The sequence below is a fragment of the Numenius arquata genome, chromosome 4, assembly GCF_964106895.1.
Source record: "Numenius arquata chromosome 4, bNumArq3.hap1.1, whole genome shotgun sequence".
NCBI lineage: Eukaryota > Metazoa > Chordata > Aves > Charadriiformes > Scolopacidae > Numenius > Numenius arquata.
Window position 1 is genome coordinate 39,529,569 of NC_133579.1, and position 144,179 is coordinate 39,673,747.

The 144,179-nt window shown below is 39.5% G+C and overlaps 1 protein-coding gene across 1 annotated transcript; it reads left to right on the forward strand.

Moving 5' to 3' along the window:
- Positions 1–761: 761 nt before the first annotated feature.
- TMEM245 (transmembrane protein 245) lies at positions 762–83,204 on the forward strand. The gene is made up of 18 exons (XM_074146462.1): positions 762–1,376; positions 13,136–13,253; positions 14,466–14,567; positions 15,483–15,590; positions 19,119–19,340; positions 24,468–24,637; positions 30,958–30,981; positions 37,438–37,542; positions 38,957–39,039; positions 41,160–41,250; positions 42,035–42,133; positions 45,449–45,580; positions 54,698–54,820; positions 58,832–58,977; positions 74,488–74,588; positions 76,418–76,592; positions 79,102–79,296; positions 80,331–83,204. Exons 1-18 carry the CDS (start codon positions 762–764, stop codon positions 80,374–80,376), a joined length of 2,655 nt encoding a protein of 884 aa, XP_074002563.1. The 3' UTR covers positions 80,377–83,204.
- The last annotated feature ends 60,975 nt before the right edge of the window (positions 83,205–144,179 follow it).

Here is a 144,179-nt window from a genome sequence, read left to right on the forward strand (position 1 = left end):
ATAAGGTTTCTCTAGAGCCTTCTTTTTTCCAGGCTGATCAACCCCAACTCTCCCAGCCCATCTTCATAGAAGTGCATCATCCCTCTGATCATCTTCATAGTCCTCCTCTGGAAATGCTCCAGCAGGCTGAGGGGCAGAATCACCTCCCTCAACCTGCTGGCCACGCTTCTTTTGATGCAGCCCAGGATGCCATTGGCTTTCTAGGCTGCAAGTGCACATTGCCGGCTCATGTTGAGCTTCTTCTCATCCACCAACAGCCCCAAGTCCTTCTCCTCAGGGCTGCTCTCAATCCAGTTTCTAGGGACTCCAGTCGCAGTGGGGACGGGAGCGCGCATAACGGGGCTGCGCTGCTGGGATGGGGGTGAGGACCTTGAAGGGAGCTGCTGCGCTCTTTCAAGCCCCAGCCCTCGGCACCCTTCTTCAGCAGAAGGCGGCGCCGGGCAGCCTCGCCCCGCACTCGGCGGGAACCGAAGCGGGACGGGCGGGGCGAAGGACGCCAGGGCTCCCGGGCAGGCCCTGCCCGCGGGGACGAGCGCGGCCGCCCGGCTCTCCGGGAGCGGAACTACATTTCCCAGCACCCTTCCCCCGCCGGCAACTCCCCTTCCCCGCCGGGCTGGGCGCAGGCCCGTGCTCGGAGCCGCACGGCGGCACTACAGCCCCCGGCAGCCCCGGCCGCCTCTCCGCGCCCTCACCTCTGCCGGCGGCAGCGACGGCCGGACCCGCGGCCGTGCCCGGCGCCGCGCGGGAAGGGGGCGGGCGCCATGGCTGACAGCGGAGAACCCCCGGCGGCCCCGGCCGCGGCCCCTCCGGGTTCGCCGGCGCAGAGGCGGCGGCCGGGCGGCTCCCCTAGGGCGGAGGGCGCGGAGGCGGCGGCCATGCCGCGGCTGCCGCTGAGCGGCCCGGGCGGGGCGGCGGGGATGTCGCTGCCGCGGCTGGAGAAGCCGATCAAGCAGGCCTTCTACAACACCGGGGCGCTGCTGTTCGCGGGGCTGTGCTGCGGGGCCGCCGTCCTGGTCTACTTCATCCTGGAGGCCTTCCTGCGGCCGCTGCTCTGGGCCGTGCTCTGCGGCACCTTCCTCCACCCCTTCAAGAGCTCCCTGACGGCGCTGGGCCGCCGCTGGCTCGGCCGCCTGCAGCGCTCCCGCACCCCCGTCCTGCTGGCCGCCCTCCTCCTCCCCATCTGCTTCGCCAACTACGGGGTGGAGGCGCTGGGCGAGCAGGTGTTGCGGCGGCGGCGGCTCCTGCTGCTCCTGGGCGCCGGGGGGCCCATCCTCTACGGGCTCTACTGCCTGGGCAGCTCCCTGGGCGTGCAGGTGCTGCTGGCCCAGGCCGCCCGCCTCATCTGCCAGGGGCTGGACTACTTCAGCAGCCAGTGGGTGAGTGCCCGCCTGGGGCGGCAGGGGGCTCCGGGGGTGGCCGGGTTCCCTCGGGAGTCGGGGAGGGGGGGAAGGTGGGCGGTAGTTGCCTCCTCTGGACCTCAGAGAGCGGGGGTTGTGGCCCTCCCTTCCTGCCTGCTGCCGGGCTGCCCCCCCCGGGGGGCGGTTGCCGGGCGCGGCGCCGGCCGCCATCTCACTTGTTGCGCGGCGGCGGCGGGAGGGGGTTTGCGGGCTTTTAAAATCGTGAGGCGCCTGTTTGAAGTCGCCGTAGGTTTGAGGTTTTTTTCTCCTTTTTTTTTTCTTTTTTCTTTTTCTTTTTTACGCGGAAGGACGCAGTCTCCTCGCGGCAGGTGGGTCGTGAGGAGACCTGGGCCCCAGCGGCGGCGGCGGGTGCCGGGGCAAACCGCCCGGCGTGGCGGCGGGGCAGGGCAAACCTGGCCTTCGCTGCAAAAAAACCTACGTGAAATAGCTGTTTAAAAAGCTCCCGAGCTCCAAGCCACGGCGTGGAGGGGGTGCCGTGTACGATCAAGTGGGTGCGGCGGGAGCGAACCCCTTTTCTCTGTGGGTGTTTCGTGTCCGTGGTTCAGCCGTGCCCCAGTCGGGAGACGCTGTGAAGTCCCAGGCAATTTCTAGTGAGGTGTTGGGCAACCACGGGCTCTGCTGAGCCGTGAGGTGTCTGCTAAGCCTTGTGAAATAGCGGCTCCAGCTCCGCAAGTGGCTTGAGGGAGGGAAAGGCGCCGCCGTTAAGGCTGGCTTCTCAGTGCACTGATCTATTTATTTATTTTTCTCGAAGTGCCAAACGGTGCGAACTCAGTTTGAACGGTAAAAAGTCAAGGTGTTTATTTAACTTACAAATGTTACTTATGGTAACAAAAGATTCCGGGAGACTGCTTTTCCCTGTGTTGTCTTCAGTAGATAGACTAGCTAAAACCTCTGGCATTTTCACTTTGTTAATTACAACTGAAAATGCAAAAAATACCGCATATCTAAAGTAAACGGATATGTGAAAGCACAGAAGACCAGCAAGTTGTACTTCTGCTAAATACTGATGCGTGATTGGCGTGCTCAGATTGCTTGGTGTCAAAGCCTTTTTTTTATATGTCTCTAGTTTTTTAAACAAACAACCTACAACGTAGGATGTTTGTTTACAAATGTACAACTGCAAGTGTAGTTTGTTTAAACAAACATCCTACAAAACAACGTTCTACCTCGCCTTGGGTGGAAAATGACACATGCAGTTGGTTTAATGGGGATATACGTGGAGATAAAACCGAACAACTGTCTAAACCCAATCTTCTTATGTGGGCAAGAGAGAGAAACTATCAGGAAAAAAACCATACTCTAACAAGCTTGTCCAGGCTTCTCATTTTGAATTACACATGTTCTTTGAATACTAGTTTTATTCCTTTGGTTGAGACGGTGCATGCTGATATCTCAAACACAGCTTCAGAGGTGTACACGAGAAACAAACAAGTAATAGTTCTCCTGTGTGCACTGACAAAGGATATTTTGAGCTATTTCTAGTGTGAATAGGATGGACTGGAGAATGTATTGTGTCTCTTGAAGGTAAACATTGGGAAAAGAGATTTTCTTGGCTTTCTATTCTTAAGTGTTGTCATATGCTGGAAAATGTCAGGGGAGATGTGTTTCTGGTCTGTTTTGTCCTCAGAAGTATAATTAGTACTGAGTAGATAGAGACATTCTTTCCCTCTCTCTTTGTATAAAGAGGTGAGATACAACCATCTTTACCTTCAGCAGTGATGGAAGAATGTAAGCATGGCTTGGTACTGATGGAAAGTTTTGATCAGTTGCCACACAATGTGCTTGATCAGCTTGAAACTTTCCTTTGCATCGGCCTGCCTGCTTTATTTTTAACAAACCAACGATATTGCTGTACTAACCAACTTGACTAAGTCCAGTCTTTTATTCAACCATGGTTAATTAAGCTGTACTTACACTGGATAAGTACAAGGGTACTAAAGGAATTTGCACTGATTTAACCTCACAACTATGGTTGTAATGCACTGCTGGATGCCTGTGCGTGCTTAGTGCAGTTTTGTTTAGCAGTGTCTGATACTTCTGTTTTGCACTGCTGTTTCGATACTTGTGTTCATTGAAGTGCTGTAAGACTTTAACTGGGCAAAAGATAGAAAGCTCCCAGAATTGTTCTGACTTGAGTTCCTTGGGAAGATTTTGAGTTCAATGTCAAAATAACTGACCATGGACTTCCTTAAGCAAACCCGTTGCAGGAGCTTTCTAAGCAAGCTGCCTAAGTCTCTTTCTGGGGCCCTATATGAGAAAGAGAAGCCCACAGTTTCTTTGTGAATAACCTCAACTCAGCCTGGCATCATCTGTACACTTTACAGTGTTTTTCCTAGCCCAGTTTTTTTTAATTTTGCTGTTACCTGATTTGCATTGTCTCAGAGCTGTAGCAGGATAACTTGATTTTATCTATGCTGCTGAGGACCCTTGGGCTGGATCAGTTAATAGTATCTGCTTTAACTTCAGCTAAGCATTCTAAAGCTGTTTAGTTGCCATGTTATATTGCAGGACTCTGTTTGCATGTGTACAGTCTGCTGCCTAGCTGCACAGGAATTTTGGGTATTACGAGTCAGTTTGCTCCATTGTACTGTTCTTTTCTGGGATCTGAATCCTCCGCAGTTCCTTCTGTGTGTTTTCTTGCATGAAGATTACAACTGTTTTTGTTTGTAGATACTCTGTGTGATAAGCAAAAGTAATGGTAATTCCATTTCTTGTACAGTTTCTTTTAGCAGCCCACTAAGCCAATCTAGATTTCTGTGTTTTGGAATATTTTGATACGGAATAACTTAATTAACATAAAATAAGCACATTTTCCCCTTGGACAGCAAGGAACACTTTCATGCCAAGAATACAATATATAAATCATTTTTTTAGAAGCATAAAAGAGACAAGCAAGAATGGCTTGGTTTTAAGTGTGAGACCAGTATCTGACTTACTATGAACAAATGTACTATGCTATTTTCATCTTGTGAACTATGAAAGTCTGCTTCAGCCACCAATGAGGCTGCTTTGAGCTGTGAAGATGTACATTGTATTTATTCTTATTTGGAGCTTTCCCCCATCTGGAAGGTCTTGCTACTTACAGAGAAGAACATGCGTGGTTGTCTTCTCCCTTTCTGATTCCCTCTGTTGTGCTGCCAGAGAACTGAGAGGATGCCTGTCATTAGAATTTGACTGAGAACAGAATGGGTTTTGGGGATACCAATTTGATGCTCTCTAACTAGAGTTATTTTTATGATACCTATTAGGCTGTGATACAGAGACGGACGTTCTCTTCAGTTTCAGAAAAAAATGTTCTCCAAATGCAGCAATTGGATGTGATAATGACATAGTAAACCGTATCTTGGCACCAGTATGTTACAGAGCTTTCTTGTGCCGTTGTCACCATTGCCCTCAAATTTGGGAAAGCCATTCATGGTGTTGCTGAATGAAGATATGCAAACGGTGTATGCCTGTCTGCAGTACTTAAGTCACACATACAATTTAGGAATTAGGAATCCTAGATAACTCTGTGGTAGACCTGTTTGATAGGTAATTGCAAAACACTGCATTTGAAGAACAAGTCCAAGATTGTAGGCTGGTCTACAAGCATCTTGTTTGTACCATCTCCTTTTCTTTCCCTTCGTGCTTTACAGTTCCTGCACCATCTTAGAAGCAGCTTGCTCAAGAAATGTAGTAGGGTGCTGGACCTTAAAGCTAGGAGCTGGTTATAGATTCCAGATGAGTTCCTTGCTCTGACTCCAGTGTTCTCTATGGGTTGTTTGCAGAAGTCTTATGTAGAGGACATGCAGTCTACATGAACTTCAGGTACATAGGGAAGGGGAATATTTTCCTGTATCTTTTTTCATAAAAAGGAGGGGAGTTTGTCCCGTAGTGGACTGAATATAGTCTTATACATTTATATGCTATGGCAATTTCAGCATGGTTATCCTTGTAGTTAGTATACCTCCTGAAAACTAATCTTGGACTGCCCTGTTGCCCTAGTTTTGTAGGAAGTATGCTTGTATCCAGCACTGTATCTAAGGTGTGGGAAATTCTTCTGCTTTTTGGCAAGAGTTCTTTAGCCTACTTTAGCCTGTGTCATGGTTTGGGCTGGACTGGCCACTGAAACAAACGGCAGATACTCCAACTTCTCTCCCAAGTGATGGAAGAATTAGATAGACTTATGAGTTGAAAAGAAACTAAACTACTTTATTGAAATATTAGTAATTCCCAATTATTATTTGCCCCAATGGGGCAAATAACGAAATTAGTTGACCTTAGTTGTTGTAGCAATAAGCATGAGCAAGAGCCTCTCTGCATACTGTTCCTTGGTATTCACTATAAATATCAGGCCTTATCTCCGCCATGAGTGGACACTGTATTAAAAATACGCCATTAATTTCAGAGAGTTAGAAGAGGCTTAACTGAAAAGTAAAATTACTAAAAAGAAAATAGGTTCTGTTTTACCTCAAACAAGGACAGCCTGACATTTTACACTTGTGGTAATGTACAGGAAATGCCAACTATTGGTTGTGTATTCTTTTCTTTTTTTCAGTAGGGTTCACATGCTCGTATTTATTTCAAAAATAGTTGGTTTGTAGATTTCAGCAGATGAAATTAATTATACAGCTGCTCTACATTGACTCTGAAATTCATCTTGGTAAATTAAATCTGATATAATCATAATTGGCAGAATTCTCTGGAGTGAACTTGCTTACAGAGCTGTCAAAATCTTTCTCCCATGGCCAGTCATTCTTCCTGGATTTGTCACAAGTTATTGGTCAGGGTTAGAACTGTGTACTTGTGTGAGTATCAGTGTATTTTTATATCTCTGACTGTACTAGGTACAACTCATTTGGTTGTAGTGGCTAGAATGCATTTAGAGGAAGTAATCAACCCTTTCCTCACTACAGTGCTGGGCAAATGTGGAAACACCGTTTGCCATGACCACTCCATTGGAATATTGTCAAAGTAGGTGTTGTCTGTTTTGTCCGGTCAACTGTCAAAGCCGTCCACCAGGGAAGCCTCCATTTGTGTTGACACTAGGTTTCAGCAGTCCGTAAAGTAACCCTTGCAGACTGAAATTCTCAAACATGCTTCTTGAAAAACATTTTGAGTCACGGGTTCCAAGATGCTTGGCTTCCACAGTGCTATTGAATACCACCTGTGGAGGCAAAAAAACATCTATGTTTTGTCAAGTTCACTTTAGAGCAATTTCTCTTCTGGCAAAGGAAAGGGTTAAGTTTGACTACAGTGTTGGAGTAACTATAAATGAGAAAAACACAGTTCTGATTTTTGAGATGCCTATAATTCCTGTGTTTTGAATGTTTCAGATTGGGTTTAGGTTTTTTGAGGTTTGTTTTTGTTTTTCTTCCCTTTCTTCTAAAACTTGCCCAGCATAAAAAAACCCACACCTGAAAAAGCCCTTAAGTATTTTTTCTGCTGTTTATAATAATCCTTTCATTATTTGGTATCATGGCTTATAAATCATATAACCAGGTACAGACTGTAAACACATCTTACCAAAACCACACTGTTTGGTTTGTTTTCACAACTTGGTGGAGTTCAACTGTGTAGAGACTGCAATGTGGCCTATTTAAAAACAGGATGAGGAGAGGCAGGGAAAGATTGAGATGTTGATAGTGTTTTCCACTTTTGTTTTTCCTTCCACGCCCATCCTCAGTTTTGGGAGAACCTGCTGTGAGGTACCTTTCTTGAAAAGGCTTGTGAGCTTTTTTAGATTTAGATGTATGAACTGCAGCCCCAGGCGCTAAGCTGACACTAGCTTTGAGTCTACTGATATATGCCACATAAAATTAGGGGGGTTTTTTGCTATTTATATGTGTTGTTTGAACACAATGATATTTCATTTTCTACCGCCTCTGAAAGGGATGCTTGTTGTGGAACTGTCCAGCAATATTTTAACTGTGCTCTCTGTAATAAAGGAAGAAGGTGAAGAAGTTGTGTATGCTGAGGAGCCGTCTCTTGTGAAAGTGTCATCGTGAAGCGCGTCAGAGGAGTAGCGCTCTGTCTGCAGGGAGAGAATTTGATGTTCTCTGAAAAACATCTTTTCACAAGTGAATCTTGAAAAGTTTGATTTCTGAATAGTATTCTTATTAGTGGAGTTTCTCCTAAATAACTTTTGTATTAAGACAGGAAAAGTGAACTACATGAGGAACATTTTCAACATCCATAGCTGCAGTGTTCTGGATATCTTGGATGTAATGTATTTCCTTAAATTCATAGTGTAGGAAATGTTGCAGGACTCATTCAAAATATTTTTAACCCACGTGTGTCAGTGTTGATTTTGATGGTCAGTTCTCCCCTGCCCCAGGATTCTAGTTAGAAGTTCATACTTTGTCCTTTCAAAAAGGGTTAGTCTTGCTAAACAGCAGGCTTCTGTTTCACTTGGTTTAGTAGTCTGCATGTGTTAATGCCAAACATATCTACATGGATATATGTCAGAATTTGGGATTCTAGAAGAAACAGAACTGGTATGCTGTTCTAGTCCTTTGGGTTTAGGACAAGGAATAACCCAGATTGTCAGGTTTTTGCTTACTTGGATTCACTTAGGAAAAAAACCCAGGATGTCATTTACCTGCTTGGGTAAACAATGGCTTCCTTCCAATGGTTGAGTTTGTTTTGAGGTGGGCAATATTATTGTATGTGTGATTAGTTGATTTTGCATCTATTTGACAAAGACTGTCACTATGCTAAATGAAGGGCAAGTTATACTTTCTTCATTCTGCCAAATGCTGCATATTGTGGGATATTTCCTTTTGTGTACTGTGGAATATACGGTCAAGCCACATGGAATTAATTTTGGTTCTGAAAGATGGAATAAAATGACATTTTCATAATTCCTCACCTGCCTCCTTATTACCTTTTTTATTGTTTAGAAAACCATTTTCAAATGAACAGACAGATAAACACTGTGACGTTCATAGTGTCAAACAGTTTGGCTTTTAGCAGTGTATTTAATGCCTTGTATCACTTCATTTTTCAAGTCCAACACTATTCAGCTCAGCTTTTTGTGGTAGGTTCATTTTCCTTCACCCGTCTGCAGCACCACTGAGGAGGAAGAGGTAGAAATAATGAACTGCTGTTAAAAGACCACTTCTTCAACCAGCTTCACTCAGCGCAGCACTTTGTTTTAAAAGTTTTAAAAGTTTGCAAAAGTGCCGTATGAATGTTTGGTCAATGTTTTTGAGGATTTTATATTTTAAGAAAAACCAATGAAAATCTCAATTTCCAAATAAAATTTTATTTTTAATTGTTAAGGGGAAGTGGTGAGATAGTTCAGACTCTTTTTTTTTTTTTTTTTTTTCCAATCATAACCCTGAAACAAACTGGAAAATGGGAAACTGTTTGGATTGGATCCGTAGTTTCATCAAACAGTTTACGTGAAGTGGGTGGGAAATGTGTTCACTGCTGGATGTTGCATTGTTGGGGCAATGTTCCAAGGAAGGCTGGGTCTTTCTGACAGCTTTGCGACCAGTTCTTGCTTATTCCACTTCAGACATATGCTTCAGTCATCCTGTTGTTTGGTGCCTGTCTTGTCTCTGTTCAGCCTGTTTAGCTACAACTGAATTAGATTATAAACTCTTGGGTTTTCCTTCCGGGTAGTTTTTTATCATCTTAGGGGGCTTGAGCTGCCTGGCTGAACGTTGAAGCTGGTGTGTGGAAGAGGTGGGACTGCCTGACTGGCAGTGGGAGAGAATGAACTGCCGCTTTCAATAGCAGTGAGCTATTGCATGAGCTCATCTGTAAAACCTCTCCCTTGGAGATTAACTTGCTGATAGGAAAAAAGGGAGTGAACTGTGTAAATAAAGAATTTTACTCTTCAATACAAATCGATCTAAAAGTTGTCAAGAGTTGAGTGGTGAGAAAGAGTTTGTTCTCATTGAAAATGATGCCAAAGCTAAGAGTGTCTCAGATTTTCAAATTGTCTCAACTTTAAATGGACATGGAAACAAACTTTCAGTAATATTAGTGGTATGGTCACGCTGATCAATCATAGACTTTCCAACACTGAAATTTGAAAGAAAAGTCAAAACACTGAAGCAGATGCTTGAGTTTAACAAAGCTGCATCTTTCTGTGGTGTAATTTTGCCTGAAATTGGCAATTTAAAGAGAACTGAAGCCCTCCTGACTTACCTAGACATCTCTAAATCTGGCTTTTTAAATTTACCTCTGTAACCCAAAAGTGGATACTGAAGACCAAGAAACTGCACTGTAATCTTACAGCTATTTATTCAGGGAAGCAGGCAGTCTTACATCTTATGTCTAAAAGCAAAACAACATTTTGTTCAATTTGTGAGGGGTGATACAAAATGCAAAGGAGATGCGAGAAAAGAGGTCTTTGCTGTCTGCTCAGACAATGAAAATAAGTGAGGGAAGGAAGAAGGAGACCTTACAGGGTTAAACCATCCTAATATTCTGATAATATGGGAGTTATGCATGTCTGTAAAAATTAATTGTGATTGAATAGGCATTTAAAATCTCAGTGTATGGTGAAAGTTAGGCATCTGCGACTGACTTCAGCTTGATACATAAATAGTTTATGGTAGCTAATGCATTCTGCATTATCTGAAATGTGTGTATTAATTACCAGGTTTGCTGTATACTCTTGTAAATCAAATTTATAGGCGTTTTGGCTTAGCATGGAATTTATATCCATTCAAGTTTCAGTACAATAATTACGGTAGCTTAATTTTAATGAAAGTAGGCAGTATCTTTTATTCTTCATTTCCATGGTGTCAGTTGTTGAGATGGACATGTAACAATAGTAAAGAGGCTATTAATATTCTCATGCTCTAGTAGCCAAAACCTTTGGAGACCATTCAGAAGAGCAGTGGGAAAGGTTATATAACATGCATTTAAAGGGTTAAGGGGAAAAAGAAAAAAAAGGTGGGCTGTTGCCAAGTTAGTATGGGGTGAAATCCTAGTCCATGTCAATTTAAGTTAATTTGCTTTGTCAGTTGCTTTCAGCTATGAATTGTTGGAAGTAGGCTACCCTAGTTCCCATGCAGTGTATTCCTTGCAGCACAGGGAAGTGCTTGGCTACAACATTAACTGATAAGGAACTGATTACTCCATGGTGTCACTGAAATTAAATGTCTTGCACCGGTGAATTGACTGCATAGGTTTTTTTACAGGGCTTCAGAATTGTTGTTTGATCACAGAATCACAGAATCACAGAATCACAGAGGTTGGAAGGGACCTTTTAAGATCATCTAGTCCAACCAATGAAAAAAAAAAAAAAACACAACACAAAAAACCAAAAACAAAACGACCACACACGCAACCCACACACACACCACCACACCACCCAACACTAATCCATATTCCCAAGCACTATGTCAACTCCTCTCTTGAATACCTCCAGGGATGGTGCCTCAACCACCTCCCTGGGCAGCCCATTCCAATGCCTGACAACCCTTTCAGTAAAGAAATATTTCCTAATATCTAACCTGAACTTCCCCTGGCATAACTTGAGGCCATTGCCTCTTGTCCTATCATCTGTAACTTGGGAGAAGAGACCGACCCCCGCCTCTCTACAGCCTCCTTTCAGGTACTTGTAGAGAGCAATAAGGTCTCCCCTCAGTCTCCTCTTCCCCAGGCTGAACAGCCCCAGCTCCCTCAGCCTCTCTTCGTAAGACTTGTGCTCCAGACCCCTCACCAGCTTCGTTGCCCTTCTCTGGACCTGCTCCAGCACCTCAATGTCTTTCCTGTGGTAGGGGGCCCAAAACTGGACGCAGTACTCGAGGTGGGGTCTCACCAGTGCCGAGTACAGGGGGACGATCACCTCTCGGGTCCTACTCACTACACTGTTCTTGATACAGGCCAGGATGCTGTTGGCCTTTTTAGCCACCTGGGCACACTGCCGGCTCATGTTCAGCCTGCTGTCGACCAACACCCCCAGGTCCTTTTCTGCCAGGCAGCTCTCCAGCCATTCTTCCCCAAGCCTGTAGCGCTGCCTGGGGTTGTTGTGACCGAAGTGCAGGACCCGGCACTTGGCCTTATTGAACCTCATCCCGTTGGTCTCAGCCCATCGATCCAGCCTGTCTAGATCCCTCTGCAAAGCCTCTCTACCCTCCAGCAGATCAACACTCCCACCCAGCTTGGTGTCGTCTGCAAATTTGCTGAGGGTGCTTTCGATCCCCTCGTCCAGGGGATCACAAGAAGATGACTTGTTTATTTTAAAATAAGCTATTTCTCTCTGTTCAATAGAAATAAGAAATACTTTTACTTGGATCGTTTGCTAAGCTTTTAGAAATGAGAATTGATGAATTATTGTAACTTACAACACGAAGAAATTCTTGAATCCTAAACCCTGAAATGCTGGCTTTTAGTTCAGCTACATGCATGGCTAAAATCACCACAACATGTTTTGCTTTGTTGGCTGTTAAACATAGGCTTATGCCCTGTTAGCCTCCTAGTTCTGGCATATTCTTAATCAGAAAGTTTAATTTGTTGATATTCCTGAGTCTCCTATTTGTAATTTATCAGTAAACTTAAAAGCTAAAGAGAAAAATTGCCTTGATGCCGCAATAGTAGTACTTGCTTTCCACACAGGCTGTTGCCTCTTCAGCATGAGTCATATAGTGCTGTTTCAGTGTGTTCTAATTGCTTGTTCTGTGTCTCTGCCAGTGCATTCTTACTTATTACAGTGACATGTGATTCAGCAAATGCTGGTAATAGAAGTTCTGTCTAAACTTCATTGGCATTTATAGATTTGTAAGTGTAAATTTGAACGTGTCCTTAAGTGGTTATGAATAGGGAACGTTTGCTGACTTTGGGCCAGAAGTGTCAGAGGTTTTTTTGGGGTGTTTTTTTTTTTTAAAGGATGCAACATTGAATTTTTATTTTTACAGGTTCTCATACCTCTTTTATTTCACATCTTCTGCTGAGTAGGAGCTTTTTTGCCTCCAGTTGCCTGTTCTGCTTTCTTCTTTTCAGCATTTTCAAGCTCAAATTCTTTACCTCAGGATTCTTAATTAGAGTTCTCTCTTGTGATTTACCTGATGAGCAGAGTTGCAGAAGGCTGCTAGAAGCAGCAAAACCAAAATGACCACATCTTGATACATTGTCATGGACATTTTTCTGTCTCTTTAGTGTTTTTAGTTAAATATTTGATAAAATTACATGTCATAAGTCATTTAAAGGCATGACTGTTTTGTGGACTGATGCTGCTGAGGAACAGCAGGGATTTTTTGTGCTCTTTAATGGCTGTTTTTGACTTAAAACCCACTTTGTCTCTTGGGACCGGGACAGAGGAGCTGGCACGCTGCTCTGTGCTGGAATGAGTGGTGCTAGGCTGGCTCTGCCTCCCTGTGGCCCCACTGGTGCCGCTTGTGGCCCTGTTTCATTTAGATTCTCACCTTTCAATAGTAGTTCCAGAGTAATTGTTTGGTCTCACCTGCAAAAACATCTCCCATCAGGGTTTGTGTCCAGCGCAGTGTGTGTACCCCCTCATGTTAGAACCATACTGAAGGCATGTCTAGCCCATCCTTACACTTTGCACAAACTTTACATTTCTTTTACATGGAGCAAAACTCCTGTAATAAATTGACAATTCTGAAATACAGGCTTCTTAAAAATTAGAACCTGACTTCGGTTCTCTCAGTATGGCAGTTAGGGGTGCGTGCATGTGTGTGTATGCACACACATCAAAATATAGCTGTATTGTACTTGCATATGTATACATACCTGTGTGTATCTCTTTCTTAAAGATATGGACGTTGGTAGTTGGTTACCTGCTGATGGTTTCATTCAAGTGGAATATAAGCACTGAACGTTACTTAAAAGCAGTCTCTGTCCCTGTCTGGATTATGCTGCTGTTTCACTTAGGTGAGTAACGAGAAGTTGTTACTATTCTGTTTTCTTGCAAACAAAGCTACTTGCTTGCTCTTCCACTAAATCTTTATAATGGAGTCTTAGCTGAGATGCAGGCTGTTGTCTCTGCTCAGTAATTCTGGTTGCATGTGGTCAGCAGGGAGTGTTGGAGTTTGGAATGGGAAGGGAGCAAGATGCTGAGCAATATGTGTCTTCTGCTCCTCCTGCCCAGTTTGTACTTCCCATGGTTTTCCCTTACTTGGCTCTTACAGTTGCAGGCCTGGTACAGTCTCCCTGACAATGAGGAAGGGCTAGGGTCACATGTGGGGGGATTTAGATTTTCACTTGTGATGATTTTTAATATTACTGTTTTCTTGAGGGCGTGCCATTGGCCAAGGCTGAAGTTGTAAAATGCATTTAACAGTAATAATAGAAGCAAAAAAAAAAATTTCTATCAGTAATCAAAAAGCATGTCGATATGATATCAACAATATCAAATAAATTTGCCGGTAATCTATATAATCTGTTAATACAAATACAAGAGTATAGTAATTTATTAGTATTAGATTTATTTTACATATTTAATATAACAGATTATCAGATTGATTATATTATCAGAGTTTATGGTGGAAGTATTATGCAGATAATAGACTATCATGATGGAAGGTTTCAGAGTGTACTCCATGATTTGCTTTAGCAGCAGGTTTCAAGGGTCGTTCTGACTATGTAAGGACACTTTTCTGCGGTTTTAAACTATGCGTAATGACTTTGCTTACATTTTGATAGTGTTTTATTTGCTGGAAGTACTAGCTGAAAAGCCAAAACCCAAGAAGGCACTGCTTGATGCTACACTGTAGAGATCTAACATAAATAGGGGTTTTTGGAGGGGAACTTGATTTGCCTCTGATATCTAAAATGTTTTGATTTTGTGTGTATTTTAATGTAATTTTGCATGTAGTTTTTAAAATTGTTCTCAAAAGTATGTCAGCATAAAGTCACTGAAGTTAGAAATGGTAACAACTTGGTTTATTCATTGAGAAACTTGTTCACCTGTTCTTTCTATTCTTCCTTTCCGTGAATGTAGAAAACTTTTTGCTTTATGACACTTCTTAGTTTCTGCCCAGATGGTTCATTGTTGTTGCGGTGTCTTTCTTGGTTTTGCTAAATGTGGAGTTAATTAATGGCATAATTTTTCTTGTAAAAACCCCACAACCCTGTATCTTCCAGCTTCTGTGGCAGGTTCCTGGAGAATTCCTGTGTTTCTGGTTATAGTTGTACTGATGACTGTAGGCATGTTGCACGAACAGCAGAATGGAAAGGAGTCTTCTGGTAAGGAACAAGTTACTATTTTTGTAAATCAAGTGCAAGAATCTGGGCCGTGTTACTGTAAATTCAATATCATATGGATTACAAGAATTTACTGTAAGATTTTTAGTATGTTTGTTTCAAAGGGGTTTACACATGCTGAAGTGAGTCTTTGATTCTTTACAGAAAATCTTTGCAATAGACTAGTGTTTGTTTTCCATAGAAAATTAGTGACTCATTATCAAGCCCGATTGCTTAAGTTTACAGAAACCTGTATGTAGTTATGAGCACAAAGGAAGCCCAGGAAATTTGAAATCAGAGGCTAATTTTGAAAGAAATGAGCAATATGGGTTTAGTAGCTCCTATAATATTGAGTATGAGAGAAACTGAGACAACTCTATACAACGAGTTTCTTATATCCAGTCATTCGTTTTTAAAATACCAGTTTCTTAAAAGTATGGTTGGTGTTTAGACTTTGAGAAAAATAGGATTTACCTATTGTGAGTCAATTTTGCATAAAAGCAAATGTCAGGTGTTCTTTCTAGTACTATCTGTATGGTTATTTTGGGAAACCTTTTCCTTGTCTTGCTCTTTTAGTTTTCTTGAAAGTCATCATAATCATCATTAGTAAAATTGATTATCTTCTGTAGAGATTTTTTTAGATTAACCAGACTGCCAGCAGCTGCAAATGACTTGGGTCAGTAGCAGTTAATTAGTAAGGAAAGTGCTAGGCAAAAATAACTGGTGTTTTGTTATACTAAAATTAATAACACTCATTCCTGTTTGATCGTGTTGACTACATATAATACATATTAAAAACTAACAGTGTCTATCCATGTAATTTCTGATGCTTAATAGCTTTGGTGGATATCAGGCAACAAATAAAACATTTTAAGACTTAAGCTTTTTTTTGTTTACATACACATATATATTTTACAGGGGCAGAGCTTCCTGGTCAGATGATTTCCATTGCTGCTTCAACAATTGCTATGGCAATTTCAATGACAGAAGATGAGTCCAATAATGAACGTTCCTCACAACCCTCAGGTGACTGAATACTCTGTAAGAAAACATTTGCATTTGCTCTAAGGGTATGAAATTGGAGGGAATTAAGAACAAATTTCAAAGTATCTATCCCTATCCTCTTTATCCTGTACAAAATAGCACGTTTATACTTACATTGTGAAACAGGTTTATCTGTTTTAAAAAATATTAAGAAGACAATAATATAAAACCTGTCTTTCAAATGATTGTTCACATGTCTAACTGGAAGAATTTATCATTTTTTTTTTCAGAGTGAGGATGTTTTTTTAGCCTATTCCTTATTGTTAATTTTTTTTGTTTTCCCTGGCTACCTTTTGATTTGTTGGCAGTTATGAGATACGTTTAAACCGGATTTCTGGACCAGGTACAGACAGGCTGGAATAATTTTTGAGTAAATGAGTGCCTCAGCACCCTCAGAGTAAAAAATTTCTTCCTAATATCAAATCTAAGTCTCCCATCTTTCAGTTTAAAACCATTACCCCTCATTCGATTGCTACACTCCCTGATAGAGTCCCTCCCCATCTCTCCTGTAGGCCCTTCAGGTACTGGAAGGCCATTGTAAGGTCTCCCTGGAGCTTTCTCTTTACCAGGCTGAACAACGCCAGCTCTCTCAGCCTATCCTTATAGGAGAGGTGCTCCAGCCCTCTGATCATCCCTCTGCTGGACCCATTCCAACAGGTTCATGTCCTTCCTGTGCTGAGGGCTCCAGAGCTGGACAGAGTACTCCAGGTGGGATCTCATGAGAGCAGAGTAGAGGGGCAGAATCACCTCCCTCGACCTGCTGGTCCACCACACTTCCTGTGATGCAGCCCAGGGTGCCGTTAGCTTTCTGGGTCATACATTCACACATCTTCTCTGTGAGTGGTGATGAAACATTATTCTTGTACAGGAAAAGGTTTTACTGGCAGAGTTAAGAAACTTGACACCTTCTGCGGGGTTTTTTGGGTGGATCAACTTTGTGAACTGACTTAGGATACAGAACTGAATGGGAGTTCTGATACTAAGGAGTCTGTGCTTGTCATGGGGAGAATACTGGTTCATTGGCTGCGACAATTTAGTTTGATTTTAAAGTGCTGCAGAACTGTGTTCTGAAAAGCTTTCTTGTCTTGGGATCCCCTCAGAGTTTTTAGTCTTTTTTTTTTTTCCTTTTTGTTTAATTCTCTCTTTTTCCCTGTCAGTTCGTTCCCATCTGTGTTTTGTATTTTATGTACAGTCTGCTTAAGTTAATAGGGAAACTGTTAGAGAATGAGGCAGTTCAATTGGTACTACTCTTAACATTACTGTTGATCTTATTTAATTAAATGTTTTCTTCATTGCAAAAATAGATTGATCAAATTTTTCATTACCGAAAGAAGGAATATTCTTTTTTCTTTGATAAAAGTGACTTTACTAAGGGCTTTATGGGCAAAAAGTGTTGGATAACTTTAATTTTGGGGCGTAGCCTCCAGCATAGTAAATTTCTTTGTTTTTTCTATTTTGACTTTTAGCACTTACTTCCCTTTGATAAATATTGGACTTGCTTACTTCTTATGTTTATCATATTAATTTTGGAGCCAAAAAGTAAAAAGCAAAGTTTTGTGTAAGTTGAATTGATAGGGGAGAATTCTCCATTATGGATATACTTCTTTCAAATTTGTGTTTGTTTAGTGCATCATAAGCTGGATCCATTTGTTTCTATTAGTGCTCTTCTGCTTTGTTAAAAATAGACTGACAGGTACAGGGGAATGATAGACCCTCTATTCCTTACGACAGAAATGCTTTGTCTTTCTAGGAAGGTTTCTGTTTGCAGGTAACTTTTGCTGCCCTTACGAAAAATGAACTTGCGTCTTTTTCTCCAAAGTATAGTTTATGTATGATAGGGCTGGCTTTGATCCCTTTGAGATACGAACTGATTTTCCAAGAAGCACTCGACCTGAAGTTTCTGCTGTGTTTTGCTGCTTACAGAATTCCTTCTTTCAGGTTGCATGCTGTATATTCCTTTGGGAATATTCTAAAATTCCACCAAATACATTACCAGCAACCAGTTGATGTTTGTGTCATCGTCCCAGTGTCTATCAATTGGGAGAATCAATAGGTCAACCTTATTGTATTAGCGTGGTGGGGAAGTTTTTATAAGCTCTAAAAATAGTTCCCCTTACTTGTAGAATACCAGTGCAGATTTCTACAACAAAAGAAGAGTGTTCATCCAGTGTATGAGGCTGCAGAATTTGTCACTTACTACTACTGTACACGTATGACAAATCTGTCTTGTCTTTTTGTACATTCTAGCTATGATGCTTTAGGCTAGGAATGGCTTTAGTAACACATTGCAGCTAAAACCGCATGTGTGGAACATGAGTTGTTTGACTGATATGCATGTAGTGTGTTGTAATACATTTTTTTTATAGCCGTTTTTCTACGTGAGAGGAAAGTCGTTGGTGTTGATGTGACACAAGTCCAGTGAAAGAGTTGTGTTTATTGCTTTCCTGCTGCATTGTGGACCAACGTAACAAATTGCCTTTTGTTCTTCAGCATAGAGTAACTTTTCAGGTTTTCTTGTGTGTGCATTCTCCTACTATGGCTGCAAATTTTTCTCAAGTAATGGTGTGTGGAAAGTGTGTACATTTTGCCACCAGCATGTGGCCTCAGTGAAAGTTATTCCTGGTGTTCTCAGGGAGAGATTCTACATACGGCGACTGAAGATGGATTTGGTGTCACCCATGCTAGTCTCATACTAGGTAGATGTACCAGCAAAAAAGTTAAATAAATAAATTGCTATGTTCTCTATACAAGAATTTTAATTTGGACATAATATTTTTGCCTGAAATGACTGTTTACTCTTTGTTTATAGGTGTATTTAACACATCAGTTCACATCTTTTAATTCAATTTCATGTTTACTAACTTATGAATGAGAGAATGACATTTGTTACGTGCTAATTTATGCTTGCTGTTGTTACTAAAGTATGTTACACAAGCAAGTAATTTAGGATCACAGCGTGAGTGCTATGCTTGTAATGTGAGTGTGTAGAAAAGAAAAAGTGTAGTAAGAAATTAGTGAGATGCAAGTTTCCTCTTCAGTGTATGCTGTATTTTTTTTGTTTAAATGAGCTTTGAGGAAATCTAATACTTCTTTTTGAGTACTTGAAGTAAAGAAAAATCTAACATTTCTTTTAAGACTTCAATTTCTTTTAGAAGTGAATTACAACTTGTGTTTTACAGGGTATTATTTATTTTTTAAAATATATTTGGCTTGTAACTTACCTGCAGTGACAGGAGGCCTCTTAGAGGCTGTGGCATCTTTTTTTCTCTCCTTCTTACAGCACTGCTTGGCATGGTGTTGCATTACACAGCCCTCTTACAGCTTTTCAGAATTCAGAACAGTGCCAAGGCTGTCTCTGTCTTTTAGAGAAATTACCAAAAAAACCAAACCAACCCCAAAACCCGAAACCCAAAAGAAAAAAAAAGTTAATTTGGGACTAAGGAGCATATTTTGTTCTGTGGTGAACATTTAATGTGATAATTTCCACTTCTTTGTATTTGTTTGTTTTAGGAGCAACAGAAGGTGATCAGCCTCCACATGCTGCTTCATCTTTCTCCTCCTCTTCATCCTCATCTGGCTCTTCTGGGAGCAGACAGAGACCTGAGACTGGATCTTTTCTTAGGAAAAAGAAAACTAGTGATATCTACTTCATTACACTCGTGTGGGCCATTGTCATTGTGCAGATCTGGCTAAATTTCTGGATTGTACAGCTATTGCCAGTGCCTTTTGCAGGTAATAATCCAATTATTAGATATGTATGTTAAATGATGAATTTGGATAGCCTTAGGTTTAGTATTAAATGAAGTAGAAGGAAAGGATTGTAGGCTTGTATGAGTTCCAATTTAAAGCTTTTTCAAGATTTTTTTTGTTAAGACAAGAACATCAGAACATAATGATGTTATTGAACATTATTATGTTCTTGATGTATTGTAGTTTCAAATAGCAAGATTGATGTGCACTGTCTTTTATCATGTAGTGGACAACTCTGTAAAATTACTTTGTCTGAATATTGTAGTTACCTGGAATAATTTAGTGCCATTGTAAGAATCCTTCTGGTTTGGAGTACTTTGTTTTACTTCCTCTTGATGTCTTGTCTTTCATGTTTTTGCACCTGTAGAAAAAAAATATTTTAGCTGTTACTCAGCACTGAAGTACAGCCCATGCTAACTTTTAATTTCCATTAAAAATGGATTGTTAGGCTCTGTGGACAAGTTGCAAGATAAATTTGATTCTAATTAGCTCTGGGGTTAATTAGCTTTGTTGTTTCACATCTACATGCATCCGTTCTCTTATATATCAAGAAAGAATGGAGTAGTTATGATGGCTATCTAAGAAGGTTATTTTAAAATTGGGTACCACTTTTTCTAACACTTTTTTGGGGGACGAATAGGGAAGATAGGAACTCTAGAAATATGCATAAGCTACTATGAATTTGAAGGCATTTCCTCCCATCCCCCTACTGTGAACAAAGTGAGTTTCCTAATTTGCTTGGATTTTCTCTAAGCTTCAGTTAAAATGCTAATTTTCAGCCTTTTTTTAACACCTAAATGTAGCTATTTTCCCTTTTACCAGATGTGATGGGCTGGCCCCAGCTCGTGGCCATGTACTCATGGAGCCACTCACTCTCTTCCTGTCTTCCACTGTGGGCTCATCCATGAGCTGCAGTCCCTTTGGGGAGGTACCAGCTCAGGCGTCTCCTCATCCCTAGGCCACAGTCTCTTCAAGAGGTGTACCTGCTCTGGCATGGGTCCTCCACAGGCCACCATCCCTCTTGAGTGGTGTGCCTGCTCCACCATGGAGCACTTCTACTTCCCTGGCCTTTTTATTCCCTTTGCTGATCCCTCTGTTCCCTCTTCTTCTCTACACGCTTGTTCTTTGTTCCCTCCTTTTCTGCCTCTCTAGTGTTTTCTGCCCTTTCTTAAGTTAAGTATGTTTTCACAGAGGCACCACGCTTGTGCCTGATGGGCTCAGCTTTGGCCTGTGCTGGGTCCATCGTGGAGCCCGTGGAACCGACTGTGTCTGGCACAGGGCAGCCAGTCTCTCCCGTTGGAAGCCACGCTGCTACCAAAACCTTGCGATTTACACCCAATACACAAAGCCATTGTAAGCTGTCTGGTTGTGGAAATCTGGAAATCATCACTGTAGGGACGTGCTTACTGGTTCGAGGGGCACTGGACTCTGAGAGGCTTGGGGAGAGGAACAGCTGCACGTTCGGCTGTGGCACTGTAGCAGGAGCTAAAGGGTAATGTGATGGTTAGGCATATAAATTGCTGAATACAAGCTGAGGGGAGAGGGGTTTGATCTTTGTTTCATTCCAGCGTAGTTGCTACAGAAGAAACTGCCCTGTTTTGGTGTCTGGGCATCGTGGGAAATGGCCACGACAGGTTGCATGTAGCTCATAAATGCATCGTACAAATGAAAAAGAGATGAGAAAATCAATTTTACACTTACTAGAAGCAGAGCTTATATGACAGTTTATTGAAGGGAAAAGTGAATGACTGACTTAGGCACTGTTTAGAAATACCTACTTGGGTGGGAGGAAAAAATGGTGCAATAGTTTTGCAGTTAGGTAGACAGCAATGGCTGGTTTTAAGCTTGAGCCAGACAAATCTGGATTAAAGTGCACATCTGTAACTGAAATCGATAAATACTCCTGCTGCCAGTCACTAGGTCCAAATTAGCTACTTGAACAATAAACTCATGCCAAAATGGAAATTAATTTTGAGAACATTTGTGACTTGTTGCTTGTTGCCTTAGCAGTGGCACTGTGCCATGAAGTGCTTTTCTTGGCATATAACTGAATATATCTATATCACCACAAAAATATTATGAAAAGGCAGTATAACGATGAACAGAGCTGAATTTGGAACAGTGGATCACAATAAGTGTCAGAAGGTGAATGATGATGACCAGGGTTGTTAAGAGAGAGATAGTATTAAAGATATTTGATAGTGGAAAATAAGAAGACTAGAAAGCAAGTTTCCTTGCAAGTTTAAGGAGGCTAGTAACTTTAAGCACTTCTGAGATCTTAAGGTGAATGCTTCTAGTATGTAAAAAAAAAAATAGAAACAAAACCCCACCCCTAAAACCTTAAATAAAAAGGTGTTAATTTCACCAGAGTTCATTATGTTGGTAGATAAGACTTCCATGAAGTAACAGTTAGATTATAAGTAGTATATTGGTATCGTTAATGTTTTCCCTTGAATGCATTTGTACTCTGGTAGAATGAGATGCACTTTTAAAATTGCTTAATGTAGAGGGTGGAAAAATTATACTGTAATTATACCATAAAGTGAGAAGATGAAAAAATGACTTTTGAATTCAAAAGCTAAGAAATAAACCAGGTTGTGGAACACTTGTAGCATTTTGTTCAGTGATGTGAGCCTGTGAATCCTGTTACCACCTCTTTTTAAGATCTTTCATTTACTTGTTCAGTTGCATTGTTTTTTGAGTTCCTTTTTTTTTTTTCTTCAGGTCATTTTCTGCTTCCTGGAGATGTTTGGAATTTCTTACTATGCAGCCTTTCTTTTCTTTTGTTCACGTTTTTCTAATAATAGACCTCCTTTATCTTTTTTGCCCTTGCGTCTTTTTAACCTAATTACAGCTGTGTAATTGACTGTAGCATCTCCTTCGCAATGAAAATGCACTCAGGATATTATTTAAATAAAACGTCAGTCTACCCTTCTGCTATGTTGTTCACCTTGTAAAATGCAAGCTTGCCCTGGTTTGCTGAGCAGCAATTTATGTATTTACCATGAGTTGTATTTCATCATACAAACATACATACATAGATACATATAAAAACTTCAACTTGCAAGTTAGGTGCTGGAACTCGCACTGTATTTTCTCATTTTTGTATGTTTGCCACATGATCTTTAGTAGAAAGGTTATTCTAGATAGATTATTCTATTTCTTCAAGAGAATAAATTCCGTATTTGCCACATGGTGGTGCCAGAGGGTAAGTAAACCACCTGCCAGCAAATTGTTGAATGAGCTCTCCATGAGCAAGAATGTAAACTATTACGAGTGGCTTACAAATAATAGGCTTTTGTGGAACTTTGGTAATTGCCCCGTGGATATTAAAAGTTAACCTTTTCGGCTATGTATGTCATTTTACACATCTCCAGTTAGAAGCATGATGTGAATTTTTGCAGATGAGGGGATTATTGTGGTGTTGATGCATGGCAGTAAGCAATGAATCTAGTTTGGAGAATAGTCTTTCATAATAAAAAAAAAAGCTTCATTCAAGTGTACTTTTAATATAATATTGGGGAATTCAGTATCAAATATTGCTATAAATGCTATATAACTGGAGGAGTGCTGCTACTGTTTTCATAGACTTTTTTTACTGTGCAAGTAGAATTTTTAACACCAGCTGTAATTTTTGATCGACATGTGATGATGTTCACTGTTACTAAATTCCTATTTAAAAAAAATAAGGGAGAAATTGGGAGAACTATGTGATTCTGTTGCTAAGAGTTTAACTTCGTTTTCCTTTAGAACCATAGTTTTCAGTATCTGGGGATGCAGTGTAGTTTTGTTTAGACGCGTGTGTATCAGTAGTTCATGGCAGGACTGGGTTCTCATGGTCCTGGTCTGTTGATGTGTTTTGTAATGATGTTTTTGTGACTGGTATGCTTATATCAATACTCGAGTAAAATCAGTTGTAATACAAATCTGTGTTTATAATGTGAATTAACTAACTCCTCTGTTCTGATGTTAAATTTGCTAGTAGCTTCGGAAGATTACTTACTTTTCTTCTTTTTGGCGTTGGGAAGACAGGTAATTTGAGTGGCGTAACATTTTGTTGAATAAAAAAAGAATATAGGAAATATTTCATGACTATGAAAAGTCTGATTCAAAGCTTCAAAGGAAAGTTTCTTATATATCATGCTTTTTTTGTTTTTACATTCCTGATTATGATGATTCACAAGTTTTACGCATGTACTCGGTAAGCGAGGGAAGAAGTGCCATCGCAGAATTAGAACCATAAGCTTTATGCAGAAGTCTCTGGGCTTTATTTCATGGCAAGTGAATAGACGTGAACTTTTATTTCTGTAACTGCAATGCTAGACATTTCTAGAATTGTTAAGAAGCTCTTTATTTTACAGTGGATATATGCTAGGAGTGTCGGAGAAAAGCTGCTTGTGGTAGCAAAATGCTTCTTTTTGGGGGAAAAAAAGTTGTAAATATTTATTGTGTTGTCTGCTTTTGAAGAGCAGTATGGATTTTTCTGAAGCTTTGTGCAATCATCTTCCAGCTGAGATAAAAAGCTGATACCAAAATAATGGTTTTGATGTTTAAAAGCAAAATTAATCAGTAGTTGTATTTCAGTTGAACATTTAAATGAACACTTCTTTACTGTAAATTAATGCATGATCTGCTGACACTTCTTAAAGGAAAGATACAGCTTCAACAGTATAGGAGGCCTAAACCTTAAGAATTGAGGCTGAAAACTTGCTTTTATATGTAACATAATGTTAAAGTTCTGAATCTGGTATTTTATGTGGAGTCATCTGGCATGGTGTATTTGTGAAGATGTGATAAATCCACTGTGCTGGACACATGGGATGCCACCTGCTTATCCCTGGCCTTGCTCAAGTCTGTTAGCTCTGTTATCGGGCAGTGCGCAGACTGCTTTCTGCTGTTGCCATCTAAATTCCATACAGATAAGCATGGCTGTAAAGCAAATGATAAGATTAGTACTAAAATCACTTGAAAATTCTGAAAGTGGTTTCTAATGGGAGATAAAACTCAAGAGTCTTTCTTTTTTGTAGGTCCTTCAGAATGGAATAGAAGCATAGTCTTGTGATGCTCCTCTGAAATCTCTAATACTTGATTTCCTTCTTGCGGTTGCAGTTTGGGCACTTAAAAAACTCGTGGTTCATTTTGGAGTTTTGAACTTCATGGCAAACCATTGCAAAAGCTGGTGGCAACTTCTTGAAAATTTTGTGAAGGAACGTCAGGAAGCTCTTGCTCCACGACCCATCAGAGGGCTCGGAAGAGTCATGTTGAAGCTTGACAGTAAGGTATTTCTACTTACTTCCTTAAGCAACCTGAAAGTTTGTTTTATTCTCTGTTCACTGTTTGCTGAGATGCTTTAATTCTAAAATAAATGTCTGTCACTAATGGACACGTCTCTCACGTAAAACTATATCTGTTTAATGGTGTATTTTAAACCATGTCTCTTCTGTCACTATTCACACTTAAGTACACATTTAAACTTTGTTAAATGATTATATACAAAGCTTGACAGAAGTCACGTTTTAAATGTTGAGTTAGCTTTAGAAGATTCCTTATCTGTGTAAGTCAAACTTCTCATGGTTCAGTCACCTTACCTGATTACAAACATTTTGAAGTTAAATTTAATGAGCTTTAATCTGAAGGATGAGATGTTCTTACTTCTGTTGTGAAAACTTAATTTAAATAGCAACTGATTTTATTCTGTAAGTCGGGCCTGAGCTAGTCGAACACATTTGTTTATGTTATGTGGAAGTATAGTTGTTTTAACACAGTGGTGTGGTGGTACAGAAGGGAAGAGAAGAATTACGTGGGATAAGGTATTTGGGAAGTGCCATAGAATAAGGCTTCTGTGCTCCCCTCCGTTCTCCCTCACTCAAAATGCGCCCACACGTGCATTGCGAATTGCAGAGTTGGAAAGCTCCATAAAATTTATAAAGGCTCCTCCATTCAGAATTGTACGTTTTGACTTAACCTGATAGATTATTTTGCTTGTAAAACCTATGCCAGTGTGTAAGACTGTGATTTCTATAACTGTGTTCTTGAAGTGTTCTCTGCTTTAGAAAAAAACATTACCTCAGAGTTTCTATAACTGAAGAGCTGAACCCTGTAAGTACATTTGTCAGAGCATCTGTACCTCGGCAGATCCGTCTGCAGTTTATGGCTCTGAATTCCTACAGGAAAACGAAGAGCTTAAGCCCAGATCTAATGGGTAAACGGATGTCAGAAGGTCAACAAAAGCATTAAAATCCTTTAGGAAATAAGTAACGGTGTCACAGAGGAAGAATTTGAAAAAGGAAAAGCCTTTCGGAATACAGCTATGAACAAGATAAAGGGAGGTTCCATATGTAGCGGGAAATATTAACATGTTAGGATAAAAGCTTGCATTATACAAAGCTTTTCATCAAAAGCTTTTGTTTTATAAGTAAGACTCTCTAGGCACATTATTGTATGTATGGTATTTCATGGGTTGTCAAGTTTAGTACCCTTGTATTTTATAACTATATGACACAGTATCCTTCCTAATTCCACTAAGTCTTTTCTCCTTAAAGAAGGTAGGGCTTTTGTTGTAATGTGCAGCAGAATTTCCCACTCTTCAGCTTAAATGTATTTAAGGTCAGTTTGTATTCATGTTATTCTTGTCTAAGCAAAAGAACAGTGTTGGCACAACTCATTTCTCCATCTTCCCTCTCCTCCCATTTTTTAGGTGACAGTCATATTCCTTCTGAGTCTGTGCTGTGTGTATTAAATCAATTAAAGCTCTACTAGCCTTTATAAGAAAGACACTAGATACTATGCATGATTCTGTTCATTTGTGCCTATTCTAATTACAGTTCACCTGGCTTTATCATGGGTGGCTGGAATTATTCATATGTGGTCTTCCAATGCTTATCACACTAATGCTTTCATATCTGTTAAGTTCTACTAGATATGCTTATTCTGTGCATTGTAGGGTCATGGATGCATCTTATCTCTGAGACTTTGTGAAGCAATGCCATAGAAAATTGGCAATTGTGATTTTTATGGGGTCAGGGAAAGGAGAGGAATGAAAATGACATCCTTGCAAGTTTTTTTTTTTTTCAGAAAGGATGGATGAGCTGTATTTAAGTTGGATTACCAAACAATTTGGCTTCAGTAGGCACTGTTGAAGAGGAAGTGAAAATACGCGAACACAAAATAGAAATTCATGGAGTAAATTGCTACAGCTTACCTTTTGTGTGTGTGAGAAAACAAGATAGAAGGATCATTTCCTTTGCAATTACATATTTATTTTTTTAATACTTTCTTTTCCTGGGAGCTGAAGCTGCTCAGTGATTCGTTTGTTTGGTTTTTGTATACTGAGTTAAATGGAGGCTGAATCTCAGCATCAGGGTGTGTTTGGGCTCTGAGCTAAGTACAGTAAACCATTGGCAAGGTCTGTTTCACACAGATACTCATACTTGGTCTTTCTAAAGTGGTATGCCCAATTAGGAAATAGTTCAAGTTTTGAGTAAAAGGTAGTGAGAACATGGAATACATCTTAGAGTGGCATCTCTTTTTCTCCCAAGTGAAGTTTAGGAGGCTCATGTAGATGGTCGGAAAATAACCCATTGCGTGTAATTATGGGAGAGTACTGCTCATGCATGCAAATCTTTGAGCTTTACTGATTACGTCTGTTTCTTAAATAAAAGTAGTAAGAAAAGAACTGCTTTTCCTTCCTACGGCTCATCAACCTCTGGTTATCTTGGAAATGCAGACAAATTTGAATTGAAGGAAAATTCTGATCAAGAGGAAATTGCTCTTGGGCATTGCTTTTCATTTTCTTCATAATCAGTAGCTCAAGCTGTGCCTGTATGTGCAGGCCTGCTTTATATATTGACTATGGAAATAGGATGTCCTCACTGTATTCTTTAGTCCCTCGTTGTGGATTTGCCAAATGGAGCCAACAGACACAGCAGTTCAGATGTGAGAGACTTCCTGGAGGAAAGAGTAGGGAGGTTTTTGTTGTCATCCATCAAGTCACTGTACAACTTAATAGGTATGGTGTCATGCATGTTCTTATCAACCATCAAGAACTAGTAATTTGGTTCAGTAATTTATTTTTTTTTTTTTTAAAGACGACTTGTCTTTTAATATGGTGACTGTAGTTTTATTTTGATTAGAGTTTGCGAGGGAGTTCAGCAGCATAGGCAGTTGCTCAACGGCATGGACTGGACTTTTATTAATTAGAATGTGCTAGTATTTTGTATGCATGCTTTCTGGTAGACCTCAGCGAATCATGTAGTTACTATATGCTTTCACTAAGTATAGCATACTAGAATTTTATATATGGAGGACTGTAATAGATAGTTTGGGATTTGGGTAAAGTCAAGGTTTGGTTCTTCTGGTACCAAGTTCAGTATGTAGTTAAAGAAAGCACAGGAACCAGGCAGAATCTCTACCAGTGCATGTATTATTCTAGGAAATGCTTCCACAGACATGTAAGATCTTATATAAATAATTTTCCAATAAAATACTGGAAAAGCCTTATTAATTTTGGATGACTTGAATATTAGAATTAAACTGTAGCCTATTTTTAAATGTAGATTGGTTGTATTTGTAGAACTACTTAACCATCAGTATTGGTAAGATAGTAGGCAGGTAGAGCCTCCCAGATATTGTCTCAGACATTTAGTAAAAAGATTGTTATTTTTGACATAAAATGTTATTTCCTAGTTATTGTATTTATCATCCTATTCCAGGAGGCTGAAATTATAGAAAAATACAGAAGACTTCCTTTCACGTTCTGCTAAAATCTCAGGCTAAAAATAGAGCTCTAGCTTTTATTGTATTGGGGTTGCAAAGTGGAAAAATACAGCTAAGAGATATACATTTTTTCCAAAATTCAGAATCAGAATCAGAATCGTAGTGGTTGGAAGGGACCTCAGAGATCATCGAGTCCAACCAACAGTAAAAAAAAAAACAACAAAAAAAAAAAACCACCACAAACAAAACCACCACCCACCACCTGAACACACAACAACAACAACCAAACCAAAAACCATCACCCACCCACACAGCACCCCACCACAAACCAGTAATCTTGGACACTAGAGCATGCCCTGAAGAACCATGTCTACACGTTTCTTAAATACCTCCAGGGATGGTGACTCCACCACCTCCCTGGGCAGCCCATTCCAATGCCTGATAACCCTTTCAGTAAAGAAATGTTTCCTAATATCCAACCTGAACTTCCCCTGGCGCAACTTGAAGCCATTACCCCTTGTCCTATCATCTGTGACTTGGGAGAAGAGACCGACCCCCGTCTCTCTACAGCCTCCTTTCAGGTACTTGTAGAGAGCAATAAGGTCTCCCCCCAGTCTCCTCTTCCCCAGACTGAACAGCCCCAGCTCCCTCAGCCTCTCTTCGTAAGACTTGTGCTCCAGACCCCTCACCAGCTTCGTTGCCCTTCTCTGGACCTGCTCCAGCACCTCAATGTCCCTCTTGTGGTAGGGGGCCCAAAACTGGACGCAGTACTCGAGGTGGGGTCTCACCAGTGCCGAGTACAGGGGGACGATCACCTCTCGGTCCCTACTTGCCACACTGTTCTTGATACAGGCCAGGATGCTGTTGGCCTTCTTAGCCACCTGGGCACACTGCCGGCTCATGTTCAGCCTGCTGTCGACCAACACCCCCAGGTCCTTTTCTGCCAGGCAGCTCTCCAGCCATTCTTCCCCCAGCCTATAGCGCTGCCTGGGGTTGTTGTGACCGAAGTGCAGGACCTGGCACTTGGCCTTGTTAAACCTCATCCCGTTGGTCTCGGCCCATCGATCCAGCCTGTCGAGATCTCTCTGCAGAGCCTCTCTACCCTCCAGCAGATCAACACTCCCACCCAGCTTGGTGTCGTCTGCGAACTTACTGAGGGTGCACTCGATCCCCTCGTCCAGATCATTGATAAAGATGTTGAAGAGAATTGGCCCCAGTACCGAGCCCTGCGGGACACCACTCGTGACTGGACGCCAGCTGGATTTAACTCCGTTCACCACCACTCTCTGGGTCCGGCCCTCCAGCCAGTTTTTAACCCAGCAGAGGGTATTCCCATCCAAGCCATGGGCAGCCAGTTTCTCCAGGAGGATACTGTGGGAGACTGTATCAAAGGCTTTGCTGAAGTCCAGATAAACAACGTCCACTGCCTTTCCTTCATCCAGCAAGCGGGTCACTTTGTCATAGAAGGAGATCAGGTTTGTCAAGCAGGACCTGCCCCTCGTGAACCCATGCTGGCTGGGCCAGATCGCATGGGTGTCCCTCATGCGTTGCATGATGGCACCCAGGATGATCTGCTCCATGAAATTAACCTAATGGATAGTGGGTTTTAATATGCAGAAGTAAAGTTAAAGGCAAAAGTATGTTGTTGAGTCAGTAAACAACTTTACCTTTTTTCACTGATAAATGATTCAATAGGTGAAGAGGTAAAATAGAAACAAATTCTTCAGTCTCAATTTGAGGCTTTTGAAGCTTTGTCATTGCTTTCCATTACTGTAATTCTTTCCATGAGTAGTAAAAGCTAGTAAAACTGGGTGCTTTGTGACATATGTTATTTTCATGTTTTTCCTGATATTCATGGTTTTTTGTAAATCTGCTTCTTGCTTCTGATATAACAACATTCTGAGATATTTTTAATTTTAAATATTGTTATATTTTGTTTTCATTGGGAGCTAAGATAATTTCTGGCAACTGGTGGATTTATTTGAGCATTCAATGATCTTGTTTTGGTGAGAAACAAACTTCACTTACTTGATCTTAACCTCTAACACAGATCAGTAATAACATTAAAGTTTTCCCTGTTGTGATTGTGCTGCTGATTACTAATAGCTGGAATTAAGAGTACAATCCTACGCAAACTAGGTCCTAAAATTGCTGTGCTTGAGAAGTATGGGTGAGAATTAGTGAGGAAAAATAACTGTAGTACAAAACGAGAAATTGACTGTTGAAAAGTACAAAGAGCCTTCTGCACAACCAATAAAATTATACGAAATCCGTACATTTATTTGATCTACAATTTGCTGTTTTGTGTATATCAGATTTAATTACATATTTGATGTTATGCCATTGAATGTGAATGTTGTAATATGAATGTGGTACTGAAAAAAAAAAGTGTTTTAAACAGTAGTTGATGTAATAGGAGTGTTTTGAAATACATAGGAAACTGCCTGAATGGGAGTATTAAAGCAATAAACAAGTATCTCCTGTTAAGTTTTGGTGTTTCAATAAAGTGCCCTTCTCAGGGTACTTTCACAAGTCCTGCTCTGAAATCTGAAAAGTTAGCTCTCAGCATAATTAAACTAGAATTGCCCAGATTATGCTGAGAGCTCTGTCAGTATCATCAAAGTTCTTATTTGTTATATCCCTTTGTTTCAAAAAGTGCATGTTAAAAGTAAAATCTAGATTCTTGCGTTAGAAGTTGTTATGATCTTTTCTTCTTATTGCAGTTTACCTTTGTGTCTGGAACAATTTCATTTTCATTCTATGGATGACTTTGCCTGCCTCTCATTGCTTTTTTTCCCTGTCTATTACTGCATTTTTCAATAATTTTCCACTGTGTTCTTGTCTTTTTTTCCCTTTTCTTCCATCTCCCCCTGCCACTGACAAGCTGTGGCACTGGCTTAATAAGAAGGTAAATAAACAGAAAAATTGTGATTCCAACTAGTGGATTCTGTGGTTTTGGGGAGTGTTTTTGTTTGTTTGTTTGATTGTTGGTTTTTTTTTTTTTTTCTCAGCATGAACACTCCTTAACATGCCTTGCTTCTTGGTTTTCTCTCACAAGTGTCCCTTCCAGCTCTTGGTATAAGCTACTGAAGGTCATATAATTCTACCTGATCCCTTGTTTTCTACTAAAATGAGCACACATAGTTAAATGTTTTCTAGAGCGGAATATTGCATTAGCCTTCCAAGCGGTAGTTTGATTTAGTGGCACTTTTGTTTAAGAACAGTTGATATCTATCTGGTCCCCGCTTGTATGCGTAACAAAACCAGTTCTCTCTCAGATTGGAGAGCTGTTCTCTGCTCAGAGAAAGCATCAGTTAATGGAATTAACATAGGAGTGGTGAGGGTGAAGCTCAGTGGCAGAGCTACACACATAAGTCATTGCAAATAGTGCATTGACTGGCTTCAGTCAGTGCTGTTAATCTTTTACTTTTGAAGTGTCAAACTGTCTTGTGTGGTCAGTGGTATTCAATGTAGCAGGAGTGAAATGAGAATACTTGTCTCAAGTACATCTCAGAACTGCTGAATCTAACAACAGTCTAAAGGGAAGTGAGGGCTAGTTTAAAAAAAAATAAAATATAATTACAACAGTTGGTATAGCTAAAATAATTTTTCTTTTGCAGGGCTTTTAAAAGTGTGTGATGTGTTTTATAAGAAATGTACTCCTCAGTTCCCGTGGTTCATCTTAGTCCACTGGGGCTAACTATTGTTCTTTGGGGAGCTGTCATCCCAAGAGAAGTTAAAACTGATTCAATCCATGTTTGATCTCATGCGTGACTGAAATCTGGACAACTCCTCAACACAGTGATGGCTCTCTGGGTCTTGGGCAGTGTCATTGCTTCAGACAAGTGCAGAGCTGGAGAGAGATGTCTGTAGCCTGTGTACATCTGCAGAACCTGAGAGTTTTAGAGATGAAAATCTAGTATGTGATGAAATATATGAAAACTAAGTAATTAAGTGAAAGAGGAAAAAAAAAATCAAATACCGTATCTGGAAATGGATTATACTTTTAGCAGCAACTTTTATCCTCACTTACCGCTTCAGTATTAGTGGGAGATTTAGAATGGTTACTGTGGTTTTATAAACAGCAATCCATTATTTCCATTCAGTAGCAATTACAGTAGAAACCATAGATCTGCCTTGTGTGTTTTGAAAGACACCTGAAATACTGCTCATTCTGAACGCTGTTGAGAACAAGCAGAGCAGAGTGGAGCATTCAGACCATAGGGACACTGGCACAACTCTCTAAAAGGTTCTTGTAAACCATGAAATGGGGCTGCACAGCTGGTTATCTACTGTGAGTGGTAAATGGGGGATAATGCTGCATGTTGTGTCCAGGCTGAGTAGCTATAATGAATTTAGAATGTTTGATCTTCAGTATTTAATCCATGAGCTCAGGGTTATATGATGAGGGGCTTTCTGTGTTTCTGAACAAGCAGGTAGAGTTGCTTGCTTTATGATTCAGTTATAGTTGCCCACTAAGAGGGCAAACCTTGAATGTTCTTTTGCCCGTGAATGTGGTTTGGTTGGTTTAAAATTACACTTTTATTTCCTGACTTTGAAATGTTTGTGTCATGTGAGTGACTTATGACTAGTAAATATGTGCAACCATAGCCCTTCATAAAACTTTTTTGATTAGGTATTGGTTTGTTAGGACAGTTCAGATGAAGAGCTGAGCTCAGTGAGCCATAGGTCAAAGTTTAGTCTCAACTTCTTTTTTTCTGGCTCGGAGTTTGTTATTTACTCATTTGAAAGTTCATTTATGTAGATAATTTTTTTTCTTAATGTTGATAGGGTGCAAAATAAATTTCACCATAATTATTTTGAACTCTATAATGTCTGGATTTTATTTTTACTTTAAAGAATTGCACTGTTGGGCAAAACCCTAGGGACCTAGTTGCTTAATAGAGGGGTTTTTTTTAATTCCTAGAAGATATTTTTGAAAACGACTGTTTTATTTTACAGTTTCATACGAAGAGATCATGAAAGTCCTATAGTGTTATATGTGGTGCTGACTCCTGTGCATGATGAGCAAGTAGTAATATTATAATCAAGATGGGAAAAAAAGGCAAAAAAATACTGTGCAAACTGTATCAGGTTCTTGTGGGTTTGTTTTGTTGGGTTGGTGTTTTGTTGGTCTTTTTTTTTTTAATAGAGTATGATTTTTATTTTTTTTTAAATGTAATTAGAGGCAAAGAAAGGAGACTGTAATACAGAGCACTGGATGCAGTTAAAGGTTTGCTTCCTTCACACCTTTCTCCTTTTTGCTTGTCTTTGAAGAGAAGTACTTGTGAGAACACCAAGATAGATTTCTGATAATCCCCCAAGAAACTAAAAATACACAACCTTAAGATGGGAGAGTTGAAAATGATGGTTGATTATGGCTGCTAGTGATAAACCTCAGTTTTTTTTTTCTTCCTGCTCTAAGAGCTTCTGTCAAAAAGCTGCTTGAAAATATTTATTTTTTTTCGCAAACAAGCATAGCATTTAATCACATAATTTAACGTGATATATGTAGTCCGAAATATAGAATAGGTTCAGCTGACATAGCGTGATTTGTTCTTTATAACAGTGTTTCTGGCAGGAGTACTTAGAAAGAATTGCTAAATTCTGTTGTTGCTGTTGGAGAGACACTGGTATGAGTAGACTTAAGACCTCATAGACTGTTATCTACCTTTTCTCACTTAACTACTCATCTGACTCATTTTAGCGTAACCCTAAGATCTGTCCTGTCTACAGGTTTCCCCTTATTCTCATCAGATGATATTAATAAGGTGATATCCTTAAATTTTAACTGAACCAAAGGGAAATGTCAACAAGTCTAATATATGTCTTGGAAAAAATCTTGATAGATAGTGAATCTGTTTTAAAGATTGAAAAAAAAAAAGTCCTTTTTGTTAATTTCATGTAGATTTAATTGAAAATGAAGTAGATGTCCAGGTATGCTTCACTGTGTGGATAATGCAGCAGGTAAAACATACTAGAAAAACTAGTATTCTGATTGACTGTGCAGTGTGACACATGAAAAGATGAATTCATAGATGATGTATCACACTGCATAACATAGAGAACCTGTCTAGGTAGTAGGATTCCCAAGTGTTAAGCATGAGCTGTAGTTCTGTTACAGCTTAGTGTAATATGGTTTGTATCATCACCCACAAGTTTAAAACAGGGATTACTTGCAAATTTTTGAGAAGCTTTTTAACAGAATGCAACTCATCTTAAAAACTTTTTTTCTACAGTAAGCTGAATTGAAAAAAACTTTAAAAAAGGCTGATACCTCTCCCTTGAAAACTGTGACAAGTAAATATAGTTTTTTGTGGACAGTCTGTGACAAATCAGTAACATTTCAGTTGGTTTTACAAGTGTGACCTTCTGTAGCTTAGGAGCCTGGCTTTCCTTTACCTTTGAGTAATTTCGGATGTCGTGGCAGCATCAGCTTCCTGCTATTGACTAACCTTTAGATTATAAACTTGGAAGTGAATTTAAATCTTCATAATCTCTGGCTAATGACTAGTGTTTAGTCAGCATATGTTTGTCTTTGTGTGCGTGCCCATGGTTTACAGGAAGGATGTAAAGGGAGGTTTGACAGGGTTGGGGTAAGAACGAAGTCTGGACCTGATTCAGTGGTAAGTACAAGCACACGAGGATCTAACAGCATAGCTTACCTGCAGTAACATAGCACCTGTGCTTTATTTAGCATGCTTGTGCAAAGGTGAGTGCTTCCTAAGGAAGTATTGTGGGTAAATGTAGAAGGAGGGGAGGTTTAATAGCAAGGAAATTAAAGGAGAGGGAATAAATACAGCCCTAAATGAATATTTTGCATCTGGTTTTACTTCTACAGTACTCAATCCAATTCAGTTGTCTTCTGTGATTTCTCTGTACCAGTCGTATAACTTGGATCTGTTTAAGAGTGTAGCGAGAGATGTAATTGCAGTACCTGTAGGCATACCAGAATTGGCTTTCATCAGCTTGGGCTACTTGCCCAAGTAAATAAACACAGGGTGGACTTGCACGGCTGAGGCTGCTGCCTGTACTGGTACAACATCAGTGCTTCTGTTACCTTTAATCTAGTTAATGAAGTAATTCAGGCTTTAAATGTGCTGCTGCACCCCAATGACAGCATAGGCATACTCTTACCCACAGTAAAGTGTGTCAAGAAAAGATGACCCTGTTAGTCATGTTCCTGTTCAGGGAGAGTCCTCATCCTGATCTTTTGGAGCTTGATCCTCTAGTAGTTGCTACCATGGTGAAACAGCTAAAGCATACAGCTTCAGCTGCACTGAGATTTCGTCTGTTAGATGCTACTCTCAGAATCCCTGAGGCTAGCATTTTTGGAAATCTCTGCCAGTGCCTCCAATTTCTTGCATCGAGTAAGGTCTGATTAAGGTGCTAAGACTAACTGGCGGATTTCTTTTATCTCTAACTTAGAAAGTAACTAGCAACTAGTTTGAACTTTGTTAACTAAGAAATAACAAGGGCAGCTTTAATTTTTAATAGCTTCATTTTGAAGCCTGTGCTATAAAATTTCCATTCCCTGGCCATCCAGTGCTTTTCAGTGATATTTTTGATTTCTGGCCTTTAAAACAGGGACTTGTATTTCTTGCTTCTCTTGCATAATTCTTAGATGTATCTGAGACTTGTAAGGGCACAGTAAATCCTGTTTTCAGTCTTATTTCCAAAGAGGTAGCAGCCCCACATAGAGGCTACTCAGAGTTTTTCAGAAAGCTGCAGTACTGCTGCAGGCAGGTAATCTCCCTCTAGCACTGGCCAGACATTTCTGATGGCTGAAATATTTCAGCAATGCTGAAAAATGTTAAAAATATCTAAGACAAAAGATTTTGCAGATTCCTTCAGGTTCTCTGAATTCCTTTCTGCAGGTCATAATATAATGCAGATTTTGTTTTAAAAAAACCCACCTTGCTGGCTCAACACTTACCCTTTTAAAAGAAACTTTGCTTTCTTCAGTGTTCTTCATCATTTTGAACGGCAGTTCTAAAATGCTGAATATAATCCTTGTGTTAATTTATATCAAACAAGAATCTGGTTGTAAAAGAACTTGGAAGTTTAAAAACAATTGCTTAATGTACATTAACTGCTCAGATGCTACAGTCCTTACTTTTTTTCTTTTTTGAATAGGAAATATAACATCAGTTTAACCAAGTCAGTCATCACATGGCAGTCTGTAGAAGTTTCTTGTCCCAGGGCCAACTTCACATGTAGGGATAGGGTAAATAATGAAAAATGAACTAATGTAAAGCACCAGCAAGCATATTAGCAGTTTTCTAAGATCTCTAAATAAAAGGTTACCAGCTTAATCACTGAATATATAACTTGTACTCGCTTGGAAATACTTTTATCTACTGGACATTGGCTTTGACCTCAGTTCTCTTAAAGCACAAATTTTACAGCTGTACTTCTTATTCTGCCTTTTCCTGCAGTAATGCCAGAAATAGCCTTGGTATTTGAACCACAGAAGCTAGAAAAATGTATTTGGTCATACCTGCATGGGTTTTCACAGCTTATTCTGTAATCACTCAATTTATGTATGAGATAAAGCTCAGCTTGCACTACTCTAGAGCACTCTGCATAGTCGTGTGGCTGAGCAGTTTTATTGTTTTGAATGACATTATCAGAATTTCTCTAATCTTAAGTGGTATCGTTATTTGTTTGTGGACATGTATAGAATGGGCCTTTTCTTAAATTGACAGGACAACATACACACGTTTCCTCTGTCAGTAGGTTTAGCTGATGCATGTTTAATGCTGAGCATCCTTTCGAGATTAAAAGCAGATAGAAATTGTCAGTGCTGAATAATGTAGAAAACCTTCAGCCCCATTTCAGTTCAGAAGGTGAAGAGCAGCTTTGAAAAATCGGTTACTTGCGGAAATACCTCATTTGTTGTTCACATGGCTATTAGCTATGCAAATTTGAAAGTCATGGTTGTACTTTACAATACACCTTGAGAGCTACCGAGTCCTGTGCAGATAGTGTCTGTAAGTTTCCAAGTTGCTGAAGGACAAGAAACAAAGACAAATACCTAGGTTCATAGCTGACGTGAATGCTAGCTTCTTTAGGTCTAATAAGTAAATATTGAATTATTGCTTGCTTTGCAGAGAGCTTGCTGTGTCTTGTGGTAATGTGTAAATGTCGTTTGCAAAATCATGTCATACCATGACTTTAATCATGCTAACATCGCTTGTTAATTGTTCATCTCCAAGCTTGGGCATAAATGCTTTTTGATTACAGCCTGATTTTTGCATTCTGATTGTAAATAAAGATAACAATACTGTCATGTAGCATATAGGACTGCTTTCATTAAAGATCGATTTATATGCTATGATGTTTTTTCTTTTTTTCTGCACAGATGATCGTGTGGTTGGAGAAAATGCTAGATAAAATAATCAGCATTTTCATAATATTTTTGCTAGTGATAGGAACCCTTCTGCTAGCCCTGCTCCTTACTGCAAAGGTACAGTCTGCTAAGGAATGTAATCATAGAGCTTATTTTAAATACTGAATGAAAGTTACTGATATTTATGCAAAATTGCATAGCTTAAAGAATGCTTTGAAAAATTTATCAGCTGAATGCTCTGTACTTGAACTTGCGATCATTCCAAGACTTCTTATATGTAAAAATGTCTTTATATTTATTTGTATCTATATGTTTATTTTCATGTGTGACAAAACTAATATATAGATATTTGGAAATAAGAAATTTATTCTAGTGACAGAATTACTAGCTTATCTATTACAGAAATTGATTTTTTTGATTTTTTTTTTGTTGTTTTTTTTTTGCATCCCATTAAACTCTTCTGGTCGGGGCAGAGCCACTTAGAATTTTTTCTTTCTAATTTACCTTGCATCGGAAACATACTTGGAAAATTCTTAAGGTGTATTTGTCAGTTTGTTTGAGTAATTGCCTGTAATAACCTCATGGTATCCTGTTCTGAGTTTAAATGTGCCGAGATTCATGTTCTCTGAAATAGATAATTTTTTTTTAATTTTTTTTTTTTGTCTTCGTGGTTGGGGTTTGTTTTTTTTCTCACCAGAAGAGGTCACTCGTCCTTTTTTTTTTTCCTTTTTTTTCCTTTTTTTTTTTTTTTTTTAAAATGGAGCTGTGTTCATATTTGAAACAGTCAATGGAGATTGAATGTTTGGCTTGAATACAGTTATGGAACAAAAATCAGTGGGTTATGATGTCAATCTCCTTTTTTCAAAATGTAGGCTTACATAATGTTGAGTACTTAAAATTGAAAGCTTTAAAAGTTGTGCAAATGTTCCTGCCTAAAGCTTCCTTATATTCACAAAAGGAACATCAAGATATTTATAAAAGGTGTCTTTTATCATTCTTACTGAAGAATTAATTTGGTGAGGCCCTTTGTAGCATGGTTAGTCATGTTAGAGCTGAGCATTCATTAATTTTTACACCTCTTTGATCCGTGGCTTTAAAAGGTGTATCTGAAACTGTGCTTTGTATTTTAGTACTTCCCGTGGCAGCGCTGCTCTATTGTTAGAATTTTTTCCACTGATGAAATAAGGTTTAAATTTCTATTTGCTATTACTAGTCACACAGTGTATGACCAAAATTGTCAGAAGAGACTGATGATTATTGTATTGTATTGATAAGGTTTAAATTTCTATTTGCTATTACTAGACACACAGTGTGTGGCCAAAATTGTCAGAACGGACTGATGATTATTGTATTGACTGTTTTTTTGGGTTAATGGCACTTTATTCTTCATAATGGGTTGTCTCTGTTGGAAGAATTATTCTTTAAATGTACAAACTGGTCACACCCCCACACACACCCCCAAACCCCACACCCCAGAAACCTCTCTTTAGTTTGCATTACATAACATTTCTCCTCTCTGTATTTAATTTAGGTACATCAAGAGAGCGTTCACATGATTCAAGTCACAAGCAGCTTGATCAATGAGACAGTAGCCAGTCACCCAGAATGGGCAAAGTAAGAATGCTGAAGTTAAGCGAATAGTATAGGGTGGATGAATAAGCTTCCAGGTGCTCTTATGCATAGTTTTTAATTTAAAAAATCCCTTAGGTGAACAGAAATGGGAGTGACTGTTGCAGGCAGATGTAAAAGCTAAACTCTTAGGTAGCAGTAGAGGTTATGCGTTACTCTGGAGGACTGTCGATGTGGTATCTTATTTGAGGACTGGCTGGACTTTGGAGAGGGACAGCTGAATAAACTTGTGTAGTTACAGTTTTGGAGAAAGTAAAGAGGTCGATATTCTTTTCCGTTTTATCTGTGAAAGAAAAGTAATGTCAAAGAATGCTTTCTGTAGAAAGCTGTGAGATGAGAGCTGAATTTTTTTTTTTTTTTTCAACGTGGAGAGCTGGCTGCAGAATGCCTTTGAGAGAGTAGGAGTTGAAGAAAATGTTTTTGGAGTGAACTGAAAAAGGGTTTGAGGTTGGAAAGAATGGTGGATGGGGAGAGTCTGGTATCAATCAGTTGGGAAGGGTACGTCAGAGTAGATGTGTATAGTTTACACAGTGGAAAGTTTGTAAGACACGGTCTATGTAATGATTAAAGCAAACACAAAGGCAAATATTAAGGGGGAGAGAGGATTTTGAGAGAAATACATATAGAGAAGAACAATGGCACACTGGTGAGCAAAGAAGTGATTGCATGAACAGCGGAGAGGGAATAGGTAAGACTGAGCAGTGTGATTTTTTTTTTTTTGAGGGTGGATGTTCCAGTTTGCTTTCATTCTGCTTCAGCGTAACAGACACTGAATAAGGGTGAGTCCAGGCACTTACCAGGAAAAAAGAATTGTCCTCCTGGACAAAAAGGGTTGACTTTTTTCATGGGCGCTTTCTAAACAAAAGTGATGATGGCTTAACAGGATTGAAAGAAAGTGCATGCTGTATTATAAGAGCAAGAGAACTTTTCAAAACCAGAAAAGATGTGGTTAATAAATGCTATAGTAATATATGTGCTTTAGCAATACTTATGTAATCACAATCAAGAGAATAGAAAGCACTTAAAAGTGTGTTTATTCTTTCATGGCATCTCTAGTGTTGTTTTGCCGTAAGATGGAAATAATTAGGACTAATGGAAATCGAAATTTGACTATCAGAAGCTTATTCACATAATGAAAATACTGGAGTACTAGTTGAGTAATTAGCAGAATTCTAGCTAAAATTTTTACTTCCAGTGTTTGCATCCAAATTTGAAGCATGCAAAACAGTGTCTTTCAATCCATTAGGAGCAAGTATACCTCTTGTCAAATCCATCAAGGGTCACCAGCTTTTGTAGCTTGATGCTCACATTATGTTTAGAGGCGAGTGACTGAAATGTCTTGGAATTCAAATGCAGAGCATTTCTGAAGGGTTGTACAGACAGAAAAGCTTCCGTGTTGCACTTCAGTCAGGTGAACAAATGCAGCAGTTTTATTTCCTGAATGCTTTCTTATTTTGGAAGGGCTCCAATGTGCCATTGAATCAAGAGGTAGAAAGAGAATGTGGAGAACGTGTGCCCTGTATTCACAAGTGTTGGAATGCTGGCAACTCGTTGGGTCCATTGCTTGAAAGTGACATGAATCCCTGAAGAAAGTCATGAGCAGATATTTTGCTGGGGACTTAGAAATAACTGGTGCCCAAACCTGTTAATTCATCTGGTTGCTTTTTCAGGGAAACTACGCTAACAACTTACATTCAGTTCGTAATTCAGAAGATTCAGTTCGTAATTGCAGCTAGACCAGGCTGCTTCATATAGTACTTTCAGAAAACTAGAACACAAGGAAAATTTCTAAGAAGGTAATGTGAATAGCGCACATAGAGATTGAAGAGCAGATCTCTTGAAAAAGTCGAGATACCAATTTAAGGTTTCAGGAACCTTGGAGAATTCCAAATGCAATGACGTGCCCTAGATTTAATTGTGCTTTTCTTACGAGAAAATCTTTTCCTTGATATGTAGAACAAAATACTCTAGTTGTAGTAAGTTTATATATATTTAACCTTTCCTGTTGTTGTTTCAAAATGTTAATTTCTAATGTGTTTCATGTATATGGAAATGGGTAAAATATGTAGCATTTAACTTTGTTTTCCTTCTTTAAAAAATATTAGCTGGCTCCCAGAAGCCCAGGTTATTCAGAAGGCACTCAATTCAGCAGCTAATAATGTCTACCAATATGGCCGAGAATGGATTACACATAAGGTAAGAGTGAGCTTCCCCACCTGTTTTTAATGTTTTCATTTCTTGTATTTCATAGAAGTCAAAAGAAATAAAAAGGTTTTTGTCAGTGATTCTTTTCTGTGTTGTTAACCATTTTGTTGACAGATCTATTCTTTCCACTCTCTCATTTGTGAGTTGAAGGAAGGGTGGGAGTGATTTCAGTAGTCTTTTCTGCTCAGAGGAGTATTTATTTTTAAGAGCTGAAAAATCTGTCATCATTTAAATAATATTTCCAGTGAAAATGCATCAAATAAAGATGAGTGACTTTTTTCATCTGGCTTTAGCTGTCCAATTTTAGGCAATCTAGACTTTTTTTCACCCCGTCAGTATTTTAATTTCTATGTGGGCTGGGTGTGGTAGATTGGATTTTTTTTTTTTTTTTAAATTCTAATTTATTTATTTAAATTAACTTTCTTCAGGAGAATATGCCAAGATTCTTATTTATACATTTTGATATCTAGCACACATCTCAAACTATTTGAAACATTTACTCTAAAGATGATCAAGGATTTTGGACTAAGCATTTTAGAGACAGCATTGTTTTTTCAGTGCAGAAAGAAGCCCTCAGCTTAGTGCAGCAGAATGTTTTTTACAGACAAAATCTTCATGTTGTGAACCATGTTGTCTGAAGTGTGTATTCCATACTGATACTCAGCTTTTCTAGTAATTTAGGTTTGGGCCATGCCTTTACATCTTATGTGATTCATCTAGCTTGAGTTCGTTGGTAGATTCTGTCCTGTATAATAAAAGATTTCTATGTTTTTAGCTCCATAAGATTTTAGGCGAAAAAGTGAATAACACCGCTGTGATTGAAAAACAAGTGCTAGAACTCTGGGACAGGCTTTATCACTCATGGTTTGTGAAGGTGGGTAACTTAAATAAGTGGTATTTCCATAAACTATCACTTAGTGCTTAGAGGTAATTTTGCTAATGTCTTTCTTAGAAATGCACATTTAGCACAAAGTTGGAAAGCTGAGTAAAGGTCATAATAATAAAATGTTGGTAAAAATTTCAAGTATATAAGATAGATCAATCTACAGTCACAGTTTAAGTACAGCCAGAAGTGTGTCCTTCACTTAAGTAATTATGTGTGGTTTTATGTACGCCATTTAATTTATCCTTTGCTCACTTTTTATATTTAGTATTTCATAGTTTAGCTTTCTGTTGAATTTTCAGCATCTTGAGGGGTTAGCAGAAGGAAACTAGCATTCTACGTTATTTGTGTAGTTTTTAATAATTTGAAATGTTCAGAAAGAAATTAATCCTTTCACTAAGTTTCTTACAATGCATTTTTGCCAACTGTACTAGCCTTTCTATAATGGGTTCTGCACACTGAATCTTGAAAAGGTCATAGGAGTTAAATCATTTTCATGCTGCCAATGCTCTTTGCCTTTTAAAGGAAAAAAACACCAAGCAATCCATTAGCCATGGTGCAATGGAAATATCAAAATCCAGAAGTCATACCCCTGAAATATTTAAATAATTGAAATTATAGTATATTAACTCTTTTGTTTATACAGTCATTTTTAAAGTGCCTCTACAGTTCCAAGAATATCTCTGTATTAAAAGAAGTAAGAGCTTCAGTATAGTAATCAAAATAATAGGAAAAGAATCAGTTTCTTTTTCTGACATGATAATGCTGTAGAAGAGCATGTGGAGAGATTACATGACACTGAGCAATATGGGATCACTGAGGAGAAATAAAAGCTGTATCTACAATAGATTTTGCTGGCCTTAGGCACTTGGGAGTATTCAGCATTAAAAGCTTGACTGAGAAAAGCGCCTGCTTTAGATACAGCTATACTGATAAGCCTGTTGCTTTTACTAATATAACCTGTGTGTCAGATGGTCTGTGGCACTGTGTCATTCAGAAGGGCTCCGTGTCACTATGTGTGCTCTAGGAGTACTTCTCTTGCTGCAGTGTGCAGCACCAGTGGTATCCCTGTTTGTAGCCTGATGTGATTTCTCTCCTGCAGCTGTTATTTGAGAGAATACTCTGAGGCCTCTCTCTTGTAGATACTCTTCTGGTAGAGTAAGAAACAGCTTTCCTAGCAATCAAAATGGCAGAAAGAGCTGCAGGAACTCATTGATGCTCGTTGCCTACAATCTTGAAGTCTGTTCCCCTGGCTGCTGTTTGCATACTAAAGATCTTATCTTACCGTTGGCATTCTGGGCTGCAAGTGATTATCTGTGGGCTGCTGGTAGCTCCTTCAGAGTCTGTTTCTAATCTTGCCCCTTCTGTCATGCTCCATATCCATGTAAATGTCCCATCAGAGTGCCATCCGCCTGACTATTTCCTTCTGTAATATGGCAATATAGCCTTGCATCGTCTTTCAGTATATCTGAAAACTGATAAACTAGAGAGTAGTGCAGCGTGGAGGACATCTGTACCATATCGAACTCTCTCAGTACAGCTTTCAAGCTCCCTACTATTTCAGTTGTATGGGCACAATAATTACACTTCATTTTGAGGTCTGCATAGTGTTGCTGTAGGTGACTGAAGAACCCAGGCTCAGGTGATACTCTTCCATGAAAGCTGTAGAATTGAGGAAGAATTGCCAATGAAATGTAGATTCAACCATTAACTGCTGCTTTCTGAGAAGATCAGTAGATAGCAAATGGTGTATATTTTAAAAGGTTCTGGAGATGTGATAGAACAGTTACCATTGCGTTCATGTACCCAATGAAGTTAAATAGTGACAGAATAATAAACCACTTGGAAGATGGTGGCATAACTCTACAATCAAGGTCTCTTTTTCAAGGACAAGTATCCCCTCTTCCTAGTCCGTTCAGGTGTGGGGTTTTGTTTTTAAGGTCTAACGAATTTGTTGAAGATGAACCAGTTGACAATTTCTTGGAATCCCTTATTTATCAACGCCCTAGGACTTAGATGCTACAGCAGTACAGTTGCTGAATATCAATGAACTTGAAATGTGTCTTAATAACAACATCACAAAATTTGCAAATGATACCTAATTCTGGTAGTTAATGGTGAGAGCTGTCTTTGAAAATAGAACTAGATGAACAGCAAATAGGCTCATGTTAGAGTTTACAAATGCGGAAGGCCTATTGGAGGGAGATTTTTGACTACACGGATGTTTCTGCTCTAAATAAACTGCTAGCTCAAAAGAAGGATCTCTGTTGCTGTGGATTGTTAAAGAGCGTTGCTAATTGTGTATCATCAAGTGTAACAATGCATCTGGGAAGAATTGTTAATAAGCAGAAAATGTAATGCTCTTAGATAAATCAGTGCAGGGACTCCATTTGGAATACTACTTGCCATGTATGCCTAGAAAGATGCTATCATTTTGAATGGAGGCTGGTAAGGTTAAGATTTTTTGTAAAATTCTAACAGCAGTAGTGGGACACTTATATACATCAAGAGTTGAGAACTTGAAAAGTCTCTTGCTGTTAAAGATTAGGATGAGAACTGTCGTAGTCAATGGGTTTGCTTAGACTTGCTTACAGTAGAATTTTGGCATCCTTCTCTGAAACACTTGTCATAGTCCCAGACTGAGTTAAATAGTCTCATGCTAGACGGTGTGATTCAGTTGGACAATAGGTGACTTCATAATTAGGGTGAAGCCACTTAAGGAATAGGCTGTTGTGGTTATGGCCATTACCTGTTGTCTTGCTGAGTTGGAGTTACAAAGCTGTGTAGTCAGAAGAAATCCTCCATGCTTCCAGTTTAGCTTTTAGCTTTTACATGACTGAACTTTGCCAGTGGAGAAGTAGACACTAGTTGTGAGAAAATTAATTTATTATGGTTTCTGCTTGTATTTACCTTTGTGGGTTGTACTGGGAAAAGTTGTGTGTTGCAAACAGTAAATTATGTAGGCGGTAACTGAAATCGTTCTTTCTTCCTTGTACTCATAAAGAGCAGGATGGATACCATTGTATCAGTCAAGCAGTAAAGCTAATGTTTAACTGAGGTGAATGAGTACAATATACAGAACTGTAATTATACAGGATAAGTAACTACGGGTTTCTGTCAGATTTTAATTTTTCTAGTGTACAGAGTACTTCTGGGTATTTTTGAGGACGCCAATTAAAGCAGCTCTAAGTATTTAGATGCATGTTGGATCTATTCCTCATTAAGAAAACATTAGTCTTTAGCTTTTTCATATCTGTAAGTTATTCAAGTGTCTGTTTTCCTTACGTCTTTGTCTCTCTTTTTAAGAATGTAACGCATTCTGGAAGACACAAAGGACATAAATGGCATATAAACCGCCAAAACAGCTGGCTTGGTGATATTCTGGACTGGCAAGATGTTGCATCATTTGTTCATGATAACATTGAAACATTTCTTTCGGTATGTATCCTTTGCCCTTATAACCAAATTGGTCTCATTTTTAACTGATAACAATTTCTCCTTGGACTACCACTAAGGTACATGGGAAATATGGAAACACTGGTAGTGTTACTTAGAATTACCGAAGCAATTATTGTAAGCCTACTTAGGATATAAGCATACTACAAACAGAACTGGTCATGAAGAAGAAGCCTTCCTAATGGCAGCATCTTCATTAATGGTAGCTCCCCAGACTTCATTCTGAGCGAGATTCTTACTGTAAGATTACCTGTGTCACCTGCAAGCTGGTTTTAAATGCTTTATGTTATGTAGTGTTTTCTTTTTAAAAAAGAGACAAATTTGTTTAGGTTATAATTGAGGAAACTATTGGCTAAGAGGTTGTGAAAACAAAATATTTTTTTTGTAGTCTTACTTTATTTCCCCTCAAATTATTATTCATTGGGTTGAAAGCAGCTTATTTCTCTCTTCTTTTATGAAAGTTCTGTCGACAATGACATTAATATTTTACACTATGTGAATTCCTGAATTAATGCACTGGACCTTTCACCTCATGAGGAGAAAAAGCATTGAAATCAATACAAACGGAAGCAAATACACTTCTCTAAAAAATCATATTAAAAAAATCTGAAATTCTTAATATAGAGTCAATCCCTGACATAGTTCATCTTTGACTTGAGCTGTTGTCATAAACTAGAAGTATCTTCCGGTTAATATTTATCCATTTTGGAAGAATATTATTTATACCTAACTCGCAACATAACGTTTCTATGGACGTAATTAAAGCTGATATTTGCCTCGAGGCCATTCTTCGTTTAGACTGATGGGCGTGTGTGCTTCTTCTGTTGTGTCCAATACCCCTCTTCCCCCCTGAACTGCTACTTAAATGGTTATGGTTTCTCTCATAGAAGAAGATGTGAGTCAATAAAAACTTGAAACTTTTTATTGCAGTGAATCTTTTTTCAGTTAATAGTGAAATTTGCTTAATACTTTCTCAAAGTTGACCATGCATGCTTGAGGCAGAGTTATAAAAATGCACAAAACATCATCATTTAAAATCAATATGGAGTTTCCTTCTAGGCAAGAGGGAGAGGAGGAGAAACTACACGATAAGTGCTAGCCATGTCATTTACAGCATTGCTGCATGCTGCTCAGAAACCATGATAAGTCTGCTTCAATAAACTAAATAGGCTAGAATAATGCAGGAAATAGTCTAAAGAGAATAAATATTTTAGACCGAAATACATTAATATTAAAATTTTCATCTAGCTAGCACACTTTGCTTTATTTCTAAAATCTGGTTTAAAAGTTCAGGAAAAAAAGTGCCAGCAGTTGACTTGCTTTCCTGTTTATTTCCATGGACTCATTACTCATCAGCTGTGGGGAAACACCTGTCCTTTTTCTCCATACACCCATGTCCGTAAAGACAGACTGTAAACCAGTCAGCATAGTGGACAGCTCTAAATCCTGATTTCACATCCTTACTGGGTAGCATTTTCTTTGCTGGCTTGCTCATCTGCAATGTGTTGCATAAATATTGCTCACACTGATATTTCAAATTAAAATTGATGAAAATCTGATTTCTATGCTTGTTTAGGCTATTGAAAATTGGAGATGATGAAAATGAGAACAGTTTTGAGTTGTCTGGTATTTCTGAGCAAGTGCTTACCTACCCTGGGATACAATGGAAACTAACTGTACTAGGGATTTATGTTTTTATCAGAGCATGGAATTCTTTCTTTTGGTATTTTGAAGAGGAATAATGAGTTATTAGAATGGCATACTGAATTGGGAAGGATCAATATTTTAAATTACATGGGTGCTTTTGAGTGGGTGTGGTTTTGGGGGTTTCTTTTTTCTTTTGGGAGGAAGGATTTTGTTTGGGGGTTTTGATTTTTTGTTTGCTTGTTTGTGTTTCTTGGGACTTTGGGTGGGAATTTTTTTTTTTTTTTTTTTTTTTTGGTTGAGTGTGTTGTTTAAAGTGGGGGTTGGTGGGGGGGGTGTTAAATAGGTTCGCTATAGTTCAAACTGTAGGATGTTTCTGCAGTCAGTCACTGAGAGGAGCTGCTCCGGAGCGTGCCACCCCCCACCCCTCCCGCCCCCCCAAAAAAAGCAGCCCAGGAGCCCTGCCATCAGAGCGGGCAAACAGAGCATGGGGTGTCAGCCAGGGCCTGACACAACAGTTTTGCGTGGAAGGGCGGCGCAGGAAAGATATAGTCACCCTACCAGCTCAAGGGGTGAGTTCAGTTGGTGGTTGTCACCCTCTCAAGAAGGAGCTTAGCTGTGGTATCCACCTTGTGGAAAGATATGTCCTCTGCACTTGCCAGAACACAGCTCCCACAAAAACATGTGCAGCCATCCAGGTTTCGGGCTGCAGGGAGTGCCAGAGCCTTTCACTGGTAATGGATGGCAGTAGTAACAGCAGCTGTGTAAGATGTGACCAAGTGGATGATCTGCTCAGCTTGGTGGCAGTAGAAAGGTTAAGGAGCATCAGGGAGTCAGAGAAAGAGATAGACAGGTGGATCCGTACTCTACCCTCCCTGAGACAAATGAGAACAGCCACCAGAATAAACCCAAGGTCAAGGGGATCCTCTATCCTCCCTCTGCCAGGCTGAAGGAAGTAGCTTAAAGAGGAAAGGAGTGAATGGAGACAAGTTCACACTCAGGGTGGCAGGCGAATTTTTTTTTGCTCTGGTGAGACCCCACCTGGAGTATTGTGTCCAGCTCTGGGGCTCCCAACATAAGAAGGACATGGACCCGTTGGAATGGGTCCAGTGGAGGGCCATGAAGATGATCAGAGGGCTGGAGCACCTCTCCTATGAAGACAGACTGAGAGAGTTGGGGTTGTTCAGCCTGGAGAAGAGAAGGCTCTGGGGAGACCTTATAACAGCCTTTCAGTACTTAAAAGGGCCTACAGGAAAGGTGGGGACAAACTTTTTAGTAGGATCTGCTATGATGGGACAAGGTTTTCAACTAAAAGAGGACAGATTTAGACTAGATATAAAGAAGAGATTTTTTTTATGGTGAGAGTGGTGAAACACTGAAACAGGTTGTTCAGAGAGGTGGTAGATTCCCCACCTCTGGAAACATTCAAGGTCAGGTTGGATGGGGCTCTGGGTAACCTGATCTAGTTGAAGATGTCCGTGCTTATTGCAGGGGGGGTTGGACTAGATGACCTCTAGAGGTGCCTTCCAATCCAAATTATTCTATGATTTTATGCATTTGGACACTTGAAATCAATGCTAACCTGCAACTCTTAAGAATATAGCAAGACACAGTACAGTGCCAAAACCATTTTGACAGTTTAAAACACAAACCATCTAAAGACAATGAGATAACTGCGTAGAAGTGTCTATGTCTATGTAGCTATAGTGGGATTTCCTCCACCTTTGAAAAGAATACATTGATTACACAACTTGTACATAATTAATACTTACGCATAGATTGAGGCTAGAGTTTACCATAGAATAACTGTCTTACTAGCCCCTTGGCTTTCTGAAATGTTTTGAAGTAGTCCAGATTACTCTGTATTCTCTGAAAATACAGGTATTTGACAGTGTCGTATTGCAATCACAAGCAGATAAGCTCTTTTCCATTGGTAGAAATCGTAGAGAAGTGTTCATCCTCTTTAGTGGGAGAGGGAGCATTTGTTGCAAGAAGAGTGCTAAGAGAAGACAGATGCAAGTGTTTCACTTGAGGCTTTTCCCGTAGTGGGAGAAACTTCTGTATTAGAGATGAAAGCATATAATTAAATCACTGGTGTAGCTGTGCTGGGGAATTTCTGGCATTCATTTAGTTTGTAGTATGCATCAGTTCGGTACTTTAACTATGAGTATCAGATAAAGCCCAGAAGACTTCTGTACCCCCTTCAAAATGTGCTGTTCATTATAGCAGTTATACTTAGATCTAGTTTGATGTAGACAGTCCTTAATTATTTTAAAGTAATTCACTCTATAAACATGTAAATTGCCTGAAGATTTAATATGAAGATAAGCTTTTCCAAATCATCGGTTTGCTTTTTTCTAAAAGCTTTAGAGTTAACAGCACTGCTGCCTTTCAGCTTCAGATCTGTCAAAGAATTCTTTAAAAGCAGTAGTGTTATAGACCAGTTTATCCAGTGAGGTGTTTTTGAGGTGGGGTTTATTTCATCCTATTATTAGTTCAGGGAGAGAACTAGGGTGGATTCTTTTTAATGCCTAGAATTTTGCACACCATGCTCCATTCTGAGGTAGTTTTTCAGGTGAATAAAATATGCAATACATAGCTGGACTACTAAGATTTAATTTCTGAAACACAAAAAAGCCTCTTTCCTTCCCCAGTCATCTGCTTTACCATTCATACCCTTTTCCTTTATTTCTTGAAAGCTTGAAACCTTGAAAAAGTAAATTGCTGCTGGCTAAATTCATGAATGATCACTCGGAATTCCCTTGAGGGTATTTGAGACATTGCTAATGTCTCCTTAAATTGATCTTTTTGCTTCTTGCACAAGAATATTAATCATTCCACCAGCAGTCATAATCTCATTCAGAGATTTCCCAGACAGGAAGACAGAAGACCTTCCATTAAGATGTACACATCAAGCTTCAGCTCAGTTAGATTTCTCTATCTGTGCCTTTAACATGACTGATATGTGTGTTCCAAATAAAGTCAGATTCTCAAATATTTCACTGAGTTATCATATATCCTAATGTTTTTTCTGACTCTGAGAATTTCTTCAAGTAATCTCCAAAGTTTACAGCTAATACAGTCCATTCTTCAGTAATGATTCGACTACCATGCCTTTTTTTTCTAGTAAGGTAAGAGTTCAGACGTTTGGTGTTCTCTTCTTTATAATGGATGTTGGTTTTTTTCAGTGTAGGTGAAATGAAACCTGATGCATATTTTTAGAGGAGTTGATTTCTTTACAGTCAGAAAGTCAAAGATATGATGCTGGAGGATAGTCCTTTTTCTGTTGCTGTTTTGTCTCCGTTTCATGTAAAAGTCAAGCAAAGATGGTTTCTTCAAAAATAAGCTGTTTAGCCCTGAAGGGTTAGCCCAGAACTTTACAGGTAAACATTTATTTGGAAATGAGCTTTTAACTGGAACAGGAAGCCTTTGATCTTGTGCATACTGTATTATTCTTCACAAAGACCATTTATACCTTAAAGGTTTATTGACTTGTTCTGTTGTCATTTTTGAGTTGTCAGGATGATACATCTTTATGAAGAGAAAAAAAGTGAAAAGTGTAGAGAAGGTCAAGTTTTTTTCCTAATACCTCTTTGTGTCAAGTTTTATTCCCTTTATAAATCTCTTTATGATCTCTATAATCAAATTAGGTACATGAATTTGTGTGGCTTCCAGAAGTTTGTTGACTTGAAGTTCTCAGCAAATAACTTGTTTTGGTCAAGTGCCTTTCAAACATGCCTTTCTGGTATTGGCCAGTTTAAGTGGCCAGTAGTACACCTTAGATGGCTAAGAGCATTTAATGCAGTTCAGTTTCTTGCATGTTACAGATTGGAAAGGCACAGCAACTGATGCTGACAGTGACCTATCACAGTGTGAATGCATAAGGGAGTCTTGAGTTCTTTACAGCTTTGTAGCTCTTCTAAACACTGATCTCTTAAGTCTGCTTACGAAGCAGTGTTTTGGGGAAAGAGGCGTGTTTTCTAGTTATTTAATAACAGTAATGTTAAAAGTATCATTATTGTATAAATATCCACACTTAGTTGCTTTTTGGAGAACTGGTCTCAGCTGGCAAGTTGTTAGAAATTTTTTATGCATAGTAACTGAGCTCATTAACTCAACTGCAGTATGCTCTGGGAATCAAACAGCATTATGAATTCTTAGGTGCAGGTACACGTATTTTGATTTTGTGACTGTTAGTGAAGTATTTGAGCACTTTCTGATGCTGCATCCAGTTATGATTAATGTCTGCTATGACTGTCTTCTCATCCTAGCGATGAAAAGCATGTGTCTTGAAATTTTAATGGTACATATGTATGAAGAGGAAGTTACTCTATAGCTGGAGACGAGGCCTAAAAGATGCACTTGCTTTCATAAGGCATACAGATGTTGAACGAAAACCACTATCCACACTTACTGTAAAGCAAAGGCTAGCGATAACTAGTTCAACAGTTCTGATCAGTGACTCTACCTAACAATGATGTTCTTCTAGGAGAAACCATTCCCAATATTGATTGAACCAGCTGATCGCTGTACTCAAACTAACTGCAGTTGTATATTCCAGGTTATCAGCTCCTTAGGCTAAAGCTTCTAGGGAAAGTGTTAAACAAATGCAACCTATACTGGAGGAAGATACTATTTTGAAGGAAGCTTTCCCAGCCCCCACCAGATGTACGCTCCCTTGTAACAGATGGAACAAGCCCCTCTCCTTGTGAAGTGCTCACCAATACCAGCTCGGCTGCCGTGTTTCAAGTGACAGTGTGTGAGGGAGGGGAATAAAGATTGCTGTGACTAGTACTTAGAAGACTGGGAAATCAAGCCAGTTTTAATGTTTAAACCGAAACTTTACTAGACCAACTTTCATTGACAACACACTTCATGCTAATGGTTTGTTTTCCAATCTACTACTTGTTATTTGTTCAAAGCGGTCAGTCCTTAACAGTGGTACCCTACATGAGCTGTGAGGTTAGAATACCATTGCGTGGTGATGATGTATAGTTGGCATTAATAGCCGCTGTCCTTGATGATCTGGGTCACAGAAGTCAAAGCGAGCAGGCTCAAGAGCTCTTAAATATGGAAAGCAGGAACTGAAACGGATATCATCTTCCCTCAGATTACGGCACTTGTCCTTCTATAAGGTGTTTCTGGACAACTCCCACCCCTTGACCTCTTCCCTGGATCATATGCTGTGTGGTACCTGGAGAGGCATTACTTTTCCAGGTCATGGCAGGTACCCATTGCTTGCCTGTTAGGTTCTTTCCACCACCCCCACCCCAGCCTTAGTCACTACTGCTTTTTCTTAATGCAAAAGCAGTTTTTTCCTAGCTCTTAAGGTTGTGTGTCTTCAATACCTTCTTCCACAGTGAACTGCCTGTGTTTCAGGGGCTTTTGTTTTCAACCTGTGTCCCTATTTTCAAGGCCTTTGCTGCTGTTCTGTGATTAAACTCCACATCATAGCAGGAGACCTGTGGCACCAAGCTCCTGTTCATACTCCAAGTTCTACTAACTGGTTTAAATATCTGGGGCTGGAGCCTGGCATAGTTAGCATACAATTTACAGCCCGTTAATAGCAATGGCAGTGCTAATCTTCCTGAATACAAATGGAAGGACCTCTGCTTTAGCTACAAACTGTTTCCTTGAAAAAGATCTTTCTTCTGTGTTTACAGTCCTTGTAGTGTAATGTATATTTAATAAAGTTACCTGACGGCTGCATGAATTTATACTGCTGCTGCACCCCCAGTATGAATTCTTAATCCATAGAAGCAGGAAGGGGACAGGTACCAGCAGGAAAACATTTTTCAGCAGAATGTCCTCTTTACTTCTAACCTCACTTGAATTCTCAGGAGGGGCTAATAAAATTTGTTCAAAAGATGAACCTTAAAATTCATAATTTCCATTAAGTGGAATCATAGAATCATCTAGTCCAACCATCAACCTAACTCTGAAAAAAACCCCATCACTAAACCATGTCCCCCAGCACCATGTCAACCCGTCTTTTGAACACCTCCAGGGATGGTGCCTTAACCACTTCCCTGGGCAGCCCATTCCAATGCTTGATAACCTTTTCAGTGTAAAAATTCTTCCTAATATCCAACCTGAACCTCCCCTGGTGCAACTAGAGGCCGTTTCCTTTAGTCCTGTCGCCTGTGACTTGGGAGAAGAGACCAACCCCCGCCTCTCTACAGCTTCTTTTCAGGTAGTTGTAGAGAGCAATAAGGTCCCCTCTCAGCCTCCTTCTCTCTAGGCTGAACAACCCCAGTTCCCTCAGCCTCTCCTCATAAGACTTACTCTCCAGACCCCTCACCAGCCTTGTTGCCCTTCTCTGGACCCGCTCCAGCACCTCAATGTCGTCTTTTGTGGTAAAGGGCCCAAAACTGGACACAGTACTCGAGGTGGGGCCTCACCAGTGTCAAGTACAGGGGGACAATCACCTCTTGAGTCTTCCTCACCACACTGTTCCTGATACAGGCCAAGATACTGTTGGCCTTCTTGACCATTTGAGCTGAGTTAGTATGAAAGAAGGTATAGCTTTTTGTTTATAACCTTGCTTCTTTTATATGTTTGAATCACTTTGGCTAATACGTTACTGTATACCTTCTGAATGAAATATTTGTTACAAAATTACTGTGCATTGCATTTAGGATGCCTCCATATGCCATGCTGTGCCATGCTTTCATGTCGTTACTGTCTCATGAAGTTGCCGCCCTATTCAGATTGATGTGCCTGCATCCATACATAAACTAATTTGGCTGTAGTGGGTATTCTGTGTTTAAAGGCATGTCTCAAAACTGCTCTTTAGTATCTGTAACTAATAAGCAATCAGTTCCCCAAGCCAGTACAAAATTTAATAGACTGTCTAGCATTGTTAGATTTATTTTCCATAATTGCTTGACTAACTGATGCATCCATCTCTACTCAAAATCACAACTTGAGTAGTTGTCTGCAGACATTATAAAAATTACACATCTCATAAAATGTTTTAAAAACAAATTTATTAAAGCAGTAACTCTATTATTGGATTTTAAGCTGTCTTCAGATTTATTTCTACCTTGTGATGTTACTCCATGTTCATGTTTTAGCATTTCTGCTTTTGAAAAGATGAGTTTTCTCTCCCAAGACAAGATCTGCTTACAATTGGTGGTGATGTTAATCACAATAAACAGGTGCTACCACATCTAGATTTTTAGCAATTTTACATAACGAAATAATTTTGAGCACTGGGAGAAAAATTCTAAAACCTTGTAACCACCTATCTAGAAACTTGTCTTTAGTAAAATAGATGTTTTCACTTGATATTACTAGCTGTAATTTAGAAGTGAAGAAAGATGATTTTAAAAAAAAAAAAAAAGAAAAAGTCTTTTTATGGCTTGATGGAGGTGAATCACTCTGTAAGCAGTTCTCTGTCCTAGCTAATGCCATCTGCTGCCTGACTTTGTCTTTGCTTTTCTCGTTTTCCAGATCCTGGAGTCTCTGTGGATAGTGATGAGTCGCAATGTGAGCCTCTTATTTACTACAGTTACAACATTAGTGACAATCCTCTTCCATAGTGGGACGGCTCTTCTCAATTTTGTGCTTTCAGTGGTAAGTAGTATGTCATCAGTTTACATGGTCTGTTTTACTGAAGGAGCCTAATTGAATGTGTTGTAACAATGAAAAATCAAACCTAAAGCATTGGAAACATTTTCTAACCTTATCTAATACCAAAATTCTTTAAAGTTTTGCAACTTTCAAATCTGCTGTTTGGGGGGCATTGTAGGCAGAGGGCAAGATTTGTGTAACTTCCATGTTAAGGAGCTGGCAGTCTTCCTGTGATTCTGTTCATGGAAAACTCTTGGTTTTGGCCTTGAAGATACTGAGATGTAAATTGTGATATTCTACATAACTACTGAAATCTAATGGTATGTCCTCACAAGCATATCTTTAAACAAGCCCAATATCCTTTCCCCATCTCCCTGTTTTTTAAAAAATGCAGTTTTGGAACGGAATTTTTACATTTTGAAGGGACTGAACCCTGAAGCATTTGAGCACATTTTGTGTGTTTATGTGGTCCAGCCAGCAGTGTCAGCTGAAAAAGCTCACTCTCTTGAAAATGCCAGGTCTGTGTTTTGACAAAAGATGTATTTAATGGGCTACTGAGGGGAGTTTATTTTTCTAAATATTAAACAGAAGGAATTCTTTTAAATTACGTCTAGGTAGAGAGCTGTGTTTAAAAGAAAGCGCTACTCCAGCTTTTAACTGTACTCATTTTTTTAATTTTGCAGAATTTTTAGTTGCTATAGAAGGGATTTTACTAGTTTGAGGTGGCACAAACTAATTTAATTTTTGCAACAAGATAATTCCTGAAGTGGATAGCTTTTCAACTGATTACATTTCAGTCCATTTTTACTCATATTGAATAAAAATTTAAATAGTTTTATTTTGATAAATTGTTAATAAAATTTTGCTTTAAAGCATGGAAATAATGAACACTTTGTTCAGAACCTCTGGTTTGAAAAATCGGTCTTCCATCAAGTCATTCAGTAGGAAGTAATCTGTGTAGCATGTCCATCCCTGATCTAGTAGGACTGTATTCAGATCCTCAACAGACATTTGAAAACTGATCCTTAGTGACAAGAGTGCCACTTCTATTTCATTTCTGAATATAAGTTCCTATCCACACACACACACATGGAGAGAGATATATATATATGTCTTTGTGTGTGTATATATATACGCGTACATACATGTATGCACATGCATGCACAAGGGGCTCATACTCTGTTACACAAAGATCGGAAGAGAAAAGCTTCATTTGGCTGATGGGCATTTGCAGGCCTGTGGCAAGTAGGCAAATTTTTGATGCTGTAAAAAACCCAAAAACCAAACAATAAAAAGAAAGAAAAAAAAAAAAAGAAAAAAGCCAAGAAGAATGCTTGTAGGCAGAAAACTTAGCATGAAAGGCAGATACAAAAATATTTCCCAAGTCTGTGGACCTGACGCACAAGCAATTGGGCCATGTGTTTCTTGACATATGTGAAAATGCTGAATTACAATTTCAGTACAGAGTGTTTACACCCATAGCTTTCTCCTTTAATTCAGTCTATCTCCCCCTCAAATTAGACTATTTAATGTTTTAGGCTGCAGAACAAATTCTACAGCAAGAAATAGTAATCCATCAATTGTGTAACAGTGGAAAGATCTTATTTCCTCTGTGGTGGATTCTCCTCATAGTCAGGATCTTGAATTGTTGCTTAGGAAACAATTTAGGTACTGTCTGAAATCTCGGATATCCTGTAAAAGAGGTCTGAAAACTTTCAGACTCCAGTTGATATCAGCTAGGACGTATCTTTTTGCTGCTGAATGTGCTATTGAGGCTCTTCTACTTGTTTGAAGGGACAGCAAGCCACTTGATAATAAATTACTATATTCTGTGACTACTGCTTCTTTTTGCATTTCTGTACCTATTGAGCTAAAGCAAGTTTGTTAGTTTCCCAAATTGCAGATAATGTAAAATTCAGTGGATTTTGTATGATGCTGTGTTACACGCATCTTGTTTTAACAGAAATTGAGTTAGGTTTGTATCTTTTCCTAGCTTGTAGTTCAGTTTAACACCATTTTATTCCATTGCTGTTCATCCCCAGCTGTCGCTTTGGCTTTTACAGTTCAGGTGGGTATGTGTACGTTGGTGTGCTGTGACTCCCTAAGAAAACAAGTTTCTTCTGTAAGCACTGGGGAAGAAGAGCTTTTCCAGTCAGTACAGGTGCAGAGCATGTGGCCATTTGAACTAATCCCCAGCTCTTATTCATAGCCTGCCTCAAGTCAGCCCTGTATGTTTCTCATGCCACAGGGAATTAGGCTTTGCCTGTTTGCTGCAGTTAATTTGCTCGTTCCCTGGCTGCCGTGTTCTTTTCAAAAGGCAACATCTTCAGAAGTTAACTGAGGCTGTCCTAATAAAACAAGATCCAGTGGAGCTGTTTTTCACTTTGCTTTTTTTGAGTGTCAGGATGAGCGGATATTGTACTTAGAGCAATACGCTGCTTTCTGTGTTGAAAACTGCCCTGCAAGAAGGATCTGTAGCCGGATCCCAGTGGAAGGAAGAGAAAACACCATCTGGATGCCTCCCTCAGTATAGGAAGATTTGTAGCAAAATCAGGAAATACTGCAGTAGGTTAGGAGAAATGGCAGGTCCTATCAAGGAGAAAATAACCATACTTGCAGCATTACAGGGAATGCTAAGATCTGAGTCAAGGGTTAAGATTTACTCATTTGAAATTGTAGCAAAACATAGCTGATATTTCTACTGACACTGGGTTTTTTTCCTGTTAAACTAAGCACTAATTCAGGGGTGGTTTTTTATGATTTCAAAATGAATGTTAACAGTGTGCTGTTTAAATGTGCTGATGCAATCACTTATTTCAATAGATAGTTAGGCAGAAGTTACGCACCTGGGAAGATGAATACAGCCTACACATACATGACATTTTGGAAAGGGGTCACAGTAGGTGAACAGTCGAGTGTGACTTCCAAGTTAAAGGCTGTGAGGGTGGGGAAGTAGTAGTAACATTTCACTGAGTGGAAAGGAATTAGGAAGAGAGACAAATGGATGGCATTCTTGAGACTGGTAATGGAATATTGCATGTTGTGCTGTCTGCAATTTTTTTTTTCCTTCCGAAGCGTATTCAGAGGTGATGCAGGAAAAGGGCATGAGGTGTCCAGAGACTGGATAAAATGCTTGAAAGTAAGATACTTATGGAGGTCAGGCTGTTTGGCTTTTCAAAAGATTGAGATGTGGTTTATTCTAGCATCGAAGTAGGTTGGAAATAAGGAAAGTGAAAGAATTCTTTGTAATATTGGGAAGAAAGAAAAAGATTTAAGGCTTGCAGATGAAGCAAATATAAGCTAAATATTTTCCTTGTTTGAGGTATTCTGTTTTAAGCTGTGGACACATCTCTGTGCTGTATGCTGAGCCCACTAACAGGAAAATAAGGAAAACATAGTGAACTAAAACATATTGGAAGCTAATACAATCTGACTGTATTTTTTTGGTCTTCAAATTGAAGCAATGAAACTGCCATCGCTTCTGCTGAGACCCGTCTTCAAACTCACAGGAGGAGTATTCAGTCAGAATTGCCAGCCTAATAAATATTATAAATTTCCTGTTTGTGTGTTTTTGTTTAATTCATGTCTGATGTCTAGCTGCATAATGAACTCTAGAGACAACTCAGGCTTACGTGGCAATTTCTGGGTTGTGTTGCGTTTTTTTGTTTGGTTGGTTGTTTTTTTAAAGAATAGATGTTACTATTCAGCAATTCTTTGGTCTGCTAAACATGCTGGAAAAAAAAAACACAAAAAAACCCCTAGAATATTGATCTAGATTAACATTCTAGTTGTTTGATCTAGGTGTGACTTTGGGAAGAGGCTGAACAGGGCTAAAAGTTTCATAATGCAGGGGAGAACATTATTCTTCTAGCTCTGTGTGTTTCTCTAAATCCAAGCTTCTGGAATAGTATTTTGTGCCTTTCCAATGAAGTTCAATATCTGAAGCGTAGTTGCATTCTGTAGTTCTGGAAAGTATTTATTGGCTTTTAATTTAAAACTCCAATTTTTTTGCAGGTGATTTTCCTGACCACACTGTTCTATCTTTTGAGTTCCAGCGATGAGTACTACAAGCCAGTAAAGTGGGTGATAAGCCTGACACCTTTGTCTCAGCCAGGTCCCTCCTCAAATATAGTTGGCCAATCTGTGGAGGAAGCAATAAGGTATGTTGTTGATTTCTTACCCTTTCTAGAAAATTCTTTTTTAAATTTGATGTTAAACTACAAATACTTAGCAATTGCAACAGCTTATCTTTCAAAGGTGAGTCTTTGAAATTTCAAAGATTTTCCAGAACCTAGCACTGATGGTTTTTCCCCCTCGATTGTTAAAAGAGCAATTTGATTGGACTTGCCTAAGAAAAAATCAGAGGTCTGTGCTGTAGTGAAGACTAGTATTTTATAAAATTGATAACACCCATGACAACCCTAACCCATGAGGAAGCAGTGTGTTTGCAGCTATGTTGACATTAATGGCTAGTGCAGCTCAGTTGGAGCAGATTCATACAGCAAAACAGTTGCAATGGAGGACCTGAGACCTGTGCTGTATGCATTTCGGAGTTACTTAGTTTGAACTATTTTTAGTCTAATCTTGGGGACTAAGGACTCATTTGCAGGTGGAGTGTGTTAGATATGCTCCTGGAATGCATTTTCCAGTTCAGTTTAATCTGAGAGAAATCCAGTTCATGATCTCCGCGATCCAAATTATGCGGAAGGGAACAACAGGGGAGCACTCTCCTTATCCCACTTCAATCAGTACTGTACTGCACCTCCAGACTGCATCCACAGTGTTTCATGCTTAATTATCATTCTTATGTTTCACCTCTAAACTACTACAGTAACTGAAGGAGGATTTTTTTGGTTTTTTAAATATGATTCTTAAATATGAGATTTCACAATAAAGCCATTTTTTGGGGTGGCGCAGTGATGCATTTCATTCATCAAAGATGAACGAAGCTGTCAGCTTTCACCTGTTAGCAGCTTGAAACACTAACATGTTGATAATGTAGTAAAGGGTTTTAAATAAGGTATTTAAGTCACAGCTCAATTTTTCAAAAAAGTTGGTGGACTGGAAAAAGTCAACGGACTCCATGCTAAATTCTATACAGCCGTTGTCTCTTACAGTACTGCTTTCTGTGTCATCTGGCACACATGTACAAAACATGAACAGACTTTAAACCGGCAATGTGTTAATACTGCTTTCCAATCTCATTGCCAAATGTTTGCCATTGATCTTAGGTGTACTTTATAAGTGAGCATTGTTATCTGTTACTGTAATTAAGCTGTTTCTGGGTATATTTTAACAATGAGAAGGTTATATCATGCTATTTAAGATCTTGACAAGGATGGTAACTGCTGTAGTCATTTGAAATAAAGGGGCAATCCAGGTAGAAAGCAGCAAATTTGGAATTCTGCCAAAAAGTCAATAGCCCTTCTCTTGAGTGACTGCTATTGAGTTTTCATTGATCACATGGTTAATACCTCAGTTCTATCTCTTCTGACAAATACAAGCAGATTTAGAAACTGAAAGTTGTCTCATGAATTGTTCTCTCTAGCCCTTGGTAGGGGGGACACAGTGTAAAAAAAAAAAAAAAAAAAAAAAAAAAAAAAAGATATGGCTTCCCTGAGCATGGCTACTCTGCAAGGAGGATTGTATTAAATGCAATTTTAAGTTTATAGGTCTGTGACACAGATGACCTAGGATATTTGTCAGAGTTTAGAATGGTGGAAAGAAAGAAAATAATGTTAGACAACCACAGGGAAAGAAGTAGGAAAGAGCCAGCATGCATCAGTAACTGCAGATACGATGAGGAAAAGCCATTGTCTGGAGAATGTGGAACGTGAAGCTGCTTGTCATACTTAGTCTGTGTGTTCACTAAGGTAGCCTGAATCATTCATTCATGTTTGTTTGTTTGTAGTAGTCTGTACTTGGTGCCTTATTTGAATTCTTTGGAATGCTGCTTCTGAGATTTTCAGAAGTTCCTCTCTCTTGCTCAGTTGTACCTAAGGATTTATCATAATGCTTCTAGATTAGCTTGCATTCCACTCAATACTTACTGTAATCTTCACTATGTAAATATGAAGAGTATAGTAACAAATTGCCATGAGTTTATGCATGCAAAATTTGTTGCCATATGGAAAAGAATTGCTACTGCAAGCCATTTCTTTTTTCACAAACTACAACCTACCCTTTGTTTTTGAAGATGCAGATGAAGGTGTTGCTGGAGGGGTAGGAACCTAAAAATGGCTTGTTCACCTCATCTATAAAAGGCAAGAAAAATGGATGTTAATGCTTGGTGGTAGGATGGGAGGAAGAGGCTCCATTCATATTATGAATTATCAAATAACGAAACTTCTGTAGTCGCTTTCATCATTAGACTGCAGGAGTTTTAAAGAAGTTAAAGGGAATCCAAGAGTTACCTACTACAAGTCATGGGACGAAATGCCCTGCTGGCCTTTGACAGGAAATCTGTTTCTGCAGGACAGAAGGGAGGCAAAATGCCAGCGGCACGTGTCAGGTGGTGGGAACCAGCAAGGATTCTCTGAGGGCAAGGGGTGCCCTGGCTGATCCAAGAGCTTGCTTGGCTAGCCTAGTGGTACAAGGGCAGAGCAGTGAATGACAGAAGATAACTGGGAGGCACATGAAGGACAAGGTGACATCAGGGAACAGCCAGCACAGCTTCACCCAGGCCAAGTTGTGCCGGGACCAACATGAGCCTTGCTTTGAGGAGGTGACTGTCCTAGCAGGACAAGGGCAGAGCAGCCACTGCCATTTATTCTGACTTTAGTGAGGCTCATGAGAAGACCCGTGGGCCCAGTCCAAGCTTCTGCACAGAGCAGTCCCTGTTGGATCCATGTTGCTTGGGACTTTGTTCAGTCCTGTTTGGGTACCCTCAAGGACAGAGCTTCACAGCCCTCTGGACCCCTGTGCTGTGTCTAAGTAGCATCATTGTGACAATCCTTTCCTTTTGTCTAGCTGGGTTTTCTTCTGGGCCTGTTGTTGCTCATTCAGCTGTAGTCACCAGTCACGTCCATCCTATTCTTGATGCAGACCAGGGGCAGCTCTCTCTGCCTGCCCCTTGTGTGTCCTTCACCATTTCAAAGGCTTTGGGCTGTGCCCACAAGTCTTTTCCTGGGCTATGGAGACCAGGAGGGGACAGAAAAGTCCAGATGAAGGTGCCAAATCAGAGAAATGCCTCATTTCTCATGGGTGTTTTTTGTTGTCATTTTGGTTTTTTCTGGTTTTTTTTGTTTTGTTTTGTTTTTTTTTTAATGGTTTATTGCCCACTCTTGAACTCCTAATGGAACAGCTAGAAGGGACCTTAAGTGCAAAGTCCAGCACTGGCAGAACTGTAGTGTTCTGCTTTTCCAAAGCAGGAACTATCTTTAATGTCTTTGCTTGATCTGTTGCTACTCTTTGTGCACTGACAGAGAGTGTCTGTCTTCAAGAATCTCTTGCCCTTCTAAGACTTTAGGCACCCAGAGGAGAGGGAGGGATGGAAGAGGCACCTTTGCTCAGGGTGGAGCTTCTCAGCCTGGGAGTGTAATTCAGTCTTTCTCAGCTTCTCCCAGGACCAGGAGGGAAAGGGAAATGCAGGGGATGGTCTGCTGCTGGTTTGGTCTTTCCCCATCTTGCAAATGTTATTTTGTTTGTAATGTGGGCATTTGCCTTTGCCCCAGATACCTTCCTTTGATGGAGTTGTCCCAGTTCTCACAGGTAAGTCCTGCTGACCTCCAGGCAGTCCTCCAGAAGGGGACCGACAGTGTTTGGAGTATAGAACAAACACAGTTTTGCAAATTGCTCATAAATCAGTTTTCCCAATTTTGAGTAATTTTCATGATGAAAATGTTCCAATCATTTTAGAGTAAGTACTTGTGTGTGCTTTGTTGCCATATACTGCCTTCACTCCTCCTGATCAGTTGCATCTTTGGGAAGGCAGCATTTAATTTGTGGGAGGAGAGGGAAGAGCAAATCTGTGTGATCATTCCATAAAAAACAATAGAAAGCCTGGGAGGAAGATCACTACCAAAGGCATGTGTGACCGCAGGGTTTTCTCACTGATGTATGAAGTACTGGTGCTACTTCAAATCAAGCAACTCATTCAGAACTCACAATGCCAAATGCCATGCTGGAATTTCGCATGCCATTGCCTGTAAATGGGGTGGGAAATAAAAATTCAGGAAAATGGTAATAATACTGAACACTCACAACTGTAGTAGCAAAATAGCTTCTGTTCTGTAATGGTTTTGGTCATTCATGCCCAGTTGGTTTATCTGTTTCTTTTTTTCTTTGGTTTGCAATCAATCTCAGGTCTTTCTGACTCAAATTTTAACTTTCTTGGTGTGGCCACACCTCATTACTATTTGTTCTTGATAAATGCTCCATTTGCCTTTCGTCCCTCCTACCGTTCTGTTCTTTTTTTTTTTTTTTTTTCTTTTTTAATTTTTTTCCAGTTTTCCATATTACATAAGTGGGTATCAGCATAAAAATGTGATGAATTATGAAGGTTGTATTGCACCTTCATCATGTGCAAGAGTCTCCTTTGAATGGTGGTGGTGTTCAGTAGCCTGTAAATATAGTAAATACATTATTTTCTTTCACTGAAACTACTAAACATCAGCTATAGGAACCAGTGGAGAAATGGGAATAGGGAGGGGACTGGCAACTCTGGCAAAAGGGTTATGCCAGAGTAGGCTGAGCTGCAGGAATTCTTTTGGTAGCACTCTGTCAGGGCTAGGAAGATCACTTAATTTAGAAACGTGAGAACCACTTGGACGGCTTTACTGGATTTAGATAAATTTAGTTCTCAATACTAGTTAGTGAAATTTTTCATTGTAATTATAATTATGTTGCTAATATAGTATTTTGAGGGTCAGGGGCACATCATTATCTGCCCACATCAGTGAGAGATTTGTTTTGTTCAGAAAGGTTCTGTAAAATCAAGTTAGTTCATAACGCTCCTACTTAGGCAGTGAGGTAGGTGACTTATGTCCTTTACCCCTGAAATAGGGAGGTAGTGCTCTTGTCTGTATTTTTTTTTTTTTTTCCTGAATGGATGAAACAGTAATTCTCCAATTCACAGGTCTCCAAAGTAGTAGCATGCACACCTTTGCCTGAACCATTTCCTTTCCCTGAGCAGCATGTCGTTCTCTTCCTGAATGCACCATACCCTTCTTCCCCGAAGCTCCCATTCTGCTTGCTCTGGTGGAGATATTGCACATTACTAAGTTGCATGTTGTCACGGCCTCAGTGCAATTTAGTGTGTGCGATACTTTCACATGAGTGCATGCACACGGGTATGGCTGTGGCTTAAAGTTACTGCAGCTTTCAATTTTGGTGGGGCCTAATTACACTGTGAAATGGTCTTAAACCCAGATCAATATTCCGAGTGATGCCTTGAAACATGTGTCAGTGGAAGTTTGTTCTGTAATGCCAGGAAGATGACTACTGTTTGTTTTCAATTTGAGAAGGGTTATCATTATTTGCTTCATTTTCTTCATTTGCCATGTACACCTCAAATTTGGTCAGATTTTTCATTGGCTATATAAAAGTTACTTAAAATATCAGACGTTCCTAAAAAGGAAATAGCAATCATATACTTAATTGAAATTTGCCAGAAAGTCGAAGAGAGATTTGATATGAAGAAAACCTATAGTGCCTTGATGGCTGAAATAGGTTCTTACTGATTTTTCAGATTTTATTTATTAACATTTAAAGAGATCCATAATGAGCTACCATGCAAACAAATCAACAAAAAAATCTCAGCAGTTTAAGCACCTAACTGGTTTGCTGTGCCATCCCGGCAGTAATGATGGAGAAAATGAGATGGTGATACAATTCCCACAGAAAACAATAATCTTCCAGCATGTTAAGCTAATGCTTAGAAAAAGCAAAATGTGTGATCTTGTTTATTTTACTGCAACAGTAATAATGTCTTTCAGAATAATTTTTCAAAGACAACTGTTAATTGATTATGTTGTGACTGAATTTTTGCATGCAATGTATGTTCTTTAGTAGCAGGAGTATCCCTTGCAGAAATCACAGGAATGCATTTAACAGAACCCTACTAAAATTTTGTAAGCTCTACTTATGGTGTATATTATGAGATGGGAATAGAATTGAAAATGTTTCTGCCTTAATGAAATAATTTCCTGGCCTAAAACTGGGAATAACAGATACCTTTTTTTTTTATTTTTATTTTTTTTTTTAAATTACATGGAGGAAAGGTTTCAGTTGAGTTACTGAAAAAAAAAAAGTAGAATGTAGTTTACAGATCTAGAAGAAATGCTTCAATGTTTCAGTACATTTGCAGAACCAAACTGACAGTAGCTGTAACCTGATTATCCTAGTGGGATAGGTAGTAGTATTTATCGGTTGATTGTTTTAGTAACAATGACCATGTGATTCGCTCATACCACTATTTTGGTTCTAAATATTCTGCTATATGCAAAAAAAAAAAAAAAAGGATTTCTCTTTAACTGTATTTCCTTTTGCTTTTACATTGAAAATACTTGTTCTTAATAAACACAGCTGTCTGAATATTGCTTTACATACACAAGATTAAAAAAATTATTCAAAGAATAATTCAAAGAAAAACATATTCAAAGAAAATTTCAGAAAATAATTGATTGGCTTATGCTTAACCTTTACTCTTTTTCCAAATTTACATGAAACTATGAAAAAAAGTTCATTATTGTACACACATAATTTGGGTCAAGCATGTCACAAAGTCTAGGAATTTTGCAGTTTACTACCCCTAATTCACAAGGTTGCATAAGTGCATAATCTGATGCTGAAGCAAGCAGTTCTGTTCCCTACGCCGTGCAGATGGGTACAGTGCATTTTCAAACACATTGACGGGTTATTGAGGGCTTCCTTGTTTTATATCAGGCAGTGCCAATGTTCTGCCCTGCCATTTGCTTCTTTCATATTGCAGATGGCACGTTCTGTATGTTCTAACAGGAATTTCTCTTAGTGCGTTTTTGTAGTTTGTAATTTTGTGACTTGTCCAGTTCTGATACCACTGATACAGAAGGTATCTGTAAACACGTAGAGGATGTAGGTTATTGTGTGTGTGTGTGTGTCTGCACACGTTTAAACACACAAGCAGATTTGCACACAGTCTTCAAAAATAATATAACTACATTGCATCTTGGGATACTAATCCTTTAATTATGTATTGCACTGATACAATTATGTATATATGCTGCTTTGTCTACAACAACAACTTTTTTAAACTGTTATTTGCATGTCAGAACTTAAAATCTTAATTTGAATGGAAGTTCAGTTGATATGTGAGATAGACTCTATCAGTAAAATTTGCATCTGGAATTCAGCTCAGCCAGTTTTTCTCTTTGCTTCTCAGGCAGGCCTAGTAGCTTATTTGGAGGGATAGAAAGACAAAGGTTGCTGAAAGAATTATTAAACATATAGGAAAGACATCTTCTATCAGGCAGTTCTAAGAATAAAGGGATAGTGTGAGAATTATTTTTAGTGTAACATATTGCAGGATTCTATGCTTGCATATCTAATAATTCTTTATGTGTGTATTTAAGGTTGCAGTATATATTATTATAACCTTGGTTAGGTTTCTGCTATTTAAAATCCTGATTTATTGTAATGTAAGAAGACAGCATGAAGGCTGATATAAAACCTCAGGATTTCCTGACATTTCGAAGATCTAACATCTAGTGTTCATCTAGATTAACATCTTATGAAACTAGTAAAGTTTCGTAAAGGTGTTTTACAGCATCTCTTACCAAAGACTTCCAAGGAAATTAAGCAGTGATGAGATAATAGAAACGTTTTCTGCATGGATAAAGAATCAATTTAAAAGATAAGAAACAGAGGGCAGGAGTAAATGATGGTGTTGAGGTGGGGACCTCTAATATCCCATCTATTCATAATTGTCCTGGGAAAGAAGTGGAGAGGGACACCTTGTAACCTTACAAGGCCTTTGTCAGGATGAGGACCAATTGTGGAATTGTAGCAGGACTGTAGACAAACTCAGAAGACAGCAGTGTTTGGGGAATAAAATGACTGATGAGATGTAATGTAGGTGGAAGTGATGCATGTGGGTGAAAACGAGTCCTAACTTCACACGTAAACCGATGGCCTCTGTGCTGACTGTTACCACTTGGGAGATATTTTTCCAGTTAGGCATGCTAGCTCAGTGCTTGGTGATAGTTAAAGACATCAGCCAGGCATATCAAACATTAAGATTCATTACAACAGACATAGACAACAGAAACACAGAATATTACTCTCATTGTATGAATCTATGGCTTGCCTATACCCTGAATTACTCTGCACTGTTCTGGTTCCTGCATCTCAGGTGGGAGGGCAACAAGGCTGATTAAGACAAATGAAGGTACGCAGCAGTTTCTGTATAAGGAATGACTGAGCTGGTTAGATCTCTTCCACCTGGGAAAAGGATGTTAAACAATTGAGGTTTGCAAAAATCAGAACCAGTGTGTGAAAAGAATGACTGGGGTTGGACTGATCATGGTCTCTTCCAACATAAAATCTTGGGATCATCGAAAAGCAAGCAGGCAGTTTCAAAAAATAAGAAAAGTGTGTTGGTTCATACAACAGGCCAGTAGACATGGGGAAGTACTTGCCAAAAAATACTGGGGCTGCCACAACTTGCAGGATTGGACAGGGCTAAGAATGGATATTAATTGAGGGTTACTAAATAGACAGCCTCCATCAGGTTCATGATATCCTCTGAGGTGGAAAGAGAGGCTGAAAGAATGTTCAGGGCTACTGTTAAATGTGTTTGTCCTATTTCTTTTGTTCCCTCAGTGTCTGGTTCTGGCCTCTGCTGAAGATGAGGTGCTGGCTAGACACACCTTTCATCTGAACTAGTTTGGCTTTTTATTTATATGTTCTGCTCCAAGATCCATTTTAAGAATAGTTCGGTGTTGCACTTAGTAAACATTGTGGTCTGCTCGTGATAAAAATCTGGAAGTGTTAGAAATAGTTGATTCAGAAATAGCTCTTTCAAATGTGCTTCTCGAAAGAATCATTGTAAGTTTATGTAGTATATATGACCAGACCCAAATAGTCATTCAAAAATATTCAGTGTTATAAAGAAATAATCAAATGTAGAATTTCTTGCAAGTTGCACTACATGTTAATTGTTCTTTTTTCAGAGAATGTAGATGTTTCTCTGTTAGAGAAGAAAGCCTGCTCGCTGCTGTGTCCTTCCAGCTAGTTCCCACTGTTTAAAAGTCTGAAGTTTTGATACAGTCACTAGAGCCCTGTCCTGCCTTGAGAGGTGCAGTATTTGCATGTTACACCATCTCAAAGGCCTGTGCTTTGTTCAAGGCTGTATCGCTTTATCTCACTAGTGTCATTACTGTCCCCATATGTTGGAGCTGCTACCTCTCTTTGTTCACTTGTATCATTCCTAAGGAGAAATTCATTTCAGCAGCAAAACTGTTGTCATGGAGTCATCTCTGAAAATCATCTGCATATTTATATTGCTCCTGAGATGATCTTACTCTGTCAAGAAACACTTACTGCCATTTCTGCTTTACTCATAGTATATCTTGGTGCTCTTTCTTTATTTTCACGTGTAATTTGAAACTGAAAAATAATAAGGGTCTCTTTTATTCCTGAAAGAACAGAACCCTTAAAGAGTCAAAGAACAGCTTAAGAGGTTTTTTTGCAAAAGGACTTCTTTGAGTCATTTAATTCTTCAGTGTTCTGTTGATCACTTGAAATTTGGGGGATCATTATAGGGGAAGACTACTTCGTTCTTTTTTAAGATAATAGCTGTCGTTTGATTGTCACTGGTAGCTTTTCTTTTGCAACTGGTCTTGGTACTGTCTAAAGGAAGAAAACGAGTTATTTGGTTTTGAAGTTATGGTGACAGCGACTGTTAATTCCAGCAGGGATAAGACAGCACTACTGTGCAAAGAAGAGCTCCCGCCCTCCAGCCGCAAGTGTGCTGGCTTCTTCCCCGGTGTGAACACAGCTATTTATGCCACCGCTCTATGAGTTGGATAGGGAGTAGAGGTCTGAGCTAGTTAGTTAAAACTAACCCAGCAAAAAAAAATTACTAGCTGAATTCATTGCAAAAACCATCGTGACACAGAATAGAGATTGTGCTGGCAGATAGACAGAGGAAGGGTGGTCTGGGGCAGAAATGAGTGCTGGAGAACTGGGGAATGGGAGGGCGCTTTTCTTGTGGCAGTTCTGAGTTAGCCTGTTTTGAAATAAATTATGAAACCATGCTATGAAGTTTGGAATGCATTGCATTTGGTTTTTTTACCTTGAACCCTCTACTTTTAAGATGTAAAGGTTGTATTCTTAGAAGAAAGTGAGTAGCTGGAGTTTCTTAAGGCATCATTTTGAATTAGTCAGCTCTGTGTACAGGAAGATTTTGCAACAAGATACAGTACTATACTTGTACAGGAGTCTTCACTTTTCTGCCTCTCCTTTCAACTGAGGTTGTTGCAGCATTAGGTTGAATTTTTTTAAATTTTTAAATTTCACCGTGTTGATAGTGGTGAACAGACCTTACCTGGAGACTCTGTGAAATTGAACCTGAATTCAGGTGGACAGACATTTAACGTAAACTTCAGTAGAAGCAAAGGGGAAACTGTAGACCTTTTATGGCAGATCAGTAAAAGAGAAAAGAAAACCCAAATGACAAAACCCATAAAATGAAAAGGTGGCACTTTCCCTTCTGAAATCTGCAAGCAAATTCCCTGGGTTTTCAGTGAAGTAGAAGGAATTTTAACAAAAAACAAAAAACAAAACAAACAAAAAAAAAAAAGTAGGCCAGCTATGCAGAAACATTTGACAATTTGACAGAAGTTTCTTCATTTTTAATCGGAATAATGTGAAGTATGACCCATGTCCTCTGAATTTATTTATTTATTTTTTAAAATTTTACATGCTTTTCAAAGCTTGGTAAAATGGAATATGTAAGTCTAAGTATGCCTTACAACAAATTGCCATGAAGTGTTCATAAATTACACATTTGCAGATGACAGCTCTTGCAGGTAAAGTGGTTCATCCAGATACAGTGCCAAAGCGAGACATGAGCAGCAATTGGATTTTCTGATTTCTGAAACATGCAATTACTCTTGTATAAAAAAGGAAGCTGTATGTATGCCAATAATGTATTAAGAGATGAAATTAATTTACTGTCATAATTTCACCAGGAAGGTCTGCATTTTACAGATGGTAATAAATTCATTTAGCGTTTGCTCTAGCATACCACATCATCCTTGAAATCTGGTATTGCAGATGCAGAGTAGCTGAAGATGAAGATTCTGGTTAGTGTTTTCAGCATTATTTTTTTAGCTACCGTAACCTTGAAGTCAAATGGATATGAATTTCTAGAGAATTTAAGGTATGGTTCTTAGTTTTTCTGACAGAAATAGCAAACATGAGTCTACAGAGACTTTGGAGTTCTTCTGGGCCACGCTTGACACAAAGTAGGATCCCTTGTGCTTTTTTCTGACTAATTGAGGCAGGCATAAGGAAAGGTGAAGGAGAGGAGGAGAATGAAACTAGGTGTAGCCTCCTCTCGCTTCCTGCTTGACCACTGACACCTCACAGCTGCTCAGCACTGTGTGATGCCTTCTCCTTTCAGCTCATTAGTTGTGTGTGCTAGGTGCAAGGACCTGGAGTGATGCTGTATTGTTCTACAGTCTTTTAGCAGTATATCCTATTTTGCTATTGAAATAAATTATGTATCAACTTGCAGAATGACACCAGACCAGGACATACATGTCGGTCCGTGATTAACTTCCCTGTTATTCTACTAGTGCATCTGTAATACATAATGGACTTACACAGTGTAAAATTTTCTTCTAAGCAACATGACTATATAAGCAAAAGACATGGTAGAACTTGAATTCAAATGTGAATAAAATTAATCTGAGGATAAAAAATTATGCTGAACTGAAATGTGAAAACTGTGTAAATTGGAATGGCAGCTTTGGATGCTTTCTTATGAACGAGAAACGGTTTTGCAGTTACTCCCTAACATGGTTAAATTCCCAGCAATTAATTCTGGCTGTTGGAATAATTTTTCTGGGTTGTTGTCTGTCTTTTGGTTACCTTAGGACTGTCTTCCCCTCTTTGGTAGTCTCTGTGGGAAAATCTAAACTGATTGACTGTTTAAAAAGTAAGTCCTTCCTGTAGCTGTAGATGGATATTTTCATTTCAAGTGAAGTTGGTACTTCAGATACCTGCCTCAAGCCAGGCCTGCCTTGTCTCGTGTATACTGAAATGTAGGTTTGGGGCATGGTTACAGAAATTAAGACCCTGTGTCCTGATTTCAACTGGGATAGAGTTAATTTTCTTTCCAGTAGCTGCTGTGTTTTGGATTTAGTATGAGAATAATGCTGATAACACATGGTTTTAGTTGTTGCTAAGTGATGTTTACATTAGTTGAGGATTTTTTTCAGCTTCCCATAGAAGCTGAGAGGGAGCATAGGCAGGACAAGCAGGCCAAAGGAATATTCCATACCATAGATATGACGGTCAGTATATAAATGGGGGTTGGCTGGGGGGCAGGCATCCACGATCACTGCCTGGGTTGGGCTGGGCAACCAGTTCACTGGGTGCTGAGAGTGACTTATGTTGTATTACTTTATTTTGTATATTCTTTTACCATTATTGTTATTTTCCTCTTCTGTTACTGTTCTATTTAAATGTCATTATCTCAACGCACAAGGGTTTTTTTGGTTTGGTTGCCCCCACGCAACTTTTCTCCCTCTTCCCATTACCCTATGGGGGGCTGGAGTGAGCGACCTGCTGTGTGGCCCTTGTTGCTGGCTGGGTTTAAACCACAACACATTGTTAATTAATACTGCAGTACAGAAAACATCTTTATAGAAAAAATAAGGGGATACTTCAAGGACAATTTTAAAATATTTTTGACAACTGAGATGTATTTGTGCCACAGTTCCTGTTTGATTGATAAGAAAAAGATTTACTTGAAGATTTAATTATAGCATGTTGAAATATGGATTCTCATAGTTGCTATTAAATATTTAGATTTAATGCTTCCTTCTAACAAATTCTTCTGGATATGTTGGGTATTTTTTTTCTTTTTGGTTTTGTTTTGGAATGACCTGCCAAATGCATTTTAAAAAAAAAAAAAAAGTTGAAAACTTTGTGTCACCAATGAAGAGTTTCAGAAATTGTGAGATACCTTCTTCATAGTGCAGAGGGATTTCTGTGGGACAGGTCTAAGATTTAAGAGACCAGCAAGGGCATTGGTTTGACAAAAACATAAGGGTTTAGTTGGAACAGATGTATCTTTAGTGCAACCAAGAGAAGTGATGGGGTTTTTCTGTTGCGCTCTCGTGATCATTGCAGTACAGATAGCACTTCATCTCTCCAGCTGCCTGGAGCCTTCCATTGCCAAAGACCCTGTTCTAATTGTTCATGTTCTAAATTCTTAAAATCCAACCACAGATAACTTGCATCTTTGGATTAAAGTGGTATTTAGCCCTCTGTAAGGTATCCTTAAATAAAATGTTGATAGATCGATTATTTTTCCACTCTTTTTATATGATGTTTATACTTGATGGTTGACAGAATCCATTTCAATTAATAAACAGGTACTTGTTACATAAAAATTATGCTCCTTTGATATCCTCGGAAAAAGCAGACATTAATTAAATGTCGCAGAAAGTTAAGACTTTTGAGTAGCTGAAGTATGAGAACAAACGGAGTTTTTAATGCAAACTCACATTTAGCATTCTTACTGTGGCTTTGGTTTTTGGGGTCTGCTCTCCTCCTTTCCAAACTTTTTTTTTATATCGGAAGCTTACTTTTCTTATAACTAAAATTCAGGTGAGTATTTCCCTCTTCAAGATCTGTAGATTCTATATATTTTGGTCTGTGATTTCCCACTTTGATATTATAGAAGTTTATCTAAATTGCAAAGTATTCAGGCTCTTTTCACTGAAGCCACCACGTATTTGTAAATATTCCTTGCCCTTCTTCACGCACCACATAATATTTGTCTGTCAAAGGTTTAATTTGTTATTTCAGGTCGTTCCTCAAAGCTTGCTTTTTTCCATATTTTCCCCTCCCTCTTTTGGGGGGTAAATGGCTGACAACAGCTGTTCCTACTTAATCTGTGAAGATAATCTCACATTTTGAACAACAGTGTTCATATGTGAGGTTTATTATGCACTCATAACTTCCAGTGGGTGAATTTTAAATGAGATAATTTTGATTCAGCAGTCATTTGGGAATCTATGCATGTCTTTAGGTGGGAAAGGAGGGCAAAAATATGCAAACTACCCATGGGCATAATAATGAGGATAGTGCCAAAAGAAGCAAAAACTTGAGAGTCTTGCAATTCTTGCTGGTAGTTCAGAAGAGAAGACTCTACTCAGTAGTTTAATAGTAGAGAAGGTTTCTCTTCTAGAAGGCTTTATCGAATAAACAGAGGAAAGAAACTGTGCTCTAAGAGGCTCTAGTTCCAGAAAGGGCCATTTTCTGTGCAGACGGTGTTCTTCTTCGAAGTGCAATGAAAACCTTCCGACTAATCATCTGGCTTCATGATTTCTGTTGCATGTCTTCCTGCCCTCTCTGCCCTCCTGCCAGAGTTCCCAAAACTGCCAAGACACATGAAAAAGCATGAAATGTAAAATGGAAAGTTAACATCAGCAAACTTTGCATTTATCTTTGCAAGGAGCGTGTGTGTGCCACCACTTCTGCAATGACGGAACTGTTAGGACTGTTCTGGGGAGAGGAGCTCAGGGATAGTTTGATCCATGATTTAGCTTAGATCCAAGCTAGAATAGTGGTTTCAGGAAAGTTCGTGCCTCTCTCAAATGAGGGTGAAAAACTGGCATAATACAATGGTGAGATATACCAGTTTTAGAGTATAATTTTTGTGATAGTAGTCCAAAGGCACAGGTTTCCAGTTCAGTTACAGAATGCTCCACATGTGTAAGTGCACTAGTGCTGTAAAAACGATGCAGCACTTTGGTGCCTGTTTGCTCTCATGAAGCTGTGGTCACACTTAAGAGAGAAGAACTTTGTGGCTAGCATCTTGGACACAAGATTCAGCAGGATTGAATTAGACTACCAGACTTTCTGTTTGGTTTTTAGTAACGTAACCTAATAAGCAAGCTAAAAGCTAGGCATATCAAGATACTGAGGCTAAAATCCAGTAATGAATGTGAGGTGCTGTTATTTTCATCCAGAAAGTCATGTAAGTATGTAGGAAAGTAAGAGTTTAAGCAGCCTATTTCACTTCACAGACCAGTGGTTTTAATCCAGTGAGAATGAACAGGTGTAGAAATGTAAGCAGATAAAGAAAATGAATGAACAGGTAAAAGTGGAAAAGGGCAAAGAAAAAGTAGTTTGTGCATAGAATGGTACTGCTTCTCATAGGCTATTTTTGATAGAGGATGTGGTCTGATGCTTGAGTGGTTTCAAGGAGTTTATCCCTGGAACCCATTATACAGTAAAGAACAGTCTGGAATTTTTGTGTCTAAATGCCTTAAATGACAGATGTGATGGATGCTTATTCTTTTCATAAGGAACAAACGCATAAAGGGTTCAGTGTTATGTTTTGAGTTGTGTTATTTGTGGCACTAATGGCTTTGCAGTTTTTCAAAGTAGCTTTATAGTTCCCAGAATCCTAATGCCAATAAAATTTACCAGAGTTTCTTTGGTTGTTTTAGAGGTGTATTTGATGCTTCTCTCAAAATGGCTGGGTTCTATGGACTCTACACTTGGCTGACTCACACTATATTTGGGATTAACATAGTCTTCATACCATCTGGTAAGAATTTGAACAATTATAATCTATTTATAGATTATATTACATAATTATTTATTGTACAATATACAACTAGGATTAAATGTTAAGATGAGTTGAAGTTTTTTTTTTATGGAACATTAAATCAGAAGCTGGCAACCATCAGAATTAGAGTTGTATAGCTAACCTTAATATGGTTGGTTTGTGCAAATGTCTTAAGACAGTTTCTGATTACAGCATTGGCTACTTTTTTTATCACAACACCTGAATCTATTGATGAACTCAGTATATGGCATGAACTGAATGAGTAGCTAGCTATTTGGAATTTTTTTCTTTATTTCCTGTTCAATATGTAACCTCATTTTTATTTCCTGTTTATTGTTCAAACCCCACTACGAAAATACTATGAGAAGGTTAATACTTTTGTGATATGCTTTGTGGTTCCAAAGAACTTCTTAGTATTGATTGGTTCTTCCAAGTGTAATTTACACAACCATACATCTAGTTATTCTATGAAGACTGTACAGCTTATCATAACTCTTATTTTCAAAATACTTAGTTCCAAATGTGAATGTATGTAGCACTGCTGAAAACTTATTCCAGGAGGCTTTCAAGATTGCCATGGGTAGGGTGGAGAGAAGTCCCTGATTACTCTTATCTCTGAGCCATGCCTTTTTCTGTTTTCACAACACATCCCCTGCCAGCCATTTCATTTGTCCTGTCTGTTTCTTTTGCTGGCTGTAATTCTTTCTCCTTTCTATTCAGTCCAAGTCTTTGCAGGTTTTAACTTCATTCTGCCTGCCTTGGCTTTTCTTTCTTCCATAGTTGACAGGTGCTGATTTCTCAAGATGCCTAAATGCAGGAAGAAGTGGTGTCATGAAAATACACGATAGAGGCGGGCTTCTTTTTCTCAGTACTGTTGCCTGACTGTTTTACCAGCCTCTGCTTTTCTGTTACTCTTTAATCTTAGCTTTGGAAATGACTGAATAGTTGTCACTGAAAAATCTTCTTCCCTGTTCCTCTTTTGCCTCTCTTTCCCTAATAATAATAATAGTAATTAAAACAAACGTTGTACCTTCATGTTTGAGGGAACGGAAGGGGAAGCTATAAAGCAGCAAAATGCAATATAATAGGAAATGGCTGTATTATAAAGTGTAACGGCCTTAAAGGCATTGGTTGTCGTTAGACCTACTTAGAAGATAATAATTCTTTTTCTTTCAGGTACATGCAAAATCTTAAAAGTTTTTGCTTTCTGGTTAATGAGACCAAAAAAGAAGGGAAAAAATTAATTATTTTTGTATTATGTTCATTTCTGTTGCATTAAATGAGAATGACAACAGTACTGCATCACTTTATAATCAGAAGGGTGTGCGCCTGTGTGTACAGGTGTGCATACAGAAATACACAAGTCATGGATTTTATATTTGCCTGGTTTCTCACAGTACTACATACCTTATTATGGTTGACTGCAGGAGATCCAGTAAGTTACAGTGAGACTTCTGCTTCTATACTTCCTTGCACACAGTTGCTAGTTTGTAGTTATGTAGGAGTTTGAAATGTGCATGATTCATATAACTTCAAATTTTTCTGAATTGGTGCCTCTTTCTGAAGTAACTCTTTGAGTCACAGTTGGTGAAGCTTTTCTGCATGGTGAATAGTGTCATTTTCTTTTTTTCCTAAACCACAGCAATAAAACACCAAAAGCCAAGTAAGGCACTTCTTCAGTGTCTTATTTACCACAGCTGATAAAAGTGGGACTACTGGTGTGGCAAAAGTATCAGAATTTAACTATAGATATATTTGTGAAATACATTTTCAGGTCTTATTCTAACCTCTTCTTCTGTGTGCTCTAGCATTAGCAGCAATCCTTGGAGCAGTGCCATTTCTGGGGACATACTGGGCAGCCATCCCTGCAGTCCTAGATTTGTGGCTTGTGCAAGGACAGGGATGCAAAGCCATTTTGCTCTTGGTTTTTCACCTTTTGCCAACCTATTTTGTAGACACAGCAATTTATTCAGATATATCAGGGTAAGTACATTAGAAAAGACTTTTTAAAGTTAGTGTTGTAAAAATGCTTAATGATCATTGCTGCCTATAATTAAACTTACTTTTCTGAAGCACGCAGAACAGTATCTTCAAGCACAGGAATAGCCTGTGATACCACCTCATAGTAAGAAGTCTTACTGGCCTAAGTAAGTGCCTTTACTTTCCCAGGCTTCTTTACTATGAACTTTGTCACTTCAGAGGTCTTAAACTTGTTCTCAAGGTCAGCAAAATCAACTGTTCTAGTTCCTAAAGTATTATCTTTGCTATTTATCTAATCATTGACTAAAGATGTGTAGCATTTTCCTTTACATCATCTAATGCCATATGATACTGCAGAACAAACAAGAGATCTATGAGCTTATTGGGGACCTGGAAAAAATACTTTAATTTTTCAGAATAGATTGTGAAAATATTGAGGACTTTTTTGAAGCCAGCCTTTGTGTTATGTCACCATACCCCATTGTAAAAATCTATTGATTATGGGATGATCTTTAAATGTTTTGAGACAGATGAAATTGCGAAACTGAAGATAGGTTCCTACTGAGACCGTAGCCAGTGCTGTTTTCCTGTTGTGGGTGGTTGGCACAGATTTCTTGAAAAATCTTGCTAGGTGTTTGGCTGCCTCTATTGAGTTGAAATGTCTCCTGGTTTCAGCTTTAAGTTTGTACACAGAGAAACAAACTCTAGACTATGGAGACAAAGTCAACATCTGCAGTTGTATCTGGAGTGGAACTGAAATGTCCACTGACATTTGCTGCTGCTGAAATATCTAGTGAATCACTTCATGCAATTTAGATTAGAGATAAAGCAGCGCTGTTCAACAGAGCTGGCAAAGATATGAACTGTCAAGTTCCGTATGTACAAGACATGTTTACAGCCATGTACAAGATAGATATAAAGTTGTACGCCTCTAGTCACTGTTTCAGTCTTGATCATCAGAAACAATCCTAGTAAACTGTTTGAATTCAGAACTTCATGGTCCAGACTTAGGTACATGCTGGTACTAGTCCTTCATTTGTGCTGGTTTTTATTATAGTGGAGTTAATGTAAAATAAGGATATTTATTGTTTCAGTTCTGTGTTAAGTTAGAAATTAATATTTTTGTTCACCAAATATAATTACACTGAACAGAGAGAACCAAAGGATAATATGCACAATATTAATAATAATTTTCATAGACTGTGGCACTAGTTTGCATTAATTAAAGCTAACAGATGAAGTATAATCAAATTATGATTTTTTTCCAACAATAAATTGTGGATAAATTTAAGGCTAGTAGCTTTTTAACCAACCAATATTTCTTCTACTCATTAGAATACATTTTTTTGACTGTAGGGGATGCAAGCTCTGTTTACTGTCCAGAAAATATATGTGGCCGGAATAGATTTTCTGATGGTGGAGCAAAATTGCATTCTTCCCATTAAATAGAACAGTAAGCATTATGCTGTCTTGCAGATTAGATTAAATCTATTTGAAATAGCTGTAATTAGGTTATGCAGGGTTTTCCAAATGCATTAAATTTATACTGTAGTCCTATTTCATCAGGTGATGAAATAGGCAGAAACTAGCAGAACTCTAAACTGACTAGCTGGTATTTTCACTCCATTACACTCAGAATTCAGAAAAACTTCCTGAAAATCGGGTACCATGTTTAAACTGTAGTTTTTCTTATATAATTCCATATTGCCATCATTATTTTAGCTATAAAGATTAAGCATGATGAGCTGGCTTTGTGTAAGTGCTATTGACAGGATTTGTGTTGTGCATCTGAACTGAAACATGGAAAAGAAATATGGAATGGCTTACTTGCTGCTATAATATCAAAAATGAAGCTTATCAAAAGCTCCATTGGCCTCAACTTTCCAGTAAATATTAATCTGTTCATAAAAATCTGGTTTTGTTTTTTATCTGAAAACATTAACAGTTAATAATTGCAAGCACTCAGTCTGAGAGGTTGTTTTGTGACAAAATGAGAGGACATGACTGTTTATTTAAAGAATATAGGGTAATTATTCTTTGAAAGATGCAGTGCAAGTTGCTATCATCGTGTGAATTAATGCCTTTGCTCAGGGTCGCTCATAGTACATGTTGGTGGTTGTCTTAAAATTTAACCGTTCTTGACCACAAAGCACAAACATTCTTTGTAATCAATCATCTTTCCATTTTCAATTTGGAAATGTTTTTGCTATTGACTCCTTCAGACATTCCTCAGCAGATGTCTATAAAGTAGCTACTCCATTGTGGATATTACCAGCATTACAGGCTATAAAACATTGTTTGATCTGTTGTGCAAATACAGCGTAGAATACAGCTTGGAATATTTGTGCAGTCATTCAAACAGCAATTTATAGTGTAAATATGGGTATCTATAGCTACCTGTATCATTTTCTAAGCTAAATAAAACTTTATGATTAATTCACATTTCATAATTGATAGTATTGTTGTTTGTTGTTCTTAATTTAATTTTATTCTGCTTGTGCCATAATTCCAGAGGTGGTCATCCTTACCTGACAGGTCTTGCGGTAGCTGGTGGAGCGTATTACCTGGGCCTGGAAGGAGCCATCATAGGACCAATTCTACTTTGTATACTTGTGGTTGCTTCCAACATATATAGTGCCATGTTGGTGAGTCCAACAAATTCAGTGCCCACCCCATCACAAGCAGCATGGCCATTACAGATTTACCGGTAAGTTATACATGTATGCATTATGTTTGTACTTGGATCAGTGTATGTAAGCATAGGTATAGAGAATGTGTGCATGAGTTTTATATATGAGTTTTCACAGACACCTACATGCATATTGAAGTATTTGGAGAGGATTCAGCTATCCTATATTCTAGAAATAAAAATTATGGTAAAGTAAAATACTCACTGGAACTCGTAAACTTGGAAGTGTTTTTTTAAAGTCTCTCAGCTTCTTACAGAAGGCTCTTTTAGAAAATTCACTGGTAATACCTTTGTATCCTATAACTTACGTGTTGCCATTGTGCTAGGAGATGATTTAACATCCTTTTTTCTGCGTAAAACTATCTTTCATGGATATCTAATAGTCAGTGTTCATTGCCCTTAATTAGAGGCCTGCCTGCAAATACTGCGTTTTTATGTGTTGGTGTACAATACTGCAAAATATAAAGAAACATACGTGAATTTAAAAAATGAGACAACATTATATGCTATTATTCAATTAAAAGTATGGTCTTTTAATTATTTTAACAGATTAATCATCTGTTTATTTAAGTTACTGAACATGGAATATAGAAATTTATCTTTAAACTCTACAGTTGAGGAATGGGATGAATAAACTCCTAATTGAATACTTAATTACAGTTGGAAATCATATTGGGAAGTTATTAATGACAGTGGCCATTCTAATGTCTCTACTGTCTTGTTCAATTACATAGGTTAGCTCATTATATGTATATCTTAAAGAGAATTCTGTGCTTGTCAGAAATAATCCTTTACTTCATTCACATGAATAATGTTGTCATCTTTCATATGGGTACTTGGGAGAAAAACCACTAATTGAACCTGTCTGTGGTCTCTGATTTACAGAAGTTATGTTCCAGGACTTTCTGTGTATGCCGTAGATAGAGCTTCCCACAGTACACACAAAAATTTCCATGTGTGTTTGTTTCCTGTTTCATTTGTAGGAAACTAGTTATTTGTAATTATTCGACAGATTTGAGTCTTGCTTTTTTTTTTCTCCCTTGCCCCCCCAGGTCATCTAGAGAGAGTCCTGAGGAGATCAAAACAGCTGCAGAGTGATGAAGGTGCTGTGCTGCACGTATTCAACATGAGAGAATCGCTGTCTTCTGTCTTGAGTTCACAACAGCCATGGCCTTCTGTCCTTCTCCAGCTGTGCCTAGGGGCAGCTCACAGGGAAGCATAGCTTGGGCTTTAGGAGAAACCACTTCTCAAACATCTGCTGGCCTTACATGATTGTGCACTTTCTCTCTTGAAGAGGCAACGTCTACTTCCCATGGCTTTACATACTAACACACGGTTCAACTGCCTTGTTGCAGACCTTGAAGACCTTCTGTCTTTATAAAAAGAATGGTTAAGAGGACAGGTATATCCACTGGAGTCATTATCTTATCTGCTGAAGTGACTAACTTGGCATTTATTTATTGGGTTATTTGCGTTATTAAATTGTAGTAGCTTTAAAGAAAGCTAATTCCAAAATATTTATTCTCAGTTAATGTGGTGGCAAAAAAAGGTGTAAACCACTCATGGTTAAATGAAAGTAGAATATAATTGTTTGCTGCTCCTCGAAGTATTTCTTCAGAGCCTTTGACCATCACCTGTAACTTATAACAACACCTAAATATTATCCTCTTATACTGAAAACACTGAAATTTAATGTTGTTGGAGACTAGTATTTCTAGTATTTTCCTGAAATTAGTAGACATGCAAATTGTTAAATGTGGTGTTTCCTCATATTGAAATACAAGGACTTGTTTACATAGTTTAATCTTGCCCTCATTTGCAGTGAACTCTGATAGTATTTTGCTGTTTACCCACCACCCCAGTAGAACCATCTTGTCAACTACATTTAATCAGAGGCCTCCAGTGTTTTCAGGCAAAGGTAATGTACGATTGTCGTGTCTACTTCCAGTAATAGGAAGTTGAATGGGGATTGTTAAATGTTGGTTTTCAAGTGCTGTTGTTGAGTTCAATTAACTTTTCAAACAAATTTAACTTTTTTTCCAAAGAGGAAGCGGAGAGAGCATGGATTTTGTTCTCGTTTAGTTTGGTTTTTTCCCCCTGTAAGCCTCTGGCCAAATATCTTTCTAAGATATATCTTATATACTAAGATATATCTTAATAATAAACAGAGTTCTTAAATTCCTGAAACGGTGTGTTGCCTAGATCACAGCATCAAACTACTCTTGTGCTTTTCTTCCATACGTAGTTTTGCTTAAATTGCAGTTTTGGTGGCAATTAAGGCCTTCTGTATTGATTGTTGAAATATTTTGATACAATGGATCTGTATAAATGGATCCTTTTTATAAACAGGAAGTGGGATTTTTTTGGTAGAAATTTCATACTTGAACATGAGCTTTTCCACAAATATATTGAGGCCCTAGGTACAAAGTAGCAGATGCATACGCTTAACCAAAGAACCACCTTTCAGCAACTTCTCTTGAATTTATTTCAGAGTTTGACTGATAATGAGTTATACAAAATACAGGCATGCTTTGTATTTATTGTTGTTGGTAATGCAACTGTTGGAAGAAAAATCTGTTCCTATCTAGGGATAAGGATATCTAAGATTTGTGTACAAACAGCTCTCAGTAACTTAGATGTTTGTTTTACTCGAGTTGCAGAAGTGCTGACAGATTTGGAAGGCTCCTATTTTCATGAGATTGCATGTATTTTTACATGGTTTCTAAAACCACATTGCCATAGAAAGTGATTGGAAAGTACTCTGATACTAACCCCTGGTATAGGTTTGCAATAAACAGGCTGCCTGTTAAGACACAAATCGCTTCCTCCCCCGATTCTGGAAATTAGCTGCTGCAATTTTACTGATAAAATTTTATGCTTAAATGGGGGGTTTCAAACATGCTGGTTTTGTACTTGCGAACTTGCAGGTATGTGTTTGGAGGACAGACTCAGGCATAATTTAGTGGTTTGACTCAAGTTCACTGAAATGTGGAAACATCCTATTTAATATTTTACATTCTGAAAGATCTACACATCAGTTCCAACTAACTGAATAGGAAGGATATATTGCTTGAGTTGAGTAACAATGCTGTGTTTTAATTTCCTTGGTTTTGTGGATCACATAAAATCTTCAATGAAACACATTTTTATAATTGTTGCTGGCCAGAGTGGAGGATGACAAAGAACCTGAGGCTGTCCTTAAGTATTCCCGCAATGTTCTGACCAGTTCAAATGAGACTGCTGTGATAGTTGGGAAACTTCTTTGTTATGTCACTTTTTTAATTCAGAGTTTTGCACTGAAATGTTGTGTTCTCATTACAGCATTTAAAGATTACTAGCCAGAAATATGCATCTTTCATGTATTTCCAGTTTTCCATTGCTCTTTACTCACTGGTCAAGACATTCTATTGTCCACATTTGCTATCCCAGTTATTTCTGAGACAATCTTTCAGATTCCTATGGTACTCGACATAGTCACTTTAAAGAGTCATTACAGAGCATTCTTTTGTTTGTTTTGAATTTTTCCTCTTCTCCCTCCCTCTTCACCCGACCTCCTTAGATCAAAGAAGGATCTCTGCTGTGAAGATTAAAATGCTATTTCAGACGTAGTTATCTTCAAAAATGGCATATCAGTAAAATCAGCTGAGAAGATATGTTGTTACTTTGAAATGTTCCTTTCCCAACATGAAGAGAAATCATTTTGTGAAGAGAATTCATATCTGATGTGGTTGTTAGTTGGACCTGCTTTTAAATGAGGCTTCATATTGATGCTTCCTGTTTCAAATTCAGCTAAGACTTGCCAGGAAGAACCACCACTAGTACAGTCTTTCTCAGTAAATGTAGCTTAAAGAGCATGTGCTGCATGCCATGCCTGATTGAGGAACGAATTGTATGGTTCAGTGGTGGTACAGTAAGACTATACTGCCAAAAAGAAAAGAAAAAAAAAAAAAAAGAAACAAAACCTCCAATAATATCTTCTTAGAATATGAAATGTTCACTGAATTTGGCCATGTTTAAAAAGAGAAAAGGCCAAAACAGCACCCTATGAAAAAGCATACCTTGATTATTGGTTTGTTGTTAGTATGCAGTTACCAGTAGAAATAGAAAAACTTGTCCTTGCATATTTAAAACCCCATATTCTTTTCTAAAAAGACTCAGCCTTTTTAGGAACAGTTTAGTTTAGATCGGTCTCACATTCATGTGAAAATAATCAAACTGGTCATTTTGATTTTCTTGTAATTGTAAAGTACCAGTTCCTGATTATATTGCCTCATCTGCAAAAGCAATCAGCAGCTCCATGGGATAAGCTTTTAAATGGCTTGTGTGTCGTTCCTCCCCCCCAAAAAAAAGAAAAGGGGGAGGTGAAACTCCTCACACGCCCTTTTCTGTAGTGGCATTAAACTGATTAAATTGCAGTTTTCTTAGGAGAAACCATCTTTTTCATAATGCTTGTAGGCACATTCCAGGAGCAGGTATTTACTTGTATTTAGTGCATTTAGTATTCAGTTTGAACAAAAACAATTTAGGATTCAGAAGCGAGTGCTTGTAGTAAACCAAGACAATGTGGTCTCATGGTATTGTAAAATACAACTGTGCTGTTTTTCATCATTCTCTTAGCAAATTAGGCTTGTTGCAAATAAGTGTAGTGCCAAAAGGGCTAGTGGTAACTGTTTCTTCCACCGAGTCTTAAGTTAGCCCTTCCTCCCCGTCCTGTGCTGTAGCAAAGCTAGCAGAAGTGAATGCGTGCCAGTTCACAACACAGCATGTTAAATTCAGGTCATTGTAAATATTGGCTTAATTGAATACATGAAGCAAAAAACTGCACTGGGCCAGAATCTGGCACACGTTCATTTTGCCAGCCTTACTACAATATGGTGACTTTCAGCACAGATGCACCATTACTGCTCAAGTTGGGAGCCGTAATGACTTATTTTGAAAGACTGCTTTAAAAAAAAAAAAAAAACCAATAAAGAAGATTAACATTATAGTCATATATACAATATACATTTTTCAGAAATTGAGTTGATACCCACATATCTGATAATAGAGACAGCAGTTGGGTATTTCCACGTGCAATGGTTTGTATTTCCAGCTCATCTAGGGTACATCTAGTTTCAACAACTATGTGGCTTCTCTTCAGGACTTTGGAGAGGAGGACATACTTAGGTGTGTTTTGTCAGTGGTTATTGGGTTAGGAAACCCATAATCTACTTAATTAAATAAAATAAGAAAAAAACATTGTGTAGGGAAGATTGGATGCTGTCTCCAGTATTATATATTGTGGGTACCAGTGTAACTTCTGAAGTAGGTGTGTGGCTGCCATGTTAAACATTTTTTTTGTTGTTTTTTCGTAAAGCTTGAAAATACAAAACTGGATAAAATTGTTTCCCAGTAAAAGCAGCAGCAGAATTACTATGCTGCTGATCCCTGTTACTGGTGACAGAACTCCGCAAAGAGTGCGCTGCCTTTCCTAGGGGCCTGATATACTAAGGACAGGAAAATAGCATTATTCTACTGAGACTCTATGGCTTCACATCAGTGGTAGAAGATGCTCCCACAATTGCCTTTATTCAGACATTGTGTTCATATCGTATTGACTTAAGTTTGTCACTACAGATAATGCCCCCTTTATGGACACTACATCTGGAAGCAACTACAACTTCCTTCAGAAGGTGCTGAAAGCTGTTGGGATTGGAGTTAGTATTCATTATATTTAATAATGGAGGTACCTTTCTTCTAGAGATGCAGTTGTTCGCCTTGAAGTTTGCAATTTTACAAGAGAAAATTGGTTTCCCAATTAAATAATCTTTATTGAGTGACAGCTGGCATCTCTTAAATCCTTGGATGCATCATCTTTATAAACTCTGTCTTGGCTTGTGTTTCATAGGGGTTTTCCTTACTACTATTTCCTGTGCTTTTTGGTGAAGCATGCTTCAGAAATTCCCTTCTTATTTCTATTTCTACAAAGCTAGAATTTCCTAAAATTCTTAACAAATGTTAGGGAGGTTTGGTCTTTAACCTGATACTGTTCATCTTTCACTTTTAGGAAAATATCATGCTTTATGGTAAAACTCTCCAAAATTGCTTTCAAGTGCTAAAATTGGAAATAAATTAAAAAAAAATGGCAAGGTGGAAAATTAATTTGGTATTTTGAAACCAGAAACAGTGCCAGAAGTGACAAGAGTATTCAGGGATTCTACATTGGGTTTGTAAATGTTTATATTGATATACAGCATTATATGAATATGAGCAGTGTCTGTACTATTCAGACTTCAACTGAAATTTCGTCCTATCTTTTTTTTAAGGTATCTGAGAACAAAATAGTACCTGTATATAGTGAAAACAAGCAACATTTTCTAGAATTAATGTTTACTTGATAAACGTCAGGGAAGAGCCAAACTGATAGGGTGACTAGAACTGTTTTGTTGTAGTTCATATAAAATTGGGAAAAGCTGTTCTTCCATCTAGTAACCCATTGCTAAGAGATGACTGTTCCTGGAAGTATTTGCACACATACACTAAAGAGCTGCCAAAATTAATAGGTCATGAAATATGTCTCTTAAGTTCCCCCATCTCTTAACCTCTCCCACACCTCATTTGGTACCTTGGTTTGAGTCTGGTTTAGTACATGAGAGTATTGCTTCATCCTCTTTTGGGATCCATTCCAGGGCCTGAAGGGCACGCTTTGAATGTCCATACTGAAACAGCATGTCCAATTCAGGAAGGAATTGCTAATTGGCAAGTAAATACATCCTTGATGTGCTCCACACATGGATAGACTTGGACAAACATAATTTATGTTGCATGGAATTAGAGATTATTCTTTGACTGTAGCACTATGTAGCGACACCAAAGCTAGGTTTGAGTTGGAAGCAGGGCATGTTTACTTGCGGCAAGATGCATTTGCAAGCTAAGAAAGGCAGAGTGAGTGCTCTAGCATCCGTGTATATATCTGAAGCATTTTCAATGTGATGGTTTTCAAGAGAGAATGTTGATTTCTTTTCCTAGCCTCACTTTTTGCTACTTGACTGTTGTATACAGTGATCCAATGAGGACCTAAAGGCAAAGTAACTTTTCATGGCATTGGTGTAGGTTGAATGTAAGAGGCATCACAAAGCTAGTAAGTAGCCACAGACCAAAAGTTCATTAAGCTTAAGAATTAACTTCAAGGCCATAAAGTTGGAAAAACAAAATCCAATTTTTTGGCCGCCTTTCTGCCAGTCTCAGCCCAAAACTGAAGCTTTTTCAAGAAGTATCGGTCAAAAATACTTCTGTGTTGCTTTTAACTTACTTGCTATGTAGACCAATGTTTTCAGTTTCCAGTGTCGTCACTGGTATATTCTACGAGCATACAATTTGTTCAGATTGTTACCTTTAAAAACAAATTTTCTATGCTTCAGTGATGGTTGGAAACCAACTTTTTATACTAATAGTTAGTTGTTTACCTATATATATATGTTAACTAATGTTTGATGTTTTGGTTGGAAGATTAGGGAAGTGGGGTTTTTTTTCCCTTTGGTAAATTTCACCAAACAAATCCAAAGAAACTTTTGATATTGGGTCCTAAGACTGGCTAGACCCTACTCAAACCTAACAGTAGATCTTTTGCATTACAGAGCGCGGGTTGTTCTAAAGTGTGCATTCCTACCAAGAACCTCCGGGGCTTTGGAGCAATAACTTCTATTGTCAACACAAATTTTGTCTGTAACTGTACCTGTGATACATCTTCAGAATGGAACTGTGTTCAAAACTCATGTTACCATAATTGGTTTTGGTACAGTACCTGGTTTTGCATGTATAATATTAAGAATATAACCCCCGTGTCCATCTGTGGCAGAAGAAAACGTGTGAGTTAAGATTGAGAAGTACTTGTGTAGACTGCAGAGGTATTCAAATAATTTTGATTGTATGCACCAGTCCTCTTCCTAATAAAAAAGTTTTTTTTGTAGCAGGTTTAAGAAGCTTTTAACTTAATATTGTATTCACACTGCAGTCCTTTGTAAGCACAGAATGGTTAATATATTTTGAAATAAAATGCTGTTAATGTAAAGAAAACTGTTTGATTTGAACGACAGGATCTTTGGAATGAGCCACAAAGGCATCCGTTAATCTGGTGAAATAACAGGTTTGCTGGAGACAAAGTACAAAAATGGCAGTGGATCTGCAGTCCCTGAGCATAACTTCATTTCACTGAGAGAAGCTGTACTTACTTTTCTCTTTACCTTCACTTTTTCCACGGGATAAGGAAGGACGTGTGCCTCAGCAGTAACTATGGCTCAGCTGACATCTGGCAATTGCTGCACTGCCTGCAGTAACGCAGCCACGCATCCAACCCTACACAAGCGTACATTCACCAGCTGCAGGTGATTCCAGTTAGTTCCATTATGGCTTACTCTCTGAAATAGAAATTGTTGTTTAATGTCTAAGCATAATTTTGGATCATTCTATTGACTATAAAGCAAAAGTGATCAAATCCACCCTGCATGACTGCTCACACCTTTTAAAAAGAGAGATGGCTGGTGTTCCACTTCTCATCCATCTCACTGTTCTGTGACCAGACTCATTGCTTTGAAGTAATTAATCTTGCACAGTCAATTTTAGCTAATATCTCTGCCCTTCTCTAAAGGGATCAAAGCCTTGTTTAGAGCGTACGGGGGGGGGGGGGGTAACAATTGATGCTAGTAACATCATTATTAATTTATTTTTTTTTAAATTGGGGCAAGACTTCAAGATGCTCAGAATTCTTTTTGAGTTGGAACCAAGACAAGTGCATCTGTAATCAGGCAGCCCAAAGCACATGCACTTCTGTGAGAAACCCTTAGCTCTCATTTGGGTTTTTTAGTGGTTTTAATGTGCAGATACAGTGTTTGTTTTTATTAAGAGAAAATAAGTAGTTTTGTTCAGCAGCTGTAGCAGATAAAGCTTTATAAGGATGTAGCACCATGAAGCAGATGATTTGTTCAGTCTCAACTGTTCCTTCAAAGTAGTTGAGGAGTTATACATCCAATATAGTTTAATTAATATTTTGGGGGTGGGAGGGCAGAGAATTTGAAAGAGTTATCAGGCAGATGCATAGGCAAAAAATGCACTGAAAGAAATATGGTACTGAACTGATGTATTTTGAGCTTGACTAGAGATATAATTTAAAAGATAATTGTTTCATTTTAAGAAGTCATTATCACTTCCAAACTGTGAATTTACTCTTTGGAGAATTCACTTGGCTTGTTAATCTAAGCGAAGATTTTCTGGTACAGTAATTTATACTGTAATAGATTTCCCTGGAGATTAATTTCTCTCTCATACTGATGACCTTTTTTTTAAAAAATACCACCTCTCTTTTAACCTCAGAACAGTCAGCTTTGCCTACTCAGAACCAGAGTGTTTGTTACGATGCCCCTGTTGCTTTTGAGGAGGACGTGCACTTAACATGTGCAAAGCCTCTGAAGGCCTCATACCTTCTCCATTCCTTCCTCAGTTCTGCTTGTTGCAATTTGTTTAATGTTAAAACTTAATTGCTGGGGAAGGGGTAGTAAAAGCCCCTCCATCAGGTGGTTTCGGCTGTTAGCATGTAATTAAAATGTGAGAAGAAATCTGTGGCAAGTAGCTGGTTGCTACTTGCAAGGTAAATATGTTGGGGTTTTGGGACTGGTGGTAACTAAAACTGGAACAGTAGCCTTTACCATATACTGCTTTTTTTCATTCATTTTGAAATAATTGTTCTATGTGTTATAAACTGGAACAAAATTTTATCTTAGGTTGGCTTCTAATCTGTTTTTCAAATTTCGGGATGAGCAGTGACACATGAATTTCCCTTTTTAATGAGGCCAAAGCAAATAACTGGCAATGTCTGCCTGTGTCAAAATGCACTTTCTTGTACCTCCGTGGACATTTATGCCCGTGTACACTCAAAGCGTGTAGTTCAGGAGCATTTATTTTGAGTAGATTGATGATGGTAAGAGTTCTATGAAGCTTCAGGTCTGGACAATTAGCTGTGAAGAGGTTTGCTTTGTAAAGTCGAAGTATCTTTTCCTAGACAGTGAATAGACACAGCCAGTGCCTTCCATTTGAAAAATCAGATTGAAACTTTCACTGAACACTGGGAAACTTGCCAAAGATTCCTTTCAACTGTTTTTATTCTTACTGCTTCAGAAGTCTGTAGTGATACTTAGGTTTTGCTTTGTAATTGATCAGCACTGAAAAGTAATAGTTGGTAAGATTTTTTTATTATTATTACTTTTTAATCTCCTGAACATTGAAGTCCCTCATTCACAAGGCAATTGCAGTCTTTGGGGTTTACCACTCATTAAAATAGCAATTGGTATTTTGAGAAAAAAATACCCTAATTAAAGTATATCTAGTTGACATAAATTCAAACACACAATGAATGAAAACAAAGAAAATAGTATGAAGAATGAAAGCAGCTCAGGAAAACGCCTAGATGTTATCTCAAGGTGCCGTATAAAATTGCACACTGCAACTGAAATATATAATGTAATCCTAACATATCAAATGTAAACAGAATTGAGCTCCCATATGAAACATTAAGTTTATTCTTACCTTTGACTGAAGGATATTTAAATCCTTTGACGTAGCTTTGTATCAAACAGGTAGTAGTTTTCTTCTCCTGTCTCAAATCAGAAACTACTCTGTGCTAATTACTTTTCACAAGGACATTCATGTTTCACATGGTAGCAAGTAGTTCCTCTTTTTTTTTCTTTATATGAGGTAATCTTTGAAATTATAGTAATGCTGCCATTATTTGTTCTGTGATGGACCCTGATGACTTCTTTGAGGATCCAGTTCCACTTCCCTGAGGTTCTGAGCGTGCACACTCACAAGTGTTTTTTGTCATGCTGGTGGGTGCAAGATGGTTTAAGGAAGACACAAGAAATAGGTTTAGCAGGTTTGCAATGATAGGAAACAGCTAATTCATGGCTCTGCTCAACTAAAGAGAGGGGTGTATTTCTGAAAGTTATTGATTTGGTGGCTGCAGTGGAGCGCGCAGCCTCGCGTAGAACTGAAACTGTCTTAAGCAAGCAAAACCCCAACTGTTCCAGGTCCTCCGGAGCTCTGTCTGGTAATGTGTTGCATGGGTTTCTGCTGCCTTGGAGCAGAGAAGAGCAGAGAAAGAGAGAGGATGGGAGCCATGAAGCAAAGGAATAATCTATTTTTCGTTTGTTTCCCAAACTCCCTTACTGATCTCTTAGGCTCCTTATTTTATGTTCTTAATCTGAGCCGTGTTCCCCAGTGCTAAGAGTAGAATAAGCTTGAGCACAGGTGTGTAGGACCGGAGCACAGCACCTAAGTGCAGTGGGAAGTTAGAATATGCATGAGTAGCACTGAGACCAGGCTGCGTATCCGGAAATGCCTGTAAGCCACCACAATTATTGGAAGCTCCTTAGGGAGACATTGCCCTCACTGTCACCCCGTCCAAAATTTGTGTTTGTGACCACATGCAGTAGAGCTGATGGTCTGCCTGGCAGGAATTCTGCATTTGTGCCCCGTGCAACACCCAACCAAAATGAAGCACAACACTAGATTCTTCCACTGTTTCTACACAATTCTTTGTGTTGAAGTAATAGCTATAAAAACCCTCCATCCGCTCCCTCAGCTAGTTCCTTCTCTCTTCGGTATAACTCGGTTTTAAAGACTGAAGACATTTGCAATGCGTAAAGGTGAAAGCTGGGGTCCAGGTACGTACCAACAGCTGCATGGGGTGGGTTTTGTGGTTTTTTGTTTGGTTTGTGGGGTTTTTTTTTCTTGTAGACCTAGAACTGCACACGCTTTCATTATTGGTTCACAGGTGGAATCAAATCCTTATGCCTTAGATAACTAAAACAGGCTCCTTGCTTCGATTTTGCCTTCCTTATCTTCGATTTTGCCTTCTAATCTTCTTTTATTAATAAAAAATAAAAACAAAATTATCTCAGGCAAACACCTGCTTTTGTTTACTTAAGAAGATGAACAGCAGAGCAAAGACCATTGTGATCAAACTTGTAAGAACCTTTGGTGTTTTCATAATTTGTTGATAAGTATCTTTCAGCTGAAGTTGCCTGACAAGTTTTAGGGAAAATCGCACATAATCTTGGCTGGCCTGACTTCAGGCCTTCTTGGTTGGTTTTTTTTTTTTTAATGGGAGAAAAAAAGTTCAATTGAAAACCTTTGTATGACCCTACTGAGTATGTCCTTTTTGCAGCACTGCTGTTGCTGGCTACACACTGTGATTGCTCTAAGCACTGGAGAGAGTTTAGCTTGCAAGCTTTGCATCTTACTCTGTGTTTCCCAGTTTTCCGAAGGTCCGTTGTCAGGGCAGTGAATGTAACTGGAGTTGTTTAGAAAAGGCATGCTTTGGTAATTTTGGCTTGTTTGAGCTTTAGCGGTTTCTTGGGGCATACACACTTACACTGGTGAGTTCAACTTGCTGCCCCCGGTCTGGGATTATAGACTGAAAGGCTAAGAGCATTTGATGTGGAGATTTGGAAATTAACGCGTAACTAATGGTACAAACAGGTTAATGATTGCCAAATTAACAAGAAACATTGTGGCAAAAAAGTATTTCCACATACTTCTCTTCTTCCTGTGTTTTACCTGCTGCAGTTTAAATAATTCATCTTTTCTAAGACGCCACAGTCAATGAGTTGTAATGATGCGTATATTTATAAGTACCATTTAAGGGACACTTTATCCAGGTAGGTTTATTGAACTAGGGGGATTTTCAAGAAAAGAAATGCCCTCGGTAACATTAGAACTCAAATTAATGGTGGCAAAGTTAGGAGATGGCAGCCCTGTCAGCCAGAAGCATCCCAGGGATTTTAGCATTGGACTGATGACAGGAAGGACTGATAGCCTAAATGCCAAGGTGGGTGTCAAGGCATAGCAGTTCCTGAACAGTGTCCACATGCAGGTTACAAGCCTGTGGATCTCCAAAAATAGCACCAAATAGTTGAGTAGTACTGATTGGTAATTAAAGGGTAACTTCATTATTTTATGTTTGCTGGTTGCAAGTTTGCTGCAGTATTTTGTAACAATGGGGATACCAGTCTGGCAGTGAGAACAGTATGATGCTCCCAGAGGACTTTATGGTATGGGCTTCTAAGAGTTTGCTTACATGTGATACATTTCAAAAAAACAGTCTGTACAATTCAGAAAGGGAATCTAGAACTGATTCGTATCAAAGGAAATAGTTGCTTATATCCCTGTCAAAGAAAGGTCTTAAAAAAATCATCTTTCCCTGAGGTGTTCTGGAACTTTTTCGTGGTCCAGACAGTTTGGTTCCACTCGTTTCAATTCAGCCAGGTAAAAATCACAGCTTCTTGTTCAGATGTCTGAGTAAAAGCCTATAACCAGTATATAACCCCACCAAGAGGCAGCAATGTCAGACTTTCTGTAGATGTTTTTTTCTCTTTAAGTTAATAATCTACAGAATCTTTCAAAGAGTGAAGAGCAAGGCTGCTGGCTTGCATCAAATGCTGGTTTTGCTGTAGCCTTTCAAGAACTGAGACAATGGCAGAGGTATTCAGAAGCTTACACACTGGGAACATCAAATATTTTCTTGTATGCTTCTCGGTGGTCTGTAACTGACGTAATAAGTTATTTCTTTGCTTTATAAAATACAGTTAGTAGATAGTTGTAGCTGGACTGTCACTGCTGTACTGTTCCAATCATTCTAGCGGAGGTTAATCTACTCCCATTTTTCGATATATCCTGACAAACCATTAGCTGCCTGTACACTGTAAAGCCAATTTCTCTGTGGAGATTTAAACTGAAGATTTTTTTGTCTCAAGGATGACATAAATTTGATTTTCTCTTTGGAGTATTGCCAATTATTGCAAATTGATGAAGTCCTATATGTTTTCCTAGCCATATTTATCTGAGAAGGTGCCAACCTTATGCCTATGACTAATTAAACTATGGAGATGGCAATTAATTTGAACTCTCTGCTTACCATCACCATTGGTTTACAAGCATTAAAAAGCTTGCCTTCAAAGCACTTCTGCTCTCTTATGAGAGCAAATCAACATCCTGTGGTGAAAAAAACTTACAATATATTTCATTTTCTGGTAAGAATGGACTACCTTGCACTGGTAGTTATTCAGTGGCTAAACAAAAATTTCTCAGTACCTGTAGAAGAACATCATGTTTGCCTGTGCACTTTCAAATGTTGCTCTTCTCTTTATCTCTCAGGAATAAATATTTGAAGAAAATGATTTTGAGGTTAAGTTCTCCCAGCTGGGAAAAATCCACCATACCCATGGCCACTTAAGAAAGACACTTCTTCCTAGATATAGCAACTTTCTTTTGAAGTAGAAGTGCTCTGAATGTTCATATGAATTAAATAAAATATGAAAAAAATAATTCTTTGGCTAAACTGAAATGATCCTTTGATAAAGGGGATTCCTGTCTTCTGGGTAGTCATGCACATGGCGGGTCTTGCCTAAGGAAATACTTTCCTTTTGATTGACCATGAAGAATTTTGTTGTCCTGGTAGACTCCTGTGACAGCTGACAAACACCACTTCAAAATAACATCAAGATTAAAAAATTGGTAACACACATGTAAACTAGACGGATTATACAGTAGTCAAGTGACTGTAGAAAGCGTGAGAACGCTTGTTCTAGAAAGCATTGCAGTAGGCTCCTGCGAAAAACTGTTCTTGGTCGATCACAATGATGTATATCAAGATAGGAAGAAAAACTAATTATTTGAATGCTAAATGTAATAACTCTCACTATTTGCAAAGACAGGTAGAAATTCCTTCTGAGAAATCTTGGTTACTTGTCAAACCGGTTTCATTTTAATGAAGTATATGTTAATAGAGCCAAATGAGAGATGATGCATTCGGAATTATACAAATGTTATGAGGATTATATTTTGGAAGCCAATGCCTCCTGAAAGCATTTATAGTTCATCTTGGATATCTGACAAGATGAAAATTCTTGGTGTTGGATGATGGTTAAGACAAATACAATCCTTGGATGTGTAAAATGGTAGCACCGGGTATACGTCTATGACATTAACGGGAGAACTGAGAAAATAATTGGGCTAGTCCTGCACTGAAAAGGATGTTGGATACTAGAAAAAGTTCTGAAACAAGAATAAAGGGTGATTCAGGCCTGACAAATTTTCCTGCTAATGGGAGATTAAAGGAACTCCATCTTTGGAGTTTAGCCAAGAAAGGGGTTATTGACAGTGAATTGATCAAACTCTAGGGAAGAGCAAATTTAAAAATCAAAGAGTCCTCCTTTCAAGTAGGAAAAAATGACAGTATCAGGTGGATGGAAGTTGATTCTAAACAAATTTGGACTAGAGTTAAGGCACGTGTTTTAACACTAATTAACCAATGGAAAAATCTCACTGATGAAGGTATTCATCATCCTTGAGGATTTAAAATCATTCATTACACTGTCATTACAACTGAATTTCTGAATGAAAAAATCCATCGTCCAGAACAGAGGCCACAGGAAAATAGGGGCTACAACAATCCCTTTATCACAAAATTTTGTGAATGCTTAAAACAGGGAATGTTTCATTCGGTTAAACCCCCTGATGGACTTAAAGCATCTGTAGTTGTCTGCAAAGATAAGCAGGGCCTGCTGTCTTGGCAGCTGCGAGATCAGCACCTGAAATTTCCTGATAGTTCCTTTGCGTTCTACTGATCTTTGTCCTTGAATGCATCTTTCTATTGTAACAGAAAAATGGTAGTTGCAAAAAGGCATTTTACTGGGGATTCAGGAGTGGAAACGGGTTCATGAGTCATGCTGAAGCCAGATAAATTTTTCAGCTCTGTGAGGTTTTACTTTGATGTTAGCTTGTTGACTTTTATGTTTTCCAAATAAATGTCTGTGATGTTGAGTGAAAGAACATTCAGCTTTTTTTGTCTTGTTTTTAAAAAAATGATGCCTCGCCTTGATCTTTCTTAACAGTAATGTTTGTTGCTTGTGGTGCTAGAAAATGCTGTCAAGTTTTCTGGCTTGCTTAGGTGCTGCTTTTTTTTATTCCAGAGTCAGTACATTTTCTGGAATTACATGTAATGTCCACCTTTCCTCCAAGTATTTATTGCTCTTTAGTGAAGGAGCAATCTAATCCATAGCGCTGTAGTGTGGACAAGAGTGACCTTGTGGCTTTGCCGAGTTGATAAAAGTATAGGGAAGTCCCACTGGCATCAACTGGGATTTTGTTGCCTTTCCCCCCCACACACAAACTCCAGAAGAGGAACTGGGTACACTGCTGCTGGGTGCAGCCTCTTTATCATGGTTAAGTGATATTGAGGCATTGGTGCTATTTTTTGTAAAGAGACCAACTCTTTTTATGTACTATTTGCTCATGACTAATTTTTATCTTTAAAACCATTTTTCCCCTCATAATCCAAGTATTTTATTAAAAAAAAAAAAAAGTGGAATATTTTTGCTGAAGCATGGAGTCCTTTGTGAAAAAGGATGGATATTCCTGCTGCCAGACAGTTCTTTTTCTTTTACTTCTTTCCAGATAAGGATGTTTGGGTAACTTGTTAACAGCACATCTCAGCCTACTGAGAAGCGGCAGACTGTTTATAATTGTTTATTATTCACAGATAAAATGAGGTAGTGGGAAATTCTGGGTGGGATAAACAGTGTTGATATAACTGCGCTTTCGTTACAAACAGTGGGAGCTTAATCGGATACTTCGGTGGCATCAGAGTCAAACCAATGTACTGAGTTATTTTGAAAAATCCCACCCTGCATGGTTTGCTCTGAAGATGGAGGAAAGCAGTGGCGCAGCGGCAGAAGGATCAGGGATTTTGGTTTCCAAAGTGCTCTACCTGTATACAGGATACATCATGTTTCTGCTATGCCTATGCGTACCTGCTACCATCAAAGCTGCTTTCTCTAAAACAGGCTTTGGGGTGTTGCCTCTCCAGCAGATAATGTGGATTTGCACAGATGAAGCTGAGCGATGTGGATAGATGTGTCACAGGGGCTGAAGGAGCCTTTAGGTCTAATAGATGTGAAGCCTCTGGAAACGCTCCCGTCCACCTCCAAGGCCCTAAACAGTGTTTGCTGTCTCCCTGAGGCGCCTGGCAGAAGACAGGCTTCTCCTCCCCTCCTGGGGCCAGGGGTGGAGGCGGTGGGGGCTGACCTCACCTCCCCATAGCGGGGCAGGGCCCAGGGCCTCCCGCACCAGCCAGGCCCCTCTGCTCAGATTGGGGAGGGGGCTGTCAGGCCTCAGTGCACTCCCCGCCCTTCCAGCTGCTTCCACTGCCTGAACTAAATTGGCTAGTTAATTTTCGAATTAGCTCTCAGTTAGATCATGTTAATTAAAGCCTTTCCAGGTTTGTATAAAGCCACAACTGGCCGCTGTGGGGTTGTGTGGAACCTGAGGCGGTCCTGTTGCGTGGGGCCATGCCTTGGGAGGGACGGAGGATCTGGCATGTGGACTGCCCCACATCCCCTGGGCCGTCAGGTTTCCCTGTGGCCTTGTGGAATGGCAGCAGCCGGTGGGAATTGGATGTCCCCCCCTCCTGGATCTGGTCTGGATTTGCCTTGTGGCTCAATGGGCACTCTTGTAACTTCTGTGGGCTTGCGGTTCACTGCAGTTGTGAATTACCGAATATCTTTTGTTGATCACTGCAGGTTGCATTTTCAGCTGCCTTTTCCCCATGGAAAAGCTAAAAAGTAACCGTGGCTCTGCTGATGGTTCTGGCAGTGTTGCTTCATCAGGGCTTCTGCAGACTCTGTCGGACACTGAAGTTTTGGACTCTCATTCTGGCCACTGACACTGTTATTATCTTTTGGGTTTCCTTCTCCTTTTCCTTTCCAGACAACCCTTTGCTTTTGTTTGCCAACAAGTATAAGATACTGGTAAGCAAGGGAAGCTGTTATGGCATATGTACAATGTATGCTGGTATAGATTCATGCAGAGACACAGAATGGAGGCATGGGCTAAAGGTCAGATCTGGAAAGGGAACTGGGATTTATATGCCCAGTATCACAATTGCTATGATTGAGTTCATTTTAATCCTCAAGGCAGCTTAAGTTTGTAGGGTTACTGTTTTTATTACTGTGTTCCCCAAAATGTGTTCTAGGATAAGCCTAGAATCCCCTTGGCTTGGCAGAGCTGAGCAGCTCTGTAACAGACATGCACCTGAGCTCTCCCGAAACTGTAACTAGGTGTTGATCCTATGCTTCTGTGAAGGGCACATACTTTCATTAGACCTACTTTGCATGTCTGAATTTGGGCTGTTGGCCCAGCAGAGAAGTGAGTGCAAAAAAAAAGTGTTGAACCCTCCCAGGCAAGTGTTCAAACACTTGAAAGCTGGGTAAAGGGGGCTGGATGCAACCCTCTTTGTTTTGGCTGCTTCATAAGAAAAGAATTATTCCCTGCTGGTTTCCATTGAAAAAATGCTTTTAGGAGAATCATAGAATGGTTAGAGTTAGATGGGACCTTAAAGATCATCGAGTTCCAACCCTCCTGCCATGGGCAGGGTTTCCCATTAGACCAGATACCTCAAAGCCCCATCCAACCTGGTCTTGAACACCTCCAGAGACAGGGCATCCACAATTTCTCTGGGCAACCTGTTCCAGTGCCTCACCACCCTCACAGTAAGGAATTTCTTCCTAATATCTAATCTAAATCTCCCCTCTTTCAGTTTAAAACCATTACCCCTCTTCCTATCGCTCCACTCCCCAATAGAGTCCTTCCCCATCTTTCCTGTAGGCCCCTTTTAGGTACTGGAAGGCTGCTGTAAGGTCTCCCCAGAGCCTTCTCTTCTCCAGGCTGAACAACCCCAACTCTCTCAGCCTGTCCTTATAGGAGAGGTGTTCCAGCCTTCTGATCATTTTCGTGGCCCTCCACTGGACTTTCTCCAACAGGTCCATGTCCTCCTTATGTTGGGAGCCCCAGAGCTGGACACATTACTCCAGGTGGGGTCTCACCAGAGCGGAGTAGAGGGGCAAAATACCTCCCTCGACCTGCTGGCCACTCTTCTGTTGATGCAGCCCAAGGTGTGGTTGGCTTTCTGAGCTGCCAGTGCACATTGTCGGCTCATGTTGAGCTTCTCATCAGTGAAGACCCCCAAGTCCTCCTCCTCAGGGCTGCTCTCAATCCATTCTCTGCTCAAACTGTATTTGTGCTTGGGATTGCCATGACCCACATGCAGTACGTTGCACTTGGCCTTCATGAGGTTTGCATGGGCCCACCTCTCAAGCCTGTCCAGGTCCCCCTGGATGGCATCCTGTCCCTCAGGCATGTCAACTGCGCAACACAGCTTGGTGTTGTCAGCAAACTTGCTGAGGGTGTGCTCAATCCCACTGTCTGTGTCTCTGACAAAGATGTTGAACACCGCCGTCCCAGTACCAACCCCTGAAGAACGCCACTCCTCACTACTTGCCACTTGTACATCGAGCTGTTGACTGCAACTCTTTGAGTGTGACCATCCAGGCAAGGTCCAGAAGGTATCAAGCTTTTAGTCCTAAGCGAGAGTGTTGCCACAATGGTGCCAAGCAAGGTTGCTTAAGCACCAGTGAAAATGCATGTAAAACACATCTTTGCAGTAAATGTCCAGTAGGTAGTGCTCAGAGTATGTCTGTCTGTGCTAGAGAAGAATAGAAGAAAAAAACCTGAGGCTATGATTCTGAATTCTGTAGCAGTTGTCCTTTTAACTTCCTATTTCCAGAACATCTGCTTAGTAGGTTCCCGAATGGGGTAGAACTACACAAAAAGCAGATGCTGCTCTTCAAATATTAGCCATTTCTCCCAAAAGCAAAGGCATCATAGCATTGGCTGTGTAGTATACTCCATTTTTAGCAGTAGATCTGTTTTAATGGAAGAGTAAACCATCTTAGAGTGGAGTGAGACTGCACTGTTAAAAATGAAATTCCTAATGAAGGTCTACTTGGCAGCTTAGCAGGTTCTGATGTTGCTGTTTGAGCTGTGCTAATGACCATATTCTTTCTAGGAGCTGCAGTTCTTTAGAAAAGGTGATCATCCTGCAAAGAATTTTGATGTTTCAAAATGAAGTTTTAATTAAAACAGGAAGCGAAGCCATAGGAAAACAGCACAAAATGAAACTGCAGAAATTTCCCACTGAAAAATAAACTTAGAGTTGCTTTCATCTGTCATTGACCAAGTTTCAGAATGATTGGGGTTTTTTTCCCCCAAGCTGAATATTGAACAATTATTTGTGTTGAACCCATAATTATCACTTGAATATTCCTCACTAGTTATCTGAAATGTTTGCTGGAACTGTCACATTTCGGGGGGGTGGGGGGGTGGGGCAGGGCGGGGGGGGGAAGTCAGTTAAGCTTCTGAGAGGAGTTTTACCTATGCAAAATTTTTCATTATGCCAAATTCAGAGGATTATTGAGAAAAACTGAAGAAGCCCAGCAGTGTTTAAAAAAAAAAAAATGTCCTGCTGGAATGTTGTGGCACCAGATTGAAATATAAATTTTGTCTTATCTTCAACAACAGACAAAAGATGGGGGAGAATATTTCTTAGGAGGTTTCTTGTTTCATGAAGCAGAAAGTCAAAACTCTCATTGATTCTCTTCTGAAAAGTCTTTTCTGATAAGGAAGATGCAAGGATTATTCTTGGTCTGTTGATCTTCAGGGTACTTTGTGAGCCCTTATGATGACTCCATTAGGGGAATGCTCCTGTAAGCCCAGGGAACAGTAGCAACGCCAGCCCCAGGCAGTTTTACTGTGTACTGTCATAGTGGCTGTTGACCATGGGAGAGATGCTCTGTGTGCAGCTTCATGCTTAAATGACACAACCTAAAGAAGACTCTGAAGAAAGGAGGAAATTTCAGGACCCTGCGCTTGCTTTATTCCACCTTGATACTTTTGACCTAGACTAATGCTGTGTGGTCAAGAAAAAGAAGAGTTTAAAAATGCTGGTCTGGAATGTTGTGAGCAGTAAGGAGGAATACCCACCTATTATGAAGCAACAAATTCATTCAAGACTACCTTCCTTTTCAGACCAGTCTGGAACAGTAGCTGAAATAAATAATCAGGGAAACTGTTAAAAAAAATAATTAGAAATTAAATATGAATAGTTACATGTGTTATGTGGAGTTACTTGTAAGCAAAGGTTATAGGCACAGCACATGATTAGTGCAATGGTTGATATAAAATAGTGTAATATGATTGGTTATAGAAATGTTTATTTGAGAAATATGCACAGACTTCAGTAAATAAAAACAGACACAAGTGATGTTGTAAGAATTCTCTTAAAGCTTGTGTTTGGCAGCACAGTCCTTGCTGACAGTCAATATTATCAGTTTCTGATAATGTTAATCAAAGCCTGCCTTAGTTTGCAGTTGCGATATATTTTTCTCCTTAACAGAAGAGTGCTGCCAGGGAAGACATCATCATCTTGGAAGCCAGAAGATACTAAATCAGCAAAGAAACAAATAGGCTTTGAACTTCATAAACAGAAGTATTTTCACATAATGGCATTGCTACCAATCCTGTCCTTAGCTTACAAATAGATGATTTGAAAAAAAAAAGAAAAAGAATTTGAATATACTGTTCATTGTAGTAGTTACCAAGCTAGGATTTTCCAAGTCTACACATATTAAATATACTTCTTTAATCCAAAAGCTTTTGTAAAATAGGGACTTAGCAGTGACCTTAGAAAATAAAGGTAGTTCCTTTGATTCAGGAGAAATGTTGTTTGCAAAACTGGTCCCTGCACGTCGTTAGAACAAACAGTGGCTCCCAAGGAAAAGAAACTCACTTCAAATCAGTATATCTAATTACTTGCTGTGGTGTGATAAACTGTATTATCTTCCTAATGTGTACTGTAAATACCTTGGGAGATACGTGTTGTATTTGCATATATTACAGTTTTATCTCATTGACACTTGATAAATAATAATAATCTCATGATCTTCAGCAGTAGCAAATAGTTTAATCCTGGGAACAGCCGAGTATCCTGTACTCATCAGGGGCAATTACTGGTTAACTGTTAAGCCAACAGTATTGGAGAAACTGCTACTTCCAGTGGATTATTTCAGAATTTAGTATGCAGTGCTGTCAGCAGACTTATGCTGTTGTAAAGTAAGGCTGTTGTTTCTTGGGGAAAGTATCTATATTGATTTGCTTTGTCTTAGCAGGAACTTGGAAGACTATGTTGTCTGATGCATAATTAACATCTGAAAGCAAAGGTCACTTGAAAGCTTTAGCATTTAATAGCTAGAGCTGGCATGCATTTGAGTAATTTTTTTATTTCTTGTCTTAATAAAAATATTTTTAAAACATAAACTATGGCTTTCACATACACAATGGAGCTGGGAGCTATCCGGTCTACTCTTACACAATTTTTCATATAGACACATATATTCCCTAGGCAGCTGAACATTTCTACCCCCAGTTGTACATTTTTCAAGGAAAATGTGACACTGCTTCCAGTTTCGTTCTTAGGTTTGTCAGAGAAAGGGTACTTAACTGTTAAAGTTTTCACTGGATTTTTGGGTGTTGCTGTAACTTTTTACTGCTGTTTTATACTGTCTATCTTGTCTTTGGCCAACAGAAGGGAAGAAATGAAAATGAGAGAAGACATGAACTGTTTGGTACGTGTTTTTGAAAGGGTATAGGAAAGCTGGTATTATAGCCATTAAATGGTCTCTAACAATTAATTTAGCAGTAGAGAAATGCTGTAGCTACAAACACCCCAGCCTGTTTGATGACTGAGTTCTAGGTGGAGGCCAGGGATAGAGATATTTGCCTTTTTCCTAAGTCTCTGACTCCAGGTTCATGGAGTTGTCTGACAGTCACCCTGTCAAGGACAAGCATTCAGGCATGGGACCGAGTTTCAACATTTCTGCATGTCTCTGTGTGTGCTCATAGCCCAGGGCAAATGCAAGGGAATAAATAAAGGTGTTTAAGCAGAGTTGCTGTTGTGGTTTAATCCCAGCTGGCAGTTGGGAACACACAGCCGCTTGCTCAATTCTCTTCCTTCCCTGCAAGAAGGGTAAAGAGAAAAGGGAGAAAAGGAGGGGAAAGGGAAAAAAAACACTTGTGGGTTGTCCTGGTTTGAGGTAAAACAGAACTAATTTTCTGTTCAGTAATTTTTCCTTTTTAGCTGGGCCTCTTCTAACTAACTAAACTCTGAAATTAACAGCATATTGTTCAGAAACTGCTCGCTCTCATAGTGATAAGACCTGATTATACCAAGGAATGGTATGCAGAGAGGCCCTTGCTTATACTTATTGCTGTAACAACCAAGGTCAGGTAAATTTGTTATTTGCCCCATGGGAGGGTCGGAAACGGAAAAACGTAGAGGGGTCACACCTGTGGGGAGGAACGGACAGGACAGGTCACCCAAACCTGACCAACAGGGTATTCCATCCCATCTGCATCATGCTCAGTATAAAAGCTGAGGGATCAAAGGGTCATTTCTCTTCCTTCAGTGGCCGACATCTGAGGAGGACCCTGTCTGTTCGTCTGCCTTTGATCCCGATCCGAGCAATCCTGACTCCAGATCCGGAATCCAGCTCCTGTCCATCACCGAGTCCAGCCTGGGACTTTCCCCTGTGCCTGCCGGTGACATGATCATCACCCTGGGAGCTTGATACGGTTTTGTATATACCGTATACTTTTTTCTTCCTTTTTTTCCTTTTTTTAATTATTATTTATTTCATTGTTTATTAATATTTTCATTAAAGTAGTTTAGTTTTTTTCTAAACTCATAAACCTCTTTTATCTCTTCCTCTCCTCTCTTTTCCTTGGGGAGGGGAGGGGCCATCTGTCGCTCTGATTGGTTAATCTGGTCAAAACCACGACATGGGTTGAGATAGAGACAGTTTAATAAGGCAATAATGGAAAAGGAAACTAACAATGATAGTAACAATGGTAAAAGAATATACAAGGTGAATTAATACAACACAAGTCACTCTCAGCACCTGGTGAATTGGTTGCATAGCCCAACCCTAGCAATGATCATGGACTCCTGCCCCCCGGCCAACCCTCATTTATATACTGAGCATGATGTCTGTGGTATGGAATGTTCCATTGGCCAGCTTGTCCTGTCTATGCTCCTTCTCGGCTTCTGTGGGAAGCTGTAAAAAGTCCTTGAGTAATATAAACATCACCTGGAAACAACTAAAACAATATGCATTATTGACATTCCTTTCATACCAAATCTGAAACACAGAAGCCACCAGAAGGAAAATTAACTCTATCCCATCTGAAACCAAGATAGCTGCCTTACCTTGCATCTTTCCTGCTATTAGAGCATGCCCATCAGCTATTTTTAGTGCTCATAGGACCTAAGGTAAGTTGGTTGCTTGTCTGAGCCCTAAGATGTCACCTCTGGAAAAAATAGGAGAAAAATATGTTTTGCATGCATAGCAAAGCACAGAAATAAACCGTTTATGCTGTAACTTTGCATTATAATTTCTGTTTTAACAGGACTAAAGGGGAAAAGTTTTAAAACCACTGGATTTATTTCATAATAGTTAGATTTTAAAAGTGTAAAATTTTAAAAATTCTGACTTTTCTAAATACTGTTTACAGCGTTCCCCATGAAGTCTAAATGCTGTTATTTAGAAAATGTGTGGTATGCCCTGTGAGAGTTGGCTTGGAGCTGCTAACATATATCCTTTGTGTATGATAATCTGGAGGTCTCAGAAACACTTTCAGAAAAGGCAGAATTCAGCGTGTACTTCAGCAAAGGGCTGTTCTGAGGTGCAGGAGAAAGGTGAACCCAACTGAATTAGATGTTAAGTTGCCTTGGTTTCCTCTTGCCTTGTTATGCTACTGCAAGAGATGTAAGGACAACAGGGATTGGATGATTTTTTGCATTCCTTGCAGTGAAATTAGTAAGAAAATCTTTTTTAAAATATCAAGTATGTTTATCCAAAATAACAATTAAAGTAATTTTTTGTGTTGGATGGGCAGACAGCCGGAGGGGAGTGTCCAAGGAATGTCATAGCTATTGTGTATTTGTGCCTGCATTGCAGAGAGAGTAAAGAATTCCTTCAGCTTTAGCTGAAAAATCTGAAATGATAATTACATCCGCGTGTCTATCAAACAGCTGCAAATTCTTCCATTTCAGTGAATGCAGCTAGTGCATACAACTGGTTATTTGTAGTCATCCCTCTGAATCAGTGTAATGAAGAGCTTAGATTTTTAGAGTATAAGAATGCAGTTTGCTGTTGTGGAACTAACCGAGTTACATGATGCCTGATGAAATGTCAACCAAAAGGTAGTTCAGTCCTGCTGTTTCTCTGGGGGGGGGAACCATCCCACAATCTCTCCAGAATTTTTTCTCCTTCCTTGGGAGCTTTGCTTTTGGTATAAGAAACTGTGTTTTTGCAATCGGAGTCTTTGTTATTTTGTCTTAACCTATTTACTAGGTAGCCTGACTTAATTTAAAGCAGGTTTTGAAGTGGATTGATGTATTTGAAGAAGAATAATTTTTTCCTAATTTCAAGTTATTGAAGTTGCATCTAGATAATTAAATATGTGTTGAGATTTTCTATGTAAAGATTTCAGCTTTGAGAATTTTATGAATAAGTTACAAATATCCCTTCACTAGGGATTATATAATGGCACTAGTAAAAAAGGAAAAATGGCACAAATTCCCCTAATTTATACTTTTTTTTGGTTTTTGTTTCTCCACTCTGCTGTAAATTTTCAAAACATTTATTACATGTGTACCTCTCAAATGTCTTTCTTCTTCCCTCAGCTGATTTGATTTCCATTAGTATAAGCTGTTGGTCCAAAGCTGCCTGTCATCCGGCTGTGGTATGTGTGATCCGTTCACAGTAACTTACCAGTGTTGTGTCAGAACAGAACTTTAAAATTCCCTTCCTTCTAAAATGAGGGTCAGCAGCTTTCAGTTTAAAGGAGAAGGAGGAATCCAAGGTGCAATCAATGAATTAAGGGAGTTTGTGGTTAGTGATGACAACAGTAATTACGGCACAATGCGAAGAGATTCAGTGCTGGTTAGCTGCTGTGTAAACGCCGTCTGCAGCATGTGCCAGTATTGTGGCTTGTGGAGCATGGGGGATGAAGCTGGTAGGGATTTCTTAAGACGAACATTGCTCATGAGAGAAATAAAGCTAGCAAACTACGGTTCTGAATCCATGAAGTGCAGTAAATCATCAGGCAGGCACACAAATGGGCTTCCCTTTTGCTCTCTCTGAAAAATTGTGCAAAAGCAGTACTGTAGGGGAAAAAAAAAAAGTATCCCAAAACATTTCATGCTACACTTTTGTGAATGGATTGAATGGATTTTTTATGAGGTGCTGTGGAAGACAACCAATTCACTGTTCAGTATATCTTTCGTGAAGATTTAAACTTTCTTTAGAGATTGTTTTTTACACAAGTGCAAAGAATAGTTGAGTGTATATAAATACATGAGATCTATTTTCTTATTTAAAGACATTTTTTCTCTTAGTGTAAAAATATGTTGGCGCATTTTGCCTAATTATGTACAATGCAATTACTATTTTGTATTTGATTTTAAAGTGTTCAGTAAAATTTAAATAAGGAAATATGCAAGGAGAATTTGAAAGATTTAAGTAACTTAAGTGATGCTGTAAAAAAATCCAAAAAACCCAGCCAAACAAAAAGCCATCAAAACCCACACCATAAAATATAAGGATGTGAAATTCTGCAAATTTTAGCTGAGTTATAAACTGTTGTGGCAGCATCAGTTGATACACAGTGAACACATTCCACAGCTGGAATGTTTCATATGGTATGGATTATCAGATTCCTTAATTTTAAACCTGCAGTTTCTTCTACATGAGTACTTGTCAGACAGGAATTTGTATAAAGATTGAAGTTAATAATTCATCTACCCTTTAAGAACAACTTAGCAAGTTTTAAAAGATTAAAACCACATAGGAGTCCATTAATTTAAATATGTTCAGCTCGATAAACAAGAACTTCAGTTCCCAGAAGAGATAGGTGAATTGAGGTTAATTGCATTTAGACTGTCTTTAAGCTTTGCTTTTTCTATACATTGTGGAGGAGGAGGTATATATGAGCATGGAAATAAGATTTGGTTTTGATAAGATTTTCTTTGGAATCAGTTAAAGCTGATAGATTTAAGAAATATAGAGACAAACATTCACAAGCCTCTCTCTACACTTCTGAGAGTCTGTAAGTGTAAGTTAAGTCCTTCATGTGTATTTTGACTCTCTGGGCCTAAATGATTGTCAAGAGGAATAGGCTTTGCTTCTTTGCATAGTTAGCCACTTTTTTCCTTCAGGCTTATGTAAATAACAGTTGAGATGGAGTCTGTCCCTAGTCAAGTGAGCCTTAAGAACCATAATTTTGAAAAGTCTTCAGAAGAACCCAACTCCAGTGACCATCTGTTTGTACACTGAATTGTTGAATTAGGCTGGGCTGCTCCTTGGTTCAGTCATGAGCTGCTTTCTGCAGAAACACCTCTGCCTGGGATACGTGATACAGAAGGCTGTGAGCTGAATGCAGCATGGTGGACCTTCTGTAGCCAACAGGCTGCCCTGTCATCCAGCCTGTTTTTTTTTTTTGCCTTGGACTGTAGGAGAAAGGGTGCAGTAGGGTCCCAAGAAATGGAAAAAACTCTTAATGTATACTTTTAGTTTTAGTAGTAAGTACGTATTCATGTGTACAGCTAAATACAGTTTTCCTAGCTATTGAGTGGCCTCGGTGTGTGCTTGCCTGTGTATAGCGAGTGTTTGATGCCTTGGTGCACATGCATTTGTTTTGTTAAAACTCTTTATACAGCTGTAGATCTCGGTTCTGTGACACGTTGACCACCTGCAACTGTGGGAGTTCAGTAGCAGCCAGGAGTGTTTAGCATTCAAGGAGGTCAAGCCTTCTGGGGCTAGGTTTTTTCACTAATGAAGAAAAATACGCAAATATCTGAACACAGCATGCATATGATGTGAAAGTATTTAAGAGGTAGGTATTAGTCATATTGAGTACTATTAATGTAAGTATGCATAGTTAATAGACATACTAATTTGGGGAGCAGAGGCACTGTAAAAACTTTGTTTAGTTTTTGAGAAAATATAGGCACAAATCCAGTTTGTCAGGTAAGTAGAAGCTTACAAAGAAAATAATTGTACATTTTCATAAATGTCCCGTTTTGAAGTAAAACCAAACCAATTTTCTGTTCTGTAATTTTACATCTTAGCTAGGCCTCTTCTAACTGTCTGAAAATTAACGGCATATTGTGGAGAAAACTGCTCGTTCTCAGAATGATAAGACCAATGTTTGTGCTCCATGCCAAGGAATGGTATGCAGGGAGGCCCTTGCTTATACTTATTGCTATAACAACCAAGGTCAGCCAGTTTCGTTATTTTCCCCCTTAGAGGGTCGGAAACGGAAAAAACGTAGAGGGGTCACATCTGTAGGGAGGAGTGGACAGGACAGGTGACCCAAACCTGACCAACTGGGGTATTCCATCCCATCTGCCCCATTCTCAGTATAAAAGCTGAGGGATCAAAGGGTCAACCCCTTTCCTGTGATGGCCGATGTCCAGAGAGGACTCTGTCTGTTGATCTGCCTTTGATCCTGATCCGTGTGTTCCTGATTCCAGAGCTGGAATCCAGTTCCCATCCGTCGCTGAGTCTAGTCTGGGATTTCCCCAGTGCCTGCTGGTGACGTGACTGTCATCCTGGGAGCTTGATACGGTTTTGTATATATTGTATCTATTTCATTATTTTCTTCTTTATTTTTATTTTAATATTAATTCTTCATTAAACTAGTGTAGTTCATTCTAAACTTCTGAATCTCCTTATCTCTTTCTCTCCTCCCTCTCTCTTTTGGGGGGTGGGGTGGGGAGAGGGGAGGGGAAGGGCCATCTGTCGGTCCGGTTTTGGTAAATTCGGCCGGAACCACGACAATAAATCTCTGAGGTATTTCTTTATTTGAAACATGGAAAAATGTGATGCTTACATTATGTAAAGTATTTTTGACTTTCTTCTCTATTCTGAATGCTTCATAATGATCCATTAGACAGTCTGGAAGTCTCAGGGTGATGGTATAGGATAGGTGGAAAAAGCCTAATGCTTTCAGGCAAACACTCTAGTTACTAATAAAGCAATTTTCTGCCACAAACAGTGACAATCCAATGATGCCTTCTAGCAGCTTGTATAGAGTATTCTGATGGAAAATTAATTCACTAGCCAGGGCACACACTCTTGCAAATGAACCGCCACTGAAAGCATGTGTGTTTAACAGAGTAGCTAGCCAAGCTGACATTAATAGCAAACATCAAGGCCTTTAAATTTCTTAAATCCACTTCAGTGGATATTGATTTGGGTAATAAGAAATACTTCCTTAGGGAAACACTTGATAGAAGAGCTTAAGGCAAGGGGAAGTGATTTTGTAGTCCAGTGAATGTGAAGAAAGAGAATATTTAACCAAACAGCAACCTCTGTGATCAGTTGTGTTTCTGATTTTTTTATGCTGCAGCATCTGACGTGTTTGAGCACTTCCCCTGGGGTCTGCAAGCACTGTTGTCATCAGGGTGATTCTGGCCTTGACAGGAGAAAGGCTGCTACTGCTCGTGTGTGATTGCAAATTCAGCTTCATGAGCTCAGCTGGGAGAAACAGGCAGAGCGTGTTAGCTGGTGTACAAGCTCAAGGCCGTAATGTCTGTTTTGCAGAAAGGCTCTGCTTCCGTGAGCTGTGAGGGCACTGAGTCAGAGTGCAGCTCTGCAAGAGAGCAACGTGCCCAACGGCAGGAGCTGTGTGCCACGTTCTTCCAGCACCCCCAGACCTTCAAGTCTGAAGACCTGGTCTCCCTCTGCTCTGAAGATGTGTGGCAAAAAATAAGAATCGTTATGGGCAGACCTTGCCTCGAGTTTAGACTGCCTTTTTCAGCAGGCCAGCTTCTGCCACATCAACCACTGGAATTATGTCCTTTGCATGCTGCATTTATGCTGGGATACCGGGATGACAAGCATGTTTGAAACGTGTGCTGAGGGGAGAGATATTAGCAAGTGGACAAGCGATCAGTGACAGGTTTTCCTATGAAAAGGAGTGACTTCTCAGTTTACCATGCATATGTATTTGCACTTGTGTATTAATTTGGTCTTCAGATACTTAAATTAGAGCTAAATAAAAATACAGCTTTTTCTGTCACCTCCCACCTTCTCTTGAAGTCTAGATCTGCTTGACATTTTTCAGATGCAAGATGAGCGATGCCCCTGAGGTCTCTTCAGTCTATTTTGTGCAGCTGGAACAAGGCAATGATCTATTTGAGGAGGGTGAGGAGAGTGTCGCTGAAAGCAGAGATAGAGGTAAGCTCAGGAGGAAGCATTTCTTTAGTTCACCTCCTTTCAGTGTTGTTCATTGGCTATTACTCAGTGGCCTGAACATGGGCTTTTTTGTTTGAATTTTTTTTTTCTTACCCCCTTTGCTTTGCATTCCAAATGTATTGGTCTGCCAGGTGTTGTGATGGCCTCTTCTCAGCTCAAGATGACTTAAAAGAGTCTGAGTATGTGGGATCTGAGGGAAAGTGAACTGAAGCTTGGTGGGAGCACCACCCAAGAGCGCAGCAGGGGAGATCTCATGGAGCTGTGACTGAAAGGGGGTGAGTAAAATGTGAATGCCTTCTGGAAAGTGAGTTTTGGTACACTTCTGGTGTAACTGGAGAGCCTTGTATGACTAGTTAAGGCTGGGAATGTTGCAAAAGCACTTTGATAAGAGAGTTCAAAGGATGAAGTGATGTGGCATCAGTGGCAGAGGAGATAATCACTGTATGTGATTATTTTCAGCATGTCAGCCAGATAGGAGAGAAACGAAACCAGTGTGGAGATCGGTAAGGAGGAGGTAGACACAGAGAAAGAGACAAATAAAGTATTTAGGGCTGTAAAAATGGAAAAGGGGTGGATTTTGTAACATGAGACTATTTTTTAGTTATCCTTAGAATTGAAGAACAGAGGCAAATTTTGTGTGATTTTTATATCCCTCAGAAAAAAATGTTCAATTTTTTTAAAATATATGTGATATACAGATGTTTCTTGAGTAAAGTGAAATCCAGGTTTTGTGTACAGCAAGTTTCAGTGTGGTGAACATCTAAACTTCCAAGTTCCTGAATTATTCAGGGGGAGGGAGGAGGAAATGGGAAGATTGACCCTATGTTAAATACTTTGATATGTTTTAAAGAGACAGAGAAAGAAGAAATGTCAACAAACTGCAAATAAGTGTTAATCATGAATAATTTACAGGATGTGTCTAGGGTATTCGTATATGCCCGTCTTATTAGGGGAGCAGCTGCCTCATATCTCTGGCAACAGCATAAAGAGACTGTTACCTAGAAAACTGCTGAAAAGAATCTGCCTTTTGCAATTCTCTGTTTTATATGGTAGGGGAAATTTTTTTCTCTGTTACAGGCTAGAGGAGTTAGGACCATCAGGAATGCTTGGCTCTGAGTTTTCTGGAACTAATATTGAGCCCCAAGCAAAAATTGTCACATTGTGGTATCTCTTTGTGTTGTAGTACCAAGTATAATATTTAAGTGCATTTCGATAAGTATAGAGGGCTGGATGCAGCTATGTCACTGCTGGGAACTGGAGGGGGGGGAAGGTGTAGAACCATGTAACAATTACTGTATCCTATGACTCAGGATATATAAGAGGTGCTAATGGGAGAGGGAGAAGGAGAGGACGTGTGAGTTTGGCTTAGTCCTTGCCTTGCAGGAGTGTATCCACAACAGAGTGATCAGTGCCTCATTCTTCCACTTCTGCACCAGAGGAAGACTTGCATGCCTTGGGAAATGCTATGAGATGACACTCGATACACCTTTTCAAAGGCAACAGGAGCTTGGGCCTTTGAGGGTTTGTGGAACTGCTCTTTGAGGTCACAGAAGCAGATTGAGTTTGTGACCTTATAACAAAAATAATCTGATATGTACAAAATCTCTGTAATAGAGTTGACAGAAATAGAGATACTCATGGAAGTAGAATGTAAGAGATCCAAGGTAAAAAAAAAAGTCAGTAAGGAAAGATCCAGCCCAAACAATTGCATTTCTTCCGTTCCTAAGGCAGGCATTGTTACCCATTCTTGTGACCGTTATACCACTGTGGTTGTTGGCTTGGTTGTTGGGGTTTTTTTTCTTTGTTTTGTTATGTTTTTTAAATATCAGCAGCTGGAAACAAAAAAAAATAAGGTTTGAAAATATCTTGAAAGTGAGCTAGGGAACCTAGATAATGAGAGTTGTTAACTGCATCCAGCTTTGTGACGTAAGGAATGTAAAACCATTCTACATTAGTTTAATGATGTTTTAAAGCACTTGAAGTTGGCAGTGTGGCATACATCTTTGTGTCCACTGTGTTGGTTCACTACGATTCCTCCAACTTGAATTTAATTTCCGTTTCTGCCATTGCTTTGCTAGGTGACGGTGGTGAAACAATTTCATGTGCAGGATTTGGATGCGTGTTTTTTTTCCATCAGCAAAATGGGAATAATGATACTTACCTTGCTTTGGAGTGCTTAAAGGCCTACTGATGAAAAGGAATGTAGGTGTGAATGGGAAAATGGAATGAGTATTGGCTGTAACTTTTGCGAAAGCGTAGAAGTAGCCTGACTTGTATCCCTTTTGGTATCGAAAACTTCCTCTGCTTTTGGCAGAACATGGTGTAAATGCCCTGTACATGCGTAACAGTGACTAAAGGGAGCTGGATAATTTAGACACCAGTGTTAGGTGATCAGCTTCCTCTCTGTATATTTGTAAATACGCCATGCAATCTACCTTTGCCTTCATGTTTGATCTATATCCAGGGGGAACATGCATAATATAATGGCTGCTTCCAGTTGACTACATAGACCATCTTCAAGCACAGTTCTGTGTGTTTTCCTTTCCCAGGCAAATAGTGATAATAGTGAGAATTTACAAGCAACATTATGTTTAATAAAATATGGGAATTATAATGAGGAGCCCTTAAATCAATCAGCATATTTCAGTCTGTATACGGCTCATATGCTTTTCCATAGATCAGGTAGGCTTTCCTGAAACAACAACATTGTTTGTCTTTGTTTAAAAGTTCACAAGATCTAGCTGTTGCTTGTTTGAGACCTTTTTGAGTCTTAGGACCCTTTATCTTTCATCTTGGGTTGTCATCTGATTCTGTAGATATGTCCCTTTTTGATGACAACTTTACAGGGTACTCTAGTTGTCTGGCTTGTTCTAATAACTGCTGTTTCCTCTGCATGCTGTGCTCAGTATTACTTACCTGACTTGGCGCCAGGTCATGAGACTCCAAATTATAGTGACTTGCTTTTCTCTTGCTTGTCTCTTTTGTCTTGAATATTTGTAGAGCCCTAGCATGTTTCTCACAACAGAGACTTTCTTATTTCCAGTTGAACAAAATGCCAGCAGCTCCCAATGCAAGCATCATTCCTGCTGTTCAGACCTGTACTGTGCTCAATCAGAGGTTTCTTTTTCTGCAGACAGACTTCATAATACTTCTTTCCTTTATTTGTTTAATTATGGCTCCTCCACTCTGTGTACTATCTAGGTATGAGCATGTTCTAAGCCAGTAAGTCTAGAAGTGTTAAAAACAATACCTGTTCACCTTTGCTATTTGCTCAAGTGCTTTATCTTGCTCTTCTAGTGAGGGTTACCTCACTATTACAAATCCTATTAACATTTTTTGTGACATTCCTTTCATTGCTCATGTCACTGTTTCTGATACTGCATTGATTGTGCTCTTATTCAACTTAAGCATCCCAATTGCTTTGTGTTCATCTGCTGCTGCAAAGTTGTCCACAGTTCCCACTGAAAAGTTCTTACTGACCTGCCACTGCTATCACAGTCATGTCTTGAATATTTTCAGAAAATTCTAAGTGCCTTAACATGTCTGAGAAGAGTGCTTGTTCTTTGCTAGTGCTCTAATTATTGTTAATATATAAAAAAGCAATTTTTTTCTGCCACTTTGCTGCTCAGTTCTGTAATACAATATGTTTCTTTCCAAAGCTTCTTAGAGTGTTTAACAACTAGAAAGCATTTATGTCATCCAAAAACTTAATTTGAGGTTCTTTGTGATTCACTAATAAGTACACAAATTACCTCTTTTCTCTGCAACCATCCTGGTGTGCTTTGCTGTTGACTTTGCTCACGTTAAAGAAGTTGGCTGTTTATCTGTTTGGTTTCTGTTACTCTCCTACTTTTGTCCCATACTGTAAGCTAATGAGAGGGGGCTTGACTGATTGACTTTTCCAAGTAAAGCTTCTGTGATGGTCATTATCAAAAGCTTTCAGAAACTCCGAATAAATTCTTTTCCATGTCACTTTCAGAAAGACCACTCATAAATTTTGTTACATGGTGGATAACTCGGAAGCTGTTTATTCATTTCTTCACACTTTATTTGGATTAAGGAAGTATTTTATTTAAACAAAAATTTTGGCATGATCAGGGAAGATTTTGGTTTGACTTTCTCTGAGAAGTTCAACTTAAATTTTCTGTTTTTTTCCTTTTGAAAAAAGAAAAAATACTTGCTTACCAAGAAAGTTGCTTACGCACATTGATTTAAGGCTTAATTGCCATAAAAATAATGTTCTGTGACACTACTGGCTTCCTCCCAAGGTCAGAATGAGGAGCACACATTATTGTCTTATATATATTTAAAGAGGTGTGCAAAGGTATTTATTTCTGAATGTTGGCAAATTTGACAGGTGAGACATCAATTTTCGGAAGCGCTCTCTGTAGATATTTTTGTACTGTTTCTGAAGATATTTGTGACACAGTTCCGGAGAAGACTGACAGGTTGATAAGATAACTATGCATGCATGAGTGCTGTATCAACTAGTTGTGACGGAAATATCTGTATTGCATGAGCATCTTTTTCTATAATATGCTTTGGGGTTTGCAGTCTTATTTTCCCACTATCATGATACAATCACGGTGGCAAAGAGGTGTTTCAAGGCTAATTACATTACATTGATCTGGTCAGAGCATTTCAAGTCTCACTTCTCTCTGCCCTTGATGGAAAGAAGATAATGAGCTAAAATCAATATTGTTTACTGTCTCAATTATAGTGTGTAAATTTAACTTAAGTCTGATCTTTTGCAATTTAACTACAACAACCCTTAGCAAACCACTTGCCAATCATTTGTTGAGGTACAGTACTTTTTCTCACTTTTTTTTCTCAATTTTTTTGAAGGGAAGTAAGAGAATGAACTTAACGACACTTCTAAATCATGTCTACCTGAGAGCAGTTATGAAGGTACTGGAAGTGTTGCAACATGTTTAAGCAATTTGTACCTGTAAGTAGAAATGTAACTTATCTGTTTTCACACCCACCTTGCAGCTTAAATGATAGATTAAAAACTAAATACAAAAAACCAGCCAGATATTCCTGGAGGCTTTGGAGTGTTTCAGGCTGAATAAAGATCACTGGTGGGATGGCAGATAGTCTAACTTATGGTTAGGGACCATAGAAATAAATTAGGTTAAAACGTGGCAATCTACAGTTTCTTTATTTTTAAATTATTATTATTTTTAATTGCATCTAACTTTCTGGAGGGAAGGATGAATATATTTGCAATGCTGTGACCTGTCTTTGGTTGATCATATGGAAGAAGCAAAGCCTGACATAGGTCAGGCTTTTTTGTGGGCCAAACTATATTTTTTAAAAAGCTGTCTGCAGTGATTTTACAGATAAGGTGAACCTGCTATGTCTGAATATATCATTACTAGGCAATGTATTTTCTGACTGTTGTGTCCTCTTACGGCCTTCTTTTTTGGTTCTGGCTGATAAGATCTCATTGGAACCTCTCTGAAGCTGCCTGGGGAGACCTCTAGAACTCTTGGGGGCCTCTTTATTTAGCTGAAGTCCCCAGAATAATATTCCTGGAGTAATTTGATTGCCAGGTACTGTGCAACTCTGTGTGTGAAACAGTATAAAAATCAGAAGATAATACCCATCTTGCACTAATGATAATTCTCACACACCACCACCCATCCTTTTTATTTAATGGTGTGGATATAATGCTGGTAAGAGATATCCTCTTGATAGTACTGTGGAAGAAGATTAACTAGAAAAAGTGACTGTCATACATAAATGTGCAAGCATGCCTTTTGTGAGGGGGAAGCTTAAGGAATTTTCTTAGAAGCAGTAGTTAGTTTAATCCCCATAGTCCATGTAGCTCTGGTCTCTTCTGCTCAGTCTGCTAGTTACTGGAACGTGCAATGATGAGCTAGTTCTCAGACAGAGAAAAGATATTGTGTCCACATGCCACCACCTGGCTACCACCTAATTAATGGAAACAGAATTTAATCCTGCCCAACACATAAAGCACAGACAGTTGGCTCTGAGGTGATTAGTTCTGTCCTTGGGACAAAACCAGTAACTTTTGTTCCTCAGGGGTCGGTACTGGGACCAGTTCTGTTTAACATCTTTGTCGGAGACATGGACAGTGGGATAGAGTGCACCCTCAGCAAGTTTGCCGACAGCACCAAGCTGTGTGGTGCAGTCAACACACTGGAGGGAAGGGATGCCATCCAGAGGGACCTGGACAGGCTTGAGAGGTGGGCCCGTACAAACCTTATGAAGCTGAAGCAGGCCAAGTGCAGGTACCTGCACCTGGCTCACAGCAATCCCAATTCCAAATACAGGTTGGGCAGAGAATGGCTGGAAAGCATCCCTGAGGAGAAGGACTTGGGGTTGTTGATGGACAAAAAGCGCAACACGAGCCGGCAATGTGCGCTGGCAACTCAGAAAGCCAACAGCATCCTGGGCTGCATCAAGAGAAGTGTGGCCAGCAGGTCAAGGGAGGTGATTCTGCCCCTCTGTCCTGCTCTCATGAGAGCCCTGAATCCAGCTCTGGAGTCCTCAACACAGGAAAGACATGGTCCAGTGGAGGGCCATGAAGATGATCAGAGGGTTGGAACACCTCCCCTATGAAGACAAGCTGAGAGAGTTGGGGTTGTTCAGCCTTGAGAAGAGAAGGCTCCAGGGAAACCTTATAGCAACCTTCCAATACCTAAAGGGGGGCTACAGAAGAGATGGGGAGGGACTCTTTATCAGGGAGTGTAGCAACAGAACGAGGAGTAATGGTTTTAAACTGAAAGAGAGATTTAGATTAGATACTAGGAAGAAATTCTTTACCCTGAGGGTGGTGAGACACTGGCAAAGGTTGCCCAGAGAAGCTATGGATGCCCCATCCCTGGAGGTGTTCAAGGCCAGGTTGGATGGGGCTTTGAGCAACCTGCTGTAGTGGAGGTGTCCCTGCCCATGGCAGGGGGGTTGGAACTGGATGATCTTTAAGGTCCCTTCCAACTTTAGCCTTTCTATGATTTTATGAACTTTCTGAAGAACATTGAAAATTGTGTAGTTGAACATTCTGAATGCAAGAGGTTATATGTGTAATCCTTATTCAAACATGGACCAGTTTGTATAGTCACAGCCTTTAGTTTTAGGAGAACATACCATGCTTTCCACATAGCTGTCCTAGGCTCCTATCACTTGAGTTAACATAACTATGGTAACCAATCAGGGTTTCTCTCTCATGTGAGGGGCGCCTGTAGAGGATGTATCTCTAAACTTTGGCTCTAAGTTCAGTGGTTCTGGTAGCCAGCATATTTTCGAACACTGTATCATAAACAGTAACTTCACTTTCTGGCACGGTGTTGTGTGGTGGGTGAAGCAGTGCTTACACAAAGACTTGTAGTGTATGCAGGTCTGTAGGCTTGGCCTGTTTGTTCTGGAAGTAATATAGCACAAGTAACTAGATTTGAGTCTCATTTCTGTTTCCAGTATGCCTGGGAGTGCCTTTGGGCAGTGTTTCACTTGTCTGAGTGGGAAAATCAGTAAGACACCATTGCAGAGGAAGATAAAAGCCCTCATTTGTGTAAGTGCCATGAGCTGTGCAAAGGCCCTTATACGGGTCTGTAGTGTGCACTGGGTAAGAATACATGGGTTCCTCCCTAGGCTGGAGGCAGTTATTTGGGGAGATAATTTCAAACATTTCTGAAAAATGTTTTCTTCCTGTGTTCCTTCTTTCTGTTTTCTTTCTGTGTTGACTGTATGCCTGAAGTCCCTGTTGGTTCGTCTACCTTTGATCCTCATCAGTGTGTTCTGGAATCCAGTTTCCATTCATCACTGAAATCGGTCTGGAACTTTCCTGGTGTCTGCCTGTGACATCTCTCTGGGAGCTTAATATGGTTTTGCATATATATTTATATACGTATATTGTATCTATTTCATTATTTCCTTTTAATTTTGTTATTAATATTTCATTAAAGTAGTTTAGCTTTTTCTAAACTGATAAATCTGCTCAGAGGCCAAATAGCAGGTTGCAGTGACACATTTTAGTTTGGGCTTTACTTTCTTCTCAGAACCCCTGTAAGAAGTTATTTCTCACATATCATTTAGCAGAAGGTTGAATTCCTGTGCCTTGTACTGCCTGACAAAGATATATATTGTCCTCCTGGACTGATGGTCTCATAACTGGGTTGCAAGTAGTGCATTCCCAAAATTCTCTGCAGTGACCCTGTGTCTTCTAAAAGGCAGAGGAAGCTAATCACATTCTAAATGTCTTTCTTTCCACCTCTTACTCAGATGTACTTCCACAAAAAAACCCTACAGCCTGTTTCATCATAGAATACCAAGTTGGGAGGGACCTCAAGGATCATTCTGGTCCAACCTTTCTTGGCAAAAGCTTGGTCTAGACATGATGGCCCAGCACCCTGTCCAGCTGAATCTTAAAAGTGGCCTTTGTTGGGGAATGCACCACTTCTCTGGGGACATTATTCCAATGGCTGATGGTTCTCATTGTGAAAAATTTTCCTCTTGTTCCAGTTGGAATCTCCCCAGGAGTAACTTGTACCCATTACCTTTCTCTTTTCCGTGTGACCCCTTGTAAAAAGGGAGTCTCTGTCTTCTTTGTAGCCACCCTTTAAATACTGGAACATGGTGATAAGGTCTCCCCAAGCCTTCTTTTCTCAAGGCCAAACAAACCAAATTCTCTCAGCCTTTCCTCATATGGCAGGCTTCCCGGTCATTTGGTCATCTTTGTGGCCCTTCTTTGGACCCTCTCCAGCCTGTCCACATATTTTTTGTATAGCGGGGACCAAAACTGAACACAGTATTCCAGGTGTGGCCTGACAAGCACCGAGTAGAGTAGGGTAATGACTTCTTGATCTCTGCTGGTTGATGCAGCCCAGCATGCTGATGGCTTTCTCTGCCACAGCAGCACACTGTTCACTCATATTGAACTTGTTGTCTGCCAGAACCCCCAGGTTCCTTTCACAGAGCTGTTCCTAGCCAAGTAGATCCCAGCTTGTGCTGCACTCCTGGATTATGTTTTCCCAGGTGCAAGACCTTAGAGTTGTCCTTTTTGAACTTCATAAGGTTCTTATTAGCCCGCCCTTCCAGCCTGTCCAAGTCTTCCTGTCTCTGCTTTCCTAAATCTCCACTTCTCCCCTCAGTTTGGTATCATCAGCAAAATTCATCAAGGTACACTTGATCCCATGATCCGGATCAGTTATGAAGATATTAAACAGGATTGGGCCCAATATTGATCACTGGGGGACTCCACTGGTGACAGGTTACCAGTTTGAAAAAGAGCTATTTACCACCACCCTCTGGGTGTAACCTGTCAGCCAGTTCCCCACCCACTGCACAGACCACTTATCTAGACTGTAATGCATCAGTTTCTCTAGGAGGAGGCTGTTGGGAACTGTTGAAAGCCTTGGAGAAATCCAGGTAGACAGTGTCTACCACTCACCCCACATCAACCGAGCAGGTTACTTTGTCTTAGAAGGTGATCAGGTTTGTCAAGCACAATTTGCTCTTGGTGAATCTGTGCTGGCTTTTCCCAATCACATACTTCATTTGACTTGTGATAGCCCCCGGGAGATTTGTTCCATAACTTTCCCAGGGACAGAAGACTGATGGGCCTATAATTTCCTGGATCCTCCTGTAAGCCATTCTTGTAGATGGGGGTGACGCTGGCCTTCTTCCAGCCTTCTGGAATGTCCCCCAGTCTCCATGACTTCTCAAAGGTTATGGAGAGCAGCCTTGCAATAACATCGGTCAGCTTTCTTAACACCTTCAGGTGGACAGTGTCAGGGCCCATTGATTTATAGGGGTCAAGCTCCTGTAATAGTTTGCATGCTAACTCTTCCTTCACTGATGGTGGGTCTGTCTGCATCAGCCTGGATTGTTGTTCCCAATGCCTGGGGCCCAACAGTGCTGGTAAAGACAGAGGTGAAGTGTTGAGAACCTCTGCCTTTTCAGCACTCTTGGTGACTAATTCACCTCTCCTGTTTTACAGCAGGCCAGTGTTTTCCTTCTGTTTATGCTTGTTGTTTACATACCTGAAGAACCCATTCTTGTAGTTTTTGACATCTCTGGCCAATTTCAATTCGAACTGAGCTTTTGCTTTCCTAACTGCATCTCTGCATTCTCTGGCAATGCCCTTGTAGTTCTCAATGGGCACTTGTCTGTTTTTCCATTTCTGGTACACTTCTCTTTTGGTTTTGAGCAGACTCAGAAGCTCGCAGTTAAGCCAAGGGGGTCTCTTGTTCTGCTTACTTCACTTACCTTTAAAGGAAATGAACTGTTTTTCTCTTTCCAGGAGAGCATTCTTGAAAAACTCCCAGCACTCGCTAATACCTTTATCCTCCATGAAGTTTCCCATAGAGTCCCTCCCAGCTGAGCTCTGAGAGAGCTGAAGTTTGCTCTTCTAAAATCTAAAACCTTTGCCTTAGTCCTAACCTTTAGTGTAGTCAGCAGGATCTCAAACTCCGCACTATTGTGATCACTGCAGCCAAGGCTGTCACTAACCGAGATACTACAAAGCAGGTTTTCTTGGTTTGTGAGTAGCAAGTGCCTCATTCCTGGTTGGCACATCTAACATTTGTATGATGAAGCATATGATGTGTGATATGGATGACACGTGAGCTACTGTATTTTCTTCCAACAAATGTCTGGGTAGTTGAAGTCAGCCATAAGGCTCAGGTTCCGTTGACCCAAAGCTTGCTTAAGTGACTCAAATATTGCTTTGTTGGCCTTATCTTGGTTTGGAGGTTGGTAGCAGGTGCCTACTGTAAGATCCCCCTTGGAGATGATCCCTTTGATCTTGACCCAGAGGCATTCGATAGGATGTCCACAATCACCATAGTGGACTTCTATACCTTCAAGTTTCTCTTTAACATAGACCATGACTTCTCTTCCTCTTCTTCCCTGCCTGTCTTTATGAAACAGCCTGTAGTCATCTATTGTGATCCTCCAGTCATGTGAGTTGTTCCACCATGTTTCAGTTACTCCTATGATATCATAACTTTCTACTGGGCGCAGAGCTCCCGTTCCTCCTGTTTGTTCCCCAGGCTGCATACATTGGAATACATACACTTAAGGTGGTTAGTCTTCTGGTTTACATTTGGGAGGCAGCTAAGGGACATTTGTTGCTGTTCTGGTTGGCCTGGCTTGTTCCCCAGTTGATTGCAATGGCATAAGCGTTGCCACTTTAGACCCCAATGCCTGAGTCCTTCAGTTTTCATAGCCTTTTCTAAATTGCAGGATTCAGCCATGTTCTCTGTGTGCCAGAGAGATAGGGGGTGGTAGGGAGGGCGGGGGAAGGATAGAGTAGTTGTTTAGGGAAGCAAAGATTCATTCTAGATTTTGCACAGCAATTACTGTAGCTATGAGTAAAGAATCCAACAGAGTGAGCTGAAAGAAAATTGAATGTCAGCTCTCCGTGGAGTTGGATGGTTAAGCTGTAGGAGCAATTTCTGGACTACAGCCACAAATACCAATGCATGCTGTGAGTGCCTGTAGCAAAAAGGTAGTGAGAATATTATGTACGTTCTTGTTTTGTTGGTTATGGAATGAAAACTTGGCCAAAGGTTTGGGTTTTTTAAAAAAAACAAAACAACACAAACACCAAACAAACCCCCCAGTATTAGGGCTCCTCAGCTTGAGGAATTGGTACATTATAACTGGCATGCACATACTTAGCTGCCAGCTAATTTCTCTGTTCACTGTGAGCATTTCTGTTGGAAAACTGGAGAGCGACAATGCTGTGGGTGAACGTACTGGCTATTCTTGCACCAGGGCACTGTTACCTTACAGTAGCATTTTCTGCTGAAGGAAAGACATGAAAAATCAAAAGTGATTGCCTGAGGAATCTGAAGTGCCATATCCGTCACCCTCTGTAACTCTCTCTGCAGGAACTGGCTGCTGTCCCTCAGCTGTGAGAGCTTCCTCTAGCACCTCTCCAGTCTCCTGTGGGTCCGCCCGATCCAAACGGAAACAGTATGTGAATGTAACCAGGCCTTGGATTATCACATGCATGCAGTAAACAGGATTGCATACAACCATCTATACATGTGCAATTTCCTTGGTACCTTAATCTCAACTTGTGTCTAATTACAGTCCATGAGGTGTTTTGTGACTACCTCACTTTTATTTATGATGGATGATTAGTTAGGCTGGAGTTTTCCCATTCACAATTTCCTCCCTCCTACTTGGTATTTTTCTGATATTTGAATTTTAAGTTGCTTAGTTGAGTTTTTTTATTAGGAAAACTTCCTCTGTACTGCGTGTAAATCCAGATAAGAGTGAGATTTGAATGACTGCCATTTAAATCTGCTTGAAAATGGTATGCTCCCATTGTATTTTGAGATTGGCTCTTGATTAGATATAGATGACTGAAACTGGTGAGGTCTAGGCATGAAGAAGAATGTGACAGGTTGATGTGTCTCGTGCTGCTTTGTAGGGCAGGAAGATGGAAGTGCTGAGGAGATGGGAACTGCAGTACACAAGAGGGGGAAGGCTGGGGAGCGGTGCCTGTTGGAGGTGTTGGAATGAACTACTGTTGTTTTAAACCACCTGTTTTTATCTGCTTCTGAACTTCAGCGCAATGTACCTGTTCTGTCACTAATAGTGGGCTCTTTTCTGTTGGGCCGCTTAGCAATGAGGAGGTAAAGTCATGCACTCTCTAGTTCCATGGTTTCTTTGCTGTCCATAATACAGATCCATCAAACTCGGGAAAGAAACACTGTGTCAGATTACCTGGTAGCTGCTGTAGTAGAAGCATGAGTTTTAGGCATATGTAAGGCCATGAGAGTTAGTTCTGGGAGCAGATTATTCTTGTATTTGTATCCTGATTCTAATACTTGCTCTTTGAAGAGTTGGGCCAATCCTGTTCAGTGCCTTGGTTTTGTCTTTTTAAAATAGGCGGGGGTTTATTGACATATGGAAGATTATAATGGTTTCATACTCAGATGATTGTTATGACGTGCTTAGTTCTCCTGTGTACACTTCAAGAATGACATTGAAAAAGTGGAGAAAGGATTGTAAAGCATGACTGAAATACTGTAAGATACATCTTCCAGTGAAGGACTTCCAGAACTCTGTTTGTTTAGCTTTATTGCATGGAGGGGTATCTAGATGAGTGAATTTCACAAATACTTTTATCAGAAGAAAATGTTGGGTTCTTAAAAGGCCCTTTCATCTTGCAGAGAGAAGCATAACAAGAAGCAAAGGCTTGAAGTCAAAGCCAGACAAACTCCGTTTGGGAAACAGTGCACGTGTTTTTAACAGGGAGAGTGATTAACTACTGGGATAAACCGACAGGTTCTTGAAGTTTTCAAGAAAGAATGTGATGCCTTGCTACAAGATGTACCATAACAAAATATAAGTTGTCGGGTTGAAGCAGGCTTGACAGGCTTTTATTGTCTAGCAGATTGAAATAAATGATCTAGTAGTCATTTCTGGTTTTAAAACACAGAGCTCTATGCACATAACAGGTCCCTTTATCCGTATGTATGCATGCAGTAATTTTGAAATAGTAAATATTGAACTTTGTGAGTAGATTATACTTCCACAATAATTAACATTTTTCTAAAATACATAGGACAGAGCCGACATATGCAATTTTTATTGATTTAATTTACATATGGAGTAAAAAGAATTCACTTTTGGGTGTAAAGGTAATTGTCAAAATGGAAACCTGGTATTTCTCAAAAACACTTGTGTTTCTAGCATCTGCAGTTGCTTTTGTTGATATTTTTACTGTAATTTTGCTTTCTTGTACCTTAGGTTTCTCATGATAATTTAAAAAACCAAAAACAAGCAAAAAAATAATCACAGGTCATATCATGTGTTTGAATTTGAAGAAAGGGCATCCTTCCAGGGACCCTTCCAGTGTCTCAAGACTGGGACTCTGAAGGGCAGTGTGTTCATTTTGGATTAGGTGTGCTTTTTTCCTTTCAGTATCAAAATATATGATCTGAAAGTAAAACAAACAAAAGAATTAATCACATGAGCCCTGTAGTTTTATGAGTTTGAAGAAAATATGCCTCTGATTCACTTGTGCTTTTAATTGATGTAGCAGTGATTTTATTGTCTTTTTAAAAAAAATTAGGGTTCAAGATGAGGTGCTCAGAGCTCGTTTGTAGATTTTTGTTTTAAGCTAAGAAAATATGAAAGTTACAATTACAATAACGTTAGTTCTATTTTATTGTTAATAATATATACTGATCAGAGTGCTTTTACCAGTTGCCTGATGGTTTCTCCGCAGACGTTTACCACCTTCCCACCAACAGCCAGTTGGCCTGGTCCCCCATAGAATCATAGAATTGTCTAGGTTGGAAGGGACCTTTAAGATCATCTAGTTGAACCATCAACCTAACTCTGATAAAACCATCACTAAACCATGTCACTAAGCACTTCACCCCACATTGTGAATGCAGTGTAAATACCCTGGCTATGGAAGTTGCACTCTCCAGGGCTGCTCTGTTCTTCACCCTGTCTGCATTTTAGGGCATACCCTAAGCACTGATGTTGTTACATCCTGAATGATGCAGACTGCATGTCTTTTCCAGTCTCTCTCACAAACACAAATGAAGTGCTTGAATGGAGGTTGCTTTGGATGCTTAGAATTTTGGGGAGGATTTTGTGGTTATATGTCATGCAAAATGCACTGGGTTGTGTGTATCATGAAAAATTTGGGAGGAGGCTGGTACTCTAACTTTTCATATCAGCTTTGTTACCTCCTTTATAATAGGAAAATAGTGAAGAGATCTCTCCATTAGCAGTAGCTGGCATGGCTATTGCAAACTAAGACATTAACATATGGAGGAGAAGGAGGAAGAATTTGCTATGAATAAACAGAAATTGAAGAACTGATGCTTGTATGTGCATATGTGTATACACGTACATGCGCACGCACACACACAAAGTTTAGTTGACAGCTCTTAAAAATAACGCTTTGCAATTGAAAAAGCAAAGAATGCTGGCACACAGAGGAAAGCCAGAGGTGAAAACAAAACATATTTTTCACTGTTAATGCAGAGCATTTTGAAGAAGAATGAGCAGCAGGGAGGATTTTGGCTTTGCAAGCAGGCATAGAAATGTCTGTCAACTCATAATGAACCCGCTTTTGCCTTGGTTTCCACCTCAGTTGTCAGTGCTTGTGTTTCCCTTTTTCCTTCCTAGCTGAACGTCTTTCGTGATCAAAGCTCCCTTTTTATTTTTAAACTTTTCATTCCTGTAAATGATTGGAAACTCTCCAGCAGAGCTCTGTTAAAGCCAGAGGGGACTGGAAGTAAAGAGCAAGGACAGACCTGAGGACAAATTACTGACACTTGGGGGACACTCCTTTAAAGCAGCAAGAAGCAGCTTCCCTTCCTCTCCTTGCATTTTAGCTCTTTCCAGTCCTTTCTAAGGAGCAGAGAATTCCATCCTACATCCCAGTGCAGGAAGAGATGTCAAGGAGACAGGGAAATACCTTGGCAGTGTAAATAGCTTGGATGTTTTTAAAGGATGTGAATACTTATTTTTGGAAAGTTAAAATAGACCATTCATTCTGAACTAGGCAGCTACAGGTTTGAATGCAAAAACATTAGGACTCAGCCAAAGGGCACCATCACCTGAACAGTTTATGCCCAAATAACCAAGGATAGCATCTCAATATTTTCCTGGCAAGAAGTAACAGGCAATGGTAGCCTTTCCTCTTTGTGTGACTGGATGCAATAAAAGGGCAATGCGCTCTTTGACAAATTCAGGCCACTCTTTGCTCTTACCTGAGGCCTGGAGTGTATTAGACAGAGGGAGCACAGAGTGAGGACACAAGGTGCTTTTACATTGCTGGTGCTAGCCTTGCGTGACCCATCTGTCTCAGTTCCTTCCTCTGTGAAAGATCCATGGATGAAGGATGAATGCAATAATGCTGTTGCTAGTGATGATGGCAGTAAAGTAAAAGAGTCTGTTAACATTAAAGCGGCATAAAGGTACATCCCAGAAAGTTTCTCTTCAGGCATATTTAAACAGCAGCTGTATCTTAGTAACTTGGTCTACCTTATCAGTCATATTCTTGCCAGCTTTTAAGCCACTTATTTTTTTTTTTAGCATTGATTCCCTGTTGACCTGCTGAACTATCTCCATTTAAAGAATGATATTACTAGTATTACTGCCATTGTATTGGCAAGAGAGGAAGAGACATTCATACTGATGCTACCTGGAAAGCAGCTCCTTTACATCATATTACTGAGATCCCCTTCAAAGTGTGGTTCAGCTTTTGGATGGCTCCCCGTTCCTGTATCAGCTTTGTAAAGGGACCTGAAGACCCTCTATCAAAGACTGCCAAAGTCAAGCTAGTCCTGGCATGAAGAAGTTCATATGTTTACTGTAGAATTAACTAGACTTAACTTAAGGAGACATTGTCAGCTTAAATCTCACCCATTGTTAACATCTTGTATAAATAAGCTGTAAAAAATACTAAGCCTGATAGGGGGAAAGGAAAACCTTCTCATTTTAAAGTAAACAAAACATGCAACCATTTCCCTGGACTGTGTGAAAACCCCAATCCCAAAGGACTGACCCTATGTTGATAGTAAGTGTAGACAGAAGTGAAATGAATTTTCTGTGTCTGTGCTGAAAGAAATGCAGTTAGTTTAAAAAAAAAAATAGAAAAAAAAGAAGATAGTCCTTTTTGGAGAGTAACAGGCTTTGAACACCACTGCTACTCTGCAGTAGTATCACAGTCCTGTCTTACTGTATGGGTGTCAGGGCATGTGGGATATGGCAGCATCTGAATAAAAATCTGTTTCCTATGCACTGTCCTATCAGTGGCATAGAGCTCTCTCATACTGCATGTGGTTTGGATGAGCCAGATGCTGTGGATGAGCATCATGATCATCCCATAGTCAGCCCTGGTCTTGTTTTATCCTGCTGCAAGGTCAAGGTCAGTGCTGTAGCCCAGCACTGTGCTAGTTGCTGTTTGATCTATCTTCTGCTGTGCAGCTATGCCTTGTCATGGGATGAGGGACGGACCACAGGACAGCACTTAGGACTAGGGAGAGGTCTTTCCACTCCATGATCCAGGCTCATGGAAATCGTTGAGGTTACAGTATGTGCCTTAGTCACCACATAGTAATGTGGCCCTTCTACCATCTTGCAACCTCACACTTACCTGAGGGTCTCTTCCTCTAGAAAATTGTCCTATGTTTTTTAGGTGAATGAAGTTTTGAAAGACATCAAGAATGTAGTTCCTTGTTTCAAAGAGTTGAGAGATTTGGTAATGGTACTAGATCTATATTGTTACTACAAGGGATGGCTACTCTTGGTGTTCTGGTGCTCCTACCCTTTGTTTCATTTCTCCATTTCATCAGTGTCTGCCTTCACCTCCAAATGATACTCTAAAGAAAGCTGTCTCTTCTTTGACTACAGAGGGGGCCAGCCTTGTAACTTTTCTGTCAGCTTAATGATCCTTCCTTGGCATTGCATACATAAAAAGATACTAGAGGCTTTCCTGTCAAGAAAAGCACTCCCTTGTGTTGCTGCTCAAATATACATGTAACTCTTTGCTTCAGTGTGTAGGATATTTGAACTATGCTATAGGTTCTGTGTATTCTTTTCCAACAGTGCTGCTGTTCTTTGGCAAATTGAACTTCCTGAAGGGAAGAATTTGGAGTTACCGAAGCTCCTCTGTAGCTAGCGTGCCAAAGACTGCTGTTACCTTGACAACTGTAGACAGGACATAATTTCTCCTGGCCTGGATCTGAATCTTACTGCAATTCCTGGCATAGATTGGTCTATCAAATCTACATCAGTGTAACACCTGTTATTCACTACGACTTAGAAAAATGGATGTTCTGGATTTTCCCTCAACAGGCAAAAGGTATTTTTATGCTTAGAGTTCAGTTCTCGGTGCTGCCATGGGCTTCGTGCATGACCTTGAGCAGATACTTAGCTATATCTCCTTGCCTGTGAAATACAGATAATGATCCTGTGTGTTGTCCAAGAAGTACTATGGAGCTAAAGCAACTGTAGCTATTCAACAAAAAACCAACATATATATATTTATGTTATAAATACATATATAGCATATATATATGTATGTGTGTATATATAGAGAGAGAGCAACAGGGCTATTCAACTCTTACTCAAGAGTTTTCAATTTGATGCATCCATGAATGGTATTGAAGGAAGTAGCCATCCTTCCAGCGGGAAATGATGCACGCTCACACCTGAAAAGTGTATGTAAATATCCCTTATTAAGTAGCTGTTGTGGTTTAACCCCAGACAGCAGCTAAGCACCACACAGCTGCTTGCTCACCCTCCCCCAGCCAAAACCAGCACAGAAGCTCATCCCTTTCGTTAGCCTAGACCACTGGTGTTAAAAGCTAGTGACAGATGGGAATATACCAATATTATTTTACAAAGCTCTCCCTAATCATTTTACAAGATACAGGTCTGCCCTCTGACTGAACAAATACAACAGAAGAAGGACATATGAGGGCTATCCTTTTAGTTCCGATTTGCACATCAGAGAAGCTGTTTCCTCAAAAGCTTTGTGGCAAATAGTATTTTTAAATTTAATTTTATTCTTCTCTTCCCAAAATGAGAAGCCCCTATAACCCACATGCTGGTCAGACAGCTGATGACCTTTTGTGCAGCACTTCTTAAGCTTGGGGTCAAATTCCAATGGCACTGTAGGAACCCCGTAGCTGCCAACTGTGAGACTTGGCAGTATGGCCTTCAGAGGTGTTTGTTAGCAGACATCTGAGTTCCCTATAGAGATCAAGGAGAAGGTTTTGAAGAGGCCAGGTGTGTTGGCTTCTTAATAGACTCCCAAGAATTTCTTCAGGGTATGTTCCTTGTTGGGCTTCACCATTTTATGTTTAGATCTGTGTGCAAACTCACTTTTCTCCATTTGAAAGCAATCTTCTGTATTCTCAGCAAACAATGTGTCATACACTGAAAGGCATCAGAGATGCCCGAAGTTCACAGTAAAATATAATCTAGAAATGTGCCCTACATAAGTTCTCATTAGATAGATGACGTATAAATATTGTGTGTGGTTGTGTTCCCTAGACATCCCTTGCTGTATGTCTTGGTTTCTAAGAAGGTGATTTAGACAGAAAGAAGTCTACTGTTATTTTCTAGGTTTCCCTTAGGTGCAGACAGTGTAAAATTTGAAAGCTAATGCCAGAATACATTTGCAGTTGTGTGGTGCATGTTCAGAGTGACCACTCCAATAGGTGTGTTTTTTTCTGTAACTGCAAATCCTTTGAACATCTAATTTTTATATTGTTTTCCTTAAGGGAAATGTATGAAAGTGAAATGACTGTATGCTGGCGTTTTCCATATAGCCACCTTTCATAATAGTTACTTGCATTTATCACATTCCTTCCTCTTCAAATTTGCTACTTAAATTATACCATTGCATACTTGCATTCCCCTCTCAGCCTCTTACTGCTAATGAAGGAGAAGAGAAGCCGTCAGGTTGTTCTAGAGAGGATGAGCATGAATTCTAATTTAATTCTAGCACAGCTGGCTTCCTACGTGTCAGCACATTTTTATCATTACAGTGTGACCTCTCCCCTCTGAATGCAAGGATTAGAGAAATCAGAGGTATTTTGCCACTCAGACTGAGAACTTCCCATGCTCTGCAGCAATGTGGAAAAAGATGCCAAGAACAGAATTTACAGCCAGAAAAGGTGAATGTATATTTCAAATCCTGTATTTTAGCAGAAATAGAAGTAGCCTAGATCTTAACGTGTTAAGGCTCATCTCTGAAGGCATAACTGATTTCAGGGTGTCAGTAATGTAGAAAGAACAAAACCTTGCTGGGAGGCAAAACTAGAACCATTCTGAGCAAGTTTTTGTCTGTGCTTTGATTTATCAAAGTTGCTACGGAAACTGAGCTCAGAACGTACTTCTTCCCCTCCCTCTACCAAAACTATTTCCCATATTCAGCAGGAGGTCTTTCAAACCATTTTTCCCTCCTCTTCCAAATGGCACTTTTGGGGTTAAAAAACCCAAATGAACAAAATCTGTATAGCAAAAGACAAACACATACTAAACATGGTTGCATGCTGCAGCCTGAAACGGCTGGTGGATTGCCTCAGTCAGTGCCTGGCTCTTGAATCTGATGGTATAGATTTCTATATTGTCTGCAATATGGATAATATTCTGGTAGAAACATGTAGTTGATCCCAAATGACTTCTTTCATGACTGCCAGAGCCTTCAAATTCTTTATTTCCTCTCTCCCACTTTAGTGACGTAGCTGTCTTACATCCATGTAGACAAACTGCTGGAAAAATCATGCAGCATTTAAATAATTATTTTAAAAAAAAAGCAAGCCCATCACACCACTACAACCTCAGCAAGATAATGGTTTGGAGTTTATTTTGTTCATCCCACTAAGTTCCTAAGCTTATGAACTGGTTCTGCCACAACGTCTATAATATGTTCTGCCATTGTAGTGCTAAAATCAAAGATTTCCAGGCAGTCCTTGCTGACCGTAGCTTAATTGTCTAATTCCTCCTTCAGTGCTGAGTTTCATCTCCTTGATGTGCATTCTTTGGGAGCCCGTGTGAGCCTACATAGTACAGAGTTGCAGTGAGAGCTGATAATGTTTATGGCATATACTTGTACTTTCTCACTACCTGCAACAGCTTCAGTGCTCTACCCTATGGTCCCACACCACTTCTGGCAACACCATTTTTGGACTTTGCATATGTATCCATGTTGTATCCCTTTAACCCTTATGCTCACAATGCCTTAAATAACATTTCAACCAGTTTGCTAGGAACAACCAGTGTGAATAAAACGCAGAAACAAGCTAGGCTAGGTAATTTCCTTGTCCTGTGGGAAAGCTGGTGTCAGGCAATTTCTTATGTCCTTAATGATAATTGTTCTCCTTCAGTTTCTGTCAAGGCTGACGTTTTAACATCTTCTAGCAAGGTAGATTGTTTTACTTCCTGTGGTTTTCCTGGTCTCATGTAGCTTTTTTGGTATCATGCCCTGGACATTTTGCACGTATCCTGTTGTTGAGGAGTGATTTTCCCACTGTTGCCTTCACTGTTTGTTATATTTGGCGGGAGGCCCCAGTGGTACTTTATTTCAGCTGAGATTTTTTCCACCTTGTTCATGAAACCTCAGAAGCATAGCACAGACTTGATGATTCGCCTGTCTCAGGCATTTAACGAATTCTCCCTTACCCCCATATTTAATTTTTATGATTTGGTCTGTCTTCTACCACCACGCTGAACAATTTTTTTTTTTTTTTCTGGTTTGCATTGAACCTTTCTGCTTTTTTTTTGAGTAATCATATTTATAGCTTCTAATGATAGTTGGATATTTGTAAGGGATATAGTTAGTCATGTGAGGAAGTCCTCTTTTTCCATTTCTATATGCTTTTATTCACTCTGGTGATTCCATTGCAACTGTTGCCAGAAGCCCTGTGGGTGTACAGCTCTGCATTCCAATTTCTTACCAGAGTATAATCTAGTAGATAATCATAACCACCTTGCAAAATGAAAGTCAACTGTCTGTATGATAAGCAGGTCAGGGTGTCTGTGTGCTGCGCCTTTGGAGGCTGCTGGTTACAAAAAGGAAATAATTTATGTGATGGGGTCCATCTGTTTTAATTTTGGCAAGCAGTGTTTCAGTCCCCTGTATTCTTAAACGTGGCTAGAATCCACGCAGTAACTCGTGTTACGTGTGAGAACAAGGACTATTGAGAGATTCATTTGTGCTGATTTAAAAGAGCCAGTATGGTGAAAAGTGAGGAATTAACTCTCATTTGTCTCATAAACATTGATCAATATGAAGTGCCCTTCCCCATGTCATTGTTATTTTTTACAACTGGGTGTGCTGCATCTATAGGACAGCTTCTTCTAGATCAAAGGTCAGACCTCTTGCTTTTTATTTTCTTTTTTTTTTTTTAAACTCATGAAGAGATGACAGCAAGCAGCAAGAAGTTTGGGGCTCAAATGATTGAATATAGTTGGGGTCGTGAAGGCAGAACTGAAGATAATCTAGATGAGGTAGCCATGGGCTATAACTATATCATTAAACTTTCATTTTTATTTTTCAGCCATGTCATTCTAATTGAATATTCTGCTTGGAATCCTTTTTGAAGTGATTTGAACAGAGGATTGAGACATGCCAGACAGTAGATTAGAGACAATGTATTTGGAACGACTGAAAAGAACATGTGATAAAAAGAGAAACCCACCCCTAGTAGGAAAAAAAACCTAGTAAAATTTCTGCAATGAGAAAGTTCTTTCTTAAAAGGCATAAAATAGGAGAAAAAAAAAAAAAGAAAAAGAAAGAAATGATAACAGGCCAAAAGTATCTTGTCTTGCTTTAGCAAGGAACAAAATCAGCTCAACAATGAAGTGCTTTAATTAAGATCCAAAGCAGTGATACTTGACATCGGTTGAAAAGGGAAAAAAAAAATATAAATTGAAATGTTCCAAGCAGTGAAGCAGGAGGAAAAGGAAAAGAAACCCCATGCTGAGAGTCATTAAGACCCAAAAGTAATTCATCACAGGCACAACTAACCTTATCACAGGAAAGTTGCATTGTCTTCATGGTGCAGGCATTGACTCCAAGCTAGGAAATGAACATGTTGGCGTCTTTAGCAGTAAAAGCAAAAATATTAAATTGCTTCTGAAAATTGTAGCTGTGCTGTTTACTCCATCAAGGAAGGATAATGAGACTGTTTAGGGAACGCCAGCCAGCCAGCATAAGGAATGTATTTTGTTAAATTTTAATTGAAGACTAATTTCTGCTGAATACTGTCCAAGCAGTGAATTATTTATTAAAAAGAAGCAGCCCAGGAAAAAAGCAAAAAGCCGAGATATTCCTCTTCAGCTGTCTGGAAGCCACCTAAAATTTTGGTGAGTTACTGGCCAGGTTAACTGTTTAGTTACCATAATTGTTTGCCTACTAGCATAAAAGGGAGCTCTTCATTCTTTCTACATGGGCTGCCTGGTTCGTGTGTAGGCTAAAGGCCCCATCCAGCACCATGTATAAGCTGAAGGGTCTTGCTGGAAAGTGGAGAAGTGAAGTAGCCTGGGGCAGAGACAGCCCAGTGGATTGTGGAGATAGTCTAGGTCTGAGAGGGTCAGTGCACAGCTTAGACAGGCAACCTCTGCTGAACTCAAGCTGGCTTTATGTACAGCCAGTGTAGTGCCTGGACAATGTTTTACAATACCCAGGCTCTCCAGGTATTTTTGCTGTCTTTGATATCCATATACTGCTTCCTGAATTGATGTGTGGTAGACTGCAATTGCATGAAAAGATAACCTGAATTAAAGTGAGGGCGAAACTAGAAACATCATTGTTTGTCCCAATTCCTATCATGAATTGGCAGTTTAGTTCACAAGCAACTTGGCCTTGGTTTGTTAGATCATGGACATGTGTCCACCCACTGGGTAGTTTAAACTGAATTCTTATGCAGAGAATAGCAGCGTTCCAAGTAAAATCATGACAAATACATAGACAACAGAGCTTCAGCAAACTTTGACTTGTCTGTGACATTCCTTTAAAACATAGGAGGAAAAATTATGGAGAACTCAGCATTGAGATTTGATGGTGAATATGGACAAGAATAAGTGAGATTTCCAGATGAATATAGATGAATAAGCAGCTTGAGGATCAGAGGGAGTATGCCAAGTGCCCATTAGGATTATGGTAGACCTAAATAGTTGGGACGCTCTTGTTAAAACTTTATTTGATTAAGAAGGTGAAGTCGGTACAAGTCTGGGATTCCCTTACATATCTAAGTGGAGAGCTTTCCCTTTTTGCCACAGCCTGAAGTGGTGGGGTGAAATTGCTTTGAAAGCCAGTAGGCATGTTAGACGTACTGTCCTGGACTGTCCTCTGCAATGCAAGTGTGGTTGAACACAGATCCCTAAACATCCTACATGGGATCAGGGGAGAGATCTTGGAGTGCATGTGGCTCCTTACTTCTTTATGCCACTGAGATCAAGGGATACCAGGGAATGGGAGGACAGGATGTGCATCCTGGTCTCATCCTGATGTGTTACGTAGATGTGGGCAGAGAATGCAGCTATGGAAGGCAAAAACTGCTGGAAATACCAAAGGAATGCACCTCTCTCACAATTTAGGGACAATCATTTAAAAGTCACTGGCAATTCTGCATGCCTAAAAGCCCAAGTATCTAAAGAAGGTGTTTTTGTGATTGATAAGCTGAAGTGAAAAGGCTTTGATTAAAGTGGATGGTGGCATGGAGATTGATATTACTATAAAGACCTTGAGCCTGCTGCCTGTGCTAGTAGCATTAAGAACATCCTGCAGAGAAGGACCTTCTTGCTCAGTGTCAGAGCTGTGATTGTTTCTGCTGGGATAGGTAGTAGAATACTTAACAACTCTAGGCTTCCTCTCTGTCAAGGGACAGGCCTGTCTGCAAATACACTCTTTCAAGCCCGGTTGATGTGGTATAATTAGGAGAGAAGTCTTTTAATGAACCGCTAATGCTGGCCTAGCAGCAACTTGCAGATGTTGAGGGAAAGGCTAGGGTCAGGCCTGCTCTTGAGATATCTGATTCATTATTTGGATGGTCCAAGTTTTCATTTTTCGCTCTTTCCTTTGAATAAAAGAGCTGTTTGTTTAACCCTGGGATTTTTTTGCATGCAGGTGAGCATACTGCTTATCATGGATGCTCACGTAGTGTAATTTAATTTCTGAATGAGGACTATGCATTTTTTTAAAGAACTTTGGAAGTCAAACTGCCCAGCAGAAAGGTTAGTACATGACAGACAAGAACGCTGATAAACAACCACTAGACTTGAATAAAGCTGCAAGCAAGTTGGCTGATAAACCAGTCCAAGAAGACAAGCTGTGTTTTTTCAGCTTGAAAACTGAACAGAATCATCCAGTTCAGTGCTGGAGAAGTGCAGACCATAAGGGTCAATTATTTTTCAAAAGCACAGCCCATCAGAGCTAGGAGTTTAAGCATCTTTCCCAATGGGTATCTCCCCATTGCTGTGGCAGTTTCAGAGACCTAAAGTTGTTTTTGAACTTTGCTCTCTCCAAGCTGGATCTGTTAGCACCAAGGTCCCCCGAGCGTAATAAAGGTTCAGAAAATGGGCAGTCATTCTTCCAACTTTGAGGAGCTTAATCTAATCAAATAGATTTCAGTTAATGCCTGCTTACAGAGAATCTTTGACGAGAAGCATATTTGACCACATCCTTTCCAAAGCTGCAAGAGTGGTGTGACAGTCCACCTACACATCTTCTGTATTACAACCTAATTAGCTAGAACACATACTGAGAGCGTATGTGACCAGGATAAATTCCTTTCTCAGCCTGTGGGAGTTTTAGCTTTTGTTGCTCTCCTACTAGAGTGGAGGAAGTGTTGAGTGGAAGCTGTTTTCCCAGTCTGAATCAGGCTGCATTCCCTTAAACAGGGCAAGTGTACGACTGAGAATGTAAGAGTCTTTGATCAAAAGAGAGAACGCACAAGGGGAGCGTTACTGTAGCAATTGGGGCGTTCAGCTGGGAGAAAAATCCCAAGCTCTGTGCTTTGGACTATGCTTCTGTTGGCTTCAGTGACTTTACAGGAGGAGAAAGCAGACCTCATGATCACCAGCAGGACTTAACGGGCTGATTATTGCATTCTGCTCTGCACTGTGGCCCAGAGTGCTCTGAAAGTTTCCCCCATTTAGCCATACTTAGCAAGTGGGTAAGGTATGCCTTAAGGAGGCAGAAAATACATACTTGAATCCCGTCAGCCTCAGTTAAGCATTGACCTCAGGTCTCCTATTTGCTGGCTTACTGTTTTAAGAAGGAGGTGATTAAAGGTGTCCCACTGTGACACCTTTCTCTCTTGTTTCTCCAAAGAAGACACTGAGCCTTGCTTAGTGTTCTTTTTTTTTCCTCAACATGCAGCAATATTTCATTTGTAGGGGAGAATTTGCGACTCTAGATTGAGGGGAGAGATGCTTGCTCACATATCTTAATCTTGTTGCCTATTTTTATTCTAATTAATTCATTAAATGATATTAACTATTTATTTAAATCAATTAAATTTTATTTAATTTAATTTCCATTTTCCAAGGGAGTCGTCGTTTTGCTCATCATTATGTGTAAAGTAGCTCTTTTTTTAGCTCTTTGCACAAACTGTAGGATTTAGGGAAAAGGGCTGGTAAATTTGCAAAGAATTTGAGGATGAGGAGACAGTTGATTTTTGGTGTTATGATGGGTTAGAGTTGGCTGTTAGCCAAATGCCCACCCTGCTGCTCACTCACTGCCCTTCCTCAGCAGATTGGAGGAGAAAATAGGATGAGAAAGCTGATGGGCTGAGATCAAGACAGGGAGACTGCTTACCAGTTATAGTCACAGGCAAACCAGACTTAACTTGGGGAAAATTACTAATTTATTCCAATTTACAAAGATGTGGGTAGTGAAAAACAAAAACCGAACATTAAAAAAACACTTTCCCCCCCCGCCTCTTTTTCACAGGCTCAACTTGTCAACTTCAGTCATTCATTTCTGACTCCTCTTTCCTCCACCTGAAGCGGTGCAGGGGAGGATGAAGAATGGGGAGGTTGCACTCAATGAATAACACTTTGTCTCTGCTGCTCCCTCCTCCTCATGCTATTCCCTTGCTTCAGCATTGGTCTTTCCATGGGCTGCAGTCCTTCAGGAAAAATCTGCTCCAGCGTGGTCTCTCTACTGGTGTCAGTTCCTTCAGGAAATATCAAATTGCTCTGACATGGGGTCCTCTGTGAGCTGCAGTGTGAACGTCTGCTCTGGCAGGGTCTTCTCCACAGACCGCTGTGGAATCTGCTCCAGCACCATGGAGCACCTCCTCATCCTCTTCCATGTCTGATCTTGGTTTTCCCCCTGTTGTTTCTCACTTTTATTTTTTTCCTATCCTGCCTGGCGTTTTCTGCCTTTCCTTAAATATGTTTTCCCAGCACCACACATGTAGCTGATAGGGTCAGCTTTGGCCAGCAGTGAGGCCATGGCAGAGCTGGCTGTGTTCAGCACATGATAACTGCTGACCTCATTCTATAGAGGCCATCCCTGCAGCCCCCCTCTACCAAAATCTTGCTGTCTAAATACAATACAGGTGTTCAAACTATGTTGCTGGTAGAAGTCCTTGTGAGGGCCTTCAGGGCACCATTAATTACTCTGACCAGCCTCACCTGGGACCTCCACCCAAGAGCTCCACTTAAGCTCAGGCCTGGGCTTTCATTCTTGTCTTAAGCTTTGTTTTAGGTGTACCTGGCTGCAGACCTGTCTCTGCCTCATCTTTTGCTTTTGGCTGGACCCCTAGACAGACCTTGCACCTGGTTTGCTACCTCACCATGTCTGGTGTTGTCAGTGGAACCTGTTCTGCCTGTTGTGGAACTGTGGCCCTGGTAGGTGAGGACGCTGGCTGTGCTGAGGTCACCCTTGGATTAGAGATTATTCAGTTTTTGCTGCTCCCTGACACTTCTGTTTTGGTAGGTTTTTGCTTGCTTGCTTCTTTCTATCAGTGTAATTAGTGACATTAATGTGTGGGGATTAGCATTTGATTCGGAAATCAAATGGGAGATGGTGGGAATGTGTTTTATGTGACTGTGGTCACAGATTTACTAATTCTTTCATGAGACAGGGTAGGAATAGTGAATGTATGACTGTGTAGAGGAGATGCTCTGGAAGGGTAGTAGAGGCAGCACCCTGTTTTGCAGCACTGTGATCTTAGACTGCTGTAAATCCATTGTCAAGCTGTGTCCTGCTCTCATTCCCACTTTGGGATCCAGGCACTAGAAGTTAGAGATTGCAAATTCTAGTCCAGGCACACCCAAACCCTTTATCTGATCCAGCCCTCAGACTATTGATGTGTATAGCTTTTCTGTCTTGGGTTCCAAGATGTTTTTCTCCTTGTCAACATCTTCTGTCCTCAGCCAGCACTCTTATTGAGAATCTAATTATGATCAGCTGAGGGTAAATTTGATCAGAGATGTTACTGTGCCTCTAGGTCTCCAGAGGCATGCCTTACTGCTCGAGCACTATAGATGCTGTGGTGTTCTTCAGGCCCCTGGGAGTCCCTCTGTCTTACAACGTTTATGTGTCTTTGCTAGACAATGCAACACTCTACAGACTCACAATTACTGTTTTGGTCTCATTTCTAGTCATCAGCAATTTAGTTTTGTATAGATTTTCCAGGTTTTAGGAGGAGATTTTCTGATTTATTTCTCTGGTTTGTGCAGCCTCACGTTCACTCAGTTTAAGTTCTCTGGGGCTTTTCTTTCCTTTGCCACATCAGAAGAACGTATTAAAAAGAGTCCCCGCAGTTTGCTTCGGAAGACTCAGAGAGGGTACATTGATTGAAAACTCCCTAGTTCCCGGTTAGTTCAGGTCCTACAGCAATTCCTCAGGCACATCTCATAAAAATCTGCCTACTCTAAAGAAAAAGTTGACTGGCTTATGTATTGCCTTTGTTATACCTGATGTGTTAAAATTCTTGGCTTTTGCTTCTTCTGTCTCTAGCTAAAGTTGCTGCTTCATATTCAGGCCATGAGAGCATGCAAATGACTGAAGAACCTGTGTCTGCTCCAAAAATGCTTTTGAAAATTTTACTGATAATTTCCAGATGTAAATCCACCACTCTGTTCAACCCAGCTTGTTTTTATCTGACCTTGCTTAGTCATCATTTGACTACTGAGCCAAATTCAGTTTTATTTTACTTTCTATAGCTAGGGGGAATATTTCTGCTGAAAACATTAATTATTTTAGCATTAATATGTCCCTCAATCTATTAATCATTTTATCTTTTTCATCCATCCCATAGAAAAAAAAAAAGCCTACATCGCAATTCACATCCTCAGACTTTCCTTCCCAGCCTGTCTAGATAGGACTTTTGGTTCCTGGTATCAGAAGCAAGAAGTGTGTAGCACTTTGATCTTTCTTTGTTTCTGGGGCTTTTTTGCATTACAACAACCTTTGTTTTAAGAAACATGTTGTTGCTTGAATACATGTTGAGGTTTGTTTTTTTTCCTCTTTGTGAATACTTGCTGTTTGCTGTTAAAAGGAGGTGAGGGTGAATGGCTTAAACATGCGTATCTAACTTTTAATTGGTCACACGTTTAACTTCTGCTCAGCGTGGGCACCTAAAAAAGATGGGGACAGATAGGTCCAACCTGAAAGTATTTGAAGTGTAACTGGGAAGCAGAACAAAGCAGAATACTATGAGAAAGAGACATACCACCCCATTGTCTCTTCACTTGCCAACCTGGGGAAAAGCGGGTTTTCAAATTTGAATATGTACGTTTGAGCTGCTCGCTCTCACTTTTTTTTATAGCAAATGGAAATAAAAGACAATTTCCAGGGTGAAATTAATCTCAGTCAAAGGTATGTGCCTATTCCCAATCTCCTCCTTAGCGGTCATGAAGTTTTAACAGGTACGGGTAACATCCTTCTTATGTGGCTGCTCTGGAACCCAATGGAGTTTCCCGTCTGGGTGTCAGTAAAATTTAGCCAGCAGCAACAGTGCCTGCTAAAGAGAGTTGTTTCTCTCATAGATACAAAGTGATGTTGCTGAAAAAAATAGCCCTACTGAAAATAAACAAACAAAAATTAAAATGCTGATTTTCAGCCAGCTCAGCTTCTGGCCGCAGACCCTGAACACTGAAGTGCTGGCACCGGACTGTCCGGGACATGTGTATCAATCTCAGGTAGGACAGGGGGGTTTCTGGGGCTGCTGTGGTCTTGGATCAGTTTGACTGTTTAGAGTTTATGTAGGTTCAATCAAGTGGTTTAAAAATACCCCAAACCCATCATGAGTGCTATTAATCTACCTTGTTACTTCTGTTCTTTAGCTGAAGAACAGGGATGTTACAGGTAGAAGATAAGAAAATTTGCTAGGGAGAGAAAATGTGGTAGTCATTGTCGGGGGTCTGCCTAGACTCATTAAAACATTGTTGCAGAATTAGAAATACTTTGATCTCAATATTCTCTATTAGCATCAGATACCCTGCTCTGTTTCTCTGAAATCTAAGTTGTTTAGTTTTGGATTTTTTTTTTTTTTTACTCGGTTAGGTTGGAGTTGGCAGAGGAAGGACAGTGCACTGTTAAGCAGATCTAGTTAACATGTGATCTGTGTAACTGGTGAATGTGCTGTGGAGGGACAGTAGGAAAACAAGTATTTCAAAGGAATTATATACAGTACTGATATAGCACATTCTTTACATCAGTTACTGGTTTTGAAATATTTTGAAACTCTTTAAGGATATTGTGAATAAAGAGAACATCTTTATAGCAAGTGCAAGTTAAGGAATATTTTTTTTTTTTTCTTTTTGAGACTAAACTATGCTTGTACTTGTGATCTAGTGAATAAGGGTAAATAATCTAGTAAAAAGAGTTAAAGTGCCGTTTTTCTAACTGTTGAAGTTTCTACTTAAAAGCACCAGTTATTGCTTGAATGTTTTCAGCTGGGCATTCTTATTTCTCCTCCTTCCCGTGGACTCTGAAGCACTTTATGTAAAAATATTTTGAAAGAAAAAGCCTTATGAAACTAACTTGCAGCATGATAAAATAAGTAGAATTTGCTCTGAGCAACTGGCCATTGTCCTCATAGTGAAGGCCTCAAAGCAGAGTTGCAAAAAACAGTTCCAGAAATCTTTGAGATGCTGTGAAGTAGCAGCACTTTCAGGAAGAAGCCTTCTCTTCAGGCTCTTTGTTTCTTGGTGGTGCCACCACCATCTGATCTTCCTTCCAAAGTAATATGATTCAGTGGTCATTCTCAGAAGGTTTTTCTTTTAGACATTTAGGGTGGTATTCATATCTTCTGACTTCAGATAGCTGAAAATTACACATCTGCATCTAAGTGACTAGCTACCCTAGCCTTTATTTTCTGTCATTGGAGAAAAAAATCTCACCGTCAAGAAGGGTTCTTCTGATTTGCTTTAGAAACCAGTTTGAGGATGAAATTCCTTTCCTTCTTCAGGTGCCTTTTTGTCTCCTTTGACTATAAAGGGTGGCTTGGAAAGACCTCGCACTTACATGTTTTCTAGCTGCCTGGATTAGATGGTGTGAATCCCTCTTTCTGCCTCAGGAGGAGCTGAATTACTTCTCAAATGCAGAGCAACCTTCTTTTCTTTTTTCTTTTTTTTTCCAAGGGAGATTACCATTTCATCACAGTAAGGATGGGTTAAGAAAAGGTTTAAACGAGTGAAGTGCTGTGCTTGTAAGACTCTCACAGAGAAGAACAGAGATAATTTCTGATTTGGAATAGCTTGATTTCTAGATCATAAATTGGGCTGATTTATGTCACAGTGCTGTCTCTGAGTAACATCATTCTTCATTGATTAATAAACATTAAAAGCCTGTTTCTAACCTCTACAAAACACCAAGAATGAGAAATATGTTGCATTTCAATTCATCTGCTTTGGCAGTAGAGTCCAAACCCAACTTGTTCCGTCAATAAGACCCATGCAGGGCATCTTACAGCTAGGGTAGAAAATTAACTTCAACTTGTCAGTACAAAGCAGTCCATAAAGTACAGTGTTACTGCTTTTGTGCTGTGCTGAAAACACCTCTGCTCATGTTCAATCCAAATGAGAGAGTGCTAACCCATTGGATGATTCACTTCTTTGTGACTTTGGGGCTACTTTCTAAACAGAAGTTCCTTTCCATGTTTCCTATGTATGATGGTTACCTAAGAAAAGTTCTTTCACACTGAAAATGTACATCTGAATTTGTTAAAACTATTAGTAGTAGTTAGCACCCAGAACAAGCTTTCTGCCTGAGGAGAGGTGCCTAACATCCTCTGAAGTGTGAGGAGGTGCGATGAAGACATAGAGTGGTTGCAAGACATGCTTAAGGAAGTGAATGTGTTACGAACAATATGAAAAGCTTAGGAATTATTGCTAACATGTTGGTTTAGATGAATTTAACTTCATGCCTGAATTTATTTAGTTGTGTTTTTTTAATATGAGGAATACTTCAACTTTATTAACAAAAGGCATTAGCGCTAATAAAAGGAGCTGAACTGATTTTCTCAGAGATCAAAGTCTTTGACCAGCCAAGTAGCAATCATGTAGATGGAGCTGTTTCTAGATGGCAGCAAATCATCAGAACAGCTTGTGGGCTGCATGGGGAATCAGCAGTATGTGGGTAGTGTTTGTGATTAAATGGAGCCCAATGTGGGTTTCACTTTTGCTATTGCTTTCTCAACTAATTTCTCCATCCTTTTGCCTTTTTTGTTCCAAAACACTGTTCTGAATAAGGCGTGAAAGGGTTTAACATCAGTTTCAATTTTTTTTCTGTTTTCCATTGTGTGTGAATCCTTTCACACACAAAAGCAATAGTGATTGTATTGGAGCTGGGTGTCTGCTCTCAGTCTTTACTTTGGATTTATTATTGCATTTTCATCAGCTTTTGCCTTGCTTTCCACTTCACTGGTTTTGATGATCTTTAGAGAAATCTATTAGTTTAAGGAGGTGGCTTTCTTAATGACTTCTACACCATCTGTTATTTTATTTTCAGTTTATTGTAGCTTTTATTTATAATATAGTAAGTTCTGCAGATATCTGCTGCTTTAATTATAGTGAAATGTGTATTGCCTTTAACCTCAAACTGGAGGTTATTTAGTATCCTAAAACATCTTGATTTTTGTCATGTAATGGCGCTCAAGTAAGACTAGAGGATAGTAATGGTACCTTTCCAACTTCAAAATTTCTGAATCTCTGTTTTGTGTTTCACATACCTTATAATGCTGCTGCTCATGGACATTGTATTTTTGTATACAGCACACCAACTCATTAGTTTAAAACATAAAGTGTTGCAAGCTTAAAATTTTGCAAGTCCTGTTGAACCACCTGGCTTTTAGGATGTGTTAATTGTGCATTGTATACTAGATAGCCTACGTGTGAGTAGAAAGAGATCTGATCAATGCTTTCTCAAATGATCATTCTCAAAGGGGAATGTGTATTAAATGTGCAATATTTTTTTTTTCTCTCATACCACATACAGGAACAAACAGGTTGTAGACTTTCATTTACTTTTTCCCTGGCTGCGTTGCCATGACGTACAGCAGAAACAATTTTTGCCAGGAACACTTCCTGTGAGATTAAGTTTTGAAGTAGCTTTCCATTTCCCTGATTTGTTTGAGGTTGAATCCCACAATCACAATGTGCATTCAAGAAGTGTCCATCCTGCCTCCTTTCAGTTGTGTAACATTGTCAGTGAGAGAGAGGGCACTGCTTATGCTAGCGTTAATTATTTAGGTGTTTACCCTGCTGACTTATGAAGATATTATGCTTAGTGCATCATTTGCAAAAACTTTTAGGCTGTATGATAGAAGCTGTTGAGATGTGCAAGATATTTATGCATTAGTGCATAGCAGTTCAGCTCTTGAAGCGATAATTGCCTCAAGCAGCAAATCCCACCAAAATTGAATTTGATCTTTTTTTTTTCTGAATCGAGCTGCCTAATTATTGTTTTCCCACAGGCACAAATCAAACAACTTCAGTTCCTCGCTACCTGTGATACAGTGAAGTTTCTGAGATCTGAAACCCAACCAACTAGACAGAAAGGCCCACCTCTTGCAGCAGACAAGAGCTGGATGCTCTTTTGGCTGGAACTCGGGAGAAAAAAAGAAGAGTTTATGACCTTTGGAAGAAGGGGCAGGCTGAGCTAAAGAGGATGAGGACTAAAAGGATGTCATGAGGTTATGCAGGGAGAAAATTAGAAGGGCCAAAGCCCAACTAGAATTTAATCTGGCTACTGCTGTAAAAGACAATAATGTACTTATAGAAACATTTTTTAACAACAAAAGGAGGACTAAGGAGAATCTCCATCCTTTATTGAGTGTGTGTGGAGGGGGTGGGGTGTGTGAAACTGAGGAAGGCTGAGGTACTTAATGCCTTCTTTGCCTCAGTCTTTAATAGTAAGACCAGTTGTTCTCAGGACACTCAGCCTCCTGAGCTGGAAGACAGGGTTGGGGAGCAGAATGAAGCCCCCATAATCCAAGGGGGAATGGTTAGTGACCTGCTATGCCACTTAGACACACACACGTCTGTGGGGCTGGATAGGATCCACCCAGTGGTACCAAGGGAGCTGGTGGAAGTGGTCACCAAGCCATTTTCAAGCATTTATTATCAGACTTGGCTAACTGGGGAGTTCCCAGTGGACTGAAATTAGCAACTGTGATGCCCATTTACAAGAAGGGATGGAAGGAGGATCCAGGGAACTAAAGGCCTGCCAGCCTGACTTCGGTGCTGGGGGAGGTTATGGAGCAGATCATCTTGAGTGCCACCATGCAGCACGTACAGGACAGCTAGGGGATCAGGCCCAGTCAGCGTGGGCTTATGAATGGCAGGTCCTGCTTGGCTAATCTGATCTCCTTCTATGACAAGGTGACTTGTTTAGTGCATGAGGGAAAGGCTGTGGGTGTTGTCTGCCTGGACTTTAGTAAAGCCTTGACAGCATTTCCCACAGCATTCTCCTGGAGAAACTGGCTGCTTATGGCTTGGGTGGGTGTACCCTCCGCTGGGTTAAAAAGTGGCTGGATGGCCATGCCCAAAGGATTATGGTGAATGGAGTTAAATCCAGTTGGTGGCCAGTCAAAAGTAGTGTTCCCCAGGGCTTGCTGTTGGGGCCAGTTCTGGTTAATACCTTTGTCAACAACCTGGATGAGAGGATTGAGTGCATCCTCAGTGAGTTTGCAGATGACATCAAGTTGGGCACTAGTGTAGATCTTCCTGAGGGTAGGA

Coding starts and splice junctions, on each gene's coding strand:
- TMEM245 (XM_074146462.1), top strand. CDS start 762: ATGGCTGACAGCGGAGAACCCCCGGCGGCCCCGGCCGCGGCCCCTCCG. Junction 14,568..15,482: donor GAATGGAAAGGAGTCTTCTG/GTAAGGAACAAG, acceptor TATATTTTACAG/GGGCAGAGCTTCCTGGTCAG. Junction 30,982..37,437: donor GGCACTGGCTTAATAAGAAG/GTAAATAAACAG, acceptor TTTTCTGCACAG/ATGATCGTGTGGTTGGAGAA.